The sequence below is a fragment of the Oncorhynchus kisutch genome, linkage group LG7, assembly GCF_002021735.2.
Source record: "Oncorhynchus kisutch isolate 150728-3 linkage group LG7, Okis_V2, whole genome shotgun sequence".
Classification (NCBI taxonomy): domain Eukaryota; kingdom Metazoa; phylum Chordata; class Actinopteri; order Salmoniformes; family Salmonidae; genus Oncorhynchus; species Oncorhynchus kisutch.
In genome coordinates this window covers 34575460-34695689 of record NC_034180.2, presented here as the reverse complement: position 1 = coordinate 34695689, position 120230 = coordinate 34575460, and the positions used below count along the sequence as shown (strand labels likewise).

At 45.0% G+C, this 120230-nt stretch overlaps 1 protein-coding gene across 1 annotated transcript; it reads left to right on the top strand.

The window, feature by feature from the left end:
* The first annotated feature begins 1157 nt into the window (after window positions 1-1157).
* Window positions 1158-78614, top strand: LOC109894526 (ryanodine receptor 3). Its single transcript, XM_031829002.1, has 89 exons — window positions 1158-1248; window positions 1496-1614; window positions 3145-3278; window positions 3471-3712; window positions 3936-4128; window positions 5543-5759; window positions 5998-6102; window positions 8357-8460; window positions 9598-9681; window positions 9874-10033; window positions 10479-10626; window positions 10734-10936; window positions 11232-11406; window positions 12010-12218; window positions 15501-15703; window positions 15813-15882; window positions 15990-16150; window positions 16272-16437; window positions 17057-17143; window positions 17272-17498; window positions 17639-18455; window positions 18917-19117; window positions 20050-20152; window positions 20894-21028; window positions 27715-27988; window positions 28157-28271; window positions 29057-29189; window positions 34844-34947; window positions 35100-35235; window positions 37364-37550; window positions 37699-37807; window positions 38010-38130; window positions 39081-39250; window positions 41607-41827; window positions 41985-42075; window positions 44256-44396; window positions 44964-45127; window positions 45348-45426; window positions 45701-45790; window positions 45925-46071; window positions 46410-46472; window positions 46584-46659; window positions 46776-46899; window positions 46992-47107; window positions 47227-47294; window positions 47400-47521; window positions 47690-47739; window positions 47833-47893; window positions 48807-49045; window positions 49177-49258; window positions 49355-49485; window positions 49597-49938; window positions 50187-50427; window positions 50612-50699; window positions 50820-50912; window positions 52255-52425; window positions 52590-52649; window positions 52761-52895; window positions 55139-55251; window positions 59505-59601; window positions 60988-61097; window positions 61357-61408; window positions 61517-61570; window positions 61670-61769; window positions 64295-64374; window positions 64470-64546; window positions 64658-64731; window positions 68327-68344; window positions 68948-69028; window positions 69185-69273; window positions 69368-69496; window positions 69611-69715; window positions 70458-70539; window positions 70801-72113; window positions 72517-72575; window positions 72776-72953; window positions 73554-73640; window positions 73725-73925; window positions 74222-74352; window positions 74508-74550; window positions 74688-74815; window positions 74918-74978; window positions 75080-75226; window positions 75360-75494; window positions 75765-75921; window positions 76464-76528; window positions 76605-76705; window positions 77361-77412; window positions 77528-78614. Exons 4-89 carry the CDS (start codon window positions 3472-3474, stop codon window positions 77621-77623), a joined length of 12768 nt encoding a protein of 4255 aa, XP_031684862.1. The 5' UTR covers window positions 1158-1248; window positions 1496-1614; window positions 3145-3278; window position 3471; the 3' UTR covers window positions 77624-78614.
* Window positions 78615-120230: the final 41616 nt, after the last annotated feature.

Below are 120230 nucleotides of genomic sequence, written 5' to 3'. Positions count from 1 at the left end.
AACAAAGACAAAAACAAAGGAACTAAGGTCAGAACGTGACAGCATGACCTTTGCGATCTTATTCAATCTTAAATTATAGGACCAACAAAAAATCTATTCTACAGTGTATCCTATCATCAGCTAGCATTAACACAAAGTTACACGTTCACTCTATGAGTACACAGGGGCTGAAGTTGGGTGCTGGGAGTGGATAAGGATAGCATGCAGATTTCAGGTCTGTGAGAAGTGCTTCCAGGGCTTCTTCCTGACTGTACATCTCCCACAGCACACAGAATGTCCAACACACACTCCTAGGCAGCCTGGACTGTGCCATGCTCACCAGTTGGCTTTCTAACCCATAAGGAACCACACCATCCCTTCTCACCATTGTATTTGGTTGTTGTTTGGTCACTCTGTTATCCATGTCCTTACTTAAGACCTAAAATTGCCAGAATCACAGACCAGTCCAACCGTTCATGGTAGTTGGACATTACAGCCATTCTCTCACAGTGGCAGAAGCGTTCCTTTGTCTCAGAAGCTTCCCAGCTCTAGTGTCTGTGTCACTGTCTAAGCCCTTCTGTTCCCCTCTGAGTGTGTCCTTCACAGCGTGTTTACATGGTGCTTTCTCCTCATGGGGAGCATTAGTGTGCAGACCACGTCCCCCATCTCACATTCCTTCCTTCATGCACCTGCTCCAGCTAAATGGATTTTGGAGCTAGGCTTCCTCTCCTCTGTTTGTCTGCACTGGGTGACCCTGTCATTTTTGGCTTGGACGACTCTCCTGTGCCCCCGATGTCACGCCCTCCCTCTGCACTCTGCTGCTTAATTAATATGGATGAGGATTAGGAAAAGGACACTACTCTTTCCTTGGCATGGAGTGTGGTTTAAGGTGTGCGTTTTGGGTGACGTGGTTGTTGTGTAAGATGTACGTTTTGGCAGTGTTGTTGGCTGTAGGTCAAAGACATCTTCATAACTATGTAACATGTCTCCTTGGGTTTAATATGTTGTGAAAGATGTACAGTAATGTTCGGTAGTGTTTTTCTATAGTTGCTAGCTTTTCTGTACTGTAGGTCAAAGATCAGCAATTTGCATTATCCTCTTCAAACTAGCCAACTGTGTATGAATGTATCTCCTCCCCTTGACCAGTGACCTTCTTGTCCATGTGTCCTGTAGCGGCGCTGATCCGAGGCAACAGGAACAACTGCACCCAGTTCTCCAACAACCTTGACTGGCTGGTCAGCAAGCTGGAGAGACTCGAGTCCTCCTCAGGTACCATGATGATGACATGTTAAAAGCTCTGTTTGTCCTTGACCTACCGTTCCTTCGACTGCATGCTGACTGGACAGGGTTGAAAAGGTGATGTGTAGTTGGATTACACTGCTGTAAACCCCAGACCTGGTGTTTAGAGTCCTGAATGGGTTTAGTTATGCTTTACTATGTATTGTCACACCCAGAAGCATGCGTTTAAGGAACGTCCTTTCGTGTCTTGTTCCCTTGTTCTCTGTGGCCACGGCAGGCATACTGGAGGTTCTCCACTGCATTCTAACTGAGAGCCCGGAGGCTCTAAATATCATCCAGAGAGGACACATCAAGTCCATCATCTCCCTGCTCTACAAACATGGACGCAACCACAAGGTGAGCTGAAACCGGAGGAGGAGCTGTATCAAATATCACCATGATCAAGTGGATGTAGCGATGATTGTTTGTTATTTTGATAACATTTGTCCATCACAACAGTTATAAGGCACAGTAATTCACTCATGAGCCTGTGTTTTATTAGTATACCCAGTGCTGACAGGGCTGCAGAGAGTTGATGAGTTCTTGTTGGGGCTGGGCATTTGGTTGTTATGTGTATAGAGATCAATATATTTGCATTGAAAGTAGATCTCCAGCGGCAGGTTGCCGTTTATTGTCATGAATCTTGCCCGGGAGGCAGCTTTGCAGAGTGGTCACTAACTGGCACAGCCACAAAGTAATAAAATCAGATTTTATACCTAACCCTAACCTTAACCAGGCTGTTAAACCTAATGGCTAACCCTAACCTTAAATCTAACCTGTACCCCTGCACATTGCCTCGGTACCGGTACCCCCTGTATATAGCCTCATTATTGTTATTTTATTGTGTTACTTTTTCTTATTTTTTACTTTAGTTTATTTGGTAAATATTTTCTTAACTCTTTTTTGAACTGCACTGTTGGTTAAGGGCTTGTAATTAAGCATTTCACGGTAAGGTCTACACATGCTGTCTACACATGCATGTGACAAATAAAGTTTGATTTGATTTGAAATCTGTTTTGGCATTATAGATCTGTCAATCTCATTGAAAGCAAGTCTAAGAAGTGGTAGATTGATGTTATTTTCTATTTCTATGCTTCCTGTAATTAAGTTTAGTTTTTGCGTGTTTTACTTTCAGTTTTGTACTCCAGCTTCAAACAGCTGAAAATATTATATTTTTGGTTATGGAAAATATATTTCACAGCGGTTTAGATGGTACAATGATTCTCTACACTGCACTAGCTTCTTTTGTCACATAAACTGAAATTAGGAAAAACTATTAGAATTTTAGCAACAGAAAATGTATTGATTTCTGCATAGTCCACCATTAAATTAAGCAAATATTTGTTTTCATAAATGTTTACAATATAGCCAATATTGACTTTGCAGCTGGCCCATCTAGTGAAAATCAGTCAGCTCTGCCTCCAAGGCAAGATTCATGACAAACGTCAACCTGCTCTCCAGTGGACTGTCATCTCCTTTGTCATAAATCACAGTTGATGTATCATTTGGCTGTGGCCCCTTATGAAGCGGTGGATAATAAAGCACAGGTCTTGGCCTGGCGCCCTTGGCTGCCGTTCCTTGCCCATTTAATTCCTCTGCTTTGTAAAGCCAGGTTGGGCTCCCATGCATCAAAATGATATTACTGGATATGGTTTCACCCTGATTAGCATCTCTCAGTAATTATGGCTGGCTGCATTAATAGCTGCATAAAAAGGTTCTCCCTCTAATAGCAACATGAAAAAGGACTACGGATGAGTTGGTAGTCCTTAGTGCTCTCTCTCTCCCTGTCTCTCCCACTCAGGGTTTGAATGGGTTAGATGAGCTGTATTCTGTACTCAGTGATTAGGGAGCTGCTGTATTCACCCCCTCTCTCTCTTCAACCTGCAGATTCTGGATGTGCTCTGCTCCCTCTGTGTGTGTAACGGGGTGGCTGTAAGAGCCAATCAGAATCTTATCTGCGATCACCTGCTCCCTAAAAGAGATCTGCTTCTCCAGACCCGATTGGTCAATGACGTCCAAAGGTAACAAGCCATCCAATCCCAGCCCGGTATAATTAGATTAATGCGCTACTGGTTGTAATATAAGAGTGATAGATAGTGTTGGTTATTCTTCTCTTTGCTGTGTTTGTTTGATGGGATTGTGCATAGTGCCTAAAGAAACATCAATCACAATTATATGATTAAACCCTAATCCGAGTCTCTGATACTTGGCAGCATGAGGCCCAACATCTTCCTGGGAGTGAGTGAGGGCTCGGCCCAGTATAAGAAGTGGTACTACGAGCTGACGATTGACCAGGTGGACCACTTCTTGACCAGCGACCCCTCTCACCTGCGTGTGGGCTGGGCCACCAACAAGGGTTACGCCCCTTACCCTGGTGGAGGGGAGGGCTGGGGGGGCAACGGGGTGGGGGACGACCTCTACTCTTACGGCTTTGACGGACTTCATCTCTGGTCAGGTGAGTATTCACAGTAGATGTTTGCTTTCATCTTAACCTAGCTGCTCCACATTACGTCACCTGATTCATAAATTATGAGAAGTAACCCAGGGCTAAGACCAGATTGTGTCTAGACAGTGTGTGTGTCATACAGGGTAAATCGGTCTGCTCTGCCCAAAGAGTGTGTTCATGTGTGTGTGTCTTGTAGGTCATATTTAAGTGCTGACACTGTGGTTTATTGCAGGTCGTATCTCCCGGGCGGTGGCTTCTATTAACCAACACATCCTGACCTCTGAGGATGTGGTGAGCTGTTGTCTGGACCTGGGAGCTCCCAGCATCTCCTTCAGGATCAATGGACAGCCCGTACAGGGCATGTTCGAGAACTTCAACATCGATGGACTCTTCTTCCCTGTTGTCAGCTTCTCTGCTGGCGTCAAGTATGTGTTTGTCTTAGACACACACCTATGTCATTAACATGAATGAACACATATACACACCTACAGAGCACTCTCTTCAAATATCTTCCTCTCCTCCCTCTAGTCTGCATGAAAATACATCTAATCCCTCCCTACATCATTTCCTCTATATACTGTATTAAACCTTAAGGGCTCAGATGCAGGTAGAGGCCATCTTACCCACTTGTGTTGCCATGGCAACTTCAGATGATATGAATGACGTCTGCTAAATGAAATTTCAGGCCCCAGCAAGCTTCACAGGATTTCATGATCGACTCCGTTTTTGCAGCAAAATGGCATTTTACTATTCTGAACTTCACTCTGTGCCGAGATGTGACACTTGACAGTTCCAGACATTTCCATTCACATCAAATTCCACCCAGGGCTGCAAGCTACACTGTATATCAATTACCACAATCAAATTTGCGGAAGCGTTAAACAAAATTAACATAACCTCATATTTATAGAAATTCTGTCAACGTTATTCTGCATTTGTCTGTGTGTGTGATGTTACGAGATGCAGGCCACATCAGATCATGTAAATAAGGAACCCTGTGGGGCTTCCTGTGCTGGCCATGCTATGCCATGGCACAGCCAGTCAATGTGCAGTGACACTTGTTAATAATTGATTGGTGCACTGCACTCAGAATGGACTTGGAGTGAATGCGTCATCATCACTACTACTTCAGCTGCTATTTCAGACAGGGCCCAGGAGGGCTGCTGAGTAGTGGGCTGAAATGCTGCATCATTCTCAGTGTGGGGTAAGTCATAGTCACTCTCTGTTCTACTGGGCTCAGCTGGGGTGTGGTTAGAGATGGGCTGGGGCTCGGTTAGAGATGAGCTGGGGCTCGGTTAGAGATGAGCTGGGGCTCGGTTAGAGATGAGCTGGGGCTCGGTTAGAGATGGGCTGGGGCTCGGTTAGAGATGAGCTGGGGCTCGGTTAGAGATGGGCTGGGGCTCAGTTAGAGATGAGCTGGGCCTGGGGCTTGGCTAGAGCTGGGCTGAAGCTGGGGCTTGGTTGGAGCTGGGCTGGGGCTCGATGGGAGCTGGGCTGGGGCTCGGTTAGAGCTGGGCTTGGGATCGGTGGGAGCTGGGCTGGGGCTCGATGGGAGCTAGGCTTGGGCTCGGTTGGAGCTGGACTGGGGCTCGGTTAGAGCTGGGCTTGGGATCGGTGGGAGCTGGGCTGGGGCTCGGTTGGAGTTAGGCTTGGGCTCGGTTGGAGCTGGGCTGGGGCTCGGTTGGAGCTGGGCTGGGCTGGGCCTCAGTGGCTCTATGCTCTGCTCTAATCCTCTCCTCTAACCCCTCCACCAAAATCAACCCATCAACCCTCTTCATCACTTTCAAGCTCATGCACATACTGAACACACTAATTGACTAAGTCGCCCTCTCCCTCTAGGGTGCGTTTCCTGTTGGGCGGTCGTCATGGCGACTTCAAGTTCCTGCCTCCGTCAGGCTACGCTCCGTGTTACGAGGCCCTGCTCCCTAAGGAGAAGATGAAAGTGGAGCCAGTGAAGGAGTACAAGAGGGACATGGAGGGGGTCCGAGACCTGCTGGGGACCACACAGTTCATGTCCCAGGCCTCCTTCATACCCACCCCTGTGGAGACTAGCCAGGTAACAGGGGTATGGCATTCAGCTCAGAATGCGTCATATTAACTGCAACATGGCTCATCTGAAACACAGTTACAGTGATTATACTGCATGTTTGTAAGGATGATGTACAATCATACCTACAGAGGAAGGGTTTCCAAATATCCACAAATGTATGATTGATGACATAAGCCTGCTGTACTGTCTGCAAACAGATGCTGTTTATCGACGACACAGATTCTTTGTGTTCTCTGTCTCTCAGATCGTCATGCTGCCATACCTGGAGAAGGTCCGGGACAGACTGGCTGAGAATATCCACGAGCTGTGGGCCATGAACAAGATAGAACTGGGCTGGTCTTATGGGAAGGTAGGAGACCTCTTTAACACTGATGGAGAGAATAGAGTCACAGAGCACTGGCAAACCCTTTTGGACAGTCCATGTCATTGGCTTACATAGGAACGACATGATACACTATGATGGGTTATCACTCAGCTGATCATTTCAGCCAATATAAACATGAATACAATTGTATTATGAAATACAGTACACATCAGCTTGCACATTTTTGTTTGTGTTAAACAATTATTAATATACTGTAATTGATCTATGTGAAATGCATTAACCCTAAACTAAACGTACAAGTTCTACCATCATTAAAGCAACAAAACAAGCCTGTACACCATTTTGCTTTCTCTTTTATAATTTGCGGTACAAACCAAACAGAGGGTAAGTGAAGAATACTCCTGTCTTTCTCCCATTGTGCTCCTCATACCATTCATTCTAGAGACTTCATTATAGTTTGTTTGTAGGGGTCTTTTTCTTTTGATTCATCAAGTCCTGTTTCTTTGTTTCATGTGAGTAGATGATTGCCAAAGTGGCCTGAGGTGAGTTCAGTTCGCTTGAACGTTTGCTATGTTGTGGGACGGTTTGTACTGAGTGACACGTTTCTCCAAAACGTTCTTGTACATTCTTGAGAAGACTTTGAGGTACGTTTGCTCCCGTTTGGTGGGAGTGGAGAGGTGTGGCTTGTTGCAGTGAGTGACGTATTTAAAGGGAAGTCGCAATGTTGACAGCTTTCCCCAACCCACAATCCAACCCCTCCATGTTTTTCAACTGGTCGTTCAGAACAGCACCGTTTCCCCTTAATTGAACGTCCCAGAATGTAAAAACGTTCTGAATGTCCCAGAACGTAAAAACGTTTTGAACGTCCCAGAACGTAAAAACGTTCTGAATGTCCCAGAACGTAAAAACGTTCTGAATGTCCCAGAACGTAAAAACGTTTTAAACGTCCCAGAACGTAAAAACGTTCTTAACGTCCGTCCCAGATCGTAAAAACGTTCTGAACGTCCCGGATGTAAAAACATTCTGAACACAGCCCTGTTGTGCCCTACTACCCTTAAAGGTGCAGACAATCAATATCAGAAACAATATGCAACACAGCTCTTATGTCCATATTACAAATGTGATGGAGTTGTATAGAGTAGACCCCCTTGTTCTCTCAGTCTTACTGAATGATTCTCTCAGTCCTCCAGTCCCTTCATCCACCCTTTCCCCATTTGTAAACTCCACTGTGTTAGCCAGCCATTCCTTCAGTTTCAACATCTTAATAAAGACTTTTATTTGGGGTGAGGACATCTATTACGCCGTGGTCAAGTTCTCTCTCATTCATTATAACAGAATTCTGCACCCCAGACATACCAGGTCGGCTTTTATATGTGATTTTAACCAGACCTTGTTAGCTCAGGCCAGGTGACATTGTCCTGGCCGGCTATAGAGCTCGCTTCACCAGGGAGGCATCAGTGTGCTGAAGCCAGGCTGAACCGAACTCATACAGTACCTGGACAGCACTGGTATTGTATTCCACTCTCCATAGAGCACATCTCCAGTGCTTAATAAAGAGGTGAGCGTTGTAGTTGCTGGGGTTGCTATGGGGTAGAGCTACCTGAGTCCAGTATTTGGCATAGCATAGTTATAATAGTTGTATCAGCATGGGCCATTGAAGTATAAAAAGGGTCTCAAACAAGATGTGTGACTCATATGGAGGCTATTAAGAATGGCATGTACTTCTTTGTCCTCTAGCACAGCCCTCTTTGAATGGACTGTAATAGGCTACAGGAAACTCTGTTCGATAAAAGCATTCATGCAGGAGAGTTCTTGTACTATTCACAAAAGAGCTGCCTGGTGTTCATTTAGCTCACAAATAGCCATGTATGTGTACATGTTTTCTTGGTCAACATGGATGTAGTACTGCTTGGGCTGCAGAGAGCAGCCAAACGGATTAGTTGGCGTAAAGCACAGCAGTCAAGAATATAATTACTGACTTGGTAATGCAGACTCTCACCTCTCTATCTTCCAAGAAAACATGCTCCTCCAACTACATTCATAACATGTCCACTAGACTAGATCATGTTGTCACTCCAGTACACCAGTAGCTCTCTGTAATTAAGGAGACAACATACCTACTCCTCTGTTGATTCACAATTACCTTCATTGTGATTCAAATTATACTTATAGTTGTCTGTTTTTTTTCTTTCTTTTGGAGCATTTCTGCCCCTCTTCTTCAATACATGTACAGTAACTGAAATATTCATACGTCAACAATTATTTCTGTGTTTCTCAGATAAGGGACGATAATAAGCGGCATCACCCCTGCCTTGTGGATTTTTCCAAACTGCCTGAAACAGAAAAGAATTACAACCTGCAGATGTCAACTGAAACCTTGAAGTATGTCCTGCATTATAAGTAACACTATATTAGACCCACTGAGAAAAGGAGGAAGACAAGGAGAGAGATATGACAGAAGGTGTGGGTGAACCAGGGGCTCAGTCAGGAAGTAGACTAAAGGCTCTCTCTGTAACGGCTGTTGGTGGAAGAAGGTGAGGACCAATGTGGAGCGTGGTTTGTGTTCATCCTTTTATTAATGGAACTGAACACTGATTAACAAAAACAACAAAGAGAACAACCGAAACAGTTCTGTCTGGTGCAGACACAAAAACAGAAAGCAACTCCCCACAAACACAGGTGGGAACAGGCTACCTAAGTATGGTTCTCAATCAGAGACAACGATTGACAGCTGCCTCTGATTGGGAACCATACCAGGCCAAACACATAGAAGTACAAAACCTAGAACAAAACCTAGAATGCCCACCCCAACTCACGCCCTGACCAAACCAAAATAGAGACATAAAAAAGAAACTATGGTCAGGATGTGACACTCTCCTGCTGGGCTCTCAGCACCTGAAACACCCCAGTGTTCCTGACATCGCCCACCTATCACCGTAGGACATCTGCTATTGATCCACTGACAGCCCACACTGACGCTGAGAAATGAAAGTTTCACGAGACAGAGAAGTGTGTGTGAGTGATGCGTGTGTGTGATTAGAGAGGGCGGCAAAGACTGCTTTGATTAACGTTCATCTACAGTGACATTGACACAACAGAGACAGACAGCGTGGGCCCCGAAAGAGCAGCCCCGCCCTTCTGCAATCACACCACATCTCTCCTTTGTCCTCTTACTATGACAAAGCAATGAGAGCCTGCTGATAGTTGTACCTAGTGAATAACTCTTCCCTAATATGTCTTTAAGGGGATATCTATGGTTTCATAATGGACAAGGACATGCATGAGTGAACAAATCATTACTCTCTTCACGTTGGTTCTATTGCCAGTCTGTGTGATTTGGAAATAGGGCAGAAACCCACCAGACCTAGTATCATAACATTAAGCCTGCTGATTATAGTATTTAGTAGAGTGTGAAGGCAATGTGAGTGTCTTAAACTGTCACTTACTAAGAACGCTGATCCTGTGTAGACAGATCTAATCCCCAGGTTGGGGAGTGTTAATATGTGTGTCTCTTCACAGGACCCTGCTGGCATTAGGCTGCCATGTTGTCCAGGTCAACGCCAACGCTGAAGAGGACCTGAAGAAGATCAAACTCCCAAAAAAGTAAGTGTACTGTAGAGTAACCGAGGATGGAATGGACAGAGAATGGTCAACATCAATAACCCAATACATTATATACCAACTTCTAGATATGTAGACGTAGAACACGTATAGGATAGTAGAAATATGAAACATCTAGACATATGTGGGTTTTGTCCAGGGATTAGTCTTGATAATGTCCTGTTTTGATTGAAGCTACATGATGTCGAATGGTTACAAGCCCACACCACTGGAGCTGTCTGACGTGAAAGTGACCCCAGGTCAGGAGCTCCTGGTGGAGAAACTGGCGGAGAACGCCCACAACGTGTGGGCCAAGGACAGGATCAAACAGGGTTGGACCTACGGCATTCAGCAGGTAAAGCACACAGTCATCTGTGTTAAGTCTTTGTGAAAGGACTGCAGGTTCATACTATCCCAGCTCATACAGTACCACACAAAGGTTTTATAACAACTGACAAAACAAAGACCCTCTCTCTATGCAAGCCACAACAAATGGGAAATGGGACACAACCTCCACCACCTCCTGCAGAGTGAGGAATGATGCTGAAAGGATTCACAGAGTTTAGAGTCATAGTAATAACATCAAAAACTCAATGACCCTTAGGGATTGGCAGTGCAGTCGTAACAAGCATTGGCCTAGAGCGGGTCCCTGGAGTGGTGTGTGTGTGTGTGTGTGTGTGTGTGTGTGTGTGTGTGTGTGTGTGTGTGTGTGTGTGTGTGTGTGTGTGTGTGTGTGTGTGTGTGTGTGTGTGTGTGTGTGTGTGTGTGTGAATCTAACTGCCTGTCTTTTCTCAATGCAGGATGTGAAGAGTAAGAGGAACCCTCGCCTGGTGCCATATTCTTTATTAGACGAGCGCACTAAGAAGTCCAACAGGGACAGCCTCCGTGAGGCCATCCGTACTCTGATTGGATACGGGTACAACATCGAACCTCCAGACCAGGATGGCGGTAAGTTATCATTACCACACAAACCCATGCTGACATCCATGGTTAGGATGTATAGAACAGTAGAAGACTTCCTGTGTTGATACTGTGGCTGTCCTCACACCCAGCAGGCCACGTGGTGGAGAGACTGAGCATTGACAAAATACGCTTCTTCCGCGTGGAGAGAACGTATGCGGTGCTGACAGGGAAGTGGTACTTTGAGTTTGAGGCGGTGACGGGAGGTGACATGCGTGTGGGTTGGGCCAGACCTGGATGTAAGCCGGATGTAGAGCTGGGTACTGATGAGCTGGCTTTCGTCTTTGATGGATACAAGGTGAACCCTCCCTTCTTCCTCCTACATCATTGAACATCATGCACTCATAGAGTGAACGTTTAACTTTGTGTTAATGCTAGCTGATGATAGGATACACTGTAGAATAGATTTGTAGGTCCTATAATTTAAGATTGAGTAAGATTGCAAAGGTTAGCCTGACTGTGTGTGTGTGTGTGTGTGTGTGTGTGTGTGTGTGTGTGTGTGTGTGTGTGTGTGTGTGTGTGTGTGTGTGTGTGTGTGTGTGTGTGTGTGTGTGTGTGTGTGTGTGTGTGTGTGTGTGTGTTTTTATCTTCAGGGTCACCGTCTGAACATGGGCAGCCGTTTCTTTGGGCGTTGTTGGCAGGCGGGGGATGTGGTGGGCTGCATGATCAACATGGAGGACAAGTCTATGATTTTCACCCTCAATGGAGAGATCCTCATTACCAACAAGGGCTCCGAGCTCTGCTTCGCCGACTTCGAGACGGAGGATGGTAAGTGTGTGAGACTGAAGATGTTGGGCATGTAAAACAACCAGCAGTGTGTGAGACTGAAGATGGTGAGTACTGTATGTAAAACAGCCAGCAGTGTGTGAGACTGAAGATGGTGGGTACTGTATGTAAAACAGCCAGCAGTGTGTGAGACTGAAGATGGTGAGTATGTAAAACAGCCAGCAGTGTGTGTGTGTGAGACAGAGGATGAAGAGTGTGTGTCACGGACCTCTCTAAGCTCTGCTCCCTCTCTTATGTCTCTGTGCCGCCGGATCACTGACAGACATGCTGACAAGTTAACCTAAAACCATCATGCTGAGAAAATGAGTGCAAAATCAGTGCCTCCCCATTATGAAATGACCTTTATATAAGGTGACACTTCTAAATTGACTTGGATAGATTTGACCCTCCCCCAGCTGTGTGTGTGACAGGTGCTCTCTCTCTCTCTCTCTCTCTCTCTCTCTCTCTCTCTCTCTCACCCCTCTCTCTACCCTCTCTCTCTCTCCCCTCTCCCCCTTCTCGCTCTCTCTCTCTGGCTCTCTCTCCCTCTCCCCCCTTCTCTCTCTCTCTTTCTCTCCCTCCTCTCTCTCTGTCTCTGTCTCCCAGGTTTTATCCCAGTATGTAGTCTGGGCCTGTCCCAGGTGGGTCGTATGAACCTGGGGAAGGATGCCAGTACCTTTAAGTACTACACCATGTGTGGTCTCCAGGAGGGCTTTGAACCCTTCGCCGTCAACATGAACCGTGAGGTCACCATGTGGTTCAGCAAACGCCTCCCCACCTTTTTCAATGTGCCAAAGAACAACAACCACATAATGGTAAGACAGACAATAATATCTTTTAGAAAATCAATATTGTAATATACAGTTGAAGTCGGAAGTTTACATACACCTTAGCCAACTAGATTTAAACTCAGTTTTTCACAAATCCTGACATTTATTCAGAGTAAAAATTCCCTGTCTTAGGCCAGTTAGGATCCCCACTTTATTTTAAGAATGTGAAATGTCAGAATAATAGTAGAGAGAATGATTTATTTCAGCTTTTATTTATTTCATCAAATTCCCAGTGGGTCAGAAGTTTACATACACTCAATTAGTATTTGGTAGTATTGCCTTTAAATTGTTTAACTTGGGTCAAACGTGTTGGGTAGCCTTCCACAAGCTTCCCACAATAAGTTGGGGGAATTTGGGCCCAATCATCCTGACAGAGCTGGTGTAACTGAGTCAGGTTTGTAGGCCTCCTTGCTCTCACACATTTTTTCAGTTCTGCCCACAATTTTCCATAGGATTGAGGACAGGGCTTTGTGATGGCCACTCCAATACCTTGACTTTGTTGTCCCTAAGTAGTTTTGCCACAACTTTGGAAGTATGTCCATTTGGAAGACCCATTTGGAGGAAAAGGGGAGGCTTGCAATCCAAAGAACACCATCCCAACCGTGAAGCACCGGGGTGGCAGCATCATGATGTGGGGGTGCTTTACTGCAGGAGGGACTAGTGCACTTCACAAAATAGATGGCATCATGTGTAAGGAAAATTATGTGGATATATTGAAGCAACATCTCAAGACATCAGTCAGCAACTTAAAGCTTAAGTCTATTAAATCTATTTTGTGAAGTGCACCAGTCCCTCCTGCAGCAAAGCACCCCCACATCATGATGCTGCCACCCCCGTGCTTCACAGTTGGGATGGTGTTCTTTGGCTTGCAAGCCTCCCCCTTTTTCCTCCAAACATAACGATGGTCATTATGGACAAACAGTTCTATTTTTGTTTCATCAGACCAGAGGACATTTCTCCAAAAAGTATGATCTTTGTCCCCATGTGTAGTTGCAAACCGTAGTCTGGCTTTTTTATGGCGGTTTTGAAGCAGTGGTGTCATGACGTTGGCCTGGGGGTAGGTTTATGACAGTCATAAATACCTCTTCCCCCTTTTTTCCTCTCTCTACCCTACTGATGTTACATTTGAAAATCCCTTTGCTTAACATAGAGATTCTGGGAACATCAGAAGGTGGGGGGAAATTAACTATATTCTGGTAATCCGACCAATTGAACATATGCGGTGGTACTTAATGAATATGATGTCAGTTCGGTTGTCATCTGAGACATTTTCATCAATGATAAGATGACATAAACTCTACAGTGGAAAGTCTACACATCAAAGTTATCGCATTCACATGGAATTGTTTTTCAATTTAAATATTTGAATATGAAATTATTCGTGATGGGATGAAATGTGATTTTAGCTTCTAAAATGTGAGAATTGGGTTTTCATAAGGTTAGGGCTCTGCTCAATCAGTGCGCCCCCCCCCCCTCTGTGAAGAGACACAGGTTATAAAACTTTTCAGACACACCCTTCTCGCTCCACTATATAAAGCCTTGACGAAAATGTAACCTCCTGTTCCGAGGATGTGGGGACGACGGTCCGATGTCAGAATGGTTCAGATAATAACTACAGAACAAAGCCAACATCAGCGTGAGCTTTGGTTGCGAATGGTATGAACTTTGAACTCTTATTCACTACAGAAGTGATACCTCCTAGCCGTTGAGTTAGCAACAGCAGCTGCAAACGAGGGTTAGGAAGGAACACACAGAATATCCCGTCTATCACACAACGACGTTACTACAACGTATCCAATTGACCACCAGAGACATTCTTCAAAGGACAAAGGACTCGGTTGGCAACACAGCCTTCCATCTACCACCAACCTACCGAAGCGCAGCTCAGAGTAAATATTTATTGCATTTTCCTTTTCCAAATGGGCGGTAATTTAGAATGCATAAAATACTGTATTTATAATAGCACACTTTCTTCCTTTGGTCTTCAGTCTTCCCGCTCTTTCACTTAAACCCAGCCCTTTTCTTTTGTGTAACCAGCTGTCATATCTGTTCCGCCCGCTAGGGACGTTTTCCTTTATGACGTAATTTGTAATCAAGGTCTAATTCATTCTTTGTATATGTAATTCTGTGTGATTCGTTAGGTATTTAGTAAATTAATAATTAAACCCAATTTTGCATTGCTGATTCAACTTGTTAGCCAGGGTTTGTGAAGATAACCAAGAATTTACAACTTTCGGATGAGACTGAATTAAGGTGACGATTAATATTGACTGCTATTGATGTAAAATATTACTAGGAAGATAACAGCTCTATAAATATTATTTTGTGGTGCCCCGACTCTCTAGATAATTATATTTACATGATTAGCTCAATCAGGTAATATTAATTACGGATAAATTATTTTATAGAATAGCATGTCATATTACTTAATCCGGCATAGCCAAAGACACGACAATGGCTTCTTCCTTGTTGAGTGGCCTTTCAGGCTATGTTAATATAGGACTCGTTTTACTTGGATATAGATACTTTTGTACCTGTTTACTCCAGCATCTTCACAAGGTCCTTTGCTGTTGTTCTGGGACTGATTTGCACTTTTCTCACCAAAGTACGTTCATCTCTAGGAGACAGAACGTGTCTCCTTCCTGAGCGGTATGACGGCTGCGTGGTCCCATGGTGTTTATACTTGCGTACTATTGTTTGTACAGATGAACGTGGTACCTTCAGGTGTTTGGAAATTGCTCCCAAGGATGAACCAGACTCTTGGCTGATTTCTTTTGATTTTCCAATGATGTCAAGCAAAGAGGCACTGAGTTTGAAGGTAGGCCTTGAAATACATCCACACCTCCAATTGACTCAAATGATGTAAATTAGCTTATCAGAAGCTTCTAAAGCCATGACATCATTTTCTGGAATTTTCCAAGCTGTTTAAAGGCACAGTCAATTTAGTGTACGTAAACTTCTGACCCACTGGAATTGTGATACTGTGAATTATAAGTGAAATAATCTGTCAGTAAACAGTTATTGGAAAAATGACTGTCATGCACAAAGTAGATGTCCTAACCGACTTGCCATAACTATAGTTTGTTAACAAGAAATCTGTGGAGTGGTTGAAAAACAAGTTTTATTGACTCCAACCTAAGTGTATGTAAACTTCTGACTTCAACTGTACATATATGTAGAGGTCCACAGAAGGTGAAGATAATAGGCTATTTCACTATATTGTTTAGAATGAGTAAATTAACTGGCAAAAAAATGTATCTATGCCAGGTGACCAGAATAGATGGCACCATCGACAGCCCTCCCTGTCTGAAGGTGAGTCACAGGACGTTTGGGACCCAGAACAGTAATGGTGACATGGTATATTGTCGTCTGAGCATGCCCGTGGAGTTCCACACCTTCTTCAAGACCAGCCCTGTCATGGACATGAACGGAGTGCACGAAGAGCACGAGTCCCTCAAACTCAAACACAGGTCAGACCTCTTAATACATTCACTGTTGTACAACACAAACACAACCTCTAAAAGCACGTTATCTTCTCACATTTGAAATGTTTCTTCAACGCTCATGTTTTCCTCGTAGACATCCACTGAAGTCCATGAGACACAGTCATGACGGAATAAGAGGAACAGATTACAGCAACATCACCACGGTATGAAGTGGATGATAAACAGCTACTGATGGTGCTTGGTATAATGTCACCATTATAGACTTCAGGTGTTGTAGATCAAGCTAACCTGCCACCATGTTGTCTTGCAGTACTACTACTCTGTCAGGGTATTCGCTGGTCAGGATCCATCCTGCGTGTGGGTGGGCTGGGTCACCCCAGACTACCATTATTATAGCAACCACTTCAACCTCAGTAAGAACCGGACGGTGACAGTTACCCTTGGAGACGAGCGTGGGCGGGTCCACGAGAGGTAAGCATGTTGTTAAGGAAACCCTCATCCTCATGTCGGTATCAACAGTAATGATCAGTGCTAATCAAATACCCATCTCTCTCTTCTTTTCTTCCCCTCTTCCTCCCTCACCATTCCCCAGTGTGAGGAGGAGTAACTGCTACATGGTGTGGGGAGGGGATGCCACCAGCTCAGGCCACTCATCCAGTCGCAGTAATGTGGACCTGGAGATAGGCTGCCTCATTGACCTGGCCACTGGCCTGGTGACCTTCACTGTCAACGGCAAGGAGCTGGCCACCTCCTACCAGGTACTGCATTGCCAACTACACAGAGTGTCTCTGTACAATCTCTCTCCTATCACACTTTATCGCTTCAGACTCCTTTCTGCTGCTATCAACCCAACACTATCTGTCCCATCATGCAGTCTGCATCTTATCAGACCTGCATCATCTCTAGAAACATATCATTCTGTCCTGATCTCTTCATTACTCATTGTAATAGTCACTCAGTCCTCCTGCCTCGGGCTCAGAAGTAGGGTTGGGCTGTCTGTCCTGCCTGCCAGCTCTTAACCCAGCGTCTGGCTGTCTCTGTATGTACTTTCAAAACAGAGAAAAAAATCTCCCCTTTGTAGGGTATGATCTTCTTCATTCGTCCCATCGCAGAAACACGGTGAGCTTTTAAACTGTTCTGAGTCATCCTGCCAGCCTCTTCCCTAGTCTCTTTCAGCAACGCCTGACCTGACACCAATGTACATAGGCACACACACACACACACACACATACTCACACAAACACACACACACTAAGTCAGATAGCTACAGAACATCATGCACTTTCACTTCCAAGCTGCTCTCTAAGTCACCCTCTATTACTGCGCCTTTTCTGTCTGCAAACGTCTTACGTTAATGATGTGCTGTTTCTTCTCCAGGTGGAACCCAACACAAAGCTGTTTCCTGCTGTGTTTGTGCGACCGACCAGCCCCAACCTCTTCCAGTTTGAGCTGTCCAAGATAAAGGTAGAGTAACTCGATTCGAATCGCTACTTTCCTGACCTAAAGTGTGTTCCATTTTTCCCCGGTTCTACTGGTATACAATCGGCTGTGTGGACCACAACGTCGCTCTGTGTGACCTCTGACCTCTACAGAACACCATGCCTCTGTCGGCGGCCATCTTTAAGAGTGAGCATAAGAACCCAGTGCCTCAGTGCCCTCCGAGGCTGGACGTCCAGACCATCAACTCAGTGCTGTGGAGCCGCATGCCCAACACCTTCCTAAAGGTGGAGACAGCCAGGGTCAGTGAGAGACACGGCTGGGTGGTGCAGTGTCTGGAGCCCCTCCAGATGCTGGCTGTGCACATACCTGAGGAGAACAGGTAGACATTTACATGTGCTTATACATACTGTACACACATACACAGAGGCAGCACACACACCCTGCTTGAGGACATAAGCGCTCCTGTATACTGCCATTCTCTGTTTGAACATTGTACTGAACCCCATTGACCTCCCCCAGGTGTGTTGACATCATGGAGCTGTCTGAGCAGGAGGACCTGAGGACGTTCCACTACCACACCCTGAAGCTCTACTGTGCCCTGTGTGCACTGGGCAATACCCGTGTAGCACACGCCCTCTGCAGCCACCTAGACCAATCCCAGCTGCTCTACACCATCGACAACCAGTACCTGTCGGGCATGCTGCGTGAGGGCTTCTACAACGTCCTGATCAGTGTTCATCTGGAGACGGCCAAGGAGGCCCGCCTCATGATGAACAACGAGTTCATCATCCCTGTCACTGCCGAGACTCGCAGCATCCGCCTGTTCTCCGATGCCACCAAGCACCACTCTCCTCCCGGCGTGGGCCTCAGCACCTCCCTGAAGCCCCGGCTCAACTTCTACCCCCCCTGTTTCATCAGCACCAAGAGGGAGCAGCAGCTGTACAGCCCCCAAATCCCCCTGGATGCCCTGAAGGAGAAGGCCATCACCATGCTGACTGAGGCCGTACAGGGCGGTGGGCATCACATCAGAGACCCTGTAGGGGGCAGCGTGGAGTACCAGTTTGTGCCCATCCTGAGGCTGATTGGCACGCTGCTCACCATGGGCGTGCTGGGCAGTCAGGACGTTCATAAGATCCTGCTGCTTATCGACCCCAACGTGTTCGCGGAGCATCACGAGGAGGCGGCCACCGCGGTGACGGAGGCCGCGGAGAAGGAGGGACTGACAGGTGCCGAGGAGAAGGTGGTGGAGGCCGGGGAGGAGGAGGCTGCCAAAGAGGCCAAGCAGCCAATCAAAGGTCTGCTGGAGAAGAGGCTGCCTGAGCCAGTCAAACGACAGGTAACATGGTCACTGAGACAGAGTCCCTGCTTCAGCTAGTCTTTCAATCACATGCTCTGCAAAATGCACTGACATTTATAGTCCGTTCCAAAGTCACTTAACCATATAATGTCTCTGTATCAATGATTTCTCTTCTCATGAGTCCACTCAGATACAGTATGTGTCATTAGATGCAGCGGTCTAAGGCACTGCATCTCAGTGCTAGAGGCGTCAATACAGACCCTGGTTCGATTTCAGGCTGTATCACAACATAGGGCAGCGCACAATTGGCCCAGCGTCGTCCCTGTTAGGGTTTGGCCGGGGTAGGCTGTCATTGTAAATGAGAATGTGTTCTTAACTGACTTGCCTAGGTAAATAAAGGTTAAATAAAAAATTAAAATTAATTTCTGTGTATCCAAATCCCAGCTGATGTTAAATGTGGAGGTTGACAGATTGTCTCTATGTGTTTTTCTCTCTCGTAGATGTGTGAGCTGCTTCACTACTTCTGTGACTGTGAGCTAAAGCATCGCATCGAGGCCATCGCGTCCTTCTCAGACAGCTTTGTCTCCAAGCTGCAGTACAACCAGAAGTTCAGGTACAACGAGCTGATGCTGGCCCTCAACATGTCTGCTGCCATCACCGCCAAGAAGACCAAGGAGTTCCGTTCCCCTCCCCAAGAACAGGTACACACTGAAATAGAAATAACCTAGGATGGCCTCCTGGTTAAAGGAAATGGTGAGTTTATCATCTCTCTCCTGTAGAGTCATAGTATGAGAAAGTCACAGGCAAGCAGTTTTATTCACAGACTTTCGGACGTGGCCGTAACTCTGTAATTGAGTTAGGCTTTTTGAAATGCTGCCCACTTCATGAGGACTGGGATGACTGCAGACATCTGTGCGTGTTAACCTTGTTACACGAGTATTAGATAGAAGTGTTTGCACATTAACACAGGACAGGCTGCTGCTCCTAAGCGAGTGTTTGCACACATACACACTTTAAAAAGGGCACATTGTTCTCATAAACCTCAAAGTGATCCTCTGGCCGCCTCTCCACTCTAAACTAAGAAGAGAGTATTTGGGGGGAGTTGTGGGAGTGTTCAGTCATTTTTCCACATTCATGGGTAATTGATTTCTTCCTTTTCCTTAAATTCCCTTTGGTTTTGTGTCATTGGGTTCTTTCTTTTGTGGAGAGCACAGCTGGCCCGGAGTGACTGAGTGAGGCTTAGTGACCGGCTCTATAACAGTCTAACAGCTCCCCAAAGATCTTTAATTTGTGCATGTCCCTTCGCTGCCCAGCCTCAAGGCTGTGGGAATCCATCCCTGTCTGCTGTGTCATTGTCACTTCAGGTTTACCAGGGCTCTTTACGACCCGCCCCCCCGGCCCTGCCAGACAGGAGGGAAGAACACCCTCATCTCATCCACAGTATGTCAGGGTCACAGCTCCCTGCTCACTTCAGCACTTTTCACAAACTATAATGACTTTTTACCTGGCTCCTTCAACTTCTCCTACTGCACACAAGCTTTGCTATTTTCTCTGAACTATTGATGTATAAAGTGTGTAGGGCCATTGTGTAGCACAGTCATGTGGTCTAAATGACAGTCTATGTGTGTTTCAGATTAACATGCTGTTGAACTTCAGTACGGGGGAGGACTGCCCGTGTCCAGAGGACATTCAGGAGGAGCTCTATGCCTTCCACAACGAGCTGCGGCTGCACTGTGGTAAAAAAACACCATCAGGTTTTATATGACCAGTCTGGAGATGGAGATTATGATCTGCCGTCTGACTAGGATTAAAAATGAATGTCAGCATCAAATGGTCTGTGGTGGAAAATGATATCGTAGAGATGAGCTGTGGAATTCATCGAAAACAAAAATGCCGGCATTGGAGATGTACTTTACTTACAGCAAAGGGGACACAATGCTTGTCCAAATAGGACTGGATAAAACACACACAACAAGAGTCAACATAATAGCATTTTTACTTGACAAACGGTGTAATATAGCTTGCTCTCATCCTGTATCCTTGTAAATATCTGTGTATTGTCTGAGCTCCCCAGGTTGGTTTGAATTACAGGGGGATGTTGTATTAGAGCTTCCGGTGTGTTTCTCGGCAGAATGGAAGGCTTCTCTATCTCTGCAGATGTCTTATAGTTCACTGCCTCTCCAGATTGCTCTGACGTCTGAATGTTTTGCTAAATAATTAAAGGCTTGGTCCTGGGGGGGGGGGGGGGGGGGGGGTACTCTACCAATGTAATGTCTTCTACAGTCACACTGCACTATGCAGCACCGTAGAATGGAGACTGCAGGGAGATAAAAAGGAAGGACACAGAGGGAAAAAATAACGCTAGCAAAAGAAAACCTGTAATACACCTGAAATATGGCGCTAGATTGACCACTAGGAAGCAACATTTGTCCAGGAGTGGGATATTGGTTTCATCTCTGTGCCGTGTGCTTGTGTAGGAATCCCTATGGAGGAAGAGGAAGATGACCAGGACACGTCTATTAAAGGTCGTCTGCTGGCCCTGGTCTACAAGGTCAAAGGTCAACCTCTGAAGACTGAAGAGGAGCCCACAGAGCAGGAACAACAAGCCCCCTGTAAGACTATTACTTCTACAACTATGTCAGAGCCAGCAATAACATGACCTGGTGACTGTGGAATCCACCTCATTCCCGTAGTCCCTGAAGATAATACAGTCTCTCAGTAATAACACACGTTTCCTAATAGACTCTTTGTTGGAGGTTATCCTATTTTTCTCCTGAACAAGCCACTGTTTACTCTCTCTGGCTAACATAGGTGGATGGGGAAATTGAAAGGAGCCGTGTAGCAGCTGAATAGTGATGCTGGCATACAAGCCCTGTTCCATTTGTCTGGCATGTAGCACAGACACCCAGTTGCATCCATTTCCATTTCAATGTCTTTTTCAATGTTATTATGGTAATGTGGAGCCGGCAGAGGATTGGCTGCTCTGCCTGGCAGTGAGGGGCATCTTCACTCAGTCCTCCTTCTCTTCTGCAGAGAGAGAGGAGAAAAACACTGCACTGAGATAACTCAGGCTTCTTCATCCTGATCTTACACACATACACGCACACACACAGGCACACACAAATATACACAAATGCAGAGCTCTGTACCAGTATGGAAATTGTCTGACATTCTTCAAGTACAATGCAATATCAGAGGCTACTAATTAATTCACTGATTGCCACTAATCACTTCCCTCCCTTCCTGTCCTTCAGGACAGACCACTGTCACAACACTGTTTCACCATAGCAGAATCCTTCCCTCCCTGTCCTTCAGGACAGACCACTGTCACAACACTGTTTCACCATAGCAGAATCCTTCCCTCCCTGTCCTTCAGGACAGACCACTGTCACAACACTGTTTCACCATAGCAGAATCCTTCCCTCCCTGTCACAACACTGTTTCACCATATCAGAATCCTTCCCTCCCTGTCCTTCAGGACAGACCACTGTCACAACACTGTTTCACCATATCAGAATCCTTCCCTCCCTGTCCTTCAGGACAGACCACTGTCACAACACTGTTTCACCATAGCAGAATCCTTCTCTCCCTGTCCTTCAGGACAGACCACTGTCACAACACTGTTTCACCATAGCAGAATCCTTCCCTCCCTGTCCTTCAGGACAGACCACTGTCACAACACTGTTTCACCATAGCAGAATCCTTCCCTCCCTGTCCTTCAGGACAGACCACTGTCACAACACTGTTTCACCATATCTGAATCCTTCCCTCCCTGTCCTTCAGGACAGACCACTGTCACAACACTGTTTCACCATAGCAGAATCCTTCCCTCCCTGTCCTTCAGGACAGACCACTGTCACAACACTGTTTCACCATATCTGAATCCTTCATATTATCGGGACAGTTCTATTGAAACCTTTTATGACGTTTAATTATCATTTTACTGCCCTGTAAGACAATAAAGCAATCAATAAAATGAAAGCCCTATCTTGAGTTTAGAAGCCTCTCTGTATCCAGCACAGGAGGTTGGCGTCACGTTAATTAGGGAGGATGGGCTCATGGTAATGGCTGGAATGGAATAAGTGGAATGGTATCAAATACATCAAACATGTGGTTGACACCATTCCATTCACTCCGTTCTCCTGTGGTATGTATCCAGGATGGGCTACACTTGTAGTTGAGATCAGTACATTTCATTCAAAGGAAAACATGTTTGCACTTTTCCTGACCCCAAACCAATATGGGTACACCTCACTGACTATAATAATAGTGCTGCTGGCAAGGACAAGTGCCCAATTTGCGGCAGGTAAATTTGGTCTGGAAGATGCAACAGTGAATGCAGACAGTGAAAGGCAATCTGTCCCCAGACCGTTAGACTGGCCCTGATGTGGACCATATGAGACTCTCCACTATTGATCTCACAAGAGAGAGGACATAAATATAGAGGTTGTGTGTTTCCACAAACACTTGTTTTGATATTTTTTTGCCCATGTTCTCAGTTTTTTTCCAGACATGATTTATTCTAACTGTGCTGGGTTCAGAGTTCCTACTGGGTTCAGTCTGGGTTCAGGGTTCCTACTGGGTTCAGACTGGGTTCAGGGTTCCTACTGGGTTCAGGCTGGGTTCAGGGTTCCTACTGGGTTCAGGGTTCCTACTGGGTTCAGACTGGGTTCAGGGTTCCTACTGGGTTCAGACTGGGTTCAGGGTTCCTACTGGGTTCAGGGTTCCTACTGGGTTCCTACTGGGTTCAGGGTTCCTACTGGGTTCAGACTGGGTTCAGGGTTCCTACTGGGTTCAGACTGGGTTCAGGGTTCCTACTGGGTTCAGACTGGGTTCAGGGTTCCTACTGGGTTCAGGGTCCGTACTTCTATGACCTCTGAATAGGAGTGTGGAGGACAAGATGCTGAAGAGTGAATAGGAACGGGTGCACTGCAGTGATTGGATGCCACTTCAGTGACCACACTCTCTCTTCCATCCTGATAGAACTTCCAGAATGCCCAGAGGTGTTGTTTTGGAGAAGTCCCACTAATCATCTCCTACCCCCCTCCCCTTACCCACCTAATTCAGCAGTGACCCAAGCTCTCCTGTGCAGCCCCCCTGTCCTCATCTCTGAGGGGTCCAATTACATTTAGCCAGGCGTTTTATGGGCCCTCTGCAGCCACTGTCCCTACACCTGTTTCTCTCCCTCAGGTACTGTAACACCTCAGCAATGCAAGCCCCTCTAATTGGTGTGCTCCCGGTCAATGGGGGCACATAAAACTGTGGTGAGAGCTGTGGTGTGAGCTGTGGTGAGAGCTGTGGTGTGAGCTGTGGTGAGAGCTGTGGTGTGAGCTGTGGTGTGAGCTGTGGTGTGAGCTGTAGTGATGATCGACAACCCAGTGTTGAGAGTTTTACTCTGTGGAGTACAAGCCAAGCCAATCAACCAACAAGCAGAAACAGAGACCTAAAAACACAGCATTCTGATTGCTCTGCTTGAAAATAACTATTATTGATTGCATGCAAATTGTCCCTTCCCCACTGCTCTGAACTGGTTACTGTTCTCCCTTTGGCGAGGCTACCTAAGCTTGGAAGACACACACACGCACACACATACACACACACACACATCACACACCACCGCTATAAACTGCCTTCCACCGCCACAGACCTATTGATCTGATTTTAATGAAGCCTTAAGGGTTCCCTTCATATGAGCTGTCTAAACAATGACTCAGTTGACCGGGAGAGGCAACAGGATATGGTACAGTACTATTAATACCTCTTACTCTCCCAGTGAGTCACTTTTTTACATAATAGAGCTTCGATTCCGCTCCGCCGTGAATGTACTATTGCCTTTTCATGAATGAACTAGCAAAAGTGTTTTCTTGACAAATCACGGAAAACAATGACATTAACATTGCTCATATAATTCATTACCTCTTCTTTTGAGAAGAGACTTGTTGCTATGTGTGATACACAGACAGAGTTCTGCTTTCAGCAGACTGGAGCCTTGTGAAGGCAAGAAGAAAGAGAGAGAGACAGCGGCTTCTAATTCCAGGTCTTATCATGTTCTGAATTGAGTCTTTCAATGACTTCCCTTTCATCACTCTTGCATGGTGACAAGTAGGATCAGCTGGTCAATTCTCTTTAACAGCAGTGATGGGGCTTTGTGACCAGGGCTGCTACTGAAGGGTCTGAAGAACCCTGCTCTGTCTCTCACTCACTTTTCAAAGACGTCTAGAGAGGGTCATTCTCTGTTCTGTTCTGTGTACATAATGACACCCAGGCACATTGCCATCAATATGTATACCTACAAGCAATGTTCCCTAAAAATTCATTCAGCACTGAGGAAATTTCAGATCTTCTGTGCAACTTCCAGCGCACGTTTACTGTGAACTCTGAGGCTGTACCCGCTTTAAGTTACAGTTTTAACAGTGTCCTTGTAGGCTAATACATTATCACCTCATATTGGCTTTGCTTGAATTGCCATGTCAATGCATTGTTGTTTGGGCCATTTTTTTAATAATATATTTCCAAGTTTGAGGTAGGCTATATGATCACGCCGGTAATAGATCCATTGCTGTATTACTTGTGAAGCACAGCTGAGTGAGCATACATTTAAATCATTTGCTTTTTATTTGTATTTTTCTGGGTTGATGGTGCCTGTATCTGATGGTCTGTCTCAGCGGAGGGAGAGAGCAGCAGACTGATGGTCCGCCTCTCAACATCCCTACGCTCTCCGTTTCCTCCACTGACACTGACCAAAAAGGGACACGGCAAAACTCAAGTCGGACCGCATTATGTCTGCCTCATGCACAAATTCATGTTGTTACTCCTACGAACAGAGAAAGTGAAATGTTCCTCGATTTTAAAAAAGACCCAAGCCGCTAATAATAACAACAACACGAGCCTACGGATACACTTTCCTACTCATTCACTGAGTACTGAGTAGAAATAGGAAGAAGGCACATTTTATGGCTTATAAAAGTGTTGAGTAAAAAGTGTTGGCGTAGGGCTGAGCGAGAACTTAAACATGAACTCACTCATACAGTGGGGCAAAAAAGTATTTATTCAGCCAACAATTGTACAAGTTCTCCCACTTAAAAAGATGAGAGAGGCCTGGAATTTTCATCATAGGTACACTTCAACTATGACAGACAAAATTATTTTAAAAATCCAGAAAATCACATTGTAGGATTTTTAATGAATTTATTTGCAAATTATGGTGGAAAATAAGTATTTGGTCAATAACAAAGGTTTATCTCAATACTTTGTTATATGCCCTTTGTTGGCAATGACAGAGGTCAAACGTTTTCTGTAAGTCTTCACAAGGTTTTCACACACTTTTGCTGGTATTTTGGCCCATTCCTCCATGCAGATCTCCTCTAGAGCAGTGATGTTTTGGGGCTGTTGTTGGGCAACACGGACATTCAACTCCCTCCAAAGATTTTCTATGGGGTTGAGATCTGGAGACTGGCTAGGCCACTCCAGGACCTTGAAATGCTTCTTACGTAGCCACTCATTCGTTGCCCGTGCGGTGTGTTTGGGATCATTGTCATGCTGAAAGACCCAGCCACGTTTCATCTTCAATGCCCTTGCTGATGGAAGGAGGTTTTCATTCAAAATCTCATGATACATGGCCCCATTCATTCTGTCCTTTACACGGATCAGTCATCCTGGTCCCTTTGCAGAAAAACAGCCCCAAAGCATGATGTTTCCACCCCCATGCTTCACAGTAGGTATGGTGTTCTTAGGATGCAACTCAGCATTCTTTTCCTCCAAATACGACGAGTTGAGTTTTTACCAAAAAGTTATATTTGGGTTTCATCTGACCACATGACATTCTCCCAATCTTCTTCTGGATCATCCAAATGCTCTCTAGCAAACTTCAGACGGGCCTGGACATGTACTGGCTTAAGCAGGGGGACACGTCTGGCACTGTAGGATTTGAGTCCCTGGCGGCGTAGTGTGTTACTGATGGTAGGCTTTGTTACTTTGGTCCCAGCTCTCTGCAGGTCATTCACTAGGTCCCCCCGTGTGGTTCTTTTTGCTCACCGTTCTTGTGATCATTTTGACCCCACGGGGTGAGATCTTGCGTGGAGTCCCAGATTGAGGGAGATTATCAGTGGTCTTGTATGTCTTCCACTTCCTAATAATTGCTCCCACAGTTGATTTCTTCAAACCAAGCTGCTTACCTATTGCAGATTCAGTCTTCCCAGCCTGGTGCAGATCTACAATTTTGTTTCTGGTGTCCTTTGACAGCTCTTTGGTCTTGGCCATAGTGGAGTTTGGAGTGTGACTGTTTGAGGTTGTGGACAGGTGTCTTTTATACTGATAACAAGTTCAAACAGGTGCCATTAATAAAGGTAACGAGTGGAGGACAGAGGAGCCTCTTAAAGAAGAAGTTACAGGTCTGTGAGAGCCAGAAATCTTGCTTGTTTGTAGGTGACGAAATACTTATTTTCCACCATAATTTGCAAATAAATTCATAAAAAATCCTACAATGTGATTTTATGGATTTTTTTCCCCCTCATTTTGTCTGTCATAGTTGAAGTGTACCTATGATGAAAATTACAGGCCTCTCTCATATTTTTAAGTGGGAGAACTTGCACAATTGGTGGCTGACAAAATACTTTTTTGCCCCACTGTATAAACAGCAGCTCTTTAATGTATTCGTTGACAGTCTCTCTCTAGTCATGGTTTTAAAAGTTTTGAAATCTCACAGTATCAACTTTGCTGTACTGAACTTTTGTACCTGCTACGTTACTGCAGACACGGCCATCTGAGCCATCCGATTGGCCAGCGGTTGGCCTCTAGTGCACTTAATTTGCTCTCTGGAATGTCTTCAGTGTATCTTCATGAAATGGTTGACAATGGCAACAGTTGGCCTACCCGGCACACAGGGCAGCTGAATCAGGTGCACCTACAGCTTGAGACAAATAAAAATAATAGGAACACAAGGCTTTATCATTGGGTTTTTACAGAAATGTTTGGCGATCGACTAGGAATGCATTGGAGATCAACCAGGCGATCGCGATGGACATCTTGGTGACCACTGTTCTAGAAGGTTGAGTGAAGTTCAATCTCGTGCTCTGTGGGATGATATTTCTGCGCGGCAGTTCCGGGGAGGCAGTCTCGGGGCTACTGCACTTAGAGGAAGCATTGCCTACAAACCTCTTTGAAAAGGCTCACTTCCCACACACTAGTTCCATCTACTATACTTCCGTAAACTGCTCTTGTTTTTACCACTACATATGCAGTACATATCCTAAACATGTAAAGAGGAGGAGATAACAAGGTTCTGCTGTCTGTTCTCTAGCCAACCTGAAGGAGTTGATCTCCCAGACCATGGTGAGCTGGGCTCAGGAGTGCCACGTCCAGGACCCCGAGCTGGTCAGAGTGATGTTCAGCCTGCTGAGGAGACAGTACGACAGCATTGGAGAGCTGCTCCGGGCCATGAGGAAGAGCTACACTATCAGTGCTGCCTCTATACAGGACACCATCAACCTGCTGGCCTCTCTGGGTCAGATCAGATCACTGCTATCCGTACGCATGGGCAAGGAGGAGGAGAAACTCATGATCGACGGTCTGGGGTAGGTTACATGTCAGTGAGACAGTCTACTGCACGAACATATATAGTCTGATAACCAGGGAGCTTTAAAGTACCAATGCTTAATTTAAGATACAATAATGATCTCAATCACTGTTCCAAGTATTATTTGACCTGTTCTGAGTATTCTGTGTTTTGTATTTCCATCCAGTGACATCATGAACAACAAGATATTCTACCAGCACCCCAACCTGATGCGTGTTCTAGGCATGCATGAGACGGTGATGGAGGTGATGGTCAACGTGCTGGGAGGAGGCAAGTCCCAGGTACAGTTCAGTACTGCTACAGATGATAGAGGAGACTATGATGTATCACAGCATCCATGACAGTTGTTGATGAGAGATTCAACTAGCACTGTGTGGCTACTGGGTAGGCGTCAGATGCAGCATAACACAACACAATGGCCAATTACGGGGAATGACTTTAATAAACACACTTGAGAATAAATATTGGTTGTATACAGTATTTGAAAAACAGGTTTTCCAGAGCTCCAATGTGTATGTGCTACAAACCAAGGCAAGGGAGGCTGTACTGCATGTAGAAGGGAGGCTGAGTGTGTGTTTGGGAAAGGAGGGGAGGGCAGTAATAAATGCACCACAGCAGGTGGTTATTCTCCCAGGCTGACGGCTCTCTACCATGACACTGGGGTATAGAGCCCGGCCTGGGGATGGAGGAAGGACAGAGGGGGGGTCGACATGGAATGGCATGGCAGGCCTTTTTTAGACATTCGTTAGTGAAGGGGATTTATAGCAACACGCCTTGAGGAAGCCAAATAGTCAGTAGACCCAACACAAGCCCAGAATAAAGTGATACTGTAACTGTACCCTCTCGTCTGTCTGCCTGCCTGTTTGTCTCTTTTTGATGATCACATGAGTTAAGCTTGTATTTATCTTTTAGGTCTTATAGTTGCAACAGTTTAACTACTAGTAGTTTCAAGTTTTATCTACTAATAATATGCATAGCTGTCAGAATGTCAGCTGAGTCTCAGTTTTATAGTGAGAATTGGACAGGTTGTGCCTCATCAACCCTAGTCTCTGTGTTTTCCTCTCAGGAGATAGCGTTCCCCAAGATGGTGGCCAGCTGCTGTCGCTTCCTGTGTTACTTCTGCAGGATCAGTCGTCAGAACCAAAAGGCCATGTTTGACCACCTCAGCTACCTTCTGGAGAACAGCAGCGTAGGCCTTGGTAGGTACACTGCTCCTGGTAGAGCTGGGCCTGGGGGTACACTGCTCCTGGTAGAGCTGGGGCTGGAGTACACTGCTCCTGGTAGAGCTGGGCTGGGCAGTACACTGCTCCTGGTAGAACTGGGCCTGGGGGTACACTGCTCCTGGTAGAGCTGGGTCTGAGGGTACACTGCTCCTGGTAGAGCTGGGCCGGGTGGTACACTGCTCTTGGTAGAGCTGGGCCGGGCGGTACACTGCTCCTGGTAGAGCTGGACCGGGCGTTACACTGCTCCTGGTAGAACTGGGCCTGGGGTTACACTGCTCCTGGTAAAACTGGGCCTGGGGGTACACTGCTCCTGGTAGAACTGGGCCTGGGGGTACACTGCTCCTGGTAGAGCTGGGCTGGGCAGTACACTGCTCCTGGTAGAGCTGGGGCTGGGGTACACTGCTCCTGGTAGAGCTGGGCTGGGCAGTACACTGCTCCTGGTAGAACTGGGGCTGGGGTACACTGCTCCTGGTAGAACTGGGCCTGGGGTCTGGGGTACACTGCTCCAGGTAGAGCTGTGCCTGGGGGTACACTGCTCCTGGTAGAGCTGGGTCTGAGGGTACACTGCTCCTGGTAGAGCTGGGCCGGGTGGTACACTGCTCTTGGTAGAGCTGGGCCGGGCGGTACACTGGTCCTGGTAGAGCTGGACCGGGCGGTACACTGCTCCTGGTAGAACTGGGCCTGGGGGTACACTGCTCCTGGTAGAACTGGGCCTGGGGGTACACTGCTCCTGGTAGAGCTGGGGCTGGGGTACACTGCTCCTGGTAGAACTGGGCCGGGGGGTACACTGCTCCTGGTAGAACTGGTCCGGGGGGTACACTGCTCCTGGTAGAACTGGGGCTGGGGTACCCTGCTCCTGGTAGAACTGGGGCTGTGGTACACTGCTCCTGGTAGAGCTGGGGCTGGAGTACACTGCTCCTGGTAGAGCTGGGCTGGGCAGTACACTGCTCCTGGTAGAACTGGGCCTGGGGGTACACTGCTCCTGGTAGAGCTGGGTCTGAGGGTACACTGCTCCTGGTAGAGCTGGGCCGGGTGGTACACTGCTCTTGGTAGAGCTGGGCCGGGCGGTACACTGCTCCTGGTAGAGCTGGACCGGGTGTTACACTGCTCCTGGTAGAACTGGGCCTGGGGTTACACTGCTCCTGGTAAAACTGGGCCTGGGGGTACACTGCTCCTGGTAGAACTGGGCCTGGGGGTACACTGCTCCTGGTAGAGCTGGGCTGGGCAGTACACTGCTCCTGGTAGAGCTGGGGCTGGGGTACACTGCTCCTGGTAGAGCTGGGCCTGGGGTCTGGGGTACACTGCTCCAGGTAGAGCTGGGCCTGGGGGTACACTGCTCCTGGTAGAGCTGGGTCTGAGGGTACACTGCTCCTGGTAGAGCTGGGCCGGGTGGTACACTGCTCTTGGTAGAGCTGGGCCGGGCGGTACACTGCTCCTGGTAGAGCTGGACCGGGCGGTACACTGCTCCTGGTAGAACTGGGCCTGGGGTTACACTGCTCCTGGTAGAACTGGGCCTGGGGGTACACTGCTCCTGGTAGAACTGGGCCTGGGGGTACACTGCTCCTGGTAGAGCTGGGGCTGGGGTACACTGCTCCTGGTAGAACTGGGGCTGGGGGTACACTGCTCCTGGTAGAACTGGGCCGGGGGGTACACTGCTCCTGGTAGAACTGGGGCTGGGGTACACTGCTCCTGGTAGGGCTGGGGTACACTGCTCCTGGTAGAGCTGCGCTTGGGGTACACTGCTCCTGGTAGAGCTGGGCTTGGGGTACACTGCTCCTGGTAGAGCTGGGGCTGGGGTACACTGCTTCTGGTAGAGCTGGGGCTGGGGTACACTGCTCCTGGTAGAGCTGGGCCTGGGGTCTGGGGTACACTGCTCCTGGTAGAGCTGGGGTACACTGCTCCTGGTAGAGCTGGGCCGGGCGGTACACTGCTCCTGGTAGAGCTGGGACTGGGGGTACACTGCTCCTGATAGAACTGGGCCTGGGGGTACACTGCTCCTGGTAGAGCTGGGGCTGGGGTACACTGCTCCTGGTAGAACTGGGCCTGGGGTACACTGCTCCTGGTAGAGCTGGGCCCGGCGGTACACTGCTCCTGGTAGAGCTGGGCCTGGGGGTACACTGCTCCTGGTAGAGCTGGGGCTGGGGTACACTGCTCCTGGTAGAGCTGGGCTGGGCAGTACACTGCTCCTGGTAGAACTGGGGCTGGGGTACACTGCTCCTGGTAGAGCTGGGCCTGGGGGTACACTGATCCTGGTAGAACTGGGCCTGGGGTCTGGGGTACACTGCTCCAGGTAGAGCTGGGCCTGGGGGTACACTGCTCCTGGTAGAGCTGGGTCTGAGGGTACACTGCTCCTGGTAGAGCTGGGCCGGGTGGTACACTGCTCTTGGTAGAGCTGGGTCGGGCGGTACACTGCTCCTGGTAGAGCTGGGCCGGGCGGTACACTGCTCCTGGTAGAACTGGGCCTGGGGTTACACTGCTCCTGGTAGAACTGGGCCTGGCGGTACACTGCTCCTGGTAGAACTGGGCCGGGGGGTACACTGCTCCTGGTAGAACTGGGGCTGGGGGTACACTGCTCCTGGTAGAACTGGGCCGGGGAGTACACTGCTCCTGCTAGAACTGGGCCTGGGGGTACACTGCTCCTGGTAGAGCTGGGGCTGGGGTACACTGCTCCTGGTAGAACTGGGCCGGGGGGTACACTGCTCCTGGTAGAACTGGGCCGGGGTACACTGCTCCTGGTAGAGCTGGGGCTGGGGTACACTACTCCTGGTAGAGCTGGGGCTGGGGTACACTCCTCTTGGTAGAGCTGGGTCTGGGGTACACTGCTCCTGGTAGAGCTGGGGCTGGGGTACACTGCTCCTGGTAGAGCTGGGGCTGGGGTACACTACTCCTGGTAGAGCTGGTGCTGGGGTACACTCCTCTTGGTAGAGCTGGGCCTGGGGTCTGGGGTACACTGCTCCTGGTAGAGCTGGGGCTGGGGTACACTGCCCCTGGGAGAGCTGGGGTTGGGGTACACTGCTCCTGGTAGAGCTGGGGCTGGGGTACACTGCTCCTGGTAGAGCTGGGGCTGGGATACACTGCTCCTGGTAGAGCTGGGCCTGGGGTCTGGGGTACACTGCTCCTGGTAGAGCTGGGGCTGGGGTACACTGCCCCTGGGAGAGCTGGGGTTGGGGTACACTGCTCCTGGTAGACCTGGGGCTGGGGTACACTGCTCTTGGTAGAGCTGGGGCTGGGGTACACTGCTCCTGGTAGAGCTGGGGCTGGGGTACACTGCTCCTGGTAGAGCTGGGGCTGGGGTACACTGCTCCTGGTAGAGCTGGGGCTGGGGTACACTGCCCCTGGGAGAGCTGGGGTTGGGGTACACTGCTCCTGGTAGAGCTGGGGCTGGGGTACACTGCTCCTGGTAGAGCTGGGGCTGGGGTACACTGCTCCTGGTAGAGCTGGGGCTGGGATACACTGCTCCTGGTAGAGCTGGGCCTGGGGTCTGGGGTACACTGCTCCTGGTAGAGCTGGGGCTGGGGTACACTGCCCCTGGGAGAGCTGGGGTTGGGGTACACTGCTCCTGGTAGAGCTGGGGCTGGGGTACACTGCTCCTGGTAGAGCTGGGGCTGGGATACACTGCTCCTGGTAGAGCTGGGCCTGGGGTCTGGGGTACACTGCTCCTGGTAGAGCTGGGGCTGGGGTACACTGCCCCTGGGAGAGCTGGGGTTGGGGTACACTGCTCCTGGTAGACCTGGGGCTGGGGTACACTGCTCTTGGTAGAGCTGGGGCTGGGGTACACTGCTCCTGGTAGAGCTGGGGCTGGGGTACACTGCTCCTGGTAGAGCTGGGGCTGGGGTACACTGCTCCTGGTAGAGCTGGGGCTGTGGTACACTGCTCCTGGTAGAGCTGGGGCTGGGGTACACTGCTCCTGTTAGAGCTGGGGCTGGGATACACTGCTCCTGGTAGAGCTGGGCCTGGGGTCTGGGGTACACTGCTCCTGGTAGAGCTGGGGCTGGGGTACACTGCCCCTGGGAGAGCTGGGGTTGGGGTACACTGCTCCTGGTAGAGCTGGGGCTGGGGTACACTGCTCTTGGTAGAGCTGGGGCTGGGGTACACTGCTCCTGGTAGAGCTGGGGCTGGGGTACACTGCTCCTGGTAGAGCTGGGGCTGGGGTACACTGCTCCTGGTAGAGCTGGGGCTGGGGTACACTGCTCCTGTTAGAGCTGGGGCTGGGATACACTACTCCTGGTAGAGCTGGGGCTGGGATACACTGCTCCTGGTAGAGCTGGGGCTGGGATACACTGCTCCTGGTAGAGCTGGGGCTGGGGCTGGGGTACCCTGCTCCTGGTAGAGCTGGGGCTGGGATACACTGCTCCTGGTAGAGCTGGGGCTGGGGTACACTGCTCCTGGTAGAGCTGGGGCTGGGGTACACTGCTCCTGGTAGAGCTGGGGCTGGGATACACTGCTCCTGGTAGAACTGGGGCTGGGGTACACTGCTCCTGGTAGAGCTGGGGCTGGGGTACACTGCTCCTGGTAGAACTGGGGCTAGGGTACACTGCTCCTGGTAGAGCTGGGGCTGGGATACACTGCTCCTGGTAGAACTGGGGCTGGGATACACTGCTCCTGGTAGAGCTGGGGCTGGGGGATACACTTGCTGGGGGTTGATGGAAATCACATTCTCAGTACACTACACCCCTGAGTTGATGGAGAGTCTCTGACATAGGACAATCACATGCTATATCCAGCATCTCTTACTTCCTTTTGGAACAACAGGCTTATACTGTAGTTACACTGGGTGTGGCGGCATCTCTGACGCTGTTCTCATTGTTATGGACAATAATCTCATTGGGGCCTCACGTTAGGTCCTTGAGCTGTGAGTCTGCATACATTAGACACACACCTGAGATTAGGTGTGTGTGTGTGTGTGTGTGTGTGTGTGTGTGTGTGTGTGTGTGTGTGTGTGTGTGTGTGTGTGTGTGTGTGGTTGGTTGGTTGGTTGGTTGGTCAGTTGGTCGTGAATTCATCAGGGAAGAGGGTGAGTCATCATACATTCTGTCAGGAGGGGTTGTGCCACAGTCACTCTTTGAACACCGTGCTGTGGCAGGGAGAAAGAGAGAGCGGTTCTCTCCTGGGCTAGCTCTCTCTCTCTCTCTCTCACACACACACACACACACACACAGAATTGTCCAAAGGCGAGGGACAACGTAGTCACTTACAGTATATTGCACAAAGTATATCACAGAGTGTGATTTTAGCCTGAACCAATCATTTGCACATCTTTGAATGTTTATGTTTATGAAAACAAAGATAGTGAAATATACTGCTGCTTTAATGAGCTTAAATAAACAATAGAAGGTATGAGTCATTACTGCCAATATGAGCTGGACATTTTGGTTTAGCTCAGTATCACTCAGCTGTTGACAGATGAACAGTCTGACAGTCCAATCAGAGTCTGGTCCTGGTTCATCATGAGAGTGTAATGCTGCCACCTGCTGTTGGCTTTAGGTTACTCCCACAACTTCCCATCGCAATGAGAAGAACCTCTGATTTAGGTGGACTGGAGAATCATTCTCTGAACACCAGAATTGTTGTAAATACCTGTGAGATATGAATAACTTAAATTGGATCATATGTATGTTTTCTCCCCGTAGCATCCCCAGCCATGAGAGGCTCCACTCCTCTAGACGTTGCTGCCTCCTCTGTGATGGACAACAACGGCCTGGCCTTGGCCCTGGAAGAGCCCGACCTGGACAAGGTAGGGGATACTGTCTCTATTGGATGTGTGTGTGTGTGTGTTGGTGTGTGTGCATTAGAATTGGGGTTTTGTGTCTATGTGTTTCAGAGTATCCTCAGTCCATGTGGCTGTTGCTAAGCTTGTCTTTGTTTTGTCCTGGTTGTGTGTCGCAGGTGGTGACGTACCTAGCAGGCTGTGGGCTCCAGAGCTGTCCCATGCTGCTGGACAAAGGTTACCCTGACATCGGCTGGAACCCCATTGAGGGTGAACGCTACCTCTCCTTCCTGCGCTTCGCTGTATTTGTCAATGGTAGGTGGGGAACTGTACTGTAATGACTGTCAGCAGCTCCTGTACTGAACCTTGGTCTCTGTAGGGTAAAGTGGAGGATGCTGCTTGGTAATGTACTGTACTGTGCTTTCCATACCAGGGGTGGGCAGTGTCGTGTCTTTACTATCATTAAATGAAGACTTTTAGTTTTTATCAAAGATTCTCTGTAATTAGTATTACGCGATTAAACTGATGAATCATGTAACTGTAATTAACTCGGAAGTCAGGTCACCAAGGAAAATATTCAGATTACAAAGTTATCATTTCCTATAATAACTTTTCAGATATTTTATATCTGATCAATTAGTCTTCGAATTAAAGAATTATATATTTGACCTCACGTTAGTCTCATTCCAAATGTCTTAAATTGTTGGTTATCTGCACGAACCCAGTCTTCACTATGAGTCATCCATACATCAATTGTCTTAAATCATTTATTTATTACTAACTAAGTAATTCACAAAAATGCCCTAGTGGGCTAAACCGGCATCGCGGCTTGGTGGACAAAGGGGGGAGCTGAGAAGTCACCACAGAGTGGTAATTATAACAATTGAAATGCTAATCCTTTGCACATGAACGCTCACTCATTCGGGAACAATTGCAATCAATATATATATTTACTCTCAGTGTCGTCTTGATCGCTATTGAAAAGTACATTTTTGAGAGAGTTTGTCCTCTCGCTCTCTCTTTCTGTCTTGGTTAGAGTGGATTGTTCAGAGTGACATTCATTCGTTTCGTCATAGAATGTTTTTGGCGGTTGTCGTTCTTCACGTTCAATGATACCGAATTCCTAGCTGCAGACTAGTAATTAATATCAAAGACTTGTTCTTATTCTGTCGGTATCAATAGTCTAAGAGTTTAACCACGTGGTATGGTTAAAAGATTCATCAATGGTCTACAACCTTTTACTCCCGTGATTGAGAGAAACATGGTCTGGTGATAATTTCTTAAAGTTGTGGTTTTATTCGGAATTGCAGAAAAGGGCTGTCCCAGGATGCCTGACCCTAACTAGGCTCAGGGGCGGTCCTCTGATTTAGTTCAACTCAAAAGGGAATTGGAGTTTCCTTCATTAAACAGTCCAAAATCACATCACACAATTTTACAAACAGTATCATACTCACTCATTCATCTTATACAACAATTAGATGTAAACCTCATATCTGAGGCTATTATATAAACAGCGTTATGGCAATGTGGCCACACCGTCTCCCATGAGCTTCCCCAAAATGTAACAAATGGACCAGTTCGTAGCTGGATTCTTCACCGATCTTAAATACATTGTCCGGAACATGACCTCAAGTTCTGTGAGGTGAAAGAAATTCCTTTGTTCTCTATGAAAATTTCCCCCGGTCTCTTATACTGTGTGGCAATGAGGCAGGGTCTTCTCAGGAATTTACGACCTCTCTCTGACCAGAGCAGCCTAGTTGAAGGAGGCAGGGGGAGGCAGGGAGAGGGGGATGGGCTCGCTGTACCCAAAGAGGGCAACGTCATGACAGCAGTTTTAGAGATGGCATGTCTGTGTGGATCCTGCTGGGCAGGCTAGACTGCCTGAGGGGGTTAGCTGATAGGAGCCACAGCCTCAAGGTCAGTAGAGCTCAGTGGAGGAACAGGATCTCACTAAAGAGAGTGAATATTGGAAACTGCTCCTGGATGAAAGAGCAGGGCAGCCATTCATTTGCTTCCTGACAGTGATGGACCAAAAAGAGTGGCGATACATTGTCAAGCACTCACTAGATGAGCTTTATGTCTGGTGCTGTTCACCTCCGAGGTGTTTGGGAGCCCAAAGGAGTATTTTGTTCATATCAGTTGTTGATGTGTGTGTGTGTACTGTGTGCCTAATTTGTGTGTGTTTTTCCACTGCCAATGCATTTTATGTGCATCTTGTGTCGATATCTGTGTTGATGTCAATGTGCTAATGCAGTGTATTACTGAAATATATGTTTTGTTAACCTGGTGGTGTGTGTGTGTGTGTGTGTGTGTGTGTGTGTGTGTGTGTGTGTGTGTGTGTGTGTGTGTGTGTGTGTGTGTGTGTGTGTGTGTGTGTGTGTGTGTGTGTGTGTGTGTGTGTGTGTGTGTGTGTGTGTGTAACAAATGCATGTGTGTGTTCCAGGTGAGAGTGTGGAGGAGAACTCCAGTGTGGTGGTGAAGCTACTGATCAGGCGTCCAGAGTGTTTTGGCCCGGCTCTGAGAGGAGAGGGGGGTAACGGGCTGCTGGCAGCCATGAAGGAGGCCATCAAAATCTCAGATAACCCTGCTGTGGACTTGCCCTCCTCCGCCCAGGGGGTCAGCTCTGACGCGTAAGCTACATACTGTACCTGCCACAGCTATAAAGCAAGAGCTAACGGCATAGTACATCGCAAAGTAAACGCTGTAAGATCATCATGAGTTAGTTGAGATGGCAAGGTAAGGCCCAGAAGACCTTCTCATTGGTTTTGTTATGGGCAGGTCTGCTGAGGATGATGAGGAGGAAGAGGTGGTGCATATGGGCAATGCCATCATGTCCTTCTACTCTGCCCTCATCGACCTACTTGGACGCTGTGCCCCAGAGATGCACGTGAGTTTAGCTGATGGTCCCACTCCTATCACAGATCACATGTACTCTAACCTACTCTGAGAGGTTAATTTGCATACGAGACATCTCAGCATCTGTTCTCTCTGACTCATCTGGATAAGTAAAGATTGAATGAATGTCTGTTTTCCACCAGTGAGATTTCAATAGGACTAATGACCTTCTCTCCTTCCTCCTCCTCCTTCAGTTGATCAACAAGGGTAAAGGGGAGGCCCTGCGAATCCGTGCCATCCTGCGCTCCCTTGTGCCCACTGAAGACCTGGTGGGCATCATCAGCATACCCCTCAAAATGCCTGTCGTCCACAAAGGTAGAGGACTGCCCAGTTCCCACTTCAGCTCTTATAACGCACAACAGCACACAATAGCAACACACAACACACAATAAAATCCCAAATCACTCAGCCGTCGTGGTGATCTAATGGCATGCAGACTTTACTCTCTGAAGTCTAGAAACAACAAAAAGTGATCTAAATAATGAATTGGTTGAGGTAGAAATGATGAAGTATGAAACTTAATCGTTTAAATGGTGGTACCGTGCTTTTGATCCCAGCTCACAATTCATGTGTTTTTAATCAACCAAGGCTTTCTACCTCCCACGGCTCTCCTCGTCTCCCTCTCATTTCTGTTGCCGGGTGTTTTTCTCTATTGATTGCTCTGCACAAGCTTAAAACGCTGCTAGCTAGTGCTGCCACACAACGAGCACTGTCGGCAGGCCAACAACTGAATAACTCAGCCATGCCTCGCTCCCCAGAAACCCTCTCACAAGCTGCACTGCTGCTAATGAATACACATTAGTTATCTGGACTCGCATGCCTTTCAGATGAGGCTTGCTATAATGTATGGGTAGGTCTCCCTGTTTGAATACTGCAAGAAAAACATATTTACACAAGTCCTATTTATACAGAGACCCACCTCCTCTTCTTCTTTTGTATCTCATTATTTTTTATATCCTCTTTTTTTGTCTATCTTTCCCTTTTATGTTATTTTCTCTCTCTCTTTCTTTCTCTCTCTTTCTTTCTTTCTCTCTCTCTCTTTCTTTCTTTCTTTCTTTCTCTTTCTTTCTTTCTTTCTTTCTCTTTCTTTCTTTCTTTCTTTCTTTCTTTCTTTCTTTCTTTCTTTCTTTCTCTCTCTCTCTCTCTGTCTCTCTGTCTCTCTGTCTCTGTCTCTCTGTCTCTGTCTCTCTGTCTCTCTCTCTGTCTCTCTCTCTGTCTCTCTCTCTTGCTCTCTCTCTTGCTCTCTCTCTTCCTCTTCCTCTTAGATGGCACTGTGACAGAGCCTGATATGGCAGCCAGTTTCTGCCCGGACCACAAGGCCCCCATGGTGCTGTTCCTGGACCGGGTCTATGGTATTGAGGACCAAAGCTTCCTACTTCAGCTGCTGGACGTGGGCTTCCTGCCCGACCTGCAAGCCTCTGCTTCTCTGGACACGGTGAGTGGTGAGCTCACCCTCAGCTGAGAAGTGGGAGATGTGGAAGACCACAAATTAGGCTAAGGCGTCAAGTTGTTTGTTTTGGCATCTAGTTCATTGTTTACCAGACAAGTGGGTTGAGGTATTCAAGGATGTGGGAGATGAGTGGAGTGGAGGCTGTGTATTGAAGGCTTGTGTGTGTGAGAGGGAGTTTAAAACGTGTATTTAAAGCTGAGTGTCTAAGTGGAGTCGGCTAAGAATATCTCAAAAATCAAATCAAATTTTATTTGTCACATACACATGGTTAGCAGATGTTAATGCGAGTGTAGCGAAATGCTTGTGCTTCTAGTTCCGACAATGCAGTAATAACCAACGAGTAATCTAACCTAACTATTCCAAAACTACTACCTTATACACACAAGTGTAAAGGGATAAAGAATATGTACATAAAGATATATGAATGAGTGATGGTACAGAACGGCATAGGCAAGATGCAGTAGATGGTATCGAGTACAGTACATATGAGATGAGTATGTAAACAAAGTGGCATAGTTTAAAGTGGCTAGTGATACTTGTATTGCATAAAGATGCAGTAGATGATAGAGTACAGTATATACATATACGTATGAGATGAATAATGTAGGGTATGTAAACATTATATTAAGTAGCATTGTTTAAAGTGGCTAGTGATATATTTTACATACATTTCCATCAATTCCCATTATTAAAGTGGCTGGAGTTGAGTCAGTGTGTTGGCAGCAGCCACTCAATGTTAGTGGTGGCTGTTTAACAGTCTGATGGCCTTGAGATAGAAGCTGTTTTTCAGTCTCTCGGTCCCAGCTTTGATGCACCTGTACTGACCTCGCCTTCTGGATGATAGCGGGGTGAACAGGCAGTGGCTCGGGTGGTTGTTGTCCTTGATGATCTTTATGGCCTTCCTGTGACATCGGGTGGTGTAGGTGTCCTGGAGGGCAGGTAGTTTGCCCCCGATGATGCGTTGTGCAGACCTCACTACCATCTGGAGAGCCTTACGGTTGTGGGCGGAGCAGTTGCCGTACCAGGCAGTGATACAGCCCGACAGGATGCTCTCGATTGTGCATCTGTAGAAGTTTGTGAGTGTTTTTGGTGACAAGCCGAATTTCTTCAGCCTCCTGAGGTTGAAGAGGCGCTGCTGCGCCTTCTTCACGATGCTGTCTGTGTGGGTGGACCAATTCAGTTTGTCTGTGATGTGTATGCCGAGGAACTTAAAACTTACTACCCTCTCCACTACTGTCCCATCGATGTGGATAGGGGGGTGCTCCCTCTGCTGTTTCCTGAAGTCCACAATCATCTCCTTAGTTTTGTTGACGTTGAGTGTGAGGTTATTTTCCTGACACCACACTCCGAGGGCCCTCACCTCCTCCCTGTAGGCCGTCTCGTCGTTGTTGGTAATCAAGCCTACCACTGTAGTGTCGTCCGCAAACTTGATGATTGAGTTGGAGGCGTGCGTGGCCACGCAGTCGTGGGTGAACAGGGAGTACAGGAGAGGGCTCAGAACGCACCCTTGTGGGGCTCCAGTGTTGAGGATCAGCGGGGTGGAGATGTTGTTACCTACCCTCACCACCTGGGGGCGGCCCGTCAGGAAGTCCAGTACCCAGTTGCACAGGGCGGGTCGAGACCCAGGGTCTCGAGCTTGATGACGAGTTTGGAGGGTAATATGGTGTTAAATGCTGAGCTGTAGTTGATGAACAGCATTCTCACATAGGTATTCCTCTTGTCCAGATGGGTTAGGGCAGTGTGCAGTGTGGTTGAGATTGCATCGTCTGTGGACCTATTTGGGCGGTAAAGCAAATTGGAGTGGGTCTAGGGTGTCAGGTAGGGTGGAGGTGATATGGTCCTTGACTAGTCTCTCAAAGCACTTCATGATGACGGAAGTGAGTGCTACGGGGTGGTAGTCGTCTAGCCTCTGGGCCACCAGTTGCCCTGCTCCTGTACAGACACACAGATCTTTGATCCACACTGGAAAGCGATAAGGATCACGCGCCCACGTAATCCAGCAGCTATTAAATTAAAGTCTGGTTGATTCCGATGTAACACGATGCTAGGCTCACCGTTCCAGGCCTTTCATTAGAGAGTATTACTCTGTAGATACGATTAGCCCTGGCCTGGGATGACCTAGTGCATTGTCTCCCTGTTTTAGTTCTTCATCAGGTATTTCCTAAGGATAAATGTGCAGATTCAGCTCCTCACTAGGATTCTATTTAGAGTAGTTGAAAGTCTATCTTTGACACACCTATTGATAGTGATTGTGGAACAGTTGAAGTTGTGCCTGGGTTGTGAGAACTGCTGTGTGACACTGTGTTGTGTTGACCTCTCCCCTTTGACCCCTCCCCTATAGGAGGTTCTCAGCACCACAGAGACAGCTCTGGCCATGAACAGGTACATCGGCTCTGCCATGCTGCCCCTGCTCACCCGCTGTGCCCCCCACTTCGCTGGCACAGAGCACTATGCCGTGCTCATCGACTCCACGTTGCACACCATCTACAGGCTGTCCAAGGGCCGCTCGCTCACCAAGGCCCAGAGAGACGCTATCGAGGAGTGTCTGCTGGCCGTCTGCAAGTAAGGAGTTCCACTATGTACATTAGCACCCCTTAATGAAGCGATAAGCTCACTGTGTGGCCATTGAAACACTTAAGCCAAACAGTATTATCCTGGGTCATGATGTAGTCTCTCTCTGATTTCCTGTTCCCTCCCTGGTCTGGTCCTCTGTCTGCAGGTACCTCCGTCCCTCCATGCTGCAGCATCTCCTGCGACGCCTCGTCTTTGACGTGCCCTTGCTGACGGAGTACTGCAAGATGCCTCTCAGGGTATGTCTCCTTTCCTTCCCTCTCCCTCTCTCTTTTTCTTCCTCTGCCCTTCTGCTGCCCTCTCACAGTAGGCTGTGGTTTCAGGGGTGTGCTCTGCAGCCTGCTTGAAGATATTAGCTCTCTATCCTGTTGGGCGTTAAACACACTGTTTATCAAACATACCGCCTCTGTCTCTTTCTCTGCCTCTCTCTGACTCTCACTGCTATGAATGATGACGTTCTCAGCATTAAGCAGATGTTGGAAGTTGTTTTGTTTTTATAACAACACCCGAGCACCAGGGAGCAGAGAGCAGCCTGGAAGAATGTGATTGCCTGTGGAAGACGGAACACAGTTGATTCTGCCTGCACTTAAACTGAGATAGGTCATGGGATATTCATTCTCCCTATCATCAGCTGTAGATCCTATTGGAGATATTTGGCTTGGTGCCAGTGTGTAGTTGTCTTTCAGTACATCAGTAAAGTGGTTACCTACGGTGCCTTGCGAAAGTATTCAGCCCCCTTGAACTTTGCGACCTTTTGCCACATTTCAGGCTTCAAACATAAAGATATAAAACTGTATTTTTTTGTGAAGAATCAACAACAAGTGGGACACAATCATGAAGTGGAACGACATTTATTGGATATTTCAAACTTTTTTAACAAATCAAAAACTGAAAAATTGGGCGTGCAAAATTATTCAGCCCCTTTACTTTCAGTGCAGCAAACTCTCTCCAGAAGTTCAGTGAGGATCTCTGAATGATCCAATGTTGACCTAAATGACTAATGATGATAAATACAATCCACCTGTGTGTAATCAAGTCTCCGTATAAATGCACCTGCACTGTGATAGTCTCAGAGGTCCGTTAAAAGCGCAGAGAGCATCATGAAGAACAAGGAACACACCAGGCAGGTCCGAGATACTGTTGTGAAGAAGTTTAAAGCCGGATTTGGATACAAAAAGATTTCCCAAGCTTTAAACATCCCAAGGAGCACTGTGCAAGCGATAATATTGAAATGGAAGGAGTATCAGACCACTGCAAATCTACCAAGACCTGGCCGTCCCTCTAAACTTTCAGCTCATACAAGGAGAAGACTGATCAGAGATGCAGCCAAGAGGCCCATGATCACTCTGGATGAACTGCAGAGATCTACAGCTGAGGTGGGAGACTCTGTCCATAGGACAACAATCAGTCGTATATTGCACAAATCTGGCCTTTATGGAAGAGTGGCAAGAAGAAAGACATTTCTTAAAGATATCCATAAAAATTGTCGTTTAAAGTTTGCCACAAGCCACCTGGGAGACACACCAAACATGTGGAAGAAGGTTCTCTGGTCAGATGAAACCAAAATTGAACTTTTTGGCAACGATGCAAAACGTTATGTTTGGCGTAAAAGCAACACAGCTCATCACCCTGAACACACCATCCCCACTGTCAAACATGGTGGTGGCAGCATCATGGTTTGGGCCTGCTTTTCTTCAGCAGGGACAGGGAAGATGGTTCAAATTGATGGGAAGATGGATGGAGCCAAATACAGGACCATTCTGGAAGAAAACCTGATGGAGTCTGCAAAAGACCTGAGACTGGGACAGAGATTTGTCTTCCAACAAGACAATGATCCAAAACATAAAGCAAAATCTACAATGGAATGGTTCAAAAATAAACATATCCAGGTGTTAGAATGGCCAAGTCAAAGTCTAGACCTGAATCCAATCGAGAATCTGTGGAAAGAACTGAAAACTGCTGTTCACAAATGCTCTCCATCCAACCTCACTGAGCGCGAGCTGTTTTGCAAGGAGGAATGGGAAAAAAATTCGGTCTCTCGATGTGCAAAACTGATAGAGACATACCCCAAGCGACTTACAGCTGTAATCGCAGGAAAAGGTGGCGCTACAAAGTATTGACTTAAGGGGGCTGAATAATTTTGCACGCCCAATTTTTCAGTTTTTGATTTGTTAAAAAAGTTTGAAATATCCAATAAATGTTGTTCCACTTCATGATTGTGTCCCACTTGTTGTTGATTCTTCACAAAAAAATACAGTTTTATATCTTTATGTTTAAAGCCTGAAATGTGGCCGAATACTTTCGCAAGGCACTGTATGTGTCTGTTTTCTATTCCTACAGTGTAGCCCACAGCAGACTGTACATACATCCTCTCTCTCAGTCTGATGGACTCTCCTTTGACCCTTTGTGCCCTCCACAGCTCCTGACCAATCACTACGAGCAGAGCTGGAAGTACTACTGTCTGCCATCAGGCTGGGGCAGCTACGGCATGGCCTCAGACGAGGAGCTGCTCCTCACAAAGAAGATCTTCTGGGGCGTCTTGGATTCGCTCTCACAGAGGGTACGATGAGGTCTCCTTTAACACAGCACTTAGGCCCAGGAGAATGGCAGGGCTCCAACAGGATCCTAGTTGAGGCTATTAAAAAAAAGGCTGATAATGAGCCAATAAAATCAAAGCTGCACTGAGCTTTGATCAGGAAGTGCTGACCATGTGGATACATGTTCAGGCCAAAAGGTCATAACCTTTAGTAATCTGGTACTAGACACTCCTCTTTAAGTGTCCTATTGAATTATCTCTCTACAAATGCCTCGTTGCCTTTCTGTGCTGTTGAATATTGCCATTGATTTTATGGCTCACCTTGTATGCTCTTTTTGAAGTATGGTAAATGTCTGGACCCAGCACATGAAAGTGAAGATGGTGACAGAAAGACCAGGCTGAGAACATCAATATTTGAACAGTCATCATCGATCTCAGCCTCTGCTCTCTGTAACTGGGACGACTCTGCATTAAGCATGTCTCTTAACCTCTCGCCATTCCTGCAGTCTCTAGTCGATAGTTTAGCCTTACTCAGACCTCAGTGGAGGTACCTCTGATAGTCCACCAATCAGAGTGTGTTTCACATTGCAGAAGTACGATGCAGATCTCTTTAAGATGGCCATGCCCTGTCTGAGTGCCATATCTGGGGCCTTACCGCCTGACTACATAGACGCCACCATCAGCACCACCCTGGAGAAGCCTGTGTCTGTGGACGCTCAGGGCAACTTCGACCCCAAACCCATAAGCACAGCCAAGTGAGTGGCCATTGGAGATTATGGCATATAAGGCGTGACTGTCTGATCCCACTCTGACATTATATGTAACAACTTGTTATAGGTGCCATGTAGAAGTTATGCACATAATTGATTTGATGTAATGTGCAGTGCTTTTATATACTTTATGACTGCGTTTACATATGCTTTATCCCAGCATGCATCATACCTGCAATGAGTAATGGTTACTCTCTCTTGACAGCATATCTCTTCCAGAGAAACTGGAACACGTTGCCAACAAATATGCTGAGCATTCCCATGACAAATGGTCAGCAGAGAAGGTAGGCCAACGATGAGCTCCTCTGCCAAGGAAATGTGTATTAGATGCTGCAAAATTACACCTGGAACCAATTCATTATAACAGGCCATGAAGATTAAGAATCTACTGCTTTTGCACTGTATTTTATAAAGCCTTACCACGACCCTATTGGATGAAACAATAGGAGGCTGGTTTCAGGGTTGCTCTCTCGATCCTGTTTGTTTTTATTTGGGTTGAAAAACTAGCTGGTAATATATCAGGTCTGTAGTAGGGTCATACTTGTCTGTTCTCTCCAGGTGATGTTGGGATGGAGGTATGGGGACTGTATAGATGAGAAGGCCAAGACTCACCCTCTACTTAGGACCTACAAAGGCCTGACAGAGAAGGTAGAACATTACACAATATGGAATTGGTACACTAAAGTACGAGCTCAATAGGTAGACCTCGTGATGATTCGTTTTGAACTGATTTGTATATCTTGCTAACTCTTGGTGTGTATCTGTGTCTGTGTGGTCCTCAGGAGAAGGATATCTACAGGTGGCCTGTGAGGGAGACTCTGAAGAGCATGCTGGCTATGGGCTGGAACATCGACAGGACCAAGGACGGAGAGACCATGTCCCTACGGGAGAGTGAGAAGATGCGCAAGATCTCCCAGTCCTCCTCTCATGTACTCAGTTTAATAACGTCCTCCTCCTCCTAGTACTTTACACTCTGAGAAAAAAGGTGCCATCTAGAACCTAAAAGGGTTCTTCGGAGGTCCCCATAGGAGATGCCTTTGAAGAACCCTTTTGGGTTCCTTTCCACAGATGGTTCTACATGGAAACCAAAAGGGTTTTACCAGGAACAAAAAACGGTTCTACAAGGAACTAAAAATAGTTATCCTATGGGGTACATCCAAAGAACTCTTTTGGAACCCTTTTTTCTGAGAGTTTATACCAGGACTGCTGAGTTATCTGTTCAGTGTTTGTTTTTATTACTGAATGTTTTCTTGTTGGCATTTGGCAGGCTAACGGTTTCAACCCGACCCCAATAGACACCATCAATGTGGTTCTGTCTAGAGAGTTACAGGTGAGTGAACCACACAGCTGTTATTTTGTAACTGTAAATAACTGGTTTGTTTATGACTAGGCTGTTAATGTTATTTAATTAACAGAGGTTCTCTTTGCTCTTTGGATCAAGGGCATGGTGGAGGTTGTGGCTGAGAATTATCACAACATCTGGGCTAAGAAGAAAAAGAATGACCTTGGAATTAGAGGTGATTCTATAATTATCTACCCTCCCTGTGAGATGGAGGAGCCAGATTAATGTAGTCAGAGTAAATGTGAGATTTTTTGGTTCTGATTGTTACAGCGTTGTCGTTTGTGGTTCCAGGGGGTGCAACTCACCCTCTGCTGGTGCCCTATGACACCCTGACCGCCAAAGAGAAGGCCCGGGACAAAGAGAAGGCCCGGGACCTGTTCCGCTTCCTGCAGATCAACGGCTACGCCATCACCAGGTCAGTGTGTGAACTTCAGTCTTTGTAAAAACATTGAGTTGTATTGTTGTGACAAAATGACAATTCGTCTGTCCCTTCCCCCTGTGTTGTAGAGGTCTGAAGGACATGGAGCAGGACTCTTCCTCCATGGAGAAGAGGTTTGCCTACAAGTTCCTCAAGAAGCTGCTGAAGTATGTGAACTCAGCCCAGGAGTTCATTGCCCACCTTGGTAAGAGCCTGGTGACATTCATATCGTTGATCTTTGAATGCTCCTCTACCTTTTCTCTGTTATGGACAATGCTGCCTTATTGACTTGCTCTTTATTGAACTTTGACCTTGTCGTTTCAGAGACCATGGCTACCAGTGGGAAGACCGACAAGTCGCCTCATGAGCAAGAAATCAAGTTTTTTGCCAAAGTGAGAATATTGTAAATCTATGTGAAACAAATTAACATTTTAAGTACAGTACATGAGATTACACAAAGAATGTCACACATCTCCTAAATGGTATTTATTCTTTAGGTCCTCCTCCCTCTGATAGACCAGTACTTCAAGAACCACTGTCTCTACTTCCTGTCTTCTCCCAGTAAGAACCTGAGCAGCAGCGGCTATGCCTCTAATAAGGAGAAGGAGATGGCCACCAGGTCGGTACAATAACATCTCACGACTCTGCAGTTCCACTTTCTCACTCTCTGTGAATGCTACTTACATACTCTTCTCCGTAAACTCCTTTCATCTTTTCCTACTCTTAGCCTTTGACCTCCCTGATTTCGTTCTTTCTTTCCTTCTTTATCTCTCCTTCACTTTTCCAGCCTGTTCTGTAAACTGGCAGCTCTTGTCAGACACAGGATTTCCCTATTTGGTAAGAAGCTGATTCTCATCGCTTTGTTGCTGTGAATATTAGGATGACGATTAGTGTGTGATATGCTAATGACTGTACTGTGTTCTCCTGTAGGGAGTGACTCCACCACCATGGTGAGCGTTCTCCACATCCTGGCCCACACACTGGACACCAGGTGGGTAGAACTCAGTCCTGCAGTCCTATGCCACAATATATCCCTGGAGTTTGAAATGAAATCAAAGGTTTGAAAGAGGTCCGTCACGTAGCAATTTTACAGTACATGTCATTGGAAAAGAGGGCTAACCTAATGTCTAGCCAACGTTGCATACTTAGGCCCACACATATGTTGTTCTCCACTATGTTCATAATCACCAGTTGCTGTTATTCGTGTCGTTATGGAATCATTGACATGAAGAGAAACAACTCCCGCTGGTATTTAGATAAGTACACTCATCATGCATACACAGCAGGTACTGTAGCTAGCTCCGGGCTCCTAGTGTTCTTTAGAAACTATGTGTTGTTTGAGGCAGCAGTTCTCACAAATGAGGTTAAAATAGCAATGCATTAAACATGATGTTTATGCTGAGGATGTAGCTACTGTACTGTACTTGCCCATAGGCCTTGTCTTTCAACTCCCTCCCTTTGGGAGATTCGTCACGGCTTCAAAAAGCTTTAAGAGTCACAAAATGCATTACTAAAAATGGACTAATCTAATCTGCTTAATGTATCAAATAGTTTTTGGGGTGTAATATTTCTGCACATCCTTACACTGACAGTCTCACCTTGAATCTAAATATTTACATAATTTACTGTATAAATCATACACTGTAAATATTCAAGGTCAGATAGAAATTTTTATCTCAGTCACATGACATGACTAGAGTCCCTTGGGAGCTCTCTAGTATAGCTGGCTCTCCTCTATGGAAATGATGCTGTCCTTTGGGAACTCTTCTATCATATGGCAATTATTATTCTAATCAAATACGATCATTTTATTATCCCACATGGGGATTATTGTGTGCACAAGCGGCAGCAATGACAGACTACATACTCCACCATTTAACCCCTTTCTCCCTCTCCTCCGACAGGACGGTGATGAAGTCTGGCTCAGAGCTGGTGAAGGCGGGGTTAAGGACGTTCTTCGAGAACGCAGCGGAGGACTTGGAGAAGACACTTGAGAACCTGAAGTTGGGGAAGTTCACCCACTCCCGTTCACAGATGAAGGGCGTGTCCCAGAACATCAACTACACCACGGTGGCACTACTGCCCATCCTCACTGCCCTGTTTGAACACATCACCCAGCACCACTTTGGAGTGGACCTGCTCTGTGAGTGACCACAGCAAGACCTACACATCTAGGAGATATGAGGAGTGGCGAGAGTATGCTTTATATTCATGTCAAAACACTGATGCTGTGCATATGAATGTAACCAACATACCTTTTCTGCTGTTTTTCAGTGGATGATGTCCAAGTGTCCTGCTATCGTATCCTGACCAGCCTCTATGCGCTCGGGACTGGGAAAAACATCTATGTGGAAAGGTAGTATTATTTAGATCTTGCTAGGAGACTGATATCACAGATACTATATGTCTGAGATCTGTGTGTCTGTCTCTCCCCTCTCCCTGTCCCCTCCAGGCAGCTGCCGGCCCTGGGGGAGTGTCTGGCCACCTTGGCAGGGGCCATGCCTGTGGCCTTCCTGGAGCCCCTGCTCAACAAACACAACCCCTGCTCTGTGTTCAACACCAAGACCGCCAGAGAACGCGCCAGTGAGTTACACACACTTATACGTGATAGTGTTGTACATGTTACGCCATGATACACTATTTAATGGTTCTTTACCTGTGCATGTAAAATAGTGCTCATCTGATTCTGTGTAGTCCTGGGCATGCCAGACGCGGTGGAGGAGATGTGTCCGGAGATGCCTCGTTTAGACGTCCTGATGAAGGACATCAACGACATGTCTGAGTCTGGGGCGCGCTACACAGAGATGCCCCACGTCATCGAGGTGGTGCTACCCATGCTGTGTAACTACCTGTCCTACTGGTGGGAGAAGGGCCCAGAGAACCAGGCGTCTCCGCACAGCGGGGGAAGTGTTGGGGGCAGTGTCTTCTCCACCACTGTCACCTCAGAACACCTCAGCCTCATCCTGGGAAACATCCTGAAGATTCTCAACAGCAACCTGGGCATCGACGAGGCCTCCTGGATGAAGAGGATCGCAGGTTAGCTGGGTTGCAATACTGTGTGGGAGTGTACAGCAGTCTGTCACATTGGATGGGAGCTTTAGGAAACAAACTGGTTTTGAGGGCAAAACTGTCTTTGAATTTGTATACAGTGCTGATCAGATGAACCAGACTGAAAAGGGATTGTCTTTTGCATTCCTAGCAAGACAGCTTTTCTATTGTTTTGTTTTTCATTTATAATAAAACAACTAACTATGTGTCTGTCACTACGACTGCTGTGTGTGCAGTGTACGCCCAGCCCATCATCACTAAGGCCAGGGCTGTTCTGTTGAAGAGTCACTTCCTGCCTACACTGGAGAAGCTGAAGAAGAAGACAGTGAAGGTGGTGTCGGAGGAGGAGCTACTGAAGGCTGACAGTAAGGGAGATACCCAGGAGGCTGAGCTGCTCATCCTGGATGAGTTCGCTGTGCTCTGCAGAGACCTCTACGCCTTCTACCCAATGCTCATCCGCTATGTAGACAACAACAGGTGAGCCCGCTGAACCCTGGGTAATGGAGTAGTTTACAGTGGCATGATTTGGGTGTGTTTTACTTTTACCATAGGACCTATTGTAATGAAGGAGTGTACTAGTTTGGTAGCAAGGCTTTGGAGCAGAGGATATTATATTGATATAGTATTTGGGTTCATCGCTCCTCTCCTCTTTGTCCTGCAGGTCGAGGTGGCTGAAAGAACCAGACGCTGACTCCAATGAACTCTTCAGAATGGTGGCTGAGATCTTCATCCTCTGGTGCAAATCACATGTACGATTTCTCCTTGAAAACAATGGACAAACTAACAGTTACAATGGGGAGGACGCTCAGAATGAGAAGTAAACAAAGCAGAAATGTCTTCTTCATACATTGTTATTACTCTTTCCTCAGAACTTCAAAAGGGAAGAGCAGAACTTTGTGGTTCAGAATGAAATCAACAACCTGTCATTCCTGACTGGTGATAGCAAGATCAAGATGTCAAAGGTAGCATTTATTATTATGTGCCTGCTTACTGAGACAGTCAAAACAGTTTTGCATCTTCCCCTTATTTTCAGTGGTGGAGAGCTCTACTCTACACTCTTGAAGCAGTCTGCAGCCCGTGTGGTCATGTATGTTCACATCCTAACCCTGCTAACCTCAGTTCAACCTCCCACTACTCTCTGTCAGCACGCTCTCCAGCTGAGCCTTGTTACTGGGCTTCATTCTGCAGAGGCAGCCCTTTCTCTCTCACTGCTCCAGTACTGCAGCAACCCTAACACTCATATCCCCCGTGGCCAACCAGCGGCCATGTCACCACCTCAGGGACAGGGAATAGATTTGTTGATTGTTTATTTTTTTTTAAATGTTTATCCTGTCTGCGTTTACACTCCATTCACTGGCATAGGCAGCAGCCATTGGCGTGCCCTGCCTATCTGTAAACACATTACATCAGCCAATCATTAACACCTATCGGCCTTCCATCATCAGACCCGCCTAACATCATAACTAGTGTTTCTCATTCCCTTATGGGCCGACCACGTCCCATCTCTGTTATTGAAAGTCAACACGCCCATGACAAATAACATGATCACATGTCAATGGTGTTTCTGGGTTATGGGTACCCAGGTGTGTGTGGCTCCTGCCTTCTACTGGCTGTGTCTCTTAGTCACTCAGCTCCTGCACTGGTGTGTGTGTGTGTGTGTGTGTGTGTGTGTGTGTGTGTGTGTGTGTGTGTGTGTGTGTGTGTGTGTGTGTGTGTGTGTGTGTGTGTGTGTGTGTGTGTGTGTGTGTGTGTGTGTGTGTGTGTGTGTGTGTGTGTGTGTGTGTGTGTGTGTGTGTGTGTGTGTGTGTGTGTGTGCACCCATACATACAGTTAATTGTGTTTCTGTCTCTCTTGTGTTTCTGTGTCTCCTTTGTGCCAGCTTCTTCCATTACCCTTTTTCAGTGTAGTCGTTCTTGAATAATACCTCACTGTATGGGTAGAGGCAAACTGTGGGCTAATGCTGCTTTCAGGCTATAGCTCAATTTGAAATGCTTCATTGGCACAGCCTCTGCAGATTTTGCTGGTGATGAAAAAATGCCTTGGTTCTCTCTGCTACCCACGGGCTTAATTCAGCGTGTGGTGTGCTGTGCTGTGTGCTCTCAAACTGTTAAATAAGCTCCAGTGCAATACAGCACAGTCAGGTCAAGGTAGCAATTTAAAAGTAAAGGTAGACATAGAGAAAAGACTAGACTGTGTCCCAAATTACTGCCTATTCCCTTTAGTGCACTACTATACATAGAGTGGTGTCTTTTTTCAGTGAGTGCCAGGTGAAGTTATTAACATTTCATTCCGTCCTGGTATCAGTCAGGGGGTCAGGACCAGGAGAGGAAGCATAAGAGGAAACGAGGAGAGTTCTACTCCATCCAGACCTCCCTGATCGTGGCTGCCCTGAAGAAGATGCTGCCCATTGGACTCAACATGTGCACCCCCGGGGACCAGGAGCTCATCTCCCTGGCAAAGACACGCTATATCCTGGTGAGACGGCCTGCCTAGCCCACACTGGTCTGGGGTCAGGTGTTACCGACTACACAATACTCAGCAGAGACCAGTATTAAATTTTTTCGGTCATCAAAGGTGGTCAACAACTGGGTACGATTCATGAATGGTATATCTAATTGTTTCCTCATATTACTCAACAGAAAGACACAGATGATGAAGTGAAGGAGCATTTGCGGCAGAATCTGCACCTTCAAGATAAGGTGAGCTAGAGAAAATGATGAATTACTGTCATTCATTAAACTAGAACATTACCTCTGTATCAAACAGCAGTTATGCTTTCTAAGCCCTACACTGCGCTAACCCATCCCCAGTCAGAGGACCCTGCAGTGCGGTGGCAGCTGAACCTGTATAAGGATGTGATGGTGAAGAACGAGGGGCCTCCAGACCCTGAGAGAACAGTGTTCCGGGTCCAGAGCATCTCAGCTGCAGTCTTTCATCTGGAGCAGGTCAGTGGCTGGCTGCATCCTTAATGCCTACAGTACATCCAGTTTTCTACGTCTTATATCTGTGCCGCATATCTCCATATACTGGCTGTGCCCCATATCTCCATATACTGGCTGTGCCCCATATCTCCATATACTGGCTGTGCCCCATATCTCCATATCCTGGCTGTGCCCCATATCTCCATATACTGGCTGTGCCCCATATCTCCATATACTGGCTGTGCCCCATATCTCCATATACTGGCTGTGCCCCATATCTCCATATACTGGCTGTGCCTCATATCTCCATATACTGGCTGTGCCCCATATCTCCATGTACTGGCTGTGCCCCATATCTCCATATACTGGCTGTGCCCCATATCTCCATATACTGGCTGTGCCCCATATCTCCATATACTGGCTGTGCCCCATATCTCCATATACTGGCTGTGCCGCATATCTCCATGTACTGGCTGTGCCCCATATCTCCATATACTGGCTGTGCCCCATATCTCCATATACTGGCTGTGCCCCATATCTCCATATACTGGCTGTGCCTCATATCTCCATATACTGGCTGTGCCCCATATCTCCATGTACTGGCTGTGCCCCATATCTCCATATACTGGCTGTGCCCCATATCTCCATATACTGGCTGTGCCCCATATCTCCATATACTGGCTGTGCCCCATATCTCCATATACTGGCTGTGCCGCATATCTCCATGTACTGGCTGTGCCCCATATCTCCATATACTGGCTGTGCCCCATATCTCCATATACTGGCTGTGCCCCATATCTCCATATACTGGCTGTGCCCCATATCTCCATATACTGGCTGTGCCGCATATCTCCATGTACTGGCTGTGCCCCATATCTCCATATACTGGCTGTGCCCCATATCTCCATGTACTGGCTGTGCCCCATATCTCCATATACTGGCTGTGCCCCATATCTCCATGTACTGGCTGTGCCCCATATCTCCATATACTGGCCGTGCCCCCATATCTCCATATACTGGCTGTGCCCCATATCTCCATATACTGGCTGTGCCCCATATCTCCATATACTGGCTGTGCCCCATATCTCCATATACTGGCTGTGCCCCATATCTCCATATACTGACTGTGCCCCATATCTCCATGTACTGGCTGTGCCCCATATCTCCATATACTGGCTGTGCCCCATATCTCCATATACTGGCTGTGCCCCATATCTCCATATACTGGCTGTGCCCCATATCTCCATATACTGGCTGTGCCCCGTATCTCCATATACTGGCTGTGCCCCATATCTCCATATACTGGCTGTGCCCCATATCTCCATATACTGGCTGTGCCCCATATCTCCATATCCTGGCTGTGTCCTATATCTCCATATCCTGGCTGTGTCCCATATCTCCATGTACTGGCTGTGCCCCATATCTCCATATCCTGGCTGTGTCCTATATCTCCATATCCTGGCTGTGTCCTATATCTCCATATCCTGGCTGTGTCCTATATCTCCATATCCTGGCTGTGTCCCATATCTCCATATACTGGCTGTGTCCTATATCTCCATATCCTGGCTGTGTCCTATATCTCCATATCCTGGCTGTGTCCCATATCTCCATATACTGGCTGTGTCCTATATCTCCATATCCTGGCTGTGTCCCATATCTCCATATACTGGCTGTGTCCTATATCTCCATATACTGGCTGTGTCCTATATCTCCATATCCTGGCTGTGTCCTATATCTCCATATCCTGGCTGTGTCCTATATCTCCATATACTGGCTGTGTCCTATATCTCCATATCCTGGCTGTGTCCCATATCTCCATATCCTGGCTGTGTCCCATATCTCCATATCCTGGCTGTGTCCTATATCTCCATATCCTGTCTGTGTCCCATATCTCCATATCCTGGCTGTGTCCTATATCTCCATATCCTGGCTGTGTCCCATATCTCCATATCCTGGCTGTGTCCTATATCTCCATATCCTGGCTGTGTCCTATATCTCCATATCCTGTCTGTGTCCCATATCTCCATATCCTGGCTGTGTCCTATATCTCCATATACTGGCTGTGTCCTATATCTCCATATCCTGTCTGTGTCCTATATCTCCATATCCTGGCTGTGTCCTATATCCTGGATCCTTTATGTCCTGCTTCTCTGATCATAGATCTATACTCAGCATGATATACTCATACTTCTGCTCCAAACCATACTCCTTATATCATTTGATATATATAACACAGTACATATTTTGTCTTCATTTATTCAATGTAGGTTGAGCAGCCGTTGAGGTCTAAGAAGTGTGTGTGGCAGAAGCTGCTGTCCAAGCAGAGAAAGCGTGCGGTGGTGGCCTGCTTCCGCATGGCTCCTCTCTACAACCTGCCCAGGTACCACACACCTGTCTCCATTTTCTATAGTCACATTCCTTTACAAACAAATTCATTAGCTGACTGAATGTAGTGTAATGGCGCCGGAGGGGATGGCTGCCGTTTTACGGGCTCCTAACCAACTGTGCTATAAAATGTATTTTTTCGCATTGTTTGTCAAATATTTTGTACATAATGTTGCTGCTACCGTCTCTTATGACCGAAAAGAGATTCTGGACATTAGAACGGAGATTACTCACTTCAAACTGGACAAAGACTTTTTCTTTAACGAGTCCGACGCGAAGGATATAATGCTTTGTCGAGACTGGAGGTCAGAATTCAGAGGCGTATTCTGTACTATTGGCCAACCTGCAATCATTGGAAAATAAACTGGACGATCTACAATTAACCTTTTCACATGTGAGTTCCAAATATCTCTCACCGTCACCCCTGCGTGAGTTTGTTCAAGCAGACCACCATAGTCCCTGTGCCCAGGATAGTGAAGGTAACCTGCCAAAATGATTACCGCCCCGTAGCACTCAAGTCTGTAGCCATGAAGGGCTTTGCAAGGCTGGTTTTGGCTCACATCAACACCATCATCCCAGAAACCCTAGACCCACTTCAATTCGCATACTGCCCCAACAAATTCACAGATGACGCAGTCTCGATCGCACTCCACACTGCCCTTTCCCACCTGGACAATAGGAACACCTATGTGAGAATGCTGTTCATTGACGACAGCTCAGTGTTCAACACAATAGTGCCCACAAACCTCATCACTAAGCTAATGACCCTGGGACTAAACACCTCCCTCTGCAACTGGATCCTGGACTTCCTGACAGACCACCCCCAGGTGGTAAGGGTAGGCAACAACACATGTGCCACGCTGATCCTCAACACTGGGGCCCCTCAGGGGTGCGTGCTTAGTCCCCTCCTGTACTCCCTGTTCACTCACTACTGCGTGGCCAAACACGACTCCAACACCATCATTAAGTTTGCTGACGACACAACAGTGGTAGGCCTGATCACCAACAACGACGAGGCATCCTATAGGGAGAAGGTCAGACCTGGCAGTGTGGTGCCAGGACAAAAACCTCTCCCTCAATGTGAGCAAGACAAAGGAGCTAATCGTGGACTACAGGAAAAGGTGGGCCAACCAGGCCCCCATTCTCATCGACGGGGAGCTGTAGTGGAGTGGGTTGAGAGTTTCGAGTTCCTTGGTGTCCACATCACCAACGAACTATCATGGTTCCAAATACACCAAGACAGTCGTGGAGAGGGCACGACAATACCTTTTCCCCCGCAGGAGACTGAAAATATTTGGCAAGCTGCACCATCGAGAGCATCCTGACCGGTTGCATCACCGCCTGGTATGGCAACTGCTCGGCATCTGACCGTAAGGCTGTACAGAGGGTAGTGCGTATGTCCCAGTACATCATTGGGGTCAAGCTTCCTGCCATCCAGGACCTATGTACTAGGCGGTGTCAGAGGAAAGCCCAAAGAATTGTCAAAGACTCCAGCCACCCTAGTCATAGACAAGTGGTACCGGAGCGCCAAGTCTCCGACCAAAACGGCTCCTTAACAGCTTCTACCCCCAAGCCATAAGACTGCCAAACAATTAATCAAATGGCCACCTGGGCTTCTTACAATGCCCCATCCCCCACCTACATGTACACATTTCCTCTACTATACTGGTACCCCCTGTATATAGCCTTGATATTGTTATTTTATTGTTAATTCTTTATTTTATTTTATTTCTTTGCTTTAGTTTATTTTGTCATATTTTCTTAACTCTTTTTCTTGAAATGCATTGTTTAAGGGCTTGTAACTAAGCATTTCACAGTAATGTCTACACCTGTTGTATTTGGCGACTGTGACAAATACAATTGGATTTGATTTGGGGACTCCAAGTCAAATATTAGAACCAAATACCCCAGCTGCTGATGTCGGTACTGGCAGGCAGCAGGCTGTGTACAGTTTAGCATTGTTTCCAAGCTAACCCTACACTCTCTCTTTCTCTCTGCCTCACGAGTCTCACCCCTCTTTCCTAGGCTCCAGACACTGTATTTAATGTGAAGCTCCCCTCCCCCAATCTGTACGACAAATGACTCGCCTCGGCCAGTTATCAAGGAATAGAAAAGGACACGAGCAATTTCATGCCCTGCTGCACTGTAACTCAATCACAGAGACCCAGGAGGAGAGACAGCAGGGAGAAAAACAATTAGGAGCCCAACCTGGGGTCGGCCATCTTTAATGTGTGCTTTGTTGCCGCTCCTCGACACCAGATGACTCATTTCACCTAGTTATTGGTGTTCTTTTAGGAATATGACATTGCCTCACATAGTTGAGTAATGAGTAAGCATTAGCCTTCTCAGTCAGAGTAATGTTTTTGAAAGAATGACATTCTATGTTGAGGACATTTGATGAAATGTCTGTGTACTTTTCTCCTCCAACTGTTAGCTTACATTTCCACCACCTCAAAAACTATTACATACCCTTGTTTCAGTGATTTACCACGCGTCTTACTGTGTCTCTACTACTGTGTGTCTACTACAGACATACTTTCTTAATGTTATAACTCTGTTGTCACAGAGAACATTCTCTGTTCCTGCGCAGCATCAAATGCAAACTTGCATTGTATTCAAGGTTTAAAAAGGCTTCTGAAGTTTGTAATTTCCACTTTAAAATGTCAGACTTGATTAGCCCTAATGAAAAATGTATCAAATCCTACAAGAATGTCCATTATAATCCACATAATAATGTACATTTCCTGTTGCTGCAGGATTATTTTCATGCTGTGAGAAACTGGTTAAATGAAGATAGTACATCTGTACTTCACGTTCTCTCCTGAATGACATTACTATACTGTACTTCACCTTCTCTCTGTTCTCTCCTGAATGACATTACTATACTGTACTTCACCTTCTCTCTGTTCTCTCCTGAATGACATTACTATACTGTACTTCACCTTCTCTCTGTTCTCTCCTGAATGACATTACTATACTGTACTTCACCTTCTCTCTGTTCTCTCCTGAATGATATTACTATACTGTACTTCACCTTCTCTCTGTTCTCTCCTGAATGACATTACTATACTGTACTTCACCTTCTCTCTGTTCTCTCCTGAATGACATTACTATACTGTACTTCACCTTCTCTCTGTTCTCTCCTGAAAGACATTACTATACTGTACTTCACCTTCTCTCTGTTCTCTCCTGAATGACATTACTATACTGTACTTCACCTTCTCTCTGTTCTCTCCTGAATGATATTACTATACTGTAATTCACCTTCTCTCTGTTCTCTCCTGAATGACATTACTATACTGTAATTCACCTTCTCTCTGTTCTCTCCTGAATGACATTACTATACTGTAATTCACCTTCTCTCTGTTCTCTCCTGAATGACATTACTATACTGTAATTCACCTTCTCTCTGTTCTCTCCTGAATGATATTACTATACTGTAATTCACCTTCTCTCTGTTCTCTCCTGAATGACATTACTATACTGTACTTCACCTTCTCTCTGTTCTCTCCTGAATGACATTACTATACTGTAATTCACCTTCTCTCTGTTCTCTCCTGAATGACATTACTATACTGTAATTCACCTTCTCTCTGTTCTCTCCTGAATGACATTACTATACTGTACTTCACCTTCTCTCTGTTCTCTCCTGAAAGACATTACTATACTGTACTTCCCCTCAGGCACAAAAGTAATAATTACTTCCTGAACGCCTACCGACTCTATTGGCTTGAAAAAATGCATGAGATCACAGACTATGACAGTCTGCTCTCCATGCTAATGGTAATGTAATGTTCAGACAACGTTTGTGACCTCCACTTCCTTCCTCCTGTAACTCTCATACAGTGATCCAACTGGCATTCTGACTGGTCGGCCTGGGAGCTACACTCATTACAAAAATATTCACTCTGACCCAAAAGTATTTTTCTCCTAAATTCTAGGTTTCTGTACTGATGTCTCTGTAATTTATACCATATTTTATTTAGCTTTAATCATCATAGTACACTATAGATGTTTCTAAAAAATAAATATCTTCCGTGATAATTGTTTACTGGTGTATACATGACAGGGTTATGAATTTGGGGGTACAGTTCAGTCTGTGTTTTTTCAGTGTTTCTCCACAGTGACCAGTTGGATGTTCCAGTGCCATACTAAAAAGTATGAACCATTCTTAAAGTAATACCCCGATCCTCTCCTCTCCCCCTGGCCCACCCTGCTAACCCTCCTCATCTCCCTCTGCACCCCCAGGCATCGCTCTATTAACCTCTTCCTCCTGGGCTATCAGAGAATATGGATAGAGACAGAGACGTACTCTTTTGAAGAGAAGCTAGTGCAGGACCTGGCAGTAAGTACTGTACCTGTCCTCACAGTGCCCAGCCTTCTCTGTGTTATTTGTGGTACTAGCCTGTCCTATCCATCCTCACCTGGCCGTGCCACAACCCAAGTTCTTCGCCAGCACAATGCCTGCCAAGCACTTCGGGTGTTCCGCCAGTCATCCATGTTTTGCCCCTGACTCCATATTGATCTGTTCCTTGCTAACGAAATGCCTTCCCAGGCACGCATGACATCGGTCTGGATGTCAGTGCCATGCTGCCAGCTGTACTGTACTGTTATCCGGTTCTAGAGCTGTCCCCCATCCCACACATTTTCTGTCGCACCATGGACACATTATCGTGTCATATTCATGTCGTTTGAGGAATTTGTTGTAATAAAATAATTAAGGAAAACTGTCCCTGCAAGGGTTGCTTTCTTTACAACTTTGATTCTAGATTTATCAGAAATTCTTCAAAAACACCATTCTGTCCTGTGTAAGTATTAGAATTGGCTACATTTATCAAAACAGCAATTAATACAATGGTTATAAACACTCTATAACACTTTATAAGATATTGTGGACTTAAAATGCGGGGATAGTGGTTACATCTTAAAAGAGATGACCATGTGGAATAGTATCCCATCGAACACTTCTTTTTGCACCACCCTTTCCTGGTGCTCTCTCTTCTTCTCTGTCTGTGACTGTCATAGCGATACAGTGGTAGACTAGTATAGAGTATTATAGAGTATGGATCAGGCTCATGGAGAGTCATGCTTAACCTCCATCTTCCTCTCTTTATCTCTACTGAGCACACACCTTGACACCGTTAACCTGGACACTGCTGTACCATCTAAATGTGCTGTGCGTATGTCCCTGTGTGTGTGCCTGCATGGTCTGCTGATGTAGGAGTGGCGTGCCGTACCCGTAATGCTATCCTGTTGAGATACACTCAGTCTGTGTTTTTCCATGGGCCATGCTTCAGTGAGACAGGGTTTGACTGCACATTATGCATCTTTCATTTCAATGTGTTTCTGTTGATCAAGTACACCCTGTTGTCTCTGAGGTAAGTGATGCGCAGTAAGGTAAGACTACTTATGACATGGCAGTGGTTACTGCATATGGATAATAACCATCCATATTTTTGTTTAGATACCTTGGCCTTCTAGCAATTGTTATTTTTAAAGTGTGTTGCAGTGTAATTTGAACAACTTTAACTTCCATTATTAAAATATCACTAATTCAAAATAGAGCACACTGATTTAGAAGTTCAATCTATAAGATTTGTATCAGCTCAGTGTACAGCAGGCACATTTAGTCACTCTCAGAGGGTCAAGGGCACTGCTACTGTATATATGACAGGTGATTGGGTGTCAGGCTGTACTCTGATGTACTCTGTGTGACTGGGTGTTTGTGCAGAAGACCCAACTGAAGGTGGAGGAGGAGGAAGAGGAGGAGGCAGAGATGCAGCCAGACCCTCTTCATCAGCTCATCCTGCATTTCAGTCACAATGCGCTCACTGAGCGGAGGTAAACACACACACACACCTGTGCACCTGGCATCATGCTGCTAGCTCCATCTGTGCTGTGTAATATTGCTGGTGTATCCCTTGGCTAATAAACTGGCACATTAAACTAAATCACTGCAGCATTTCTCCCCACGCAAGGAGAAGCACTCGGGCACAAGTAATTGTGTCACATTTGTTCTTCGTCATGCACCTGAGATACTTGTTTATTATGGAGTTATGCAAAGTTTATTCACATACGTTTATCCTGCTTTTTCATTCAGTTCTTTGGAAGAGGATCCTTTGTATATTGCATATGCAGACATGATGGCAAAGGTACAAAGCCTATAAGGATTGTTTGCTGATTTGTTATTGGATTCATATCTTTAGTGTCATGTAGAGGTCAGAGACCTGGCTAACAAAGCTCTCGCTTGTTTTCTTTAGAGTTGTGCAGAAGATGAAGAAGAGGAAGATGAAGGAAAAGAGAAAACGTTTGAGGTGTTTTGGATCTCCCATCAAGGTTTTAGATTTGACTAGTCTCAAATGGTTTTGTAAGGAGCTGTTTGTTTACATGGGGTTTGTTTGTTGACCTGATAGGAAAAAGAGATGGAGAAACAGAAGACTCTGTACCAGCAGGCCAGACTGCATGACAGAGGAGCTGCTGAGATGGTGTTACAGATGATCAGTGCCAGCAAAGGTACAGGGTGTTCTGGTGTTCAGAGATAGATGGGAATGGTTGAGGGTAGCTGAAGGATGGGACTAAAAACATACAAAGATAACTATTGTAAAATATACTGTGTTTGTAAAATGTATGTAGTATGTGTCACGTTCGTTGTAACGATGAGACCAAGGTGCAGCGTGATTAGAATACATTATTTTATTAACGAAAAACACGAAGAACACTTCAACAAACTAACCAAAAACAACAAACGAACGTGAAGCTATAAACAACTAGTGCTGACATGCAACTACACATAGACAATAACCCACAAAATACCCAAGGAATATGGCTACCTAAATATGGTCCCCAATCAGAGACAATGATAAACAGTTGCCTTTGATTGAGAACCAATCTAGGCAACAATAGACATAAAAACACCTAGACTATATATAACCCCATAAACATACAAAAACCCTAGACAGGACAAAAACACATCACCCTCGTCACACCCTGACCTAACCAAAATAATAAAGAAAACAAAGAATACTAAAGTTCAGGACGCCGCCCCCCTTCTTTACACTGAGGGCTGGGGACCCTCGATGGGTACCCCGGGCTGGGGACCGTCGCTGAAGACCCCGGGCTGGGGACCGTCGCTGAAGACCCCGGGCTGGGGACCGTCGCGGGAGACCCCGGGCTGGGGGCCGTCGCGGGAGGTTCCGGTCTGTGAACTGTCGCCGGACGCTCTGGACTGGGTACTGTCGCCGGACGATCTGGACTGGGTACTGTCGCCGGACGATCTGGACTGGGTACTATCGCCGGACGCTCTGGACCGGGTACTGTCGCCGGACGCTCTGGACCGGGTACTGTCGCCGGACGCTCTGGACTGGGTACTGTCGCCGGACGCTCTGGACTGGGTACTGTCGCCGGACGATCTGGACTGGGTACTGTCGCCGGACGCTCTGGACTGGCGAGGCGCACTGTAGTGACTCCTGGGCCGGCACTGGTGACTCCTGGGCTGGGGACACTTACCTCATGGCGAGTGCGGGATGGAGGAACAGGATGTACTGGGCTCTGGAGGCGCACAGGAAGCCTGGCGCGTGGTGTTGGCACTGGTGGTACTGGGCTGGTGACACACACATCAGGGCGAGTGCGGGGAGCAGGCACAGGACGTACCGGACTGTGGAGGTGTACTGGAGGTCTGGAGTGTAGAGCTGACACAACCCGTCCTGGCTGGATGTTTATTTTCACCCTGCAAATGCAGGGCGCTGGCACAGGACGCACTGGGCTGTGCAGAATCACCGGAGACACAGTACGCAGAGCCGGCGCAGGATATCGTGGTCCAAGGAGGTATACTGGAGACCAGGAGCGCTGACCCGGCACCCTCCTTCCTGGCTGGATGCCCATTCTAGCCCGGCCAATGCGAGGAGCTGGAATAGAGCACACCGGGCTAGAATAGCGGTGGAGACACCGTGCGAAACTCTGCATAACACGGTGCCTGACCCAGTTACACGCTCCCCACGGTAAGCACAAGGAGTTGGCTCAGGTCTCCTACCTGACACAGCCAATCTCCTCGTGTGCCCTCTCAGGCTTCCGTGCTAGTCGTGTACCCACATGTCGTCGCCGTTCCATCTCCACCTGCCTCCATGGTAGGTCGATCCTCTCCTGCCAGTATCTCCTCCCACGTCCAGGATCCTTTACCGTCCAGTATTTCGTCCCATGTCCATGCTGTCTGCTCCATCATACGCTGCTCCTCCTTTTCACGCTGCTTGGTCCTTGTTTGGTGGGTTATTCTGTCACGTTCGTTGTAACGATGAGACCAAGGTGCAGCGTGATTAGAATACATTCTTCTTTTATTAACGAAAACCACGAAGAACACTTGAACAAATTAACCAAACAAAACGAAGGTGACGCTATAAACAACTAGTGCTGACATGCAACTACACATAGACAATAACCCACGAAATACCCAAGGAATATGGCTACCTAAATATGGTCCCCAATCAGAGACAACGATAAACAGCTGCCTCTGATTGAGAATCAATCTAGGCAACCATAGACATAAAAAGAAACTAGAATTAGACGTAAAAACACCTAGATATAACCCCATAAACATACAAAAACCCTAGACAGGAAAAAACACATATCACCCTCGTCACACACTAACCAAAATAATAAAGGAAACAAAGAATACTAAGGTCAGGGTGTGACAGTATGTATAAGCTGGAAGTAGAAGCCTAAGTGTTGTTTTCCATTAGTTTACTCCAATTAGGGGAGGGATGGTAGGGTTAGGGTGAAAATAATAAATAATCATTACAAATAAATATATGGGGGACTGGAAATGATGCAGACACTTACATTGATGGAAGGTGCAATCTATCTGCAATATTAAAGCTGATCTACCACCTAAAAATATATATATATATATAAATAAATAAAGTACAGGGGAACACTCTTACAAAGACAAACACACACACACACACACACACACACACACACACACACACACACACACACACACACACACACACACAAATAATGTGATTACTGATTGTCCTCTTCAGGTTCACTTGGGCCCATGGTGACCTTTACCTTGAAGCTGGGCATCTCTATACTCAACGGGGGCAACATACTGGTTCAGCAGGTATATTAGAATATTTATGGAATCCATATACATTTTTTCAGTATGTACAATGGTACAGTGCAGCTCGAATTGTATTGTGTATTTCCTTTTTGTAGAAAATGCTTGACTATCTGAAGGAAAAAAGAGATGCTGGCTTTTTCAAGAGTTTATCAGGACTCATGCAGTCTTGCAGGTAAAATGATCTCACAATACACAAACAAATCTTTGACGGTTTGACATTCAAGCAAAGCAAAACCGTACGTGTTGAAAATGATGTTGGGTCTCTTTCTTTGAACTTCATTAGTGTCCTGGATTTGAATGCATTCGAAAGGCAAAACAAAGCAGAAGGTCTTGGGATGGTGACTGAGGAAGGATCAAGTAAGTGAGGAGAGATAAACGAGGGGAAACAGTATACTACCTCAGACAGACATGTGTACTATAACCTCCCTCCTGTCAACACTACCTCAGACAGACATGTGCACTATAACCTCTCTCTCTCTCCTGTCAACACTACCTCAGACAGACATATGCACTGTAACCTCTCTCACCTGTCAACACTACCTCAGACAGCCATATGCACTATAACCTCTCTCTCTCCTGTCAACACTACCTCAGACAGACATATGCACTGTAACCTCTCTCACCTGTCAATACTACCTCAGACAGACATATGCACTGTAACCTCTCTCCTGTCAACACTACCTCAGACAGCCATATGCAATATAACCTCTCTCTCTCCTGTCAACACTACCTCAGACAGACATATGCACTGTAACCTCTCTCACCTGTCAACACTACCTCAGACAGACATATGCACTGTAACCTCTCTCTCCTGCAAACACTACCTCAGACAGACTTATGCACTGTAACCTCTCTCTCCTGTAAACACAATTTAACCTCTCTCACCTGTCAACACTACCTCAGACAGACATATGCACTGTAACCTCTCTCTCCTGCAAACACTACCTCAGACAGACATATGCACTGTAACCTCTCTCTCTCTTCCTGTCAACACTACCTCAGACAGCCATATGCACTGTAACCTCTCTCTCACTCCTGTCAACACTACCTCAGACAGCCATATGCACTGTAACCTCTCTCTCTCTTGTCAACACTACCTCAGACAGACATATGCACTGTAACCTCTCTCACCTGTCAACACTACCTCAGACAGCCATATGCACTATAACCTCTCTCTCTCCTGTCAACACTACCTCAGACAGACATATGCACTGTAACCTCTCTCACCTGTCAATACTACCTCAGACAGACATATGCACTGTAACCTCTCTCCTGTCAACACTACCTCAGACAGCCATATGCAATATAACCTCTCTCTCTCCTGTCAACACTACCTCAGACAGACATATGCACTGTAACCTCTCTCACCTGTCAACACTACCTCAGACAGACATATGCACTGTAACCTCTCTCTCCTGCAAACACTACCTCAGACAGACTTATGCACTGTAACCTCTCTCTCCTGTAAACACAATTTAACCTCTCTCACCTGTCAACACTACCTCAGACAGACATATGCACTGTAACCTCTCTCTCCTGCAAACACTACCTCAGACAGACATATGCACTGTAACCTCTCTCTCTCTTCCTGTCAACACTACCTCAGACAGCCATATGCACTGTAACCTCTCTCTCTCTCCTGTCAACACTACCTCAGACAGCCATATGCACTGTAACCTCTCTCTCTCTCCTGTCAACACTACCTCAGACAGCCATATGCACTGTAACCTCTCTCTCTCTCCTGTCAACACTACCTCAGACAGCCATATGCACTGTAACCTCTCTCTCCTGTCAACACTACCTCAGACAGCCATATGCACTGTAACCTCTCTCTCTCTCCTGTCAACACTACCTCAGACAGCCATATGCACTGTAACCTCTCTCACCTGTCAATACTACCTCAGACAGACATATGCACTGTAACCTCTCTCCTGTCAACACTACCTCAGACAGCCATATGCAATATAACCTCTCTCTCTCCTGTCAACACTACCTCAGACAGACATATGCACTGTAACCTCTCTCACCTGTCAACACTACCTCAGACAGACATATGCACTGTAACCTCTCTCTCCTGCAAACACTACCTCAGACAGACTTATGCACTGTAACCTCTCTCTCCTGTAAACACAATTTAACCTCTCTCACCTGTCAACACTACCTCAGACAGACATATGCACTGTAACCTCTCTCTCCTGCAAACACTACCTCAGACAGACATATGCACTGTAACCTCTCTCTCTCTTCCTGTCAACACTACCTCAGACAGCCATATGCACTGTAACCTCTCTCTCTCTCCTGTCAACACTACCTCAGACAGCCATATGCACTGTAACCTCTCTCTCTCTCCTGTCAACACTACCTCAGACAGCCATATGCACTGTAACCTCTCTCTCTCTCCTGTCAACACTACCTCAGACAGCCATATGCACTGTAACCTCTCTCTCCTGTCAACACTACCTCAGACAGCCATATGCACTGTAACCTCTCTCTCTCTCCTGTCAACACTACCTCAGACAGCCATATGCACTGTAACCTCTCTCTCTCCTGTCAACACACAGAAAGACATGCATATCTTATAAATGTTTAGTGTTATAGGAAAGTAATTGTAGATTTGTTTGATTATAAGATGACAATTTATTTTCTTACTTTTGAGAGTCAAGTCCACTTGGTGCTCTTACCAAATGCTGACCCATGATGCTCCATACACATTTCTTAAGTGTCTAAAACCCTACACAAGTATAACATATAAATGTTAAGTAGGTCATGTTGATTTCAATGTTACTCCATGTTGATTTCATCTGACCCTGCCCCCTTCCTCCCACCCAGCCACAGGGTCACAAGTCACCTGTCTTCTGATCTCCAACCAATCAATGCTCACAGACGAAACCAGTCTAAAATTACATTATTCCACTAATGTGATTATTTGTGGTTTGCTCTTACTGCTTGTGCTACAGCCAGTGGTCGTTGTGTTCCTATTAACACCTTGTCCATTCTGAATCTGCCCGTAGAGAAACGTAATTCATTAATAAAGATTTACTGTACCCTACTCCATAGTGACAAAGGTAATGTTATGTCAGAACTGCATGTGGAGGCTAGTAATTCCGACAACCTTATGCACAAGCAATAACAGCAATCCATAAGGATACACCCCTTGCCATTATGATTGGTCAGCCAATGTCCAACCCACCAGCTAATGATTGGCCCAGGTCTTTTTGTTGTGTTTGAAGTCCTGTGATAGGGCTATTACAGCCACATGATACAGAATTAGCGTGCCACATTCGCTCTTTTGTTTGTGATGGAAAAGCTCATCTCCATGTCACATATGTCACTGGACGAGTTCGTTTTGCATGGCCCGGTTCCCAGAGTAGGCAGAGATTGCACATTTTACATCATTCCATTGGTCCTTAAGTGACATCTCCACCACCCGGGGCACCGGGCCATGCAAAATGAACTGGCCCATTGTGTCTGTGTTCATTGGGCAGGTAAACCTGTGCTACGGTATGTTCCTCAGTCACGTGATGTCCGAATACTGTCTGTCAACAAGATAAAAAACTCCAAAACAACAGATCTATACACAATGTAAATCACCCACCATAGAAGCTGTTGGATCTAATGGAGCGCATACAGTAAATGGGTATGTTCTCATACATACTCCAGCTCGTTCCCATCTCATGTAACCAGGCATATGTGATGGTGACTGCAGTCCTGTAGTGATTCTCACTCCCCGTCTAACACCAGTCCTGGCAAACTGTGCAGCAGAACCTGTAGACCTACCTACCCGAGACTGTTAACCGCATGTCTACTGTATGTCCAACTTCTAAAATGATGTAGATATATCTCTCTTCTTCTTCCTTACTTCTTATTGAAACTCAATGTCTTCTACTTTGCTTATGTCTGCTTTTTTTGTTTGTTTGTTTCTTCTTATCATTTTTTAACTCATCGGTCGCAGTCAACGTGAGTGAGCGGGGTAAATACACGGTTTAGATTCTACTCATTTCGCCATCCTGATTGCTCTTCGTCCAGTTCCCACCTCTTCCCCCTCCCCTCAGTCTGGAATGTGATAATAACCTACTGCTCTGATCTGAAGGAACACATGCATGCTCAATAAGCCATATAGCTTTAGACCCAACTGACTCTTACCTCTCTCTCCTATACAAAGTTACTGCTTGTCTGCTTGTTGTGTGTGGAAACTTTTATTTCTTTTTTATATTGATATTACTAACCAATATTAATTGATAAAGTAAATTATTAATAAGAACAAAATGTCCAAAGCTTTGCTTGCATCTGAAGGACCGAGCAACAAAGCTCAGTTTTATTCCTATTATCCCTCACCTCTGTCCAGTATGTATATCAAGTCAAAGTGATATGAATGTCTCATAGAGAGCATAAGACTTCCATGACAAAGTATCCTAGTCTAGGAGCTAGAGGACTATACAGCAGCTTTGTAGGGAAGTGACAGTTATGCTGGCCATGGTGTAAGCTTGTGTTAGATCAAGCTGGGGGGGTCATCTGGTTTCTAGCCCCCTCCTAACCAAAGGGGACCGTCGTCAATCTCATCTCCTGTTTCCAGGTTCCAAGGTACTGCAGAACGATGAGTTCACTAAGGATCTGTTTAGGTTTCTGCAACTGCTCTGCGAGGGACACAACAACGGTATGTCCAACACTTTACACAGAACACCGTACGTCAATAATACGCCTTAGTTTACCTACTGTAGCCTACTTGTGACAAAGTTCAATATATATCATTACCGTACTCTGCTGAAAGGGATCCTCTTTTTTCCATTTGACCCCCTTTCCCTTTCTTCAGACTTCCAAAACTTCCTGCGGACTCAGACAGGAAACACAACCACAGTAAATATCATCATCAGCACTGTGGACTACCTGCTCCGTCTGCAGGTAAAATGCTATCCCCACCTTCACTCCCTATATGCTTTATGTGTAATGTCTGTTTACAGTATCATGTGTTCCATGTTGATTTATCCAATATTAGGAATCCATCAGTGATTTCTACTGGTACTACTCTGGGAAAGACATCATGGATGAGGCTGGCCAGCGGAACTTCTCCAAAGCCCTGGCTGTGGCTAAGCAGATCTTCAACTCTCTCACTGAGTATATACAGGTAACACAAGCCTCTTGGGTTGGAAGAAACTAACCTTCACGGACAGGAATGCGTTGTATGGTTAATCATGGTTATCGTCCTGACTATAGTGATATCTTCTCTGTGTGTCCCCAGGGCCCGTGTATTGGGAACCAGCAGAGTCTGGCCCACAGCAGGCTATGGGATGCAGTGGTGGGCTTCTTGCATGTGTTTGCCAATATGCAGATGAAGCTCTCACAGGTAATACAACTAAGGACCATTTTCTAATCAACTCACTCCTTGTCAACCAGTGGCTCAATATTAGATCTATCAATTCAGATATGAAACTGAATAGCATCTGGTTAGTGTGATACAACATCAAACTGTATGTGGATGGAGAGTTCACATCCTGACTTTCTTACCAATCAGCTGTTGCCACAAGAGGTCCCTCTTAGTTCAGGGATGTTCTCTGCAGCATGCCTTGGTGACAGGCTTTTCTCCCTACCTTCATTTGAAATGTCATGAAGTCTATGTGATCCATCACTCCCACAGCAAGACACCTTGGATGTGCTTTGTAGCCAATAACCCAGGTGGGATCAGAATGAAACCTCTCGGACCGTTAGACCGCCTCGGCTTATCTCAGGGTTATCCGGAGGGGCAGGGCTGTTTGCAAGTGACCAGATTGACAGGGCTGCTGGGTGCGTTTTGATTAAGCTAATCAAAGTCCCTCCTCAGATTTATTGCATGCTGGGGAGGCCCAAAACGAGTCATCCCCTCCCAGCCATCTGCTCTGGCCCAGCAGAATGACATTAGGCCATGTGCTGATGGATGGTTGGGGCCTAGCGAATCCTACAGTAGCGGGTCCCAGTGCTCGCAGAGGGCCTTGATCTATCCAAATGGCGCTCTGGGATATTAGCAATGGACTGGCCCCTGACAGAGCAGCACTAACCTTGATTGGGTGCAGAATGTGTCTCAAAGTTGCTTTTGTTTCCTGTCCCCCCAGGACTCAAGTCAGATTGACTTATTGAAGGAGCTGCTGGACCTGCAGAAGGACATGATTGTGATGATGCTCTCCCTTCTGGAAGGTTCTATTACACCTTTTTATCTCAGTCGTGACTCATCATGGAACACAATGTGGCTATCAGATGACACTGATAGAACAGAGTTAGCTACTGATCCTTTATCCCTAAAACTGTAAACACATTTATTTGATTGAACTGATTTTGCATGGTATCAAACATCTAGACGATCTACCTTGACAATAAAATAAGCAGATTGTGTTATGGTTACTGTGTACTTTGTATTGTATGTCCTAAACTTTAGTAACCCTCGCTACCCTCCTACAGGTAATGTTGTCAACGGAACCATTGGCAAACAGATGGTGGACACCCTGGTGGAGTCCTCCAGCAATGTAGAGATGATCCTCAAGTTCTTCGACATGTTCCTCAAACTCAAAGACCTGACCTCCTCGGGCAACTTCAAGGAGTACGACCCGGACAGCAAGGGAGTGATCTCCAAGAAGGAGTTCCAGAAGTCCATGGAGAACCAGAAGCAGTACTCCCAGTCAGAGATTGAGTTCCTGCTCTCCTGCGTCGAGGCTGACGAAAACGACATGTTCAACTACGAGGAGTTTGTTGAACGTTTTCATGAACCGGCCAAGGACATTGGTTTTAACGTGGCGGTCCTGCTCACCAACCTATCAGAACACATGCCTCACGACGCCCGTCTAGCCACCTTCCTGGACCTGGCTGAGAGCGTAATCAACTACTTCGAGCCCTACCTGGGCCGCATCGAGATCATGGGCGGGGCCAAGCGCATCGAGAGGGTCTACTTTGAGATCAGTGAGTCCAGTCGTACGCAGTGGGAGAAACCCCAGGTCAAAGAGTCCAAGAGACAGTTCATCTTTGACGTGGTCAACGAGGGCGGGGAAAGCGAGAAGATGGAGCTGTTTGTCAACTTCTGTGAGGACACCATCTTTGAGATGCAACTGGCCTCACAGATCTCTGAGCCTGACTCAGTGGAGCGTCTCGAGGAGGATGAGGAAGACAGCCAGAGTGTGGAGGAGGAAGGGGAGGAGGAAGAGGAGGAGCGCATGATGGAGTCTCACTCAGCCTTCACAAACTCCTGTGTCTCCATGAGGAAGAACCTGTCCAGCTTCCGCCAGCTGCTCACCTTCAAGAGCATGCGGCGGCAGTACAGGAATTTCAGGAAGATGAGTGTGAGGGAGATGGTTCGAGGGTTATTCTCCTTCTTCTGGAAGATAATCACGGGCCTCTTCCGCTTCCTCTACAACCTGGTGTGGGGCTTCTTCCACATCTTGTGGTCCTCCATGTTTGGTGGGGGGCTGGTGGAAGGGGCAAAGAACATGAAGGTTACAGACATCCTGGGGAACATGCCTGACCCCACACAGTTTGGTATCCATGGCGACGTGCTGGAGGCAGAGAAGATGGAGGCGAGCGAGGCATCGTCGGTTGCAGAGATGGTCCAGATGGCCAAAGTGGACAAGGCAGAGGCCGACCTGATGGCTGAGCTGCTCAACATTCAAACCAAGAGCCAGGGGGGCAAGCACGCAGCCGAGCCAGGTCTGGGGGACATGGGGGAAGTGGTGGGGGTTGACGCCCCCTCTTTAGCCACTGCCGTCAAACAGAAGAAGGCCAAGGTCTGTACCTGGATCTCCTCAGAAATCACACATGCTCAGTCTTAGAAAAAGAGTAATGGTTATCTGTGTAAGGTCAGGCCTCTGTAATGTATATGTCACATAATGATTAGGTGAAAAAATTAGCTGTACCCTCTTAGAAAAAAGGGCTATTTAGAACCTTAAAGGGTTCTTTGGGCTGTCCCCATAGGATAACCTTTTGAATAACCCTTTTTGGTTCCAGGTAGAACCCTTTTGGTTGCAGGTAGAACCTTTTTAGGTTCCATATATAACCTTTTCTACATGGAACCCAAAAGGGTTCTACTTGGAACCAAAAGGGGTTTTCCTATGGGGACAGCAGAATAATGTTTTTGGAACCTTTTTTTGTAAGAGTGTAGTTTAACCACATTCCATGTGTTTCTTGAAGGAGGCTTCTACTATGGAGCCTGCCAATGGAGATCACAAAGCCAAGCCAGAGAAGGCAGAGTAAGTGACCTCATAAAGTCCTTGATGTGATGTGATTGCACCTGATTTGTTTCCCAGTGTGGACACAATATTCCCTACCAGGCTCAGCCCTATCATCATTTGTTTTGCTCCTGGTGGAAACTGAACTGATTTGTTGAGGGTGCTTGTCTGGCTGTCTGTCTGTCTGTGTAAACCCACGGGGTGTGTGTTTGTAACTGCAGCCCAGAAGACGAGGAGAAGAAAGACAAGGACGAAGCCAAAGAGGAGACTCCACCTGAGTCCCCACCAGAAGAGGAGAAGAAGGCCCCCAAGAAGAGACCGGGACTAAAGAAAGAGCCCCCAGAGGCCTTCATGGCCAGATTCTTCTCTGGCCTGGAGATCTACCAGACCAAGATGTTGGTGAGCACACTCACCCATTTTGTTGAGCCCTGTAAATCACAACAGTACATTCATGTTTGTCCTGTTGCATATGACACAAATGTATGAGTACTATACACTGAGTGTACAAAACATTAGGAACTCTTTCCATGACATAGACTGACCAGGTGAATCCTGCTGAAAGATATAATCCCTTAATAATTGAATCTGTTAAATCCACTTCAATCAGTGTAGATGAAGGGTAGGAGACAGGTTAAATCATTATTTGTAAGCCTTGATACAATTGAGACATGGATAATGTATTTGTGCCATTCAGAGGGTGAATGCGCGGGACAAAAGATGTATAAGTGCCTTTGAACGGGGTATGGTAGTAGATGCCAGGCGCACCAGTTTGAGTCAAGAACTGCAACGCTGCTTGGTTTTTCACACTCAACAGTTTCCTGTGTGTTTCAAGGATGGTCCACCACCCAAAGGACATCCAGCCAACTTGACACAACTGTGGGATTGGAGTCAACATGGGCCAGCATCCCTGTGCAACGCTTTCGACACCTTGTAGAGTTCATTCCCAACAAATTGAGGCTTTTCTGAGGGCAACTCAGTGTATACATGTGTGTTTTGCAGAACTATCTGGCCAGAAACTTCTACAACCTGCGTTTCTTAGCGTTGTTCGTTGCTTTCGCAATCAACTTTATTCTGCTCTTCTACAAAGTAAGTCAAACCCTATCTAATCGAATAGAGCACAGTGTTGCTGTTGAACTGCCATGGATATAAACTGGGTGTTTGTTGTGTCAGGTGACTGGCGATGATGGGGATGACGATGATCCAGACCCCTGGAACGGTGGTGGAGGTACTGATGAAGAGGAGGATGAAGGTGGGATGGAGTATTTTGTCCTGCAGGAGAGCACCGGCTACATGGCACCTACACTGCGCTTCCTGGCCATACTACACACAGTCATCTCTTTCCTGTGTGTGGTGGGATACTACTACCTGAAGGTACATTTTGTGAACACACACACATACAGATAACTAACTCATCTTTATAGTATCCCTAGAGGATGTATTAACCATCATTATAATGGACTAGTAATTCAAACTTAGATATCACACTTTTCGAAGTGGTCAAAATCCTTTATATTGTGATATGGGAACTAATTTACCACCAATACATATCCCCCTTTTTCTGAAGGTGTATTTGGTGAAGTAATCATCAGAGTGTAATGGTATTATATCCAGACAGTGCCCTGTGGAGCTGTGATCTAATGTTCCATCTCTCTGTCTGTGTCCCCAAGGTGCCTCTGACGGTGTTCAAGAGAGAGAAGGAGATTGCCAGGAAGCTGGAGTTTGACGGCCTCTACATCACAGAGCAGCCGTCAGACGATGACATCAAAGGACAGTGGGACCGCCTCGTCATCAACACCCCGTGAGTCAAACAGAACGAACTAGAATCATCACTTTGGTATTTGATTGTAGTATTCAGATTGTGGACTGATTGTCTACACCAGGGATTTTGTTTGTAACTTCCTCTCATGTAAATCCTTCATGTGATAATTCTATATTCTATCCTCTGTTGTATAGTTCCTTCCCTAATAACTACTGGGACAAGTTTGTGAAACGCAAGGTAAGTAGACAGTATTTAATTCATTCTTGTTGGGCTTGTAATTTATATTCACCAGATCAATACCACTTGATCATGCACATACTATTACTACTATTTACTCTCAGTTTCTCCTTGTTATCCTGGCCTGCTGCTGTTAGGTGATCAATAAGTATGGAGATCTGTATGGAGCAGAGAGGATAGCAGAGCTGCTGGGGCTGGATAAGAGTGCTCTGGATTTCAACCCCACAGAGGAGACAGTGGTGAAGGAGGCATCGCTGGTGTCCTGGTGAGACCCTGGGAGAGTGACCTATAATAGAGTTATCGGGTTAGCATACACAGAGTGAAGTCAAAAACAATACCATTCACATCATTCCACCTCTTTTGACAGGTTGAGCTCTGTCGACACCAAGTATCAATGCTGGAAAATGGGTGTGGTGTTTACAGACAATGTGAGTGTCCTACATTTACAATGAACATCATTTAGTATATGATAACAACACATTATTGACTTGATCTGACTGATCTGTTTCTATGTTGTGTGTCCCTACAGTCATTCCTGTACCTGGTGTGGTACACCACCATGTCCATCCTGGGTCACTACAACAACTTCTTCTTCGCTGCCCATCTGCTGGACATCGCCATGGGCTTCAAGACCCTCCGGACCATCCTGTCCTCAGTCACCCACAATGGCAAACAGGTGGGTGGATGCCGTTTGACCACCAGGCAGCAGGGGTCAGTGTTGAGTTAGAGCTCTAGTTCTACTCTGGTATTAACCATAGAGCTAAAGTATATCATGGTGGTAGTAACCTGAAGTATTCTCTATGTGTCAGCTGGTTCTGACTGTAGGTCTACTGGCGGTGGTGGTGTATCTGTACACTGTGGTGGCCTTCAACTTCTTCCGCAAGTTTTACAACAAGAGTGAGGATGAGAACCAGCCGGATATGAAGTGTGACGACATGATGACTGTGAGTATAAAAAAACGAATAAAATAATTTATAAAACATCAGCCCAGTTCTCAACAATATTTTAACTAAGGCCTAACCATTCTGTTTGGGGCCTTTTGAGTGGTCCTATTCTATTTCCAACCCTATTCCATTTCCAACTATCCTGTGGCTGAAACCTCTCTCTCTCCCTCTCTCTCGCTCTCTCTCCCTCTCCCTCTCGCTCCCCCCCCCCCCCCCCTCTCTCTCTCTTACCTTCTATCTGTTTTTTTCTGTCTCTCTCCCCTTCATCAGTGCTACCTGTTCCACATGTATGTTGGTGTGAGGGCAGGGGGTGGCATCGGAGATGAGATAGAAGACCCTGCGGGCGACCCCTACGAGCTCTACCGCATCCTCTTCGACATCACCTTCTTCTTCTTCGTCATTGTCATCCTGCTGGCTATCATCCAGGGTACATACTGTACTGGTCTGGCTCACAGAGGGCAGTTTCGGAGACAACACGGGGACCAGGGTGAGACCAAGCAGGGTCGAAGTCAATCTGGCTCCCTGGTGTCAAAGTCACCCTGGTCCCTGTGGGCAGAAAGGGGCTGTGTAAAGGGCTGTGCAGCTATGTACGTCTGTCTGTCTCTACCGTGCCCTGATAGCAGACAGACTGACAAACTCCCTCCTACACAGTAATGTTTCTCTCACAGTCAGACAGTATCAAACTGTCCAATGGTTCTTCCACCTCAGACCGAGACAATCAGTCAGCCTCATGCCTCTCCCACAGACACACTGAAACTGTCAACTCGCCTCACAGTCATTCACCAGAACACACAGACAGATACAGATGTAGCCTGTACCTTAATACAGAGTAATGCTGCTTCCTGTTGTCAGAAGCTGTTCAACAATGAAGTATTTTACACTGCAATGCAAAAGCCGGGGGAAGGAGAATTGTATTAAATTGCCATGTCCATGAAGAAACATGTTCACTGTTGGTTGTTGTGGCTGCAGGTCTGATCATTGATGCTTTTGGAGAGCTGAGAGACCAACAGGAGCAAGTGAAAGAGGATATGGAGGTGAGAGACTGATTTGCATCTGTAGTACAGGTCAGGAGAGGACAATTTTGGAATATATTATCTTTTTTCTCCTCAGACCAAATGTTTCATCTGTGGCATCGGCAATGACTACTTTGACACGACGCCTCACGGCTTTGAAACACACACCTTACAAGAGCACAACTTGGCCAACTACCTGTGAGTATCCCTCTGTATCTAGACTGGCTGGAACCCAGCACTTTAAAGCTAGACTTTTTCATCTAAAGTATCAATTAGCCCACATGTCTTTTGTCTTCCTGCATCTTTATACTTGTTTACTATTAAGTCACCTGATTGATGGCTTTTACACAACAATAGATGGTATCTGTGCCAAAGTAAAAAATACCTGCTATGCCTCATAGTGCCAGCACCCTTTCCCCCTCTAGGAGCTCAATGCTCATCTATTGTTTATCTGTGTGAGTTAGCTGGACAATAGGAAGCCATGTGGCCTTAATCTGCCCGCTCAGTCAGCTGGAGGATGCTATGACGCTATCCTCATTAGCTCATGCTGTTTAAGTTGGTTGGAAAATAGTTGTGTGATATTCTCTTATGCATCGCACATTTTGATTTGGTTAACAATGGTGGACAGACTCAGTAATCTGATTGCTGCTCTATGCTTGAGGATAGGACACGTGGATGATTGATAAGATCATCAAGAACTCTAACATTATGCTTGAAGGAATCTTTTATTCCCTCCTGCTATATCTATTTGTAGTTCTGAAAAGGTCAGTTGCTCTTTGAATGTTGAATGATACTAGTGAACCATGACCGTGGATAAGTGGTCATTTTCATGTCTCGCCATTTTGCTTGACAGGTTTTTCCTGATGTACCTCATCAACAAAGATGAGACAGAACACACTGGCCAGGTATGGAGCTTGTCACCCTTTTGTCCCCTTAGTCCTGAGAAAATGTTGCTTGTCATTTCAGGAACCAAAGGTTACTATATATTGACCCGTCTGTTTGTCTGTCTGCTTCCTCTAGGAGTCATATGTGTGGAAGATGTACCAGGAGAGGCAATGGGACTTTTTCCCCGCTGGAGACTGTTTCAGAAAGCAGTATGAGGATCAGCTTGGATAGTGCTGACAGACAGGATTGCAGTCCTACAGAGAGCTGTTCCAGATCCACTCCCACTTCCTCTTAACAGCTGAGGACGGTTGATAACCATTCACCGCCTATTGCCTCCTTGAAATGTGTGAGACTGACTAGAGGAGAGGGGAGATGCTATCTTTCATATGACGGAATAACCATTTTCACATCAACATCAAATGTACTTCTACATGTTACCTTTGGTACAGAGAGTGATTTTACCACAACCTGCCCAGACATTTGATTTCAGTTTGGTACTATTTTTTCATTGTTTTTTGACAAGGTGTTGCCTTTTCCTCCACATAACCCCAAACCATTGCACAAATGTTTGTCTTTTTGAGAAACACTGGGTTGTGTGGGGTTATGGGACAACGTGTGAGTCTGGGCCCGTACGAATATGCACAAGAAGACTACTTCAATATTTCAAGAATGATGAAAATGACACTTATGCCAAAAGATAGGGGGAACAGATTTATACAGAGAGCCAATGTGATATAAGAACGTTTTTAAGATGTTGTTACAGTCTCGTGCTTAAAGAGATGAAGTATTGAATATAGAGGACTTGACAAGGTGAACGGTTTATTATATGATGAAATGCCTAAATCAAGTACTGATGAAGTGCCTTATCTACATTACGACACAGCTATGCAAAACCATGTGTTTTTCTTTCTGAGATGGAAGTGCAGTAGTTTTCCTGGATAGCTGTTCAGAGTCATTTGTTTGTGGCTTATGTTTTTCATTTGAAAAAGTATGAACAGTATTGAGTTTTTTGCCAACTGCAGCGTCCTAACTGCAAACGTACATGGTACAAACAGTATAAATGACACACGTCTAAGTATATCACGTCAGAATTTATTAAACACCTTGAAACAAAAACAACAACAAAATAAATTGCTATTGTATGGCCATTTGTATGTAGTAACTTTGCTGAACCGTGCATTTTTTCTGAAGGGAAAATAAAGAAATGAACGCAATAAATGAAGTCTCTTCACACAGTGTTTCTTTAAGGATTTTATTAAACTTTTTTTGCTATTGTTAAGGACAAAGTATGTAGCCTACAGTACAAACTACACTCTTAGGAAAAAAAGTGCTATCTAGAACCTAAAAGGGTTCTTTGGCTGTCCCCATTAGGGAACCATTTGAAGAACCCTTTTTGGTTCCATGTAGAACTATTTTGGTTCCAAGTAGAAACCTTTTGGGTTCCATGTAGAACCATTTCCAAAAAGGGCTCTACCTGGATCCAAAAAGGGTTCTCCTATGGGGACATCCGAAGAACCCCTTTGGAACCTTTTTTTCTAAGAGTGTACAGCAAGCTCTACCTGGATCCAAAAAGGGTTCTCCTATGGGGACATCCGAAGAACCCCTTTGGAACCTTTTTTTCTAAGAGTGTACAGCAAGCTTGCGTGTCATATCTCACTGTCCAGTTGGTCCTCTACTGACCCCTACATCATGTCCCAACATCACTCTGAGTTCATATCAGGGGATTTAGAGTTTTTTAAAGCATTGCATAATTTCCTCCCAAAAAATAATCTACATGTGAAGCTGAGCCTCTGGCTCTCCTTTACCCATCAACATGGCCTACAGTTTAGACCTGACTGTTACAGCTTAGATCTGACTGTTAGGTGTTAGCTAGGGTGGCCTTGAAGGTTTACCACATTCAGTCTCCACATGAGGTATTTTAAGCTTTGTTATTAGTAAGATAGTATAATCAGTCCTAGCTTTAGGTTTTAGCTAGTAGCTACAGAGTAGTGTTGGTCAGTACCTGTCCAGTCGTAGCAGGGTGCAGATGGCATGCAGGACATAAGCAGGCTGGCTCCCTGCCTTGGCCGATGGGAGTTTTATCTATATTACCCACGTTGCCACCTGTCAGTTCGTATTATGTCCCTCCCACCTCAGTACCACACTGGGCTGCAGCCTGGGATCCCTCTAACCTCACACAGCCATCCCTAACCAGCCTTACCACCTCTGACATATTGATGTCTGATCATGTTTTTAAGTCATTTTAGGTGAATGGACTGAAGCTTACTAAAGAGCGAATTACCATTTCAAAATCCCTGAAATTATAACAATCTTCAATAATTACACATAATGAGAGCAGCAGGAACCCACTCTGGCTAATTTAAAATAATGTTGAAGCTATTAAAGTACTGGAGACAAATTATACCCATTAAATGTTAATTTTCCATTTCTCTCCTTTTGTGTTTAATTGTCTCAGTCTGACGTCCCAACAGTGGTTGATGTTGTGTGTATGTGAAGTGATGGTTGTGAAAACAGGGCTGTGGTAGTGGGGCTCATCTCCCTCTCTGTGGTGGAAGCATTAGTTCTGTAATTACACACTGCTACTAATCTGAAAACTCAATTAAACTGAGTCAACCTTAGAGAGCTATTTACTTAACTGATTGAATGTGGAGACCTTGGAGACATACAGTATGACTGGCTATGGCTATGCTGTCCACAGCAGAATGGATGTATTGTGTATAACAGACCGTTGTCCTCATAAAAACCTTCTCTCGCATGAAACATGGGCTGTTTCCCAGATAGCGCACGCCCACCTTCACCACCACGACATGACACCGAGAACATGAAGATTAAAAGCACCTGCTACACGGCCCATTTCAGAGTACCTCCACTTGCAACTAAGAATAGCCTATGGATGCTACGGCTGGCATGACTGGGAATCGATCCTGCAGCACTCCGTAACCTCGTTGATGGCCTGATCAATGAGCCAGCAGCAGAACACAACCCACAGGAGCTGAGCCCACAACTTTTTTACCCCATTCTCTGTGACCTCACGCACCCTTGACCAGCAAGAAATGTCCATTCCGTAATCTCCCTGATTATGGGAACAGAGAGCGGAGGGTGACTGGCTGGTGAGGAGCTGGGATATTAACAAGGACATTCTAATGTTTCTAGTCACATCTCAGAGCACTCAGAGCACCTTCTGCTCCGTCTGGTCATTCAGCAAGACACACGGCCGGAATCCAGATGACCATGCTCAGGGGACATGTTCCACTTCATTTAACCGTACTCCTATTCAAGACCTGGAACCACTCCACTCAAATATTTCCAAGTCACTTTAGGAGTATTATTGTCAAAGTGATAACTGAATAGTTATCCGAGCCGAAAGAGAACTACAGAAATGTATAAAAATCGTAATACCTGAATGTTGTTTATTTTAAAGCAGAAATAGATATGCCTTCAGTGGTGACAATGTTACCTTTTTTAAATGTTGTCTTTAGATGTAGATTCAGTCGAAAACAGAAAAAGTTGGGCAGCACACAACTAATAACCACATTTTGACAGTTATTTGTCTTCCTACAAGGATCCCCACAAATAGCCAATTGTCATGTGTGCAAAGCTGCTGCATGCTGTTCCAACTAGTATCTGGCCTGTCATCCAGTTCTCCTTCTGGTGGTCTCTGCTGTGCCGAGACAGAGACACAGAGGAGAGCAGAAGAATGAGACACACTCTGCTCTGCCACCTGCAGCGGTTTGGTACCTGCAGAGCAACCTCACCCAGCCTAGCGCCGCTGAGTACTGTCCCCCGCTACATCCTGCTGAGTCTCTCAGGGTTCTCAACCTACAGTATCATCCGTCAGATAAACACTATTAGTTCAGCTTCAATCAGGTTGTACTGTAGCAGCAGTGGAAAAGTGGAAGCAGAGCATTTTGTGTAATTAATCAAATCAAATCGTATTTGTCACATGCACCGAATACAGCTGTAGACCTTACAGTGAAATACTTACTTACAAGCCCTTAACCAACAATGCCGTTTTCAGAAAAATAACTGTAAAGTAAAAAATAGATAAGCAAAAAATAAAAAATAATAATAACAGGCTATATACAGGGGGTACAGGTGCAGAGTCCATGTGCAGGGGCACAGGTTAGTCGAGGTTATCAAGGTAATACAGTATGTACATGTAGGTAGAGTTAAAGTGAGTATGCACTGAGAGTAGCAGCAGCGTAAAAGAGGTGGAGGACAGCCTGGGTAGCCATTTGATTAGCCATTCAGGAGTGTTATGGCTTGGGGATAGAAGCTGTTAAGAAGCCTTTTGGACCTAGACTTGGCGCTCCGGTACCGCTTGCAGTGCAGCAGCAGGGAGAACAGTCTTTGACGAGGATGTCTGGAGTCTTTGACAATTTTTAGGGCCTTCCTCTGACACCGCCTGGTATAGAGGTCCTGGTTGGCAGGAAGCTTGGCCCCATCGATGTACTGGGTCGTACGCACAACCCTCTGTAGTGCCTTGTGGCCAGAGGCCAAGCAGTTGCCATACCAGGCAGTGATGCAACCAGTCAGGATGCTCTCGATGGTGCAGCTGTAGAACCTTATAAGGATCTGAGGACCCATGACAAATCTTTTCAGTCTCCTGAGGGGGAATACGTTTTGTAGTGCCCTCTTCACAACTGTCTTGGTGTGCTTGGATCATGTTAGTTTGTTGGTGATGAAGGTGTTGGAGTCGTGCCTGGCCGTGCAGTCATGAGTGAACAGGGAGTACAGGAGGGGACTGAGCACACACCCCTGAGGGGCACCTGGGTTGAGGATCAGCGTGGCGGATGTGTTGTTACCTACCCTTACCACCTGGGGGCGGCCCATCAGGAAGTCCAGGATCCAGTTGCAGAGGGAGGTTTTTAGTCAGTCCCAGGATCCTTAGCTTAGTGATGAGCTTTGAGGGCACTATGGTGTTGAACGATGAGCTGTAGTCAATGAATAGCATTCTCACATAGGTGTTCCTTTAGTCCAGGTGGGAAAGGTAGTGTGGAGTGCAATAGAGATTGCATCATCTGCGGATCTGTTGGGGCGGTATGCAAATTGGAGTGGGTCTAGGGTTTCCTGGATGATGGTGTTATGTGAGCCATGACCAGCCTTTCAAAGCACTCCATGGCTACAGACGTGAGTACTATGGGTCGGTAGTCATTTAGGTATGTTACCTTAGTGTTATCCCGACTAAGGGTACAACCCAGATGCAGACATGGGAAGCGGATAGCACAGTTTACAGATTTATTAGAAACATGGGGCGGGTAAAGTGCAGGTTGAGGGCAGGCAGAGGTTCGTGAACAGGAGTCAAGCAGGTACAAGCAGGTACAGGATGGCAGGCAAGCTTGGGGTCAGGGCAAGCAGAGGTTTGTAATCAGGTCAGGGTCAGGCAGGTAAAGGACGGCAGGCAGGCTCGGTGTCAGAGCAGGCAGAAGGGTCAGAAACTGGAAAAACTGGGAAACACAACGAGAGAAACAGGAAGCCGGGAAAGAACGGTGGTAAGACCTGACAAGACAAGACGAACTGGCAACAGACAAACAGAGAACACAGGTATAAATACCAAGGGGATAATGGGAAGATGGATGACACCTGGAATAGGGGTGTAGACAAGCACAAAGACATGTGAAACAGATCAGGGTGTGACAGCGTTCTTGGGCACAGGGACTATGGTGGTCTGCTTGAAACATGTTGTTATTACAGACTCAGTAAGGGACAGGTTGAAAATGTCAGTGAAGACACTTTCCAGTTGGTCAGTGCATGCTCAGAGTACACATCCTAGTATTCCGTCTGGCTCCGAGGCCTTGTGAATATTGACCTGTTTAAAGGTCTTACTCACATCGGCTACGGAGAGCGTGATCACACAGTCGTCCGGAACATCTGCTGCTTCATTGTTGCTTGCCTCGAAAAGAGCATAGCAGTCATTTAGCTTGTCTAGCTCATGGCTGTGCTTCCCTTTGTAGTCTGTAATAGTTTGCAAGCCCTGCTACATCCGACGAGCTTCGGAGTTGGTGTAGTACGATTCAATCTTAGTCCTGTATTGACACTTTGCCTGTTTGATGAATCGTTGGAGGGCCGCTCCTTGAAAGCAGCAGTTCTACCCTTTAGCTCAGTGCGGATGTTGCCTGTAATCCAAGGATTCTGGTTGCGGTATGTACGTACAGTCACTGTGGGGACGACGTCCTCGATGCACTTATCGATAAAGCCAGTGACTGATGTGGTGTACTCCTCAATGCCGTCGGTAGAATCCCGGAACATATTCCAGTCTGGGCTAGCAAAACAGTCCTGTAGCTTAGCATCTGCGTCATCTGACAGAGTCACTGGTGATTTCTGCTTTAGTTTGTCTATTTTATTATCCAATGATTGTACATTGGCTAATAGTACTGATGGTAGAGGCAGATTACCCATTAGTCGTTGGATCCTTACAAGGCACCCAGACCTACGCCCCTGATATCTCCATCTCTTTCTCATGCGAATCACAGGGATTTGGGCCTTTGCAGTTGTCTGAAGTTAATCCTTCGCGTCCGACTCGTTAAAGAAAAATAAATTAGGACAGTAATAGGACATTAATCTCTGTCCTGATATCTAGAAGCTCTTTTCAGTCATAAGAAACGGTGGCAGAAACATTATATACAAAATAAGTTACAAAAAAATGGAAAAACACACACAATAGCACAATTAGTTCAAAGAATGAAATCCCTTTCACACACCACAAACAAAGAGCCCAATCTTTAATAGCGATGATGACCTATTAAGCCATCATTACTGGCACAAAGAAGACTGAATTTAGCTCACTCCTTGGTGGTACGATGTGTCTCTTCCTCTGGCTTTATTGACATCATGGAATGTATTTTGTCAACCTGCTATTTGTGTGGGAATTTCCAGATTTGCGATTATGTTAACTTTTGCTAAAATGGACGGCTAATTGGTAGTTAAATGAAGGTTCAAATGCAAAAAAAAAAAAAAAAATGGTAAAGATGAGCTTAATTTAATGTCTTAATTACAGCTCAAAGCACATGGGGGAATGAACGAATGAAGGAATGTTTTGTGAACAGAGATTATTAAAATGGTAGTAAGGATAGGAGATATACTCTACACGGTTTACCCTTGTGAAGGTGAATGACCTGAAACACAGGGGCTTAATATGGAGAGTGTGTTCTATTTGCAGATTGGCACTGCACGGACATTGTAATAAGAGATTAAACACATCAATTGTTCGTCAACTTGGACCCCTGGGTCATTTTTTGGGGACATGAAAGACAGTAAAAACAACAGCAAATCAGCTCTGTGCTCAAGTGTTTTTAATGTAGGATATCTGTTTTAAAGTATTCCCATGCATAATAAACTCAGCAAAAAAAGAAACATCCACTCACTGTCAACTGTGTTTTTTTCAGCAAATTTAACACGTGTAAACATTTGTATGAACATAACAAGATTCAACAACTGAGACATAAACTGAACAAGTTCCACAGACATGTGACTAACATAAATTGAATAATGTCTCCCTGAACAAAGGGGGGGTCAAAATCAAAAGTAACAGTCAGTATCTGGTGTGGCCACCAGCTGCATTAAGTACTGCAGTGCATCTTCTCCTCATGGACTGTACCAGATTTGCCAGTTCTTGCTGTGAGAAACAGTTCTTGCATGGGAAATGAATGAAGATATGTTAAATTATTTGGATTTTTACGAATTAGCTTCGAAAGACAAGGTCCTGAAAAAGGGACATTTATTTTTTTGCTGAATATAGAAAGATACAGTTGAAGTCGGACGTTTACATACACCTTAGCCAAATACATTTAAACTCAGTTTTTCACAATTCCTGACATTTAATCCTAGTAAATATTCCCTGTTTTAGGTCAGTTAGGATCACCACTTTATTTTAAGAATGTGAAATGTCAGAATAATAGTAGAGAGAATTAATTATTTCAGCTTTTATTTCTTTCATCACATTCCCAGTGGTCAGAAGTTTACATACACTCAAATAGTATTTGGTAGCATTGCCATTAAATTGTTTAACTTGGGTCAAACATTTCGAGTATCCTTCCACAAGATCCCCACAATAAGTTGGGTGAATTTAGGCATTTTCCTCCTGACAGAGCTGGTGTAACTGAGTCAGGACTGTAAAGACCTCATTGCTCGCACACGCTTTTTCTGTTCTGGACACAAATTCTCTATGCCCTGAGGTCAGGGCTTTGTGATGGCCACTCCAATACCTTGACTTTGTTGTCCTTAAGCCATTTTGTCACAACTTTGGAAGTATGCTTGGGGTCATTGTTCATTTGGAAGACCCATTTGCGACCAAGCATTAACTTCCTGACTTATGTCTTGAGATGTTGCTTCAATATATCCACATAATTTTCCTCGTCATGATGCCATCTATTTTGTGAAGTGTACCAGTCCCTCGTGCAGCAAAGCACCTCCACAACATGATGCTGCAACCCCCGTGCTTCACGGTTGGGATGGTGTTCTTTGGCTTGCAAGCCTCTCCCTTTTTCCTCCAAACATAACGATGGTCATTATGGCCAAACAGTTCTATTTTTGTTTCATCAGACCAGAGGACATTTCTCCAAAAAGTACGACCTTTGTGCCCATGTGCATTTGCAAACCGTAGCCTCAATTTTTTTATGGCAGTTTTGGAGCAGGGGCTTGTTCCTTGCTGAGTGGCCTTTTAGGTTATGTCAATATAGGACTCGTTTTACTGTGGATATAGATACTTTTGTACCCGTTTCCTCCAGCATCTTCACATGGTCCTTTGCTGCTGTTCTGAGATTGATTTCGCACCAAAGTACGTTCAACTCTAGAAGACAGAACGCTTCTCCTTCCTGAGCAGCATGACAGCTGTGTGGTCCCATGGTCTTTATACTTGCGTAATATTGTTTGTACAGATGAACGTGGTACCTTCAGGTGTTCAGGCGAGGTCTTGGCTCATTTCCTTTGATTTTCCCATGATGTTAAGCAAAGAGACACTGATCTTGAAGGTAGGCCTTGAAACACATCCACAGGTAGACCTCAAATTGGCTCAAATGATGTCAATTAGCCTATCAGAAGCTTCTAAAGCCATGACATCATTTTCTGGAATTTTCCAAGCTGTTTAAAGGCACAGTCAACTTAGTGTATGTAAACTTCTGACCCCCTGGAATTGTGATACAGTGAATTATAAGTGAAATAATCTGTCTGTAAACAATTGTTGGAAAAATGCCTTGTGTCATGCACAAAGTAGATCCTAACCGACTTGCCAAAACTATAGTTTGTTAACAATAAATGTATGAAGTGGTTGAAAAACGAGTTTTAATGACTGCAACCTAAGTGTATGTAAACTTCCGACTTCAACTGTATGTGATTGTATAGAAATGTAAGCAAGGTTTCAAATAATTCTATTTTAGTCCTATATCTGTTTGGGCTTCTTGCAGTCAATTTGCAGTCCACAAATTATTTGTAATTATGTTCCTGGCCCCCGACCATCCGCTCACGAAAATATCAGCCCGTGGATGATTCTAGTTGATGATCCCTAGTTTTCAGTATTTTTGTGTCCGGATGCTGGTTAGTGTGCATGGTGTGTGTTTGTGTTGCACTGGGCACCCTCTGAGACGACGGAGTCCCCTCTGTCCATTCGTAAAAATAGAGAGCTACAGTAGAATAGAGACACAGACAAGAGAGTTGATGCTGCAGTGTGTGTTAAGAGCAAAACAGAAAGGTGATTGAAGAGATCCCAGGATTACACTGTTTTAAATCCAAATGTACCTTCTCTGATCTCTTCTTTCTTTCAGAGTGCATATTTGCTGTGAATTCTCATATGGTCAGTGCGTTCTAAGATGTGATTTAACAGGATTGCGGGCTCATGGTGGGTTCGATCCCAGCATTGTCTTAGAAATTGAAGTAATTATGTAAGTGCTCTGCGCGACTGAGTAAATCCTCATATCCGCTCGGGTCGTGACACTGCTACCTCAGGGACTAGGCCTTGAGTTGATGTACTGTACAGTATGCCTTATTACATCTGAGACACAGTTCCAGTGACACATTAAACAGTTGGAATGGTGTCTTCTCTTTCCTGTAGAATGTCAGATCTTTCTTCCTCATTTACATAGAGGGCAGGGGGCAGTAAAGCTGACTAGTGGAGAATAATTCACCCTAACATCATTCTAAGTAGAAGTTAGTGTTATTATGCTTCAACACAGCTAAATGTATCAATGTTGTTTCAACGTAATTTGTCAATGTATTGTGATGTGGATTCTACAGTATATGGAAAATACACTGGATTTGAAAAAAGGAATCACCTGTTGTTTTGAGAGTGAAATTTCAACCACAGGATTATGTCATCATGATAACCAAATTTCAACAGAGACAATGTATAAAAAAATACATTAATTTGAATATGTACCTTTAAAACAATGTCAGATCTTCAACGTTATATCCACTATCAGAAAAGAAAACTATAGCCTGGGGAGTACCTCCTACCCGAGAATTGATTTATCTACAGCTACCCTTTGGTCTCCCATCTAGGGTTTTCACCTAGCCCTGCTTAGCTATGATATTTTACCAATTTGCTATTGTGAGAATAATTGTTGAGAGATCTCCACTTAAAACCTAAATAGACACACTGTTGCTATTGAAGTCATTCCAAAGGGTAGGTTGAACAGAGAATATTAAATGTGTTAAACATTATTTTCATATATCACTAGGAAAGTCAGTTAAGAATAAATTCTTATTTATAATGACGGCCTACCATAACCCAGACAACGCTGGGCCAATTGTGCGCCGCCCTATCAATCTTCCAATCACGGCTAGTTGTGATACAGCCTGGAATCAAACCGGCTGTATCACAATGATGCCTCTAACACTGAGATGCAGTGCCTTAGACCGCTGTGCCACTCGGAAACCCCATATTGTTTCAGTTCAACCCAGAATTCAACAAAAAAATAGAAAATACAATAGGCCTAGGGTTTCAAGCTCTATTTGATTTCAATGATATGCAATGATATTTAGTGATGTTGAATTGTGCTGTTGTCAAAGCAACCAAATATCACATTTGAAGGAGATGCATCTTCTGCTTGGATAGTTCCATCTGTGCCAATTACTTAAATGCTGACCAGACAGGACACGTCACGTGCGCGAGCTTTACAAAATAAATCGAGAAATCCATGTTATTCAATTATTGTACCCATACTGCTTGGGCGCGCCGAGCGTCTGCGCTGCCAAGGGCTAAAATAGAACTCCTTTCTATTTCTGACACAGATCGCGCTGCAAGTCCTGCCTCTCCCATCTCCCCATTGGTTTATAGAAGCAGGTACCCACGTGCCATCTCCTCATTGGTTATACCCACGTGGGTGATTGAAAGACGAACTGTTTTGCCGGTCGTCTTGGTAATACTATGAAAGTTTAGATGCCAATCGCCATATAAGTTCAAAGATGAAAAGCCTGGAAGGAGGAGAGATGACTAGAAACGATTTGGTTGACCGTTTTATGTGTGGATTAATTGTCAGAGGACCTTGTGCATTTCAGGTAAAATAACAACTCAATGTTTATATCCCAGGACGAATTAGCTAGCAACAACAAGCTAGCTAAATATGACAAATTAGCTAGCATGTGCAAGCTAGCTAACTAAATTGCCATACATGTTTAATGCTTTTCGACCTGTCCCCAAATTAATGTAATTAGTTCAGAGTTTGTTTTGATATTTTAACCTGCGTGTCGTGATCGCGTTTGATGTGGGGTGACAAAATAAATTTATGCATGATGGCGCACGCACGCAGCCGGTTTGGGTTCCGTGTTAGTCTGGCTTTAATTCTAGTTTGTCTACAAATTAGTAATTGATATGTTGGATTCATGTCTCCATCTCAACCAAAAATCTAAGTTAAAGAATAGGACTAAATCAAGTGCAAACTCTATTTAAAGTTCTATGCCTTAACGTAGATTTTTGGTTAAGATGGAGACAACAATCCAACATATCAACCAAACACAATTCAATATTACTTTGAAATACAGTAAATAGACTAAAAGTTAAGGCTATCTTACAAACTAATAGCATTCAACCTTGAAATTAGTAATTGATATGTTTTATAAATCGTATTCCCGTTTGAACTTTGCTGTGCTTTAAATGATTGAAAGCCCACTGATAGAAATTTGATAGAAAATTGTTTTTGCATTGGAATTTGGTTGTGCTTTTAGGTGGTTGAAAGCATAGTAATAACTAATAACACATTAGAAATGTAACTAACTTTTGGATGTCTTTTTTGAGTGGATGACTATAGGTTGGAATCTCATTGATCAACGTCTCAATCAAATATTACCCAATTATCCACATTGAAATGACATGGTGTGCCCAGTGGGAAGGCAGTAACAGAGGAACTTTATTTTTGTGCTTTCTATGCTGCTCTGCAGCTCCCTGCTGAGAGTTTAAGTGTTTGAGCATCAGGAGACAAAATAATCATCTGTTCAGCGCAGGGGACATCTCCTTAGTGAGAGCAGCTTTCAACATCTCCAGCAAATAATCTCTTAGTGAGTCATTCAATAAGCTACATTCAAACAAACTTCAGAAAAAACACCATCATAGGATTCAATCATGGGTGCGCACTTCAAGTTGAGTGTGTGCTTTAAAAAGAAAACACGAATCAATACAACAACCACATTTCAATCTACAGTTTTTATGCGAGTAGGCTTACAGTCCTGCGGTATAAAAAATAATCAGTAACAGCTGGAAATATGATGTTTCGGTAAATTCTGATAAACGCTGGCAGATAATTTGCTCGTTCGACATGGTGGGATCTTTTTGTGTCTGTAAAACTATTTATGCAAGAAATGAACCGCTTTTATGCGCAAAATATTGATAATCACCATAATATCGAAGTAAACTTGGAGTCATGTGGTCCTCCCACTATGACTTGGGAAACCATGCAGTTTATTATGCTACAAATAAATGATGATATACTTCACCAGGTGGTGAAGTGTCCGGTGATGAGCTTGATGCTGCTTTCCAATAAATATTGAGGGTCTTACTCTGGTGACATGACGATCGATGCTCGACTGCCGTTTGACAAATAACAATTTTTTGCTCTCATCCATAATAATTTAACTGTGTCTGCAAGCTGTTAAGTAGAACGCAGGTGCCAAGACCAGAGTAGGGACATTTGCTATTTATTAATACAACAGCTTTTGTGACGCCAGGGGCGCAACTGTCACTGGGGGACAGGGGTGTTATGCCTGCCCCCCCCCCCCCCCCCCCACACACACACATTCTGAAATGGTCTTTTTGTGCCCCCCAGTTTTATCATTGCAATGCGATACAAAAAAACGCAATCATGTGCTTCAGGACAATGCAGACCATAGGCTTGTTGGAGTGTTCAGCTGGCTGGATTTATAACCACATGGAAACCCCAGAGCTGGCTGAGGATGTGAGAAGGCTGGCTGGACCAGCATGGGAGAGTTGAGCATAGTTCAGTGTGTATGTGTTGCACTCTATCACAGAGTTGTAAAAGCAAGCATAGCAAAAAACTGTCTACTCTTTAGTTGACTGATGTAGCTGGAAAGGTAACTGCTGTTTAACTTGACAGAAAAAAAATGAAACTAGTGTTTATTTGCAGTGCTAAGCTAGTATTGTAACTGACATGAAACGTTAGCTAATATTTCATCCCCTCTTACTGAGGTGAATGAATTAGCTACACTGGCTAGTAGCTAAGTCAGCACGAGCCTCTAGCTACCTGTCAGATAGTAATAATAGCCACCTCATATCGCTATCTAACAGAAGTCGTTTGTATGGAAATGTTTTGTAGCCTTTAATTTGTCCCGTTTCAACAGAGTAAATTAATTTGGCTAGCTTTCACCAGTTGATGTACCATTAGAGAGAGAGCTGGCCAAATATTTTGCCACAGTCACAGTCCTAAATCAAATTATGAAACCATCAGCCAAACGATTGAAGGTTGATATTCTGACTTTTTTTCTCAGTGCAATGTGAGTTTTTATTGGTCAGTATGACAATGTAACGTTATTGATCTGTCAGTTTCCCTAGCTAATTCCCTACTTTTCACACTGACACAGTAATAAACAGCTCTAAAAATACAAGCTTCACTGTCATGGAGCACAGGATCGATTTCTTAATCCCACTCCCACCCGCACCAGCAGCTTTTCATTACGTCTCTGCAAGAACTGGTCCCAAACTCAACCGCAGTCCGGCAATGTTATTTTAGGCGTATGAGATGCAGCTCACTTGCCAGCCATGGTCCCAGCAAGTTCGTGCCCTATAGGCAATATCAAATGTGCAAAAATGACTTAAGAAATATTTACAATTACCAGATATTCTCCCATGGCCCATATGTTGTATTACTGGGCTGTATCAGCCAATATGCTAGATGTAGTTTGAAGAGAGCGGAATAGGAGAGACTTGCACTTTCTCTTGAGCTATTTTTATAGCCTACCTTTTAGGAGTGGGAAGATTTTCAGACAGAGAAATATGGGTGATAAATATCTATGCCTATTTCTAGGCAATGTAGTAACCTATTTAGGAAGTACATTTCCTTGGAAAGATAACTGACCCATGCATCTCCAGGCCATGCATAGGCTATAGTCTACTGTATTTAATTGAGACCACAGGCGCACCTGAAGAATGATAGCAAGAATGATTACAGCGACACTTGCTATGTTTGGCCTATAGCAGGGACCCAAATTAGAAATGTGTTTTCCTGGGACCGAAGCTTAGTAAAATATGCAACTATATGTAAATATCGGTACATTTCATTGCCCTTATGCCTAAAACAAATGCAATATAGACAATAACAAATAACAATCAAATTAAATATTAATATAAATATATATCCAGGTTTATTTTCCCCAATTAAAAACACTCTTACATATCTGTCTAGGAATAAACTGATGGATCACATCACACAGATGAGTAACAGAACACACACACAGGCTTTTTGATAGTGAAACCCTAAGTAACAGTACAGATGAAAAATTATCAGGCCTTCTGTACATCTTACTGTACAAATTATTGTTAAAAGTAAATCTAGTTTGGAACTGTTGCTGTTTAAAAAACAATATATGTTTTTATTCTTAACTATAATAAACTGATTGATCATATCACACAGATGTAGACCAGGAAACACACACAGTCCTAATGAGAGGTGTGTGGCTGGTTGAAGTTTTCAACAAGCATGTCTATTCTGGGCTGTTTTTGAAAGTGCAACACTGAGGTCATACTCAGCAATGAGACCGTTTCTGTACCAGTTTTTTTTTTTAAGTATGTCAGAGTTGAGAACCCTGACTTGCATAGGTATGTGGTGCCAGATTGGATCAGAACATTTACTGCTTTCTCAGTCAGGCAGGAAGCCGCTTCCTGTTGCAGATGAGCAACCCAGAACTGTGTGAGTGTTTGCCTCAAAAATCATCTTGCTTCAATCAGTTTATTCCAGTTTAGAATATGAATTATTACTTGTATTTTAAAAGCAACAGTTCCAACCTAGACTAGTTTTCAACAATAATTTCTACAGTAAGATGTACAGTAGGCCTGATCATTTTTCATCTTCATCTGTACTGCTACTAAGGGTTGCACCATTGCTTTGGCTAATGTTAGCTATTAGCTGTGTAATTTACAAGGCCACGGGATTGTTTGAAAGCGAAACTCACATCTACTACTATGAGAGTTAGTACTCCCTTATTTCTGCTTATCATCGCCTGTTATAAAATTACAACGCCTTGCTAGTTGACTTACTTTTCCACTGTCGAAGCACTGTTTCCTGAATCATTATGCCCTGTTCTGAAAGAACTCCCTGGGTTTACCATCATGCTGAATGTTTGGTCAGGACGTGTCGTTGTATTAATGTGTTCGTTTTGAGAGACTCATTACTTACTAACGTTAAGCACTTCCCCGCACAAAACACATTGTGGGCGCTCCTTGTTATTTCTCAAAGTGTGTATAAAAAAGAGAGAAACTCATCCCTGTATTTGCTTTTCATGACAATTGAGCTCAGTCAGAACTTGTGGCTAGCATGAGTCCATTTGATGACGGCGAGTGGGAATGACAAGTCAGTGGCTGACAGGGCATCATCTGCTGCTGAACCGCAGCGCTGCAGCGTGTGTCGCGGAGTGTTCTTCAAGAAAACGGTAGAAAAAAAGATCCGGTGAACCGCGAAGCACACGGGCATCTCCCGCTCACGCAGCTGCCAAACTGAGCCGAGACTGAACAGAGAGCACAGATGCACATGTCCAAATCAATTCCAGTAATAAAATAAATAATTATAAATGTACTCAGACACGTCGCGACCCACCAAACCCTCCCCTAACCCGGACGACGCTGGGCCAATTGTGCGCCGCCCTATGGGACGCCCGATCACTGCCGGTTGTGATACACCACGGGATCTAACCTGGGCATGTTGTGACGCCTCTAGTGGCGCAGCCTTAGACCGCCGCGCCACTATTAAACATATTTAATAATGATCTCTTACCTAGCTTGATGACTGTGGCCATTTTTGCTTACTTTTTGTTCTAAATAGAGATGGCATATTGGCGTGTGTAAAAATGCAGGAAATGACGTTGACATTCCCACCCGGTACATGAACACTTAAGCCAAAAAATGTATTCTATTAATTCTATTACTGATTGTTTTATGCACAAAAAGTTAATTTGGAAAGGTGTTTCCGCTAACACATTGGTGCGGCTGGCTTCCGTGTTAAACTGGCGGGTGTTAAGAAGAGCGTGAGGTAGGTCATGTTTCTGAGGACGCATGACTCGAACTTCGACTCTCCCGAACACGTTGGGGAGTTGAAGCGATGAGACAAATCTTAATTGGATATCATGAAATTGGGGAGAAAAAAAATAGTTTAAAAAATTGTATGTCAGTTTGGTGGAAGCACACTACTTTTGGAAAAAGTTGCATATTTTCTTAATGTGGATTTTCCAATATTTGCATGAATGTCTGTCACCATTAGATGCAAACCTAGCTAATGTTAACCTAGCTAATGTCTTCACTGTACTGAAGTACTCCTACACTAATAGCAATTTACGCCTCATATCTGACATAGTCCACTCAAATGGTATTGGCATATCAACACCAGTTATCAGCATAATCACAAAGTCCTTGCCCATGTCTTTTACTTAAGGAAGTGAAAGGTAGTCCTCATCAGGGGGATCAAGTTACAAGGTCAGAGTGAAAGGCCTGCCAGTAGAGTGAAAGGATGCTGCAGGGGGGGAAACACAGTCGCCTACTGTAGAGGTGTGCTAAGGTGAGCCCTGCTGAGCTGTGCTGAACTGAGCATGGCAGGGCGACCCATACTCCACCGGTGTTCTATTGCGCTGATAAGGCAGGAGACGACCTCAAGAGAGCCTAAATTAGACCTTGTCCTAAAGCCAAGCACACTGAGTCAGGAGAGGGACAGTGTACCGTTGGAACCTGGCAACATTTTGGAGGTGACTAAATAATATCTTGACCCTTACTTTGGCCTGTCTGAGAGAGGAGAAATCCTGTGATGAGATTCAGCACCACATATTGTAGCAGCATGAGGCCCTCATCCCTGATACCTGGCAGATAAGATGGATAGAGAGGGCAGAGTTCATTACTCTTTGAAGCCAGTCTCAGCAGAGGCTCAGAAATGTAACTGGGTCGTTCGACGAATAGAGTACATTTTGTGTCCCTTTTGATATTTTAAGTTGAAATTGTGCACCGATATTGCAATTTAAAAGCCTGTTATAATAAATTAAGTCCCCTTTAATATAGACCACATTCTAGGAAAATTTCAACCCACTTAACCCCATTATTTCTCTAAGTTTTCACCAGCCCTAGTTATGTTCCTGCTTTGACAAAGTAATTTCTTAAGATTATTATTTATTTATTGTGATTTTTTTATTTTTTATTTCACCTTTATTTAACCAGGTAGGCAAGTTGAGAACAAGTTCTCATTTACAATTGAAACCTGGCCAAGATAAAGCAAAGCAGTTCGACACGTACAACAACACGGAGTTACACATGGAGTAAAACAAACATACAGTCAATAATACAATAGAAAAATTTGTCTATATACAATGTGAGCAAATGAGGTGAGATAAGGGAGGAAAAGGCATTAAAAGGCCATGGTGGCGAAGTAAATACAATATAGCAAGTAAAACACTGGAATGGTAGATTTGCAGTGGAAGAATGTGCAAAGTAGAAATAATGGGGTGCAAAGGAGCAAAATAAATAAATACAGTAGGGGAAGGGGTAGTTGTTTGGGCTAAATTATAGATGGGCTATGTAAAGGTGCCGTAATGCTTATGCTTATTTAAGATGGTGAGGAAGGCATTTATTTAAAAAAAAAACAGTTATCCTCTACTGATGGGATGAGGTCAATATCCTTCCAGGATACCCAGGCCAGGTCGATTAGAAAGGCCTGCTCGCTGAAGTGTTTCAGGGAGCATTTGACAGTGATGAGTGGAGGTCGTTTGACCGCTGACCCATTACGGATGCAGGCAATGAGGCAGTGATCGCTGAAAACAGCAGAGGTGTATTTAGAGGGCAAGTTGGTTAGGATGATATCTATGAGGGTGCCCGTGTTTACGGCTTTGGGGTGGTACCTGGTAGGTTCATTGATAATTTGTGTGAGATTGAAGGCATCGAGCTTAGATTGTAGGATGGCTGGGGTGTTAAGCATGTCCCAGTTTAGGTCACCTAGCAACACGAGCTCTGAAGATAGATGGTGGGCAATCAGTTCACATACGGTGTCCAGAGCACAGCTGGGGGCAGAGGGGGGTCTATAGCAGGCGGCAACGGTGAGAGACTTGTTTTTAGAGAGGTGGATTTTTAAAAGTAGAAGTTCAAATTGTTTGGGTACAGACCTGGATAGTAGGACAGAACTCTGCAGGCTATCTCTGCAGTAGATTGCAACACCGCCCCCTTTGGTCATTCTATCTTGTCTGAAAATGTTGTAGTTAGGGATGGAGATTTCAGAGTTTTTGGTGGTCTTCCTAAGCCAGGATTCAGACACGGATAGGACATCCGGGTTGGCAGAGTGTGCTAAAGCAGTGAATAAAACAAACTTAGGGAGGAGGCTTCTAATGTTAACATGCATGAAACCAAGGCTATTACAGTTACAGAAGTCATCAAAAGAGAGCGCCTGGGGAATAGGAGTGGAGCTAGGCACTGCAGGACCTGGATTCACCTCTACATCACCAGAGGAACAGAGGAGGAGTAGGATAAGGGTACGGCTAAAAGCTATGAGAATTGGTCGACTAGGACGTCTGGAACAGAGAGTAAAAGGAGCAGGTTTCTGGGTACGATAAAATAGCTTCAAGGTATAATGTACAGACAAAGTTATGGTAGGATGTGAATAAGGTGGAGGTAAACCTAGGCATTGAGTGATGATGAGAGAGATATTGTCTCTAGAAACATCATTGAAACCAGGTGATGTCATCGCATGTGTGGGTGGTGGAACTGAAAGGTTGGATAAGGTATAATGAGCAGGGCTAGAGGCTCTACAGTGAAATAAGCCAATAAACACTTAACAGAACAGCAATGGACAACGCATATTGACATTAAGGAGAGGCATGCTTAGTCGAGTGATCATAAGGGTCCAGTGAGTAGTGAGGTTGGTTGGGGTCACGGCGATTCAGACAGCTAACCGGGCCATGGGTAGTAAGCTGGCAGAGGATGGATGTCTGTTTTTAGCCACCTCGTGCGTTTCCGTCGGTACATTAGTGGGTTTCCGTGTGGTAGATTCATTTACGTGATTCATTTACGTCTGTCCCTTATTTTAAGGTCAACCCTGTTATGTGAACTGAACTCTCGTTTTAATATGGTGAAGCTTTTCCTTTTCAAAATATATAAAAAACATTGAACATAATAACAGCCAAGTGTCATCGTTTGTCAGTGTGGCAGCAGGTAAACTGGTTGTCCTCCTTTTGACCATTTTCTGGTGTTTTGTGGTGGACAGCTGAGTGCGTCTCGCATAACATGTAAACCCTGTTACCCATATATAGATAGGCTAGAAATGTTTTAACAATTAATACTAGACCCTCCCTGTTGCACACAACACACTTTCATTCCCCCTCTCACAATGGCTGATTAAAGATAAAAACCTCAAACCTGATATGGTCAACCCTGTTATTTTAATGGCACTTACTATAGTCATTTATTTTCCAACCCCTTGAAATGGGATAACATGTACTTTATGAAGTTGAACATATGCTCTTTATGACAGCATGTTAAAATTAAATGATATTCATTGTTTATTTTTATTATGTTACATTAACCAAAATGTACTCTATTTGTGGAACGACCCAACCAGCATTTTGAATTTCCCTGTATTCATCACATTTTTGCTGGTTCAAACATTTGCCTTTTTGCTTTAGTTTTGCATTGCTAAACCTGCTTACACCTCTGGCATTATGGGAATCTCTTGGATTGCTTTAATCAGAATAATAGCAAGGGAGGTCAGGGATGAGCATGTAATACAGTAATTAACCCCAATTTATTAAAGCAAAATCCAGTCAGATGACTTGTCATGAAAACCTGCTCCATCTTACCAGTAATAAAATAACAAGATAACACACCGTAAAGTCCACAATAAATAACTAATGGTTCCATCATACTTTAAGAGACAGGTCCTCTCATAACTTAAAGAGGAATTTAAAAAAATTAAAAAACGTTATCCATTTTGCATATGTTACGTCCTGCAAAAACAAACAAAAATAAATAAATCATTTTTTCCCCAACAATTCATACGATATATTACGAATTCCAATTCGTACAATATGTTACGAATTTGCAAGTCCTTAAGATCCTTAAGATCCCATTCAATCTCTTTAAGGCCATTTAAAAGCTCATTAGTAAAAGTGCAATAACACTCCATAGATTCAGAAGCAGACATTTGTGTGATTAGATTTCAATAAAGCTTTTGTGCTGCACCCAGCTCTGAATAATTATTCTAGTAATCAACAGAGAATATAGATGGTTTGACACCGCAGACGTCTCATTAAAGCAAACAGAAAGGGAGCTACTGTAGATAAATATCTGTGAGACAATGGAAGAGCTGCTCCTCCTCTCTTTTACAGGCTTCTATTTCATTATTACATTTTCTGTCCTCCCCTGGACTACGGCCAACAGCCTACTGGCCAGGACATGTCCTGAATGATGGTGCCTGTGGTGTGTATTAAATGGGAGCAATCTATATAGCTGTACCCCAGTGGACCCTGTCATTCAGACTACATGGCTTTGGATAGGAGCACCTGCGATGTGACTACATGTGTGAACATATAGCTATGGTGACAGAGGTCACATTGAGAGTGAAGCAACAGTGAAGATCCCAGAACCTAAAACACACACACACACACACACACGTATGTACGTCAGAACACCATACAACACACGTGATTTAGTTACATTTAATTTGTCCTTTCATGCATTTCTGATTATGCTACATCTGATTTATCCATACGCTATCTCGATTCCGGACTGGATCCTGGTCAGGGGGTGCCGTTAAACCATAAGATTCCCATGGCTTTGGGCACCAAGGTTGTTAATCGCTGACTGATGATGTAACAGCTCTGAGCAGAACACTATGCAGTGCAGAGAGATGCAGAAAGGATGAGATCCAACACCAAAACCTTTCAGTAAAATGCAGCATGTTTGATTGCAGGAGACTGCAGCATGATGTGAACTAATAAACAGATTTGATGCACTGTCTTTGTCTCTGTTTCTGTCCCTGTCTCTGTTTCTGTCTTTATCTCTGTTTCTGTCTGTATCTCTGTTTCTGTTTCTGTCTTTATCTCTGTCACTATCTCTGTTTCTGTTCCTGTCTTTGTCTCTGTTTCTGTTCCTGTCTTTGTCTCTGTTTCTGTCTTTATCTCTGTTTCTGTCATTATCTCTGTCACTGTCTTACTTTCTGTTTCTGTCTTTATCTCTGTCACTATCTCTGTTTCTGTTCCTGTCTCTGTCTCTGTTTCTGTTCCTGTCTTTGTCTCTGTTTCTGTTCCTGTCTTTGTCTCTGTTTCTGTCTTTGTCTCTGTCTCTGTTTCTGTTCCTGTCTTTGCAGCATGATGTGAACTAATAAACAGATTTGATGCACTGTCTTTGTCTCTGTTTCTGTCTCTGTTTCTGTTTCTGTCTTTATCTCTGTCACTGTCTCTGTTTCTGTCCTGTCTTTGTCTCTGTTTCTGTTCCTGTCTTTGTCTCTGTTTCTGTCTTTATCTCTGTCTCTGTCTCTGTTTCTTTCTTTATCTCTGTCACTGTCTCTGTTTCTGTTTTTGTCTTTATCTCTGTCTCTGTTTCTGTTTCTGTCTTTATCTCTGTCACTGTCTCTGTTTCTGTCTTTATCTCTGTCACTGTCTCTGTTTCTGTCTTTAACTCTGTCATTGTCTCTGTTTCTGTTTCTGCCTTTATCTCTGTCACTGTCTCTGTCTCTGTTTCTGTTTCTGTCTTTATCTCTGTCACTGTCTCTGTTTCGGTCTTTATCTCTGTCACTGTCTCTGTTTCTGTTTCTGTCTTTATCTCTGTCACTGTCTCTGTTTCTGTTTCTGTCTTTATCTCTGTCACTGTCTCTGTTTCTGTCTTTATCTCTTTCACTGTCTCTGTTTCTGTCTTTATCTCTGTCACTGTCTCTGTCTCTGTCTTTATCTCTGTCACTGTCTCTGTTTCTGTTTTTATCTCTGTCACTGTCTCTGTTTCTGTTTCTGTCTTTACCTCTGTCACTGTCTCTGTTTCTGTCTTTATCTCTGTCACTGTCTCTGTTTCTGTCTTTATCTCTGTCACTGTCTCTGTTTCTGTCTTTATCTCTGTCACTGTCTCTGTTTCTGTCCTTATCTCTGTCTCTGTTTCTGTCTTTATCTCTGTCACTGTCTCTGTTTTTGTCTTTATCTCTGTCACTGTCTCCGTTTCTGTTTCTGTCTTTATCTCTGTCACTGTCTCTGTTTCTACCTTTATCTCTGTCACTGTCTCTGTTTCTGTTTCTGTCTTTATCTCTGTTTCTGTTTCTGTCTTTATCTCTGTCTCTGTTTCTGTCTTTATCTCTGTCACTGTTTCTGTCTTTATCTCTGTTTCTGTCTCTGTTTCTGTCTTTATCTCTGTCACTGTCTCTGTTTCTGTCTTTATCTCTATCACTGTCTCTGTTTCTGTCTTTATCTCTGTCACTGTTTCTGTTTCTGTTTCTGTCTTCATCTCTGTCTCTGTCTCTGTTTCTGTTTCTGTCTTTATCTCTGTCACTGTCTCTGTTTCTGTCTTTATCTCTGTCTCTGTCTTTATCTCTGTCACTGTTTCTGTCTTTCTCTGTCACTGTCTCTGTTTCTGTCTTTATCTCTGTCACTGTCTCTGTTTCTGTCTTTATCTTTGTCACTGTCTCTGTTTCTGTCTCTGTTTATGTCTATTTCTGTCTCTGTCTCTGTTTCTATTTCTATCTCTGTCTCTGTTTCTATTTCTATCTCTGTCTCTGTTTCTGTCTCTGTTTTCTGTCTCTGTCTCTGTCTCTGTCTCTGTCTCTGTTTCTGTCTCTGTCTCTGTCTCTGTTTCTGTCTCTGTCTCTGTCTCTGTTTCTGTCTCTGTTTCTGTCTCTGTCTCTGTTTCTGTCTCTGTCTCTGTTTCTGTCTCTGTCTCACACATTTGCTACATACACACACACAAACACGACCTCCACTTGTCCCCCTGGGTTTGACCACTCTCTCCCTCTGGTCCTCCTGGGTTCTGACTTCCACTCTCTCCCTCTGGTCCTCCTGGGTTTTAATTCCACTCTCTCCCTCTGGTCCTCCTGGGTTTGACTTCCACTCTCTCCCTCTGGTCCTCCTGGGTTTGACTTCCACTCTCTCCCTCTGGTCCTCCTGGGTTTGACCACTCTCTCCCTCTGGTCCTCCTGGGTTTGACCACTCTCTCCCTCTGGTCCTCCTGGGTTTGACTTCCACTCTCTCCCTCTGGTCCTCCTGGGTTTGACCACTCTCTCCCTCTGGTCCTCCTGGGTTTGACTTCCACTCTCTCCTTCAGGTCCTCCTGGGTTTGACCTCCACTCTCTCTCCTGTGGTCTGGGACGGGAGCTGCCTCTGGTTTGTGTTCTTTGTACTTCTCATCCTCCGTGTCAGCTTGGGACACACCTTATTAATGGCACACAGGGGCTACAGAACTGACTAATTGACTGGAGGCTTCATTAGCAGGCTCCACTCCTGAGGTGGTCAATTTTAGGCAGAAGTGTCAACGTCAGCTGCCCTCTGAGATGACACCTCTCCACTGTCTGTCCCACACCCAGTCTAAATCAACCTACATCTCTAGATGTATCTAAATCCATCACAGAAAATTCTGTTTGAGTGTAAATAATCCCAGAACCATTCTGTTTCTATAGACTCAGTGGTGATGTCCATGTTGACTGTGGCCAAGCCTTTCAACCAGGCCTTTGTTCAGACAGTTGATTAGGAGCTCTTTGGTAAACAGCTGATGACGAGAGGCTATTATGAATGTGGGCACACAGACAGACGGCTGGGTCCTCTCAGCGACGCCCACCTGTGTGAGTTATGCAAGGTTGTTTAATTCTCTAATCACACACCTTCTAAGCACAGTTCAGCCTTGGCCAATTAGCATGTGGCACCCTGGGTTGCAGACTCTCATCAGTTATTCATTACCATATTATAATCAAAGTTAAACATCCATGTCACAGACTCAAAAAAAGGGCAAGCTACCACCTCAATACATCCACCATACGCTGCGATGGGAGAATCAAATTTCAGTTCAAACGATGCAATTTGGGCAGAGGGGGCTGGTGGGATGAGCTACCGGAGGAGGGGCTAATTGTAATGGCTGGAATGGAGTAAATGGAAGGGTATCAAACAGATATAAACATACAGAAACCACAGGTTTGACTCGTTCCATAAATTCCATTCCAGCCATTACAATGAGCCTGTATATCTCCTCACACCAGCCTCCTCTGAATTTGGGTCTACCTTAATTTCAATATTTAGTAAATAGCCAGGCTAAGTAATGCAGTAATCATGACAGCCATTGCGTTAGGAAGTCTCAGCAGCCTGCGTGTGTATTTCCTTTGCGTTCATTATGCAACTCTCTTGCTGCTCAGCCTAGCATCCAGTCACTGTGGCCAATACATCATAAAAGCAGGGAGACTGAAAAGTGCTGACGGCGATGAAGGAGACACACTCCACACCACGGTTGTACAGTTTCAAGTCTAGAACCCTCAAAAGGAGCATCCATACAGTAATTACACACAGAGATAGAGACAAGCCAGATAGCCGGTGAGCCATTCATGTGCAAAGCACCATCCTACTTAGTATGCCTGTCACTGGAACCAGAGCAATATGGCAAGCCTTGTTTGAGGCGAAACGCAACATGTTGTGCACAAATACGTATGTGAGTAAGCACAGAGTTAGAGAAGGGAACAGGGGATACCTAGTCAGTTGTACAACTGAATGCATTCAACTGAAATGTGTCTTCTGCATTTAACCCTTAATTTAATCGGCTGTGAGTGTGTTTGTGTGTGTGTGTGTGTGTGTGTGTGTGTGTGTGTGGCAGAGGTCATTTCCTAGAGTTCACAGGAACGTTGTTGCTCGTCTCTAGATAGAGCATGCATGACAGACTCTTCAATGAGCACCAGGCTCCTAAAATAAACGTCCCCATTATACGGCCCAAGAGACAGCTCTGGTGGTGCTGAGAAGAGGCCCTGCAGCCAGGGAGCCACTGAGGACTCCTTCTGACAGACATTCCACTGAATTAACATTCAGCATACATCCCAAAGCTACAGGCAGCCAAGACGTTCAAATAAACATGACTTCAACAACAAGGAGAGGTAGTCCAATTGTAGTGGCACAGCCAACATGCATGTCCAGAATCCACAGCTTGGAAATTGGTTTACAAACTTGAGGTCGAGAATGCAATCAAAACATTCGGGACAAAATTTGCTTATTCCTGCTAAAACAAAATGTGTAATTTATTTTATTTTGTAAATGTATTTTGACATCAGTACATTTGACAAATTTGATAAATGGTGTGAAGAAACAACTAAGTTACAACGGGTTGAGGGTTAAGAACAAACATAGCCTGCGCCAACATGCACCAAGCAGGGGGAGAGAAGCACATGCACTCTGTCCCTGAACTCATCTGGGCCCTGAGTGGCAGTGCCTAGGATGAGTCTATGCCAGGCTCAGAGAAACAGCCCTCTGACAGGCAGCTGCCTGACTTGGCACCACTCCTGGCTCCTCATAACTTCACATCCCATAATGACTGTGAAAAATGCCCTGTCACCTTTCACGCGCCACATATGGTGTCACAGCTTAGAGGATGTCACTCCCAGGCATCAATGCATCACATGGATTAGGGAATCTAGTGAAAAAAACACAGGAAGGAAGGGCAAACAGCAGAAATGTTTGTTCTATCTGTTGTGTCTGCAAGTTCAAACTGGTCCTTGTCTGCACCCAGGATTTACTGTTGAACATAAAAGTATTCTGAGGTATAGAGATTGGGAATTTGGTTTGATATAGTTGATTAAAAAAAATTCTGGTATTTTCTGATAGCACTATTGATGATAAACTGTATCGCAGTTCTATAGTTTGATCCATATCTTTCTCATATTTTCTTCTTTCTTAAGTTGCAGGTCTGTTTGGTATTTTATTAGGATCCCCATTAGCTGTTGCAAAAGCAGCAGCTACTCTTCCTGGGGTCCACTGTTGTAGTCTAATGGAGAGAGAGGTGGAAGGCTGTGTTTTTTAGTTGTCCACTGCCTCCACTGTCAGATATTCATTAGTGAAGGTATTTTTGAAGATCTAAACTGTTTCTGACATTTTTGCAGCAAACAAATCTAATGGCTTTTTTACGAGTTTATTTGCTCAACATCCTGCCATTTCATGCTCATTAATGCATGGCCTTTTAAAGGGCATTTACTAAGATATGGGGATGGAGCTGTAACAAAGCCAGCATATCATTATTCACACTTCACAAAGCCCATCGCAGGTGCTTTCATGTGTATAGAATGTCCTTGTTTTGTAGATATCCAGCTCCTGTATTTGATCACATAGTCAAATGTAATGGAGGTGAACATCAGGTACAATGTGACCTTAACAGGAATGAAACTAGAATAATTAAAGGGAGGCCTTCAACTGTTTCCCATTGTGCCAATTAATGTGCCTCTTTTCTATAATGGCCTTGGCACTGTTCTCTTCCTCAACTCTCTCCCTCCCACTCCCTATTCCTCCTATCGTCACATACACACACACACAAACAAACACACACACATGCATGCACACAGCCACAAACACACACGCACACACACACACACACACACACACACACTCACACAAACACGCTCACACACACACACACACACACATGCAAACATGCTCACAGTTACACACACAAACACACACAATTTGAGGAGAGTAGAGTTTTAACATGATTCAGTGCAGGTTAAACAAATAATGAGGTTGAATGAATGCAATCAGCTCAGACACTACTGCAAAATAGAACAAACAAAAACTGATATTTACATATATATGTTCACCCAAATGTTCAAAAAGTCCATTAAAATGGCTGAATAGAACCCTCGGAGCAGGTAATGAATCTCTTTTGAATTCAAAAGGGGAGAAATATAACATTTCAATGATAATTACATTTTGAGTGGCTCCACGCTGTCATGTTCTGTGACTGGTGAGTCACTGAATGAAATGAATATTATGTCACCGTCTGAGCATGAGTGGAAAGACCTTTACTTCAACCGTATAGTTTCAGCAAAATCAAGCCAAGCTTATTGACAGCTCAGGTAAAAACAAACCATGGAACTGCATGGGCCACTGACTCCTGAAGAGAGCACAAGAATATGCTTTTCAACCAAACTTTTACTTTAATACGATTTAATCACATTATATAAGAGCATTGCTGATTACACGAAGGGGCAAAGCCCTACATTAACATGGGATACTTGTGGTATTGGATGAGGTATGTGTAGTTAGGTACAGGTCTATTTTTCCCTTGGGAGCCATTAAAGAGGGTGACTTGCAGGCCACCTGTTTCTCAGTGTGGGACTAAGCTGGAGTAATTTGTGAGTTGTGTGGAGTGAGGAGAGCTGGGCCCACCGTGTGGCCGTGGCAGCGTCAGGTCCAGAGCCTGGATAATGAGTCAGGTTGGATCATTAGGGCACTGAGACGTGCACACAAAGAACCGGACTTCAAAAGCCTCAATGGAGCAATGGCTCCACACATTTCCTTCGACCACAATGTAAAAGTCACACATACAAAAGACCCCTGACGATCTGTAGCCAGGCGGGTCTGAGGTTGAAGAAATAAATAAAACACTGTTTTTCTTCCTCAGTTGTAATGTGGAGCTGTCTCGGAAATCTAATTCAGTCTTTACCTCTGGAAATCATTTAGCAGCCTCTCATCTTTTTCATAAGAAAGAAAAAGTACGTACACGTTTGTTTGAAGGAGAGCAAAAAAGCAGCAAAGAAAGTCTGCCACGGAGCCTCCCGGGTGGCGCAGTGGTCTAAGGCACTGCATCGCAGTGCTAGCTGTGCCACCAGAGGTTCTGGGTTCGAGTCCAGGCTCTGTCGCGACCGGAAGGCCCATGGGGCGGCGCGTAATTGGCCCAGCGTCGTCTGGGTTAGGGAGGGTTTGGCCGGCAGGGATATCCTTGTCTCATCGTGCACTAGTGACTTCTGTGGCGGGCCGGGTGCAGTGCACGCTGACCAGGTCGCCAGATGTACGGTGTTTCCTCCGACACATTGGTGCGGCTGGCTTCTGGGTTTGATGGGCATTGTGTCAAGAACCAGTTGGGTTTCAGATTTGGTTGTTTCGGTTGTGTTTTGGAGGACGCATGGCTCTCGACCTTTGCCTCTCCCAAGTCCGTATGGGAGTTGCAGCGATGAAACAAGACTGTAACTACTACCAATTGGATACCACGCAATTGGGGAGAATTAATAAATAAATAAAAATAAATGAAAATGAATGCAGGCCACGTCAGAATCAGAGTGATACAAGCCCTAAGAGAAAGTTAACATAGGGTATGTTTCAGCCATACATTACTCTGGTGACATAGGGTATGTTTCAGCCATACATTACTCTGGGGACATAGGGTATGTTTCAGCCATACATTACTCTGGGGACATAGGGTATGTTTCAGCCATACATTACTCTGGGGACATAGGGTATGTTTCAGCCATACATTACTCTGGGGACATAGGGCATGTTTCAGCCATACATTACTCTGGGGACATGGGGTATGTTTCAGCCATACATTACTCTGGGGACATAGGGTATGTTTCAGCCATACATTACTCTGGGGACATAGGGTATGTTTCAGCCATACATTACTCTGGGGACATAGGGCATGTTTCAGCCATACATTACTCTGGGGACACATGGGTTGTAGTGCATCTCTGAGATCAATAATGACAACAGGAATAGCTATACTGTAGCTTTTCTTCAACACTTCAATTGACACACAGACACCTTAACTTCACCTTGATTCAAACCAATTGTAGGAACGTTTGACATCCTCATTTGTTCAATTTAGACATTGTGGAATCCTTTATACCCTCCCCTACAGTCCTTTAGCTTGCCATTGTTGGGTAGAGCTCCAGAGTCTGATGATATGTGAGTGGAGCCGCTGCAGACAAGATGGACTCTGACAGCTCTGCTCCAGCACTGCGGGACCACTGCAAATGTCAGGAGCCAGACTACTGCATGTGGGGAGAGGTACAGGGGAGAAAGAGAGAGGGAGAGGTGTGGTGTGGGCTGTGTGTTTAGTTTAGAATATGTGTGTTGGGGGTTTTCTGAGGGAATATTCCAGGCCTCCGGGTTAAAATAAAGGCAATGCTCGTGGAATGTACAGTGCATAGTACCTTGTCTAACACCTCCCCTAGCCCAACACTTTGAGCTGAGGGAACCATCTTACTGAGGATGGTTTAAGTCAACACAGCCATCAACACGTCATTCCCCGGGGCTCCACTAGGTGAATCGGCAGGCAGATCAGGGGTAATTCTACGTGGACTTGCTCCAACAAATGGTCAAAGCTCTAGAGTCCCAGCCCGTGATGAGAACTGAGAGGTCAGACAGACTCACATTGAGGATGAGCCTGCCTTTCACATCAACGCTCAACGCTCACAGAGCTCAGGCTTTAAAAGCTCTGTGAGGACCCAGACTGGTAGAAAAAAGCAGAGCGATAGAGAGTGAGTCACTACACAAGGCTCTGCTATTCTCTGCTCCTAATGATGACTCATGCCTAACCTTTACCAAGATACTACATCATTGTCTTTAGATTACTTGCAAACTCTTTCATTTCCTCCATACAAAGGTAAGAAATGATACTTTATGTTGTCAATACTGAATTGATGATACTTCCTCTCACGATCTTGATAACATAATGAGAGGAACATACAGCGGAATATTGCTCCTCCCCGGCGCTATATGGAATAAAATACTGGGGGGTTGCGTAGTGCCTAAGAACAGCCTTAGCCGTGGTATATTGGCCATATACCACACCACCTCGGGCCTTATTGCTTAATTCTGGGGCGAAGCAACATTCTGTGTGGGCCTCTCATTCTTTTATCATAGTATGTTATTAGACCAGGACTGGTATGGAATGTGAATATCTCTCTTTTTCTTCCTTTCAAGGTCTCATTCAAAAGACTACAAAAATAAAAAGCAGTGTGGTCCAGTGTGCACCGTGCATAGGCCTACAGATATAGCCAAGTGGCCCCTGGTTCAGTGTAACGTGGCTAACATGCTGACTACACCGGCTAAGTGCTTGTGATCAGACACGATCGTGTTATGCAGGTTAAAATTGTTAAAACCAACTGTGAACCAACTATATTAATTTTTGGGCGGCATGTTAAAACACATGAAATATGAATGGAAATCTAGCTAGTTGCTATTGCTAGCTAGTTTGTCCCAGATGAACATTGGGTTGTTATTTCACCTGACATACATTTGGTCTTATTTTAACTTAACTGCTTCATTGTGGAATTTTGGAGTCATTCAAAATGGTGTGTTTCTCTACTCCGATGATTAATCCACAGATAAAAAGGGAAACCTAGTTAGTTTTTAGTTCGTTATCTTTGATTAATCTCTCCTTGTTTGTCGTTCAAGCATCCACGTGGGTTTGTATCTTCCTGGTATCCAATAAGGAGGGGACCTGCAGTGCACAGAGCATTTCAAAGAAAACCACGTTCTATTTTACCGCTTGGCAACACAGATGCTCATTCACGCGTGCAAGCGGTGTGAGTGAAATTATTGAAAAATATGCATGTGTAAATTAATTTTTCAACACTGGCAGGCACAATGTGGCCGGTGTGGTTTGCCTGTAATGGGGCCCAAGGTTGACTGACAGGCCTCCATATGGCTTGGCCTGTGTATTGCAGACTTCAGTGACAAGTGTATGCCACAGAGGTCAGGTCACCTTCTTTGTGTCCCGCAGCGCTACAGCAGAGCCATATCAGAGCATCATGACTAATGTTGCCAATGGTACGGCTGCTCCTGTCTTCTCCCTCATGTAAAGAAGCACTTAGAGTTATACTGAGATGAGAAAATACATTATTAATAGCGGGAAGGTTTATGGGGTAAAGGGCACTTGGAGTTTACAGTCTTTAAAACTATGTGCATGTAAATTGCTGTATGTGTGTGTGTGTGTATGTGCGCGTGTGCGTGTTTGTGTGTGTGCATGTCTGTGTGTGTCATCATACTTCTGGAGGATTCCTTACTAAACTAGAACATAAAAAGAGCAAGATATTGGTCGATTTTCATCAAATGTAATCCATAGAATAGTCCAGTGTAGGAAGGATTGTTGAGAAATATTTGATATTTGTATCTTAAAGCATAATTGAGAAATTAGGAATTGAAGTTGGAACATTTGTGCCATTTTGGCCTTACCCAGGCCTCCTTTAAGACTCAGTGTTTCATCTGTAGGTACTACAAAGCTAAATAAATGGTAATATAAAGCTTTACTGCTTGCACTGTAATATGATTACTATTTTGATTCCAATATCAATTGTTATTTAGGAATATTTTAAAATCTAAAGATAATATTTTTCAATATAGAGGAATCCCCCTTCTATTAAACCTATTTCATTGACGTCAGTTGGACACCAAAAAGGGGCTCACTTTATTGCCAAATGGAGGTTTTCCCAACAATCAATCCAGCTTTAATAAAGTAAAGCAAGGGAAGTGTATACTGTACTGGGATAGTAGCAGGTGCTGTATACATAATCATATTTCATCCCTCATGCACTCCCCATCTGGCTTGCTAGTATTCATGTGTAGACAGACCACATTGCTACTCACCTGCTACTAACATGGAGAGAAGGTCTTTCGTTTAAATTCAAACACTTCAAAGTGAGATTTTCTCTGACAGACTGATCTTAATAGATCAGAATCACCTAAATGCTGCTTTGGAAATCCAAGTCTAAGATGTTTCCCAGAGATCTACTATATAATCTGCTAGATTCTATTAATTCCGTTTGAAATTGACTTTATTACTTCATGGTACACTTTCAGCCTCTCTCTTCATCTTTATGGATGTGTGGTGTACCCTGGTCAGAAATGATGTTCTGGTTAGTGCTGAAGAAATACAACAGAGTCAATGTGTGCAGAATCCGCAGCACTCCGAATGTAGCAACGATTGTACCAGAGATTGATTTGAGCTGGTCTGAAGGAGGCTTAGGTGGACATTGATCTCTATGGGTGTATTCCAGAGGAGGCTGGTGGGAGCAGCTATAGGAGGAGGGGCTCATTATAATGGCTGGAATGGAATTAATGGAACGGAGTACTTTTGAAATGTATTGCTACCTCCCCACTCCTACAGGATAGTGTTGACTGAGACATCTGTCTGTTATGTAAGTCCTAATGCCCAGCACCTGAACCTGACACGTTTGCCTGACTGGAGCCATCACGATAACCTTTCCCCCATCGCCCTGTGCAGGAGAAAGAGCCTTTGACCCCCAGCTTCACTCCTTTATACGTGAGCAGTGATGTTGAAAAAAGACTAAGTGAGAAACTCCAGTCATCCGTGAAGATCAGCCATTCAAGTCTCACCTTCCTACAGAGAAGCAGGTTTCTTTCTCAAAGGCAGCTATCACAACCATTGCCTAGTCACACAATGGCCGGAGCACACCCTGTGTAGTAATACGCAAACAACATGTAGTTCCCCCATTCCTTGGAAATATGAATCACTTTGTGTGGAGGCCTCAATGTGGTTCTCCTGTGATTCTTCATGTGGAAATGTGGGTCAGGAAAAGTGTTCGTGGGCATAATGTGAAGATTGGGTCTCGCTGAAATAAAAAGTCAAATGGGTCAGGATGCTTTGGTTCGACAATTGAATGTAGTCTGTTGGAGAGCATTCAAAATGTCACCAGGAAATATTTTGCAATTAATTATTTTGTTTAATTAAATAGCGACCACTTTATGAAAATATTTTATCAATGACAAAACATGTTGTAAAAAGAACACAAGCATAATGCATACAGGCTATTTAAAATCCAATATTAAACAATTAAATAAATACGCTATTATTACCTAGCTTTTCCACAACCTGTCTGTGAACTACTCCTAAGTTCCAAATGCAAAACAACTCTAACCCACACAACAGGAAACCAGTTCTTCAGAATTCCTAATAGTAGGGTAGAGGCATAGTAGAGATGTTAGATATTCTCTAAGTACTAGACATTGAATTATTTAGGATTTTCTCCATGTGATCTTGACCGTCACAGACTGTAAAAGAAAGGCGGATAGACAGGATGACAGGTTGAACAGTCAGCCTCGACTACTAGAGAGAAGCAGAGAGCTTTTCTGGCTGGCTGGTTTTTAAAAAGAGACAAATGTTTACTGGGCTGAGGGATTTGGACAAGCACATACAGTGCCTTCAGAAAGTATTCGCACCCCTTGACTTTTTCCACATTTTGTTGTGTTAGAGCCTGAATTTAAAATGTGTCACTGGCCTAAACACTATACCGCATAATGTCAAAGTAAAATGGTGTTTTTAGAATTGTTTTACAAATTAATAAACAATGAAAAGCTGAAATGTCTTGAGTCAATAAATATTCAACCCCTTTGTTATGGCAAGCCTAAATAAGTTCATCTGCTTAACAAGACACATAACACGTTTCATGTACTCACTCTGTGTGCAATAATAATGTTTCATTTTTAATGACTACCCCACACATACATTTATCTGTAATTCAGTCAAGCAGGGAATTTCAAACACAGATTCAACCACAAATACCAGGGAGGTTTTCCAATGCCTCGCAAAGAAGGGAACCTTTTTTTTAATTTTATTTATTTATTTATTTATTATTTATTTTTTACCTTTATTTAACCAGGCAAGTCAGTTAAGAACACGTTCTTATTTTCAATGACGGCGTGGGAACAGTGGGTTAACTGCCTGTTCAGGGGCAGAACGACAGATTTGTACCTTGTCAGCTCGGGGGTTTGAACTCGCAACCTTCCGGTTACTAGTCCAACGCTCTAACCACTAGGCTACGCTGCCGCCCCAACACCCACACCTATTGGTAGATGGTAGTAAAAATACTTGAAAGTACTACTTAAGTAGTTGTTTTGGGTATCTGTACTTTACTATTTATATTTTTGACAACTTTCACATTTACAACATTCCTAAAGAAAATTATAGACTTTTTACTTCATACATTTTCCCTGACACCCAAAAGTACTTGTTACATTTTGAATGCTTAGCAGGACAGGAAAATGGTCTAATTCACACTTATCAAGAGAACATCCTGGTCATTCCTACATCCTCTGATCTGGCGGACTCACTAAACACAGGCTTTGTTTGGTAATGATGTTTGAGTGTTGAAGCGTGGCACTGGCTATCCGTAGATTAAACAAACAAGAAAACGGTGTCGTCTGGTTTGCTTAATATAAGGAATTAGAAATTATTTATACTTTTACTTTTGATACTTAAGTATATTTTTTAAATTACATTTACTTTGGTACTTAAGTATATTTAAAAGCAAATACTTTCATACTTGTACTCAATTAGGATTTTACTGGGGGACTTTCACTTTTACTCATTTTCTATTAAGGTATGTTTACTTTGACTCAAGTATGACAATTGGGTACTTTTTCCACCACTGGTAGATGGGTAAAAAAAAAAGAAAACACTGAATATCCCTTTTAGCATGTTAAATTTTTAGCATGTTATAATTTGATTTTGGATGGCGTACCAATACGTCTAGTCACTTCCCAACTCAACTGCCGGAGAGGAGTATGAGGTCAATTGTGACTTTAAAACAGAGTTTAATGGCTGTGATAAGAGAAAACTGAGGATGGATCAAACGATTGTAGTTACTCCACAATACTAACCTAAATAACAGAGCGAAAAGAAGGAATCTTGTACAAAACAAAAATACTCCAAAACATGCATCCTGTTTGCAATAAGGAACTAAAGTAAAACTGCAAAAAATGTGGCAGAGAAATGAATTTAATTTCCTGAATGCAAAGCGTTATGTTTGGGGCAAATCCAACACAAAGGGTCACTGAGTACCACTCTTCATACTTTCAAGAATGGTGGTGGCTGCATCATGTTATGGGTATGCTTGTCATTGGCAAGGACGAGAGAGTTTTTTAGGACACAAAGAAATGAATAGAGCTACATGTAAGCACAGGAAAAATCCTACAGGAAAATCTGGTTCAGTCTGCTTTCCTACAGACACTGAGAGACACATTCATCTTTCAGCAAGACAATAACCTAAAATACAAGGCCAAATATATACTTGTGTTGCTTACCCAGATGACATTGAATGTTCCTGAGTGGCCTAGTTACAAGTTTGACTTAAATCATTTTGAAAATCAATGGCAAGACTTGAAAATGGTTGTCTAGCAATGATCAACAACAAATTTGACAGAGCTTTAAAAAAAAAATGTAAGAATAATGTGCAAATATTGTACAATCCAGGTGTGCAAAGCTCTTAGAGACTTACCCAGAAAGACTAACAACCATAATTGCTGCCAAAGGGGATTCTAACATGTATTGACTCAGGGGTGTGAATACTTATGTCAATGAGATATTTCTGTAATTCATTTTAAATACATTTGCAAAAATGTCTAAAAACATGTTGTTGTTGTTGTTGTTTTTTACATTTAATCAATTTTTATTTAAGGCTGTAACACAACAACATGTGGAATATGTCAAGGGGTAAATATACTTTCTGAAGGCACTGGATCACAGCCTCTTGGGATGAGGCACTAAATCAGAAGAGCACACTGATATCCAGGCAATACAAGCTTTACTGACTAGTCAGGCTCACCAGGGTTTTTTCTATGAAGATATTTCTTACTGACACATTTTTTAGCAAAGTTAATACAAAAGGGGATAGTTATTTGTGAAACAGAGAATCAGCTGCAGACAGTGGATATGGATATGGATATGGATATGCTCACCAAGCGAGAGACAACATGGGTGATAGACAGCTAAATCTGTCCCCACAGCTGGTCATGCAGAAAGAAATGTGACAACAGCCTTGTGACTGTGCAAGTGGAAAATACCCTCCACATCAAAGGTGTATATCTGGGAAGAAACATGGTAGTCAGAGATGGACTTTTAACTCAGCAGGTTTGGTGGGGTCATGAACACTAATGTGTCCAGAACTCTATCCTCCTGATTCCTGCTTACAAGCAAAAACTAAAGCAGGAATCACCAGTGACTCGGTCAATAAAGAAGTGGTCAGATGACACAGATGCTAAGCTACAGGACTGTTTTGCTATCACAGACTGGAACATGTTCTGGGATTCTTCCGATGGCATTGAGGAGTACACCACATCAGTCACTGGCTTTATCAATAAGTACATAATAAGTACATCCCCACAGTGAATGTACGTACATACCCCAACCAGAAACCATGGATTACAGGCAACATTAGCACTGAGCTAAAGGGTAGAGCTGCCGCTTTCAAGGTGCGGGGACTCTGACCCGGAAGGTTATAAGAAATCTCGCTATGCCCTCCGACGAACCATCAAACAGGCAAAGCGTCAATTCAGGACTAAGATCAAATCGAACTACACTGGCTCCGACACTCGTCGGATGTGGCCCAGTGACACGAGCCTACCAGACGAGCTAAATTACTTCTATGCTCGCTTCGAGGCAAGTAACATTGAAACATGCATGAGAGCATCAGCTCTGTGAGTAAGACCTTTCAACAGGTCAACATTCACAAGGCCGCTGGGCCAGATGGATTACCAGGACGTGTACTCTGAGCATGCACTGACCAACTGGAAAGTGTCTTCAGAGACATTTTTAACCTCTCCTTGTCTGAGTCTGTAATACCAAAATGTTTCAAGCAGACCACCATAGTCCCTGTGACCAAGAACACTAAGGTAATGTGCCAAAATGACTACCGACCCGTGGCACTCACGTCTGTAGCCATGAAATGCTTTGAAAGGCTGGTCATGGCTCACATCAACACCATTATCCCAGAAACCCTAGACCCACTCCAATTTGCATACCGCACCAACAGATCTACAGGTGATGCAATCTCTATTGCACTCCACACTGCCCATTCCCACCTGGACAAAAGGAACACCTATGTGAGAATGCTATTCATTGACTACAGCTCAGCGTTCAACACCATAGTGCCCTCAAAGCTCATCACTAAGCTTAAGACCCTGGTACTAAACATCTCCCTCTGCAACTGGATCCTGGACTTCCTGACGGGCCGCCCCCAGGTGGTGAGGGTAGGTAACAACACATCGGCTACGCTGATCCTCAACACGGGGGCCCCTCAGGGGTGCGTGCTCAGTCCCCTGCTGTACTTCCTGTTCACTGCATTGTCAGGCACGACTCTAGCACCATCATTAAATTTGCTGATGACACTACAGTGGTAGGCCTGATCACCGACAACGATGAGACAGCCTATAGGAAGGAGGTCAGAGACCTGACCATGTGGTGCCAGGACAACAATCTCTCCCTCAACGTGATCAAGACAAAGGAGATGATTGTGGACTACAGGAAAAGGAGGACTGAACACACCCCCATTCTCATCGACGGGATTGTAGTGGAGCAGGTTGAGAGCTTCAAGTTCCTTGGCGTCCACATCACCACTCAGACTAACATGGTCCAAGCACACCAAGACAATCGTGAAGTGGGCACAACAGAACCTATTCCCCCTCAGGAGACTGAAAAGGTTTGGCATGGGTCCTCAGATCCTCAAAAAAGTTCTACAGCTGCACCATCGAGAGCATGGTTGCATCACTGCATGGTATGGCAACTACTCCCCCTCTGACTGCCAGGCACTACAGAGGGTAGTGCGTACGGCCAAGTACATCACCGGGGCCAAGCTTCCTGACATGCAGGACCTCTTGACCAAACGGTGTCAGATGTAGGCCCTAAAAATTGTCAAAGACTCCAGCCACCCTAGTCTTAGACTGTTCTCTCTGCTACTGCACGGCAAGCGGTACCGGAGCGCCCTGTCTAGTTCCAAGAGGCTCTAAACAGCTTCTACCCCCAAGCCATAAGACTCCTAAACAGCTAATCAAATGGCTACCCAGACTATTTTCATTGCCCCCCCCATGGTGCTGCTACACATTGACTCTGTACCAGTACCCCTGTATATAGCCCCGCTATTGTTATTTACTGCTGCTCTTTAACTATTTGTTATTCTTGTCTCTTACTTTTTGGGGGGTATTTTCTTAAAACTGCATTGTTGGTTAAGGGCTTGTAAGTAAGCATTTCACTGTAAGGTTGTATTCGGCACATGTTGTATTCGGCACATGTGACGGATAACATTTGATTTGATTTGAGAGTTTCCATGAAATACAGAAACATAATGTTGATAAAGATGACCAATAAGGGAGTAGATGTTACCAAAGAGCATATTTGCATCTTTGACGTATTCTATATTTACAGTCTTTTAGCAGGGTCATATTAGACTTTAAAGTGGAATTTATCATAGTGATATTTATTCTCATCAAGAGTGACTGAAAACAGTATTATTTCCCCAGAATGATTTGCCTGCACCGGAGGAGAAAAACATCAGCTCAAGTAAGCGGCTTCAGTAAAGACAGAGGCTAGTGGCTTATACCCTGGGTCGGAGTTAAATAATAATTCTCCTTAGCGTGATTATGTGAAAGTTACCTGACATTTGGCATGTGAGTAGAGGTTCTGACGCGGTCAAACATAGCATGCAGATACAGTACAGCAGATTAGGATGATGTCCTCAGGATCTCCCTGCAGGGCATAGCATGTTTAGTAAAAGCCCACAAGCTGATAGTAGACTAATAGGCTAAACAGCTGATACAGCTCATAAGAAGAAGAATAGTGGAATCTGGATAATGCATGTCTGGAATCCACCGTTTAGCCAATCAGAATGCGTGGCTGAACAGAACTTACCATGTCAAGGGAAAACACAAAAATACTGAACATCACATCTCACACATCAAATGTTTAGTGTGTTCTCAAAAACAGCAATAGATAGCCTTTTGGTTACTTCTGTTAGGAATTGTTGCTGTTTGTTTTTACCTCTCAGTAGGAGCGGAGCTTGGCTCTATCTCCTGAGGACTATCTATTAATCCCACCTCAGAGAAACAGATGGAGGAGTGTAGCGGGTGGTCCCTGTATAAGACCAATTACCCAGACACAGACACAGACAGTCCTGGCACACCAGCACTACACATTGGCAGGATAGCGCCATACCGGGAGGGCAAAGCATGAGCAGCCATGATCAATTATTTGCAGTATTCTCACTCTTCTCTCTGTCTCACTCTCTCTCTCTCTCTCTCTCTCTCTCCCTCTCTATCTCTCTCTCTCTATTCATATATCCATTCATATTTCTCTCTCGCCATCTTTCTCTACATCTCTCTCTCTACATATCTCTCTTTCTCTACTCATCTCTCTCTCTATCTAGGTTCAGACTGAGGTGGTTGTTATAGCGTCACAGGGAATGGGTTAGATTTTTTATTTTTGGGTTGGCTGATAAGGCTCTCTTCATGTCATTGGCCCCCCAGAGCCTTGACACAGTGGCTGCAGATAATAAATCACTCAGACAGTGGGTGGCCAGATAGATACATATTGTTTGTCCAGTCATACCTCAGTGTCTGCTGCAGTAAGAACTCTAACCCCAACACACCTGCATGGAGATGTCTGCATCTGATAGGCTAATGTCTGCACTGCATTCCCTGACTCACCAGCGCTAACGGTCTGAAATTACAATCCTGGTGTCAAAGAGGCTGAATTGGTACCCATTATAATGATCATTACAATTAGCTACGCTTGTCGTTGTGGCAACCCATTTCCCAAACTCTCATTCATGACCAAACCAAGTATATTTGATGGAGGGCCATTTAAGGGTAAGTATTGTGTCTTCCTGTTCATCATTAAAAACCTATCAAAATGATTTTTACAATTAAACTTCTCCCACTGCATTTTATTTTTAACCTTTATTTAACTCAGGCAAGTCAGTTAAGAACAAATTCTTATTTTCAATGACGGCCTTGGAACAATGGGTTAACTGCCTGTTCAGGGGCAGACCGACAGCTTTGTACCTTGTCAGCACGGGGATTTGAACTTGCAACCTTCCGGTTACTAGTCCAACACTCTAACCACTAGGCTACCCTGCCGCCCCATATGCTGCTAGATAGAAGGTATCAGTCAGGAACTGTAAGAACCACATATATCCTCTTAGAATCTTATCTGATTGGCTGATTGAAGCACGAGGCCCAGTAAGTGGCTCTCCCAGTCATGTAGTACTTACAGTTGAAGTCGGAAGTTTACATACACCTAGGTTGGCGTCATTAAAACTTGTTTTCAACCACTCCACAAATTTCTTGTTAACAAACTATAGTTTTGGCAAGTCGGTTAGGACATCAACTTTGTGCATGAGACAAGTAATTCTTCCAACAATTGTTTACGGAAATACAACAATATCCACAGTAAAAGGATTCCTATATTGACATAACCTGAATGGCCGCTCAGCAAGGAAGAAGCCACTGTTCCAAAACCGCAATAAAAAAAGCCAGACTACGGTTTGCAACTGCACATGGGGACAAAGATCGTAGTTTTTGGAGAAATGTCCTCTGGTCTGATGAAACAAAAATAGAACTGTTTGGCCATAATGACCATCAATATGTTTGGAGGAAAAAGGGGGAGGCTTGCAAGCCGAAGAACACCATCCCAGCCGGGAAGCACGGGGGTTGCAGCATCATGTTGTGGAGGTGCTTTGCTGCAGGAGGGACTGGTGCACTTCACAAAGGACAACAAAGTCAAGGTATTGAAGTGGCCATCACAAAGCCCTGACCTCAATCCTATAGAACATTTGTGGGCAGAACGGAAAAAGTGTGTGCGAGCAATGAGGCCTACAAACCTGACTCAGTTACACCAGCTCTGTCAGGGGGAATGGGCCCAAATTCACCCAACTTATTGTGGAAGCTTGTGGAAGGCTACCTGAAATGTTTGACCCAAGATGAAAGAAATAAAAGCTGAAATAAATCATTCTCTCTACTATTATTCTGACATTTCACATTCTTAAAATAAAGTGGTGATCCGTACTGACCTAAGACGGGGAATTTTTACTCGGATTAAATGTCAGAAATTGTGAAAAACTGAGTTTAAATGTATTTGGCTAAAGTGTATGTAAACTTCTGACTTCAACTGTATCTCTGACTCCACACACATGTCAACCTGGGTCTGGTCCAGACAAGGTCACTGACGTATGGCCTGGTGGGGAAGAATGGTATCAGGTGTACTTAAAGGAGTGCAAACCACAACCTCACAATAACAGCTCAATCAGAGTCACCGCTAAACTAATCTCTTCTATCAAGGATTCTTCAAAGTTTCATCGGAAGGAGGAGGACTCACGTGTCACGGTGAAACCTGGTTGACAAGGTTTGCGTGCAGCCAGTAGTCATTCATGAACAATTCCAATGGTTTAATGAGTCATAAGTAATTTTTTTGGTTTTCAATTCTAGTTGAGATGATTTAAATATGAATGAAACTATAGGATGCTTTCTTAATCAGCCTTGTTCAAATGGTCAAAGAAGAGATATAAATCTTTAGCTGTTTTTCAGCCGTTCAATACAAATATAACAAAAATGCTATAAAATGATTACATCAGTCCATTAAATAAATATTGAATTCAGTAAGAGCAAATAAAAAGAGCGCTGAAGGTTTGGTAGGTTGTTTACAACTCAGAACAGCCCAGTCTCTTAGAAAGTTAAAAGATAAAAGCTAGCTGCTCAGAGGGGAATTTGTAAATCCACAGAAACAAGGAGAGTTATTGATTAATCAATATGTCAGTCGAGGAGCTGTTGCTGAGTGGCACAGAGAGACACAGAGAGGAGGTAGGAAGACAGAGACAAACAGAGAGATGCTCATCTCTCTTCAAAGTCCTGATGTATACTGCCCCAGGCACCCATGAATAGGAGATGTCACTATAGAATTCAATGTCATCATGGATAAACAAGTGCATCTTTGATCATTTCATCAAAAAGATCCCTCCCTTTTTCATTGGATGTGGGGAGATCATCTTTTTTGACTACCTGTCACCATTAATATGGTTGTGGAATGTCCCATTCAATCATTTCTTAAGCATATTTTTCCTAAATAGGTATAGTATCTGTGTTTCAGCAACCTGAATCTAATCCCTAGATAGAGATAAGGGCTGAACGCTCTGAGGCAGACAAATGTGTTTTGTTACAGTGCCACAAAAAACAACAATACAGAGCCTGATCTTTTGTCAGCATTTGGGTGCAACATTGGGTCAGGAGATAAGCAATTCCCTGTGGACTGTGGACAGATGTGATCCATCTCTGGCTGTAATTCCGTTCTTTGCTCACTGCCAGGCAGATCAGATGGTGACCTGTGGAGAAACAGCTCTGCCCTGGGGGTCTGAAAGGCAGCAGGAGCTTTTGACACATCAGCCGTCATCATCAGAGGTGATGAGAGATAGCACAGAGATAAAGAGAATTTTGGTCTGTCATC

Coding starts and splice junctions, on each gene's coding strand:
- LOC109894526 (XM_031829002.1), top strand. CDS start 3,472: ATGAGGCCCAACATCTTCCTGGGAGTGAGTGAGGGCTCGGCCCAGTAT. Junction 5,760..5,997: donor CCCCTGTGGAGACTAGCCAG/GTAACAGGGGTA, acceptor TCTGTCTCTCAG/ATCGTCATGCTGCCATACCT. Junction 17,144..17,271: donor TTGAGCTGTCCAAGATAAAG/GTAGAGTAACTC, acceptor TGACCTCTACAG/AACACCATGCCTCTGTCGGC.